Source organism: Solanum verrucosum, unplaced genomic scaffold (assembly GCF_900185275.1).
Source record: "Solanum verrucosum unplaced genomic scaffold, falcon-dt-bn FXZP01000268.1, whole genome shotgun sequence".
Classification (NCBI taxonomy): Eukaryota; Viridiplantae; Streptophyta; class Magnoliopsida; order Solanales; family Solanaceae; genus Solanum; species Solanum verrucosum.
Genome location: NW_026019957.1, coordinates 3,238,388 through 3,348,853, shown reverse-complemented (window position 1 = coordinate 3,348,853; position 110,466 = coordinate 3,238,388). Strand labels below are relative to the sequence as shown.

General features: G+C 31.9%; 17 protein-coding genes and 1 pseudogene across 17 annotated transcripts; 2 read left to right on the top strand and 16 right to left on the bottom strand.

Moving 5' to 3' along the window:
- Positions 1 to 6,011: 6,011 nt before the first annotated feature.
- LOC125814528 (probable xyloglucan glycosyltransferase 5) lies at positions 6,012 to 10,307 on the bottom strand. The gene is made up of 5 exons (XM_049493982.1): positions 9,418 to 10,307; positions 8,371 to 8,679; positions 7,989 to 8,279; positions 7,300 to 7,413; positions 6,012 to 7,116 (listed from the first exon to the last, which is right to left on the bottom strand). Exons 1-5 carry the CDS (start codon positions 10,141 to 10,143, stop codon positions 6,472 to 6,474), a joined length of 2,085 nt encoding a protein of 694 aa, XP_049349939.1. The 5' UTR covers positions 10,144 to 10,307; the 3' UTR covers positions 6,012 to 6,471.
- Positions 10,308 to 19,209: 8,902 nt separating this feature from the next.
- LOC125814361 (fasciclin-like arabinogalactan protein 3) lies at positions 19,210 to 20,003 on the bottom strand. The gene has a single exon (XM_049493820.1). It carries the CDS (start codon positions 19,996 to 19,998, stop codon positions 19,210 to 19,212), a length of 789 nt encoding a protein of 262 aa, XP_049349777.1. The 5' UTR covers positions 19,999 to 20,003.
- A 4,947-nt stretch (positions 20,004 to 24,950) lies between these two features.
- LOC125814544 (fasciclin-like arabinogalactan protein 3) lies at positions 24,951 to 25,818 on the top strand. The gene has a single exon (XM_049493997.1). The coding sequence runs from the start codon at positions 24,963 to 24,965 to the stop codon at positions 25,779 to 25,781; it is 819 nt and encodes a 272-aa protein (XP_049349954.1). The 5' UTR covers positions 24,951 to 24,962; the 3' UTR covers positions 25,782 to 25,818.
- A 271-nt stretch (positions 25,819 to 26,089) lies between these two features.
- On the bottom strand, positions 26,090 to 28,899 carry LOC125814360 (B3 domain-containing protein REM9-like). The gene is made up of 5 exons (XM_049493819.1): positions 28,834 to 28,899; positions 27,955 to 28,027; positions 27,212 to 27,403; positions 26,441 to 26,529; positions 26,090 to 26,344 (listed from the first exon to the last, which is right to left on the bottom strand). Exons 1-5 carry the CDS (start codon positions 28,897 to 28,899, stop codon positions 26,090 to 26,092), a joined length of 675 nt encoding a protein of 224 aa, XP_049349776.1.
- Positions 28,900 to 31,096: 2,197 nt separating this feature from the next.
- On the bottom strand, positions 31,097 to 37,549 carry LOC125814359 (B3 domain-containing protein REM10-like). Its single transcript, XM_049493818.1, has 12 exons — positions 37,475 to 37,549; positions 36,042 to 36,118; positions 35,422 to 35,639; positions 34,779 to 34,858; positions 34,438 to 34,672; positions 33,319 to 33,570; positions 32,340 to 32,465; positions 32,090 to 32,176; positions 31,844 to 31,972; positions 31,596 to 31,723; positions 31,266 to 31,500; positions 31,097 to 31,155 (listed from the first exon to the last, which is right to left on the bottom strand). The coding sequence occupies exons 1-12, from the start codon at positions 37,547 to 37,549 to the stop codon at positions 31,097 to 31,099; spliced, it is 1,701 nt and encodes a 566-aa protein (XP_049349775.1).
- Positions 37,550 to 39,659: 2,110 nt separating this feature from the next.
- LOC125814705 (B3 domain-containing protein REM14-like) lies at positions 39,660 to 50,184 on the bottom strand. Its single transcript, XM_049494177.1, has 13 exons — positions 49,985 to 50,184; positions 49,214 to 49,529; positions 48,237 to 48,316; positions 47,874 to 48,105; positions 46,822 to 46,899; positions 46,560 to 46,639; positions 46,199 to 46,430; positions 43,418 to 43,471; positions 43,138 to 43,217; positions 42,745 to 42,976; positions 40,703 to 40,833; positions 40,305 to 40,536; positions 39,660 to 39,884 (listed from the first exon to the last, which is right to left on the bottom strand). Exons 1-13 carry the CDS (start codon positions 50,048 to 50,050, stop codon positions 39,844 to 39,846), a joined length of 1,854 nt encoding a protein of 617 aa, XP_049350134.1. The 5' UTR covers positions 50,051 to 50,184; the 3' UTR covers positions 39,660 to 39,843.
- A 1,251-nt stretch (positions 50,185 to 51,435) lies between these two features.
- On the bottom strand, positions 51,436 to 52,712 carry LOC125814358 (B3 domain-containing protein REM14-like). The gene is made up of 5 exons (XM_049493816.1): positions 52,620 to 52,712; positions 52,297 to 52,525; positions 52,084 to 52,214; positions 51,770 to 52,001; positions 51,436 to 51,491 (listed from the first exon to the last, which is right to left on the bottom strand). The coding sequence occupies exons 1-5, from the start codon at positions 52,710 to 52,712 to the stop codon at positions 51,436 to 51,438; spliced, it is 741 nt and encodes a 246-aa protein (XP_049349773.1).
- Positions 52,713 to 52,853: 141 nt separating this feature from the next.
- Positions 52,854 to 53,977, bottom strand: LOC125814357 (B3 domain-containing protein REM5-like). The gene is made up of 2 exons (XM_049493815.1): positions 53,912 to 53,977; positions 52,854 to 53,222 (listed from the first exon to the last, which is right to left on the bottom strand). The coding sequence occupies exons 1-2, from the start codon at positions 53,975 to 53,977 to the stop codon at positions 52,854 to 52,856; spliced, it is 435 nt and encodes a 144-aa protein (XP_049349772.1).
- Positions 53,978 to 55,197: 1,220 nt separating this feature from the next.
- LOC125814356 (B3 domain-containing protein REM17-like) lies at positions 55,198 to 60,679 on the bottom strand. Its single transcript, XM_049493814.1, has 8 exons — positions 60,614 to 60,679; positions 60,157 to 60,528; positions 59,619 to 59,895; positions 59,323 to 59,435; positions 58,462 to 58,732; positions 56,426 to 56,541; positions 55,679 to 55,910; positions 55,198 to 55,238 (listed from the first exon to the last, which is right to left on the bottom strand). The coding sequence occupies exons 1-8, from the start codon at positions 60,677 to 60,679 to the stop codon at positions 55,198 to 55,200; spliced, it is 1,488 nt and encodes a 495-aa protein (XP_049349771.1).
- Positions 60,680 to 64,279: 3,600 nt separating this feature from the next.
- LOC125814354 (B3 domain-containing protein REM14-like) lies at positions 64,280 to 66,999 on the top strand. Its single transcript, XM_049493813.1, has 8 exons — positions 64,280 to 64,346; positions 64,520 to 64,882; positions 64,979 to 65,258; positions 65,371 to 65,471; positions 65,892 to 66,120; positions 66,392 to 66,549; positions 66,636 to 66,864; positions 66,958 to 66,999. Exons 1-8 carry the CDS (start codon positions 64,281 to 64,283, stop codon positions 66,975 to 66,977), a joined length of 1,446 nt encoding a protein of 481 aa, XP_049349770.1. The 5' UTR covers position 64,280; the 3' UTR covers positions 66,978 to 66,999.
- Positions 67,000 to 68,716: 1,717 nt separating this feature from the next.
- Positions 68,717 to 69,295, bottom strand: LOC125814703 (copper transporter 6-like). Its single transcript, XM_049494175.1, has one exon. The coding sequence runs from the start codon at positions 69,195 to 69,197 to the stop codon at positions 68,730 to 68,732; it is 468 nt and encodes a 155-aa protein (XP_049350132.1). The 5' UTR covers positions 69,198 to 69,295; the 3' UTR covers positions 68,717 to 68,729.
- A 1,128-nt stretch (positions 69,296 to 70,423) lies between these two features.
- On the bottom strand, positions 70,424 to 74,364 carry LOC125814702 (putative B3 domain-containing protein REM15). The gene is made up of 9 exons (XM_049494174.1): positions 74,274 to 74,364; positions 73,022 to 73,331; positions 72,653 to 72,783; positions 72,326 to 72,557; positions 71,869 to 71,999; positions 71,500 to 71,749; positions 71,326 to 71,405; positions 70,966 to 71,200; positions 70,424 to 70,546 (listed from the first exon to the last, which is right to left on the bottom strand). The coding sequence occupies exons 1-9, from the start codon at positions 74,337 to 74,339 to the stop codon at positions 70,494 to 70,496; spliced, it is 1,488 nt and encodes a 495-aa protein (XP_049350131.1). The 5' UTR covers positions 74,340 to 74,364; the 3' UTR covers positions 70,424 to 70,493.
- Positions 74,365 to 75,696: 1,332 nt separating this feature from the next.
- Positions 75,697 to 80,665, bottom strand: LOC125814706 (B3 domain-containing protein REM10-like; annotated as a pseudogene).
- Positions 80,666 to 81,078: 413 nt separating this feature from the next.
- Positions 81,079 to 90,239, bottom strand: LOC125814353 (B3 domain-containing protein REM17-like). The gene is made up of 15 exons (XM_049493812.1): positions 90,116 to 90,239; positions 88,987 to 89,299; positions 88,085 to 88,218; positions 87,683 to 87,911; positions 86,549 to 86,623; positions 86,333 to 86,454; positions 85,994 to 86,225; positions 85,803 to 85,820; positions 84,524 to 84,612; positions 83,910 to 84,210; positions 83,710 to 83,789; positions 83,301 to 83,599; positions 82,291 to 82,507; positions 81,964 to 82,189; positions 81,079 to 81,474 (listed from the first exon to the last, which is right to left on the bottom strand). Exons 1-15 carry the CDS (start codon positions 90,179 to 90,181, stop codon positions 81,455 to 81,457), a joined length of 2,421 nt encoding a protein of 806 aa, XP_049349769.1. The 5' UTR covers positions 90,182 to 90,239; the 3' UTR covers positions 81,079 to 81,454.
- A 1,238-nt stretch (positions 90,240 to 91,477) lies between these two features.
- LOC125814352 (B3 domain-containing protein REM10-like) lies at positions 91,478 to 93,246 on the bottom strand. The gene is made up of 4 exons (XM_049493811.1): positions 93,174 to 93,246; positions 92,944 to 93,074; positions 92,607 to 92,841; positions 91,478 to 91,940 (listed from the first exon to the last, which is right to left on the bottom strand). Exons 1-4 carry the CDS (start codon positions 93,244 to 93,246, stop codon positions 91,903 to 91,905), a joined length of 477 nt encoding a protein of 158 aa, XP_049349768.1. The 3' UTR covers positions 91,478 to 91,902.
- A 505-nt stretch (positions 93,247 to 93,751) lies between these two features.
- Positions 93,752 to 94,595, bottom strand: LOC125814704 (B3 domain-containing protein REM2-like). The gene is made up of 2 exons (XM_049494176.1): positions 94,343 to 94,595; positions 93,752 to 94,195 (listed from the first exon to the last, which is right to left on the bottom strand). The coding sequence occupies exons 1-2, from the start codon at positions 94,451 to 94,453 to the stop codon at positions 93,950 to 93,952; spliced, it is 357 nt and encodes a 118-aa protein (XP_049350133.1). The 5' UTR covers positions 94,454 to 94,595; the 3' UTR covers positions 93,752 to 93,949.
- Positions 94,596 to 94,974: 379 nt separating this feature from the next.
- Positions 94,975 to 95,458, bottom strand: LOC125814351 (B3 domain-containing protein REM5-like). The gene is made up of 2 exons (XM_049493810.1): positions 95,392 to 95,458; positions 94,975 to 95,307 (listed from the first exon to the last, which is right to left on the bottom strand). The coding sequence occupies exons 1-2, from the start codon at positions 95,455 to 95,457 to the stop codon at positions 94,975 to 94,977; spliced, it is 399 nt and encodes a 132-aa protein (XP_049349767.1). The 5' UTR covers position 95,458.
- A 1,093-nt stretch (positions 95,459 to 96,551) lies between these two features.
- LOC125814350 (B3 domain-containing protein REM10-like) lies at positions 96,552 to 105,879 on the bottom strand. Its single transcript, XM_049493809.1, has 10 exons — positions 105,806 to 105,879; positions 104,564 to 104,939; positions 104,223 to 104,353; positions 103,798 to 104,071; positions 98,325 to 98,467; positions 97,936 to 98,164; positions 97,635 to 97,709; positions 97,389 to 97,513; positions 96,815 to 97,034; positions 96,552 to 96,604 (listed from the first exon to the last, which is right to left on the bottom strand). The coding sequence occupies exons 1-10, from the start codon at positions 105,869 to 105,871 to the stop codon at positions 96,552 to 96,554; spliced, it is 1,692 nt and encodes a 563-aa protein (XP_049349766.1). The 5' UTR covers positions 105,872 to 105,879.
- Between the last annotated feature and the right edge of the window lie 4,587 nt (positions 105,880 to 110,466).

Genomic DNA, 110,466 nt, shown 5'->3' with positions numbered 1-110,466 from the left:
TATTGTCAAAACATTGACTTTGATTGTGGTATAAAATTACTTTTTGGATATAAAAAAGATTTTTAGTACATATATTTCATACAAATATGGTGTAGTTTCTTATAATGCAGTAACTGAAAGGTATTATTGTCAAAACGTTGATTTTGATTGTGGTACAAAATTATCTTTTGGATAAAAAAAGATTTATGAAAATTTCAACAGATTCGTATATAAAATGATATATATTGATGTGTATTGTTGAATTAAAATACGGTATAATCCTCTTGCTAAATTGATAGTCTGAACACTAACTTTATACCACAATTATATCACATAATGTACCATAATTTTATACCATCACAAACACTAATATTTTTATCAAATATTATCTTTCAGTTCCAACACTAGAATAAACAACATTACATTTTGAGAAATATTAATTTTCAGAATTTCCAGAAGAACTAAAAATTAGGCACAATGAAATACAAAGATAAAAAATTATTAAATAACAATTAAGTTTATCCAACTGTATAACAAAAACTTTCTCAAAATATGATAAATTGATGGTAGAAATTGTTCTAAAATGAATTTCTTTCATACAATCACCACCATATGAATACTCCTTCAAATCAACAGTTGAAAACTCTTTTTCCTTAACCTCCACTTTTGACAAATTAGGAGTAACATAGATAGACTTTTCACTATCCATGGCAAGATTTTATCTTCCGTATTCACTCATGCAGAAGCGAATGTATTCAACTCGAAACTTGATCTCGAACACACATCAGAATTATTAATAGTTGCTATCCAACTGCCAATACCCAAGGTTCTTTCTAGGAAACGAATATATAAGATTTGTCCTATTCATAATCGTACAAATCAAAGAAAACATACAATTGTATTTCAAATTATAAATAATTTTGAAAAACAATATTAAAAAGAAGAAACAAAATTCTTGATAAGAAAAGATGAAGATTTTTACCAAGAAATAACAATGGCATAAGTGAGAGAATAAAAATTAAATGGTGTGATTTCATGAATAAGAAGTTAAGAGAGACTAACATTGTTTGGATTATTGTTACCCATTGTTTCATAATGTATTGTATTGTATTGTACTCTATTGTATTGTATGGTAGATACAATATTTAGCTAGACTGTATTGTTTGTTGTTGTTTAATAATATTTTTATTGTTTGGTTTGACGGTATCGTATTGTATTGTAATTTATAAATTTACTAAAATATCCTTAATTATTCTAAGGTAGGAGGTTTGACTAGAATTAAATAATATAAGGTAAAGGGTAAAATAGTATTATGAAATATTATGTAAAGATATAATTGGAAAAAGAAATTAAGTAACAATGGGAATACACCAAATTGGTTGTTCCATAAAACGGGGGTTTTCATTATTACGTAACAACAGAATTTAACAATACAATACAATATATTTTAAGTAACAATCAAAACAAACATTGTAGATATAGTAACAATACAATACAATGAGTAACAATGATCCAAACAGAGTGTAAAACATCTTCTTTCTTTTTTAGAAAATGAAACGTATTAGATAGTGATTGGGAATTAAAAATAAAATAGAAATTATAACTCCCAAAAAATCAGCCCACTATCCCAAAAAAATAGCAAATAAAACGGCATCCCACATAAAAATAAAATAATGTGCATCTATTATGTTGTTATGTTTGTAATTAAAAAAATAGTTTTGTAATTAAAAAGGAGTATCTATATATATATTGTTGATTAAAGTGTTAAATAGTATATTCCTGTAATATTTCCTATATAGTGGCTAGCAGTTGTAATTATTTTTGTCCAGCGGCCAAATAAGAAATGGGCTTTTGGCCTTAATGGACTAGTTTAGTGGATCGATAAGCAAACAGGATAAAGACTGCAAAAAAGACAAATGGGCTTTCGGCCCTATATACAATCCAATAGCTAGCAAGATTCACTTTATTTATTTTTGTTGTCTATTTGTTTGGACAATTATGATGTTGGTATTTTTGTGGTTAAAGTAAAAAATTTATTCGCACCCGAAATTTATGTTAAATGATATATTTTGAATATTTTTTAATCTATAAAAAAATGATATCTTTTTATGTTTAGGAAGAATTAAAGTTTGAATTACTCTCCCCGTCCATCTTTATTTGTCTAGTATATTAAAAGTAGTTGTTTAACTTTATTTGTACAGTTTGAAAAATCAAGAAATAATTTACTATTTTGTGTCTATTTTACCCTTGATATTAAATACTATTCATTTTTCAATATTTAGATGGCTTATAATTAATAGGGGTGATATAGTAAAATTATCCCTCTATTTATTGTTTCTTAAAGAGTATGTAAAGTCAAATATGAACAAGTAAAGGTGACAACGACACACTACAACAAAACAACTTTTAGTGGCAATAAATTGGTCAATTAATAAAGAGTGCTAAAGTCTTTACCGGCATTAGTTAAGTGTCATTAGATCCAATGTCGCTAAAGGCTTTAGGGACATATACAAAGAGTGTTAATTGCCGCTAAAAATATATATTTAGCGGCTATTGAGCTATTGTCGTTAATTAATTGCCGCTAAAGATCATTTTTGATGTAGTGACAGTAATAGATACACGTGTGAAATAAAAAGTCTTAAACCTATCATCAACTAGTAGCTATTGCCTATATGAATCTTTTTCTTTCATTGTGTTCTATTCTTAGCTAAGTCTGCATTGATACCGAACATTTGCAGGTCTTTTGAGAGAACTTCCTTCCGTGTAATTTTAGGTCTACCCCATCTCATTTTAACAACTTTACTTACCTTAGTTTACACCTTTAGACAAGTGCATCTATAGGTCGATGCGAAACATGTCCAAATCATCTCAAGCGACCTTCTCGTATTTTATCTTCAATGTGTATTACTTGCACCTTCTGACAAATGCATTCATTTCTAATCTCTTATCTAGTCTTATATTAATGTACATCCATTTTAGCATCAGCATCTCGACAACACTCATCTTGTGGTTATGTTGAATTTTAGCAGCCCAACATTCACTATCATATAATATTTACCAACTTACAAATCTCATGTTGACTAAACCTGCAATACATGTATTTAGTTTTATTTCTACTTATTCTGAAACTCTCACTCTCTAAAATCCTCCTTCATATAGTTCAAATTTTTGTTTAATACCTTCGCTTGTTTAGTCAATTAACACAATATAAAAAAATATCAAAACTTGAGATTAAAAAACCAATGTAGTCACAAAAATGCACAAGTTGTGGTACTAAAAACTCAAGATAGGACATGAATTATTAGGATATACTCTCCACCTACCAGAGGCTCTATTCTTGAAACATTTTAAAAATATTCGTCTATCATCTTAACATGTTCTATCCTTTTCTTAGGTCTTCAAAATATCCCTACCATTTCATTACCAAAATTAATAACCCCCTTCATAGTCATCAAGCTTAAAATCCCATTCCATTAGGATGTTCATCTCCTCTCAATAAATCGCTTATCAGAAGTGAACTCAGAATTTAAAATTTATGAAATATTCCTACAATAAATCCAATGAATATTATAATAATAATAATTAGATTCATATTCAAATATTTATAAGTATCCAATAAACTTTTTAATATATAGATACACATAACATGCAAGAGGACTCACCACTTGATGACTTGGATGATGAAAATGTTAACCTTGGATAAAAAGACAGACTCATTATCCACCGAATTTTACAATAAAAATATAGTGGTTTTTTCAGTTAAAAAGTATGTAAAGCATGAAACAAAGTACATACATAATTGACATAAAGGTGAAAAAGGAAATTAATAAACACACACTGCCTAGCTGGAGAATATCAAAATGTCATTAAATGTAACATGTCAAAGGGGGAGGGGACTCTTCACTTGGTAATTTGTCAGATCAAAAAAATCCTTCCTAGTTGCAAAGACAAAATTTTAATGGCATGGACCATAGAGAGTGTTTAATGAAAGAAGTAGACATACGTCAACAGAAAACAATACCCCTACACCCCGTGGTGGAGCCAAGATTTTGAATAAGGGATTTCAAAACTTGAGAAGTAAACACACGAACTAGTGGAAGGAGGTTCGACATCTATTAGACATATCTAATTTTTTTCTAACTATGTATAAATAGTAAAATTTTCCGCCAAAGGAGGTTCGGATGAACCCCTAGGAATATGCTGACTCCTCCCCTCCCTCCACCCCCATCCCACCCCTACCCCCCACAAAGACAACACAAAAATTAACTCTTGGTGTCTTTACCAAAACAAAAACAAACAAAAAAAACACAAAATCTACAAATTGCCCACAAAAAGATATGTGGACCCTTGTGTAAACAAATAAGCAATGCCATAGCAAGTAAAATGAAAAGTTTGAAGCCTTGTGCTGACCTATATTTTTCCACTCAAGATTCATGTGTTGCATCTCTTTTTGCACTGCCGACACCTTTTTTTTTTTGTCTCAATAATGAACCTTACAAAAAAATAAATTAGGCCCTGTTCATGTACACCCTAGATAGAGGTGAAGAGTTCATCATTTGAAGGACCATTTTGAGGTCTCAATAGAAGAGCCATAAAGTGTCTTTTTTCAATATATCTAAGTTTTAATTCTTAGGACCAAAAAATCAAATGTCAAGCGAAAGCTAGCAAAATAAACTTTGGAAGACTATAAGTAAGAAGATAAAAGAGGAATATATCAAAAGAAATGCAAAATAAGGTTTGGTCAGTCAACCCAATCCACGAGAGGAGATGAACAATCCACTATATAAGAGAGAGTACAAAATATAGAGACTTAGGTTAAGGTCAAGGTCAGGTCTCGAGTCGGGATTGGGTCCCGAGTCAAGGGTCGGATCTCTGGTTAGTTCCTATGTCTCGAGTCCATGGTTAGAGCTAGGGTCAAGTTGGGTCTCGAGTCTGAATCAAGTCTCGAGTAGAGACCGAGGATAGAGGATTGGGTTAGGTCTCGAGTAAGGGTCGGGTCTCAAGTGTCAGTTCTTGAGTCGAGAGTTGAGGCCAAGGGTCGAGGGTTAGGTCTCGAGTAATGATCGGGTCTCAAGTGTCAGGTCTTGAGTCGAGAGTTGACGCCAAGGGTCAAGGGTCAAGTTCTTGTTCCAAGGGGTTGGTTTCGGGTTGAGTCTCGATGGAGATAGAAGATCGGGAATCAAGTCTAATCAAGGTTGAGTCTGATGTCCCGAGGGTCGGGTTGAGGCTCGATTCATGTGTCTCGAGTCAGGGTCCGATCAAGGTTCAGGGCTCGAGTCTTGAGTCGAGGTCAAATCTCAACTTAGGGTAGGGGGCTAAGGGAAGGGTGGACCTAAGTAAAGGGTGGTGTAGGGGAAGGTGGACCATTCAAACAAATTGGATCAAACTGGACATGTCATGACCTAATCAATTTTTACTCTATTTCAGTCATTTCACCTCAATCCATTTATTAGCTCAACCTATTTTAATTTGCTCAATTTAAGCCTAATCCCCCCATTTGACACTGTTACTAACAGACAATGATGAAATCTATGGGAGCAGAGATGAAAAACACAAGGTGATTTTTTGTGTATCATTTTTTTCCTATATAAGCTTTGATGAATAGAGTTATCTAATACCTACACAAATGAGAGGTAGCAAATGCTCTGTGATTCCAACATCCACTTGGTGCAACCACCTTTTCTTGTGTTGGACCCTGCTCCCTCCCATCTTTTATTTCAATGGACTCCATGGCGATGGCTATTGCAAGTTTTACCACAAACATATACGTAAAATCTCACTCATGCTCGATGTTTACACCAAATCACATCCGCTTGAGGTGACAACATAGAGAAGGGCATGACCTACATACTCACCCACGTGGGGGCACAACTGTAGTGTCGCGGCTCTGCCATGAATAGTTATCATAAAGGCTTACAAGATCAGTCAATTGCTAAGTCACCTCAAGATAAGAATTACCCTACACCAGAGCATGGTAACCAAAGATAGCAAAACCAACAAAAGCAAATGTACATGAATGGTAAAGTGTCTTAATTCATTACAACAGACAATTCCAAGAATTTGAAAGGCAAGTTTGACTAGGCCTTATTTAGGCCATTTTAAATCCTTATATACATAATATGATGAATGTGAAATGCCTTGAACAACACAAGTACTGCTTTTGAGAAATCCCAAATGAGAAATAAATAAAGTAAAAAAAAAATGAGATTGCTTCTACCTATAGTATTATTGACAAACAATTGACTCTATGTAAAAAACTTACAATAATTACCCTATCTAAAGATATTAGGGAACTCACACAGGCATGACATAATAGTCTCGCGTACAAAATCCTAATTGGCTTCATTTCATATAGCAGAAGTCGATATCTGGAAATATCCGAGCTATTCCCTGGACTCTGTTGTTCTGCCGGTACAAAGTTCAGATGAGAGGAAGTGTATCAGCTCTTGAAATACTATATGTAGGTTGCTCTTTCTCCTCTCTTGAGCAATATTAACTAATCTGCTCTCCGATAAGATCAAGACCAACGAGGAGGAATGTCACTCCTTGGAAAAGAAGGAAGTAAAAGTGGAGACCATGAGCAGATAAAAGGCTTCTAGCTGACGCCGTTAAGAGTAAGAAAGCAAGAGCTAGCTCTTTTCTGTATATTTTGTTGCTCTTCTTGACAGGTGTAGAAGTTTCATCTTTCTGTTTGTTCAATCGGTTCAGCTCAGAAAGTTCACTTTCCGATGCCCCTCTGCTAATCTGTGGTGCTCCAAATGCTTTCAAATCTTTTTCAGCAGCGGCCAATAGGTCGGATTCAGAAGACCTTCCTGCTTTTTTGGTAACAACCCACTCGTACGAACTTCCCAATTGGAAAAGTCCAGATACCATAGCATTGAACTTTGTCACTGACATAGTGTTTTCGAAAAGGAGGTAGGGGGCGATGAAAGGAATGGATTTTGGTGCTGGAAGAATGTTTAGAAGTGTCATAAGAATGGGTATGTAGCAAACAACCCAGAAAGGGAGCTCGGCTTCCGGGATGAACATGGTTAGAGGAAGCACTACACAAAACAATGTGAATGAATAGAAGGGAAGAATGAGCTTTCTCAACAAAAAGAAAAGCAGTATTAAGTTGGCTTTCTTCCATATAGATATCTGCACAGAAGTTCCAAAATAAAAGTTCCATTAGAATTTTACAACTACGCCTCAATCTCAAGCTAGTTGGGATTAGCAATACGAAGCCTCGATATTCATTTCATTGCCCCTTCCATTCCAGTATTTAATATTGTAGGTTCCTTAACATCAGAAGAAAAAACTTAAGGAGAAGAGTCAATGTACCTTGGAAGAAACAATAGCAGGAAGACAAACTCGGAAAAGTTGCATGGGTCCCGAATGCCATCGATGTTGCTGCTTCCTATAAGCTTCAAAAGATTCAGGAACTTCACACAGGACCTATTTTTTCCATGTTGATACAATGAGCATTGTGATTAGATTTCCAAATTCACAAAGAATAGTCTAAATAAAGAAGTTCAAAAGTTATCGGGTATAAGACCTTGCAAAAGTTTCATCAAGCAGGATTTCAGTATTTTAAAAGAAGAAAAAAGACCAGAAGGTAGAACCAATCACACAGCCATAAAACCACGTGTTTCGTGAACCGGGTGCAATTCGAGTGAATGACTCAATTTTATTTTATTTTTCAACTAAAAATCAAGATTTGATATCTGACAATGTAGATGTTGAGGGGTATGTTTTAAATTAAAGAATGGAACAGAACGAAAGAGGATGGAATGATTTTTATCTTTCAAATGAAAGAATGCAACTAATGAACAAGGTTATTGACCTTTGAATCTTAGTCAAGTCAATAAAACTCCAGCTTCTACTTGCAAGTACATCTCAATCCCAAACTAGTTCTATGTGCAACTAAATTCTCGAAATAATAAAACCGCTTGCAACAAATGCTAGTCAAAGTAGCAATATATGGTAGCATTAGCACATTTAACAAAAATGTGAAAGTGGAAAATCCTTACCCGCACATCATTAAGATATATGAACTTCCAACCGTTGAGATGCGCACGAACAGCAATATCCATATCCTCCACGGTTGTCCTCTCAAGCCAACCTCCAGACTCTTCCAAAGCTTTGATTCTCCAAATACCAGCAGTTCCGTTGAAACCAAAGAAGTTCAAGAATACTCCATTCACCTGTTGTTCCACCTCAAAATGAAAACACAGATTAATGTTTTGTAGACGAGTCAGCAAGTTCTCATCCTTGTTAACAAATGCCCATCTTGTTTGAACCAATCCTAGCTCGGGGTTGTCCTGTGGTGAAGTTAAGGAATACACGTTAATCGTCAACAATAACATCAACGAACTCACGAAAGGAAGAAAAGAAGAAAGAAACATATTTCACCTTGAAATGCGGGACTGTTTGCTTAAGAAAATCTGGAGTTGGTTGAAAGTCTGCATCAAAGATTGCAACAAATTCATAATCCTTCACATAGTCACAACTCATTGCGGACTTCAAGTTCCCGGCTTTGTAACCAGTTCTAACCAGACGGTGCCTGTAAATTATGTTGACACCCTTTTGGTTCCATTTCGCGACCTCTGACTTTATTAAGTCTTGGATGCACTCATTGTCGGAATCATCAAGAATTTGAATCAACAAACGGTCTTTTGGCCAATCAAGTTGGCAAACTGCTGATATAGACATCTCATATACCTGTGCAGCATCAGTAACAAGAAAAACTTTTGAATACTTAACTCAGAATGAAAAAAAAAAGAAAATAAATGTAAGATGAAAATTATATTGGTTTCATTGAAAAACATAACAACCATGTCTTTTTTGCATGTAGAACGCGACTAACTTAAGCCTCACGTACTATGTGCCTAATCTAGACAAAGATCCGCAAAACGCTCAAGTTCCTTAGTTGGTAATAAGATACTAAAAATCGCAATACTATTGTGAAGAGAAAAGTTAGTGCCAAGTACAAGCAATTGCTAGAGAACATGCCTGAACCACTTCTGTTCCCTAAAACAGAAAAAGCAAGAAACAGATCATAAAAATAAAGTGAATCAGCAAGCTAAAGAGGAAACCATAAATATAAATTGTTTAGCACCACAACAAGAAAGTAGTTGAATTCACCTAAAATCTTCTTTTTTTTGGTCATTTTTCTTTCATAATAGGAAGATCAATAGCGTTCCCACTTACCCTCCAGTATGACTCGAACCCTCAACTTACCAATTGATGGTGGAGGTGCTCAATCACTCGAGCAAGCCTCACTTGTCGAATTCACCTAAATCAACGCGTATATTACCAAATAAACTTCAACTAGTTCAAAGTCTAGAATTGATTCATGTTGACTCCTAACGAAAAGTTCAAAACTTAAACAGGAACCACAGTACAAAAATGAGAAGATAAAATGATAACAATTCAAAAGGGCAGCAACATCAAAATTACCTCTTTTTCGTTACACATAGGAATCTGCACAAGAACCATAGGGTAGTAACTGTTGTTTGATCCCTCAAGATCATCTGATTTAAATGGATCCCCTTCAATCCTTGGCTTAATCTTCTTGCACTTAATGTAAAAGCAACCCAAACAAAGTACCAAACGATCTAACGACTGAATTAGGAATAAAACAGTACAGAATGTGGAGAGTTTTTGAACTGAAGGCGCGATATAATCAGCGCGAAAATCCAACCAAACAACATATATTATATGAAACAACCCCAAAACATCAGAAGTATGTGGCATATACAAATTTGGATTCTGAAAATAATTCCAACCTTTGAAGTAAGCAATCACTTCAAAAGCTAACATAACCAAAGAAACCCCCAAACAAACTTTGATTATTCTAAAAAGTAGATTACTCTTTCCAAGTTTTTCACTTGCAAGAGAAACCCCTTTTCTCAAAATCAACCTATTCTTGATAGTACCAATTAAACTCCACAAAATTGTTGCAAGCCAAGCAACACAACCAACAGCTTGGTTAGCCTTAAGCAACAAAACCCACGTCACTTGTTTAGCATTCTTGCCTCTACTCTTCTCTATAGGCTTAAATGCAGCATCAGGACCATCAATTTCAACAATGGAGAAATTGGGGTTCTCCATTTTCACTATAACTGGTGTTCCCCTTTGTTTATCTTTACCCCACCAGTCAGAAAAATTCAATCTTGGAGCCATTTAAGCTACTTTCAACAACAAATTCACCAGATCTTGAAAAATTCAAGAACAAGTTTTTCTGTTACACTATAAAAGAAATTCAACAACTCTCCATTTTTCTTCTTACTAAACCAAAATACAACAAAATGTTAAGATTCTTTGCATACCCTCAGAGGCAACTCAAGCAACTTAAAAAAATAAAAAAGAAGCAAAGCAACATTATAGAGGAAGGTATATACCATAAATTACCACCTGTGAAACCCTCCCCCTCCCCCCCTACTTCTTGAAAAATTTTACTTTTCCACTTTTTTGGATTTAAGCTATGAAAGTTATGTACTAAAAATAAGTAAAAAAATTAAACACTAGCTGTCAACTTCATCCATTAGAACTGTAAATATGAAGAATGTTTTCATGTGTTGACTGAATGTACAAAAAAATTAGGTGAAAGAAAAAAAATCTAATCTTTAAGATAAAAACTTCATGTCCACTAAACTTTTAGCTCAATTGTTCTTCTAAATTTTCTACTCTCTACTTTTGCTTACTCTTATTTTTAGTTGTTTAACAATTTATATTGATAGTTATTTTAATTTTTACTCTCCACGTGATATATTTAAGAATTAAGACTATAGAATCAGTGAACATTTTAGTACATTCGATGTATCTTTAGTTCATAGCCATAAAATTCAAAAAATTCTTTTATCTCCAAATTACTCACAAAAAGTAAAAAATAACTTCAATTTGTATCATGACGAAACACAATTACCGATTTTCAAATTTGATTTCACTTTAAAAATAAAATCTTTTAAATTTCATAATAAATATGATTGAACGTCCACTAAACTATGTATCAAATTAAAATAAAATAAATTGGAATTGAAAGTATCTTTTTGTGTGGAGGGAGAGGTGGAGGTAGGGGTAGGGGGGAGAGATGGTTCAAATTCATAATTAGACACTTTAGGCTAAAGAATGACTGCTAAAGTAAGTATTACTATTATTTTTTCCTCTTGAAAGTTCTTTTGTTAAGTGCTTTCTCAATTATTGTCAGTACTATTAATTGTTTTTTGCCGTTGATTCTTAATGCTACTGCTTACTGCAAAAATATTTGATCTTTCTGTTTTTTTCTTTATTTTGTTTTTTATATCATTGTTCTTACATTATACTAAAAATGATTTTCAACGTTAATTAATGTTGACGCCACAAATTCCATCTCAAAAACCATATTTTAACTGTGTTTCTACTATATCAACTGTATTTGAACGATTTAATTGAAGCTAAATATATATTTTTTAAAGATAATTAACACTTGTTGTAAATGTTTCTAAAACTTATATTGAATTTAATGACAATTAATTAATATTGATGAATACTTTTACTTATGAAATTAGATTGAGTAAGTTATTATGTGTGTGACTACTGCCTATTAGGTTTATAATTTATTAACATTAATTGTTTAGTTTCTTGGGAGCACAAATGACACATAAAATTCCTTTTTCACTTTAAATTTTTTTGTTATTATGTATATATAGGGATAAGCTAATAAAATAGTGCAGTGGCAGAATGTTTTCTTGTCCTCTTTTGCTTAGTAATTTGAGCTGTTTTGGGATTCGAAAATATTGGGGGCAAAACTGATTTTTGATTATTTTTTTTCAAAAAAGTAGTTGTTAGAGTATGGGCAATATACTATTTAGGAAATAAAGAAATAAATAAATAAGTAAATAAACAGGAATTATATAATTTGATATTTGAGTTATCATGATTTCCTTTTAAGAGTTAAACGGTAAGAACTTTAAGTAATATTTTATGATTTATTTTTTCATCATACTGATATATAAAAATTGAAATTTATAGTATTTTTTGTATAGTTTTTTAATATCTAATTATTTAATTTAAAATATTAAATTAATATAATTTAATTTAACTTTATAAATTAGTCAAATTGACTTTCAAAAGGAACAATAGGACAACTAAAAAGGGACAAAGGGAGTACTCTATTTTTTATTTTTTTGTAAAAATACACAAATATTTTATTTTTTTTAATCGATGATCTATTTGAAATAATTTTTTATTTTTATTTTCAAGATAGTTATAAGATTTCCGTATATTTTATCCTTTAAAAATTTACTTTTGTGAAACTAAACTGAATTTAATGTGTTGTTAAATAGTACACATAAATATTTATAGTTGAAAAAAAAACTTAATTACTATACCTGGGGTGGGGGCCTGGGTAAGGTGTTCAAAGTGTCTTTTTTTTTAATCACGTTGTTAAAATAATGTGGACCTTTTAAAATTCAAATAAATACTTGAAAATGACATTTTAAAAATTGGTTAATGGTAGGAATGATTTTGGTTTACTTTTTTGGTGGAAATTTTTATTTAATCAAAAACGAAGATTCTAAAGTTGGTTATTTCAGTTGTATTCTAATTTTCTTATTAAAAAGAAAATTGTTTTTTAATTCAAAAAAATTGGAAAGCAGCTCATTTGAAGATGATGATAATAAAAATTAATAATTACATCAACAGCAATAATAATTATAATCATAATAATTATAATGACAATACCTAAACACCTCGATGTAGAACCTGAAGTACATGTCAGATCAAGTATCATATTATGTGGACAATGATGATGAACACGAATAATGTTTTTATTTAACAAGTTAAAAACAAAGGTAAGAACGATAAAAAAAAAAATCAATCTTTTTTGTATTTTTAACCTTCGAAAATTTTAATAGAGGACAAATGTACTTCAACCGCACAAATAATAATAATAACAATGAAAACGACGATATCTAAACACCCCAAAGACTTAGATCTTGAATTTTACTTGTCACATCAAATATATACCTTACGTGGACGATGAATGTGAAAAGAATGAGATTTTGTTTCACAAGTTAGAGACAAAGTAAGAAAAAATAATAAAAGAATAAATTTAAAGTGAAACGCGTATTAATAAAACAATTAATGAATTATCAATTTATTCAACATAAAAATAAATTTTTAAAAATTAAACTGATAATTTGATACTTATAGAATCCTATATTCAACTTATTAATTTGATTATTTAATACTTATAATTCCATTATCAGTTATGATTTTCGAAGAAAAAGGAGTGACTATTTAGTCCACCGACAGATGAAAAAAGGGATATGCTATTGCATCCTGGGCCACCTTTATATATTTCAAGTGCTGTCGGTGCCAACTAAATTACTACAAGTTTCTTGCTTTTTAATAATAATAATAATAAAATTTATTATTATTATTATTATTATTTCACTGCATAAAAGTATTTTTCTTTTTATCCCTCCACTCTTTTTGAAAAATAAAACTAGACTATTAAGTGATAGAGGCATAATTTTCAATTAGAGAGTATAAAATATAAAGAAGTGAACATACGAAGTAATTGAATAGATTTAATATTTATTATATGTATTAAAAAAAATTAACTATGTCTAAGCAATGTAACTTTTTCATCAATTGGAGGTTCGAATGAACCCTATGATCTCTTATGAAAGAATTCTACTTCTTGAATCCCCTTTTCCAACTCAAATGCATTATCTGATCTTATTTTCTAGACTTTATGATTAAATTTTCGTTCAATTATCATTAAAAAAAAAATTAAAATTGAGAATGCATTACTTTTCACAGTTTACAAGCTTAAGTTCTCCTACTGAAATCATCAACTATGGTAAGAAAATATTTATATTATATTCATTGTAAGTAAATTTTTTGAAAAATTCACAAGTCTGTATGAATTAATTCAAATAGTTTTTTTAGAAGCACTTTAACTAATAAAAAGGGTAGTATAGTTTGTTTATTTATTAAATGATTTTTTGGATTAATGTGTTTCTTTCTTTCAAAGAACTTATTATTAGAGTATTTTTTAAAGTAAATTTGATTGTGATGTTTAAATATTGTTGGATCTTATTTTTGGATAGATTTTAGGCTTTGATAAACTACTTGTACTTTGATTCAATCCATCAACCTATCAAAAGCCTTGTCCCAAAGTAAAATATATAATACATTTCCCTTTTGTTGTAGCATTATCTTTGATATCCACCTCCTCCTCCTCCTCCCTTCTTAAAAAATTGATGTATCGTAAATGTTAAACGTTTCGAGTGAATTATATATTAAAAAACTCAAAACATTAAGAGGATTTCATAACTAAAATTTGAGACTGTTTAGAAGAGATTTTGAATTGATGGGATTGAATAGGTAGTGTATACTTCATGTATCATCAGTGTATACTTCATGTATGGTTAAACTATGTCCATTTTTTTTAGTGTATCATAATATATAGTTATGTATAACACATGTATATGTAAGCTATATTCAGTTTTTTTGAATATATCATAATGTATAGTCAGTGTGTACTTTCTATGACTTTTTGACTATCTTTAAGCAAATAAAAATAAGACTATATTTCTTGTAAACTAATTACTTTATTAGTTATATCTGAAACTATCCCTATTTTTAAATACTTGAAAAGATCATTTCAAAAACATCAACATATAAAAAACTTCATTCACCCCAAAATTAGGTGCATTGACCATCCTCTTTCAACATGTATAGACATGGCTTAAATTAGCCCATTGAGAATAGGCTTCTTACATAAATAATTTATATTAGATCATAATAATTATCATATATGATCATAATTGATATTCAATTTATATTTATATGTTAGTAATAATTTTATAGTTCTATGATTAGTAAAATTATCACACTAGTCAATATTGAGTGACATTTTTCAATTAGCATGCATTATTTTTTTATGATGCACCCATCGTTTTCAAATTCTCAATCTGCCTTTTATTACCTCATAGCCTCCTCCCCAAACTACAATGGTCCTAATTTAGATCCGCTAGAGTGTCATGTGACATTAAAGTGATTTGACTTTTATTTGTAACACGTGAGAGCTAAAAATTAAGCCAATAACAACCAAATGATACTTTATTGATTCATGACAAATTTAATTAATAATTGTAAATTGATGGATAGATATTCCTTGAGTTTTATGAAGTTATTTGAAGTGAATTTTATGTGAAGTTGAAAATACTATGAGTGGATATTACTAAATTGTATGGTTTTCAATGTAAGTTTTAGATGGAAGAAATCTCACTAATTTAACTCTATATTAATGGTATTTTTCTTGGTCACACAAACATATATATTTTTTTAAAAGCACAAATTTAGAAGTTTTTATTTTTTAAAAATTTTATAAACAATTAAATACTGGCACATAAATTAGATTGATTGAATAATGGGAAAATTGTATATAATAGCAAATTATTAATTCAAATTAAATGCTATAAACATAGTTTGATTTAATTGTACCTCATAGCAAACTGTTGCTATTTTCGCCTCTCTCCCTGGTGGAATCTCGCTCGCCACTCTCACTTGCCTCTCTCACTTTATACAAACACAAATGTATACATTGTGTTTGTATTTGTATAAAGCGAGAGAAAATTGTATATACAAATACAAATGCATATATTTTCGTTCTATACACTTATGATTATACAAATACGATCTTCCCCTGCCCAGTTTTCTTTTGTCTTTCTCTGTTTCTCGCTTTATACAAAACATATTATACAATTGATTCTTTTGTATATGTATGCCGAAGCAGATTATACAATTGCTTCTTTTGTATATATGTATAGCGAAATAGCCATAGCTTTCATTTATATATGTATAGCGAAATATACATATTTATGTTTGCAATGGAGCGCAATTATGCAAACTATAGCTATAGCATACACATATAATTTTTGTGTTTGCTATATGTGAAAGTTGCTCTTGAATAATAAATAGGTTTTATGTATGTGTAACTAAAGAAAAAAAAGGACAAAAGAATATTTGTTGAATGAAGAAAAAGTCCAAAATAATCTCTTATATTTGAGCTAAAACTCAAAGTCATCCTTGTTTTTCCATGTGGAGCACTACTAGTGCTTCATGTTTGCAATATGAGTGCATTTTTATCCTCCTTCTTTTACATAATTTTTAACATTGATTTGGTCCATAATTATATGTATGGAATTTTCAATCTCTTCCTCAATGTTTAGCAGAATTAATAACTCCATGTGAGAGAAGGTCAGAAGAAGAACACTTTATCCAGTATAAATATTATTGTAGTTAAACTAAGAACTTATCTTCACTTATTGAACTATATCAATTTATTGTTGACATATGATGTTGCAAGGAAAGAAAATTTTGTATTGCACATGAAATCAATCCGATGAACCTTTCCATTTCAATAAAAAAGACAAAAGTTTAAGGGTGAACTAAAAGTACACCAATAATATTATAAATATGGAGGACTATTACGTAAGCTTCTTAAATCTCTTTATGGATTAAAACAAGCTCCAAAACAATGGAATGAGAAATTTAGAAGAGTAATGATATATAATGGCTACTCAATCAATGGTGGTGATATTTGCATATTTAGCAAAATTCAAGAAAATTCTGATGTTATAATATGTCTTTATGTAGATGATATGTTGATCTTTGGAACGGATATTGAAAGAGTCAAGTGAAACAAAATCTTTTCTAGCTTCTCAATTTGAAATAAAAGATCTTGGAGAAGCTGATGTAATTTTGGGTATTAAAATCATAAGATTAGTGAATGACTTGACTCTTACTCAATCAAGTTGTATTGAGAAAGTTCTAAAGAAGTTTGATCACTTTGACTATAAACTTGTTCCTACATCATTTGATCATAACATTAAACTAATGCGGAACTCTAGTGATGTTCTTGATCAGCTGAGATATTCTCAGATTGTTGGGAGTCTTATGTATACTATGCATTGTACCAGGCTGGATATTGGTTACACAGTTAGGAACTTTGAGCAAGTATAATAGTAATCCTGGAGTTGAACATTGGAATGTCTTAATTCATGTTTTAAGATATTTGAAGGGTAGAATTAATGTTGGCCTACATTATTCTACCTTTTCAGCTGTTCTTGAAGGCTATAGTGATGCTACTTGGATCCGAATGACTCTAAATCTATTACTGCTTGGATTTTCACTTTGGCTGGAGCAACGATCTCTTGGAAATCAAAGAAGCAGACATGTATTACTCATTGAACCATGAAATAGAATTTATAGCTATACCTTCTGGTGGAGAAGAAGTTGATTGACTGTGATCTATGCTGATAGATATTCCTTTGTGGAGTAAGCCAGTACCACCTTAATTATTTGATAATCAATCTGCTATATTTCATACTTCAAGTGATTGTTACAATGGCAAGTCGAGACAAGTTTGTCTCAAACATAATCATGGAGATTATTGGAGGAAGGCATAATATCACTTCAATATGTGAAATCCAGATTTAATTTAGCAGATCCTTTGTCTAAAGGGTTAGGCAAAGAGTTAGTGGTGGAAACTTGTAATGGAATGGGAATAAAACATGTTGTAAATTAATTGCACTTTATGGTAATCCTATTTAATGATGTAATCTTGGGTTCAAAGGAAAAAAAAAGTAAAGTTACAATTGTGAAACACATCAATAGAAATTTTCAAATAAAATGAAATAAGCAGATGTGCATGATTGAGATTTTTTTCTCTTAATAAATTTATAAGACCGATCTCGGTTGGAGTTAGTAAGAAAACTCTTGATAATTTTTTTCAATATTCCTACTAAAGAGAAGGATGTGATTATATTCTCTTAATAAGTCTATAAATCGATTTCAGTTGGAGTGTGTAGGGATACTCTTGATAGATTTATCAATACTTTGATGTAAAAGAGGATGAAATTAATTTCTCTTAATGAAATTCATAGACTATTTGGTCGGAGTATGCAAAGTTACTCTTGATGAATTCACCGCACTAAGTGCGAAGTGAAGGTCGCTTCAATAAGATTTTAACAGAGAAATCTTAAAGCACTTAGCTAAAAGGATTCAGGACACATGACCGTAAGGTGTCAAGGGATTTCGATTTTCACCGAAACATAGTGATATGCGTGGAGTATTTTTCTATTTCATCCAATGAACCACTTAGTTCAAGATTCGTTCACTAAGTAGTCAATGATTTAGAAACCCTTCACTAGCTAAGGGTTCAAGTCCAAATGACACCATTATTGATGCATATTGCTAAATTAATGTCTCAATATTTTTTTTGGATTTTACAAAGATAAAATTTCTTGAAACAAGTGGGGGATTGTAAGAGTTAGTGTTTCAATTAATTTTGAAACAATATCATCCGTTAAGAGTTTTGAAATATACAAAATACATGAATGTGATTTGTAACAATCATTTTTGTTTTAATTCTACGTTATAGGATTTTTGAAAGATGCTTTTTAATTCTACATTATGGATTTTTTGAAAGATAAGTGTTCTTTTCAATTCATGAACCTATAATAAATACAATTTAATTAAAGTCTTTTCTTGCAAAACTTTTGTCCTATAAATTGAATTTATTTTGGTTGAAAAGATAAGCACTTAAAAAAAAACTATTTTCCCTTGAAAAACATTTGTAAGACATTAATCAAAAGGTGAAATCACCAATTCAAGAATAGAAGAGCAACATTCTTGAATGCTACTTGTTTTGTGGCTTAGTTGAATCCCGAAGATAGAATTGTTATTTATTCTTCCGTTCGCTCGTGGGAGAGACTCCAACTATCTTCAAGAAATGTATTACCGTGCCTCTAAGCCAAATAAATTTTGTTTTGAATTCCTTGTATTTTTATCATTCTTGTTCAGTTGTTCTAACATATTAATGCTTCGTGTAAAGAACAAGTTTGACTTTGATAATGGACCATTTTAAGCCTTTTCTCTCGTTGAATGCATAAAAAAGAGAATCATTTTAATGAGAAACATACACTTCTTTTATATTCTGAAAATCATAATTTTAGTTTTAATATCTAAAAAAATCTTATGTACATATGATTTATCAGCAATTTATTTTTGCCTCTCTACAATCCAACACAAAAACCCTTTTTAATAGGGATTGATTTCTCATATGATCAATTCAACTAATAGTTATTATCTCAGAAAATCGTTCTGATGTTTTTCAACCAAAAAAAATGACTTTCTGAGTTAATAAATAATGACTGAGTGACCATATGAGAAATCGAACTCTAACTTTTTGTTTTAATAGGCTGCAACCATTGATGCCAAAAGAACAAAGAAACCAAAAGAAATCTTCAATTTCTCAGCTGATGATGATGATGGTGATTGAGCATCAGCTGGAGGTGAATCTGCGGACGGCGAATCGGCATCCTTAGAGGGTGCAGGGGCCTCTGTTATATCTTCCTTTGTAGGTGCCTCTGCCTCTTCTTCAGCAGGGGACTCTGCTTTTGGTGGCGAACTTTTAGGCGTATTCGCCTTTGGTGGTGGTGCTGATGATGGTGCAAGTGGTGAATCAATACCAGGTGTCACAATAGGTTGAGAAATTCCAAGAATTGAGATGTTGTAAGGCTGATTCATGACGAATTTCTCAAGCCTTGAATCGCGTTGAGCGTCTTTAACAGCTGATCCAAATACGAACGTATTGTCTTTAGCAGTAACATTCAAGAATCCTTGATCATTTGATGCTTTACCAGATTCTTGAAACATTGTTGTCAATTTAGTAGTCTTGTCCTTCAATTTTTGAAGTTTCATTGTGTCGTAGTAATCCAAAACGACGTGTGTTGTCAAGATCTTCTTGACAACATCGTTTGATTTCAAGGTAAGATCACCAATTGCACCATTTGGGATTGCTAAGAGTGTGATTGTTGACTTAGCGTTAATTTCACTAGCTAAGCCAGTTTTCGATATCAGGTCATTGAAATTGGTGTAATCGGGATATTGGCTAAGGATTTTTGTGATATTAAAGGCGGAGGCCGAGGAGGCGGAGAGGAGGAGGAAGGAACAAAGGAGGGGAATAATTGAACGATTCATTTTTGCCGGAAATATTGTTCAAGCCAAAGAAAGGGAGTAATAAAAAAAAAGGAAGAAAAATAGTACAAAATGTAAATTTTTTTAACCAGCAAAAATGAGATTTTTTTTTTGTATTTTTTGGTTATGTTTCTTCCTAGATAGAACAACCAACTTTGACTTGTGAAAATAGAAAAAAGATTGAGAGTTATATATAGTGAATTTGTGGAGGTGAAGGGTTGTTGAGTTTGTGAATTGGAGTGAATGTCTCTATTCCTTACAATTGCATGCATGCATGAGAATCAGTCATTAACAAAGAAAAGTTACAATTAATGTATATTATCTTGTTTAATTAGAATGATAAAACACTGGTTATATTTTGAGTTGACAAAAGTTAATTATCTATTTCTTTCTTAATTGTGAAATGTAGTACTCTTGAACTAATAAAAATGAGACGATTTTGTCGTTCATGATATTTTTGGCTCAAAAATACCTTTATCAATATGAAAAATAGGATAGTTTGGTACAAAAAATATTCCTTGTTTTCATAAAGGTTTGGCAAAAAATTCATCCGGAAGCCATATTACAAAAAACCTCATGGACGAAAACACACGAAAAACTGAAAAAATCGTCTTATTTCTGTAAATTGACCCCTAAATGTCCAAAAATCACTATAAAAATGGTGAGACTGTACATACTGCTCCCCCAACTCTCTACAGAAGGTTCCATAAAGGTTTCGCAGAAAATTCGTTCGAAAACCATATCACCAAACTATTCGTGGGCTAACACACACGAAAAACTGAGAAAATTACCTAATTTCTGTAAGACATAGTACATAAGCATGACCCTTAACTCGGCTTCAAATTTTAACTTTGACCTCCAACTTTCATAATGCACAAATAGACACTTTAACTATCCTACCTTTAAAAAAATAAACACGCGATTTTTGGAGCCAAAAGCGTGAAATGCAAGCGCTGCCACGTGTATTAGTGACCCACTCAATGGCTGCCAACTATTTTGGCATGTGGGCCCGTTTTCCTGTCTATTTGACACCTTTTCAATTTGCCATGCATTTATTTTAATGGATATGGACCACACCTCACTAATTTCATTCCCTTCTCTTTATTTTTGCCTCACAACTTCTTCCTTCACTTTCATTTTGTGGTAAATTAATATTTGAAAATGTCAATTATTCAATTTATAATTTATTTGTCTTATTTCTTTTTTTAATTTATGTGTATTCAAAGATTACATTTAAGATACTATAAATTATTAGACTTAATATTTAAAAAAATTTATTACAAATTTGAAAATTACGTAATATACACTATTAATTACAATAATTACTAATTTAAAATATTTTTTCAATCTAATAAGAGCCTACAAACACACTATACGTTATATTTAAAAGTACTATAAATCATAATTAAAATATATTTTTTTTAGAAAACTTTTTGTTGACTCTTGAAATTCTATCGGTGACACATGAATTTGAATAGATGGAACAATATATATTATTGAAAGTTAACAATACTATAAGTTATTCGAAAATGACGTCAATGATTTTTATAAATTATAACAAATTAGCAACTAAAATATTTTTGAAAAAACATACAAAAAATTAGTTGATGAATCAGCCACCACACCGTGGACATGTATGCTTTTTGTGATTAAAATTGAGTTTAAGGGTTATTTTGGTCATTTAAGGATTTTTCTTTAAACTTCAAGCTTTATTAATAGTGATGTATTCATTTTAGAGTTAACATGAACATTTACTACCATATAAATATATAAAATTTATTCAAATTTAAAATTTAAAACTATTTATTTAACGTCAATTAAAAATTAACTTTTAAATTAATTGTTAGCACGGGCTCTTCATCACTAGTATATAATATAATAAGCGGGAATAGAGAGGACGTTGGGGTCGACACGTGTTCCTTTTTCCTTCTGAACAAAAAAAGACTATACAGGCAGGAGGTCAACCTGTAAAAAAAAAGGGGGACCCATATTTTACTATTGAAGGATGCGTGTTTCTTTTAAATTTCTTTTACCAGACTAAATAATTGTATAAAATATTATAAATCACGATAATTAATTACTTAAATATTTAAAAGATCTGATTGACTCTTCAAATTTTACCGGTGACGCATAAATTCGGACAAATGAAATAATATATATTATTTGAAAATTTATTAGAAAGTACTATAAATTACAGTAATTAACAGCTAGAAATATTTCAAAGACAAAAAAAATTGATTGAATCTCAAAAAAATAATTTAGTACTACACGTGTTCCTTTTTCCTTCTTGCCAAAAAAAAACTTCATTATAATTTTTTTTCGTAATAACAAAATTTTTTATTAAATGTCACTTGCATTTTGCAGTAAACAACAAATAATGCAAAAAAGAGGGGAAAATTGTTGAAAAAAATATAAAAAGGGTTTAATTGTCCTTTCAATGTTTTTTTTACTGTTGACCCCCTAAATTTTTACATCTGACGCGCCTAATTTGAGTGTATTTCACGCATTTTGCCAGGTAGGATCCGAGTGTTTTTTTTGTTTAAGTTTTGGATAGTTAAAGTGCCTATTTGTGCATTATGAAAGTTGGAGGTCAAAGTTAAAATTTGAAGCCAAGTTTAGGGGTCAATATATGTATTATGCCTTTAACTTTGGGTGTGTACAAGTAGACACTTTAACTTGTATAAAATTGAACAAATAGACACATTCATCCTACATGATACCCTGCATGGCAATTTTGTGTTCTACATGGGTCCTACGTGTATTATGCCATGTAGGACACGTGTGTCTACTTGTTCAATTTCATACAAATTTAAGTTCCTACTTGTGCACACTCAAAGTTGGAGGGCATAGTTGTACTCTAACACCAAATTAATGGTCATTTTTATGTATTATGTCTTCCTATAAATTGACCCCTAAATATCCAAAAATCACTCTAAAAATGGTGAGATTGTACGTACTGCTTCCCAACTCCCTATGGAGGGTTTCATAAAGGTTCTGCAAAATATTATCTGAAAGTCATATCACCAAAATATTCATGGCTAACACACACACAAAACTGAGAAAATCACCTAATAAATTGCCCCCTAAATCCCCAAAAATCACTATAAAATGGTGAGAATGTACGTACTGCTCCCCAACTCCCTAGAGAGGGTTCCATAAAGGTTCCGCAAAAAATTCGTCTAGAAGTCATTTCACCAAAATATTCATTTGTTAATACTCATGAAAAACTAAACAAATCGCCTAATTCCTAAAAATTGCCCCCTAAATGCCTAAAAATCACTTTTAAAATTACTGAAATACACGCCTTATGTTTCCCTTATTTCCAATATCTCCTTCTATTTCTAAAAACCTCTAAAATCCCTTATTTCTTTAATGTATCCGAGCTACATATTAATGTATCTGAGCTAGTATTTAATGTATCCGAGCTACATATTATGTATCCGGTTTATTTTATAATGTATCTGAATTAGTTTTTAATGTATCCGAGCTAGTTTTTAATGTATCCGGTTTATGTTATAATGTATCCGAGATACTTTTTAATGTATCCGAGCTGCATATTATGTATCCGGTTTGTGTTACTTTTTAAGGGATTAATGTAATTACAAACTAAAGAGGGATAAATTGTAATTTCATATTAAAACTATGTGATTCCTAAAATTTACCCCTTTTAAAATGGTGAGAATGTATGTACTGCTTCCCCTTCTCCCTATAGAGGGTTCCGTAAAAAAAAATTCATTCGGAAACCATATCGCCTAAATATTAATGGACTAACACACCAAAAACTGAGAAAATCACCCAATTCCTGTAAAATTGGTCCCTAAATGCCCAAAAATCACTCTAAAAACGGTGAGACTATACATACTGCTCCCCAATTTTCTGTAGAGGGTTCTATAAAGGTTTGACAAAAAATTCTGTAATGACCTTCGAGGTCATTTTTATGTTTTTGTGTGCTTTTACTGTTTTGCCCCTTCCCGTAGCTTTCTTATAGCTTTTGTGTGGTGCTAGGATGGGTGACATGCTTCTTGAGGTAGTCGGTTGAGTTTTGTGTGAGTTTTTTCAGTTTTGATTGTCTAATGCTTAAGGAGTTGACTTTAGTCAACATTCAGAAATTTTGATCTCAGATCGAAATTCCGCCCGTCCTTAAACTCCCTACGGTATGTGAAGTCACACCATTTTTCAGACATATTTTGGATATTAAGGAGCCATTTTACATGAATTAGGCTATTTTCTCAGTTTCTCATGTGTTTTAGCTATAAATATTTTGGTGATATGGCTTCTGGTTGATTTTTTTTTGCGAAACCTTTAAGGAACCCTTCGTAGGGAGTTTGGAGAGAAGTACCTGAAGCCTCACCATTTTTGGACATATTTTGGACATTTAGGAGCCATTTTACAAGAATTAGCCATTTTACATTATGAGTTTGCCTACATGCGTATTTGGCTAATTAATATTGAGATGTGTTTTAATACAAAGGAAATAATATCAAATTTATGTATAGAAAGAGGATCAAGTAAACCCGTAGTCATCGACAAATCTTAATATATTATTTTTATAATTCTTAAAATATATCTAACACTATCTAAAAGCGCCCATGGTTAGAAGAGCTTGAATGGTACACTAGTAGAGAGCCGGTCTTAACTCTTTAACTCCATATAATAATTTAGATCGATAAACAGAACAATGAATAGTTACGATATAAAATTCTCCAAAAAAAAAAAATCAATAATTTTGTGGAAGCTTTCATCTCATCCAAATTTTAACCAATATTTCTCTTCCTAAACTGTGCTATTCATAAGGAACAGAAAAAATCACTCCCATCCACAAGCTTTAACATTTCTTCACTATATAAATTCCTCCATTTTCTTCAATATTTTCAAGTCAGAGTTGGTTGTTTTCCTCTTAATAATAAATAAATAAATCTCTCATTTTTGCTGGTTTTAAAAAAAAAAGGAAAAAATCACCAGCAAAAATGAGTCGATCAACTGTTCCTTTGCTTTGTTCGTTCTTAATCTTGTTCGCGTCCTCAGCCTCAGCCTTTAATATCACAAGAATCCTCGGTCAATATCCCGATTACAGCACTTTCAATGAACTTTTATCGAAATCTGGCTTAGCCACTGATATTAACTCAAGGGGTACAATTACACTTTTAGCTATACCAAATGGTGCAGTTGGTGATCTCACCTCGAAATCGGATGATGTTCTTAAGAGGGTGTTGGCTACACACGTCGTGTTGGATTACTACGATCCAATGAAACTCCAGAGGATGAAGGACAAAACAGCTAAAATGACAACAATGTATCAACAATCTGGTAAAGCAGCATATGATCAAGGTTTCTTGAATGTTACTGCTAGAGATGGTAGTTTCATTTTTGGTTCAGCTGTTGTTGGCGCTCAACGAAATTCAAAACTTGAAAAATCCATCATGAATCAGCCTTACAATATCTCAATTCTTGGAATTTCTCAACCTATTGTTACACCTGGTCTTGATGGAACAATGGCACCAATTTCAGCTCCACCACCAAAGGCGAATACGCCTAAGAGTTCACCAGTAGCAGAGGCCCCTGCTGAAGAGGAGGAAGCAGAGGCCCCTGCTGATGAAGAAGCAGAGGCCCCTGCTGAAGAGGAGGAAGCAGAGGCCCCTGCTCCTTCTAAGGATGCTGATGCACCGGCAGGTGCACCAGACGCTGATGCACCTCCGGCTGATCAAGCACCACCACCATCATCTGCTGCAAAATTGAAAGTTTCCTTTGGTTTATTTGTTGTTTTGGCAACAATCATTCTTGCCTAATTTAATTTCTAAATTAGGGATCATTTGAGTTGTATTATAACAAAAAAGGAAAAAAATCCCAATATTTTCGATATGACTTAATAAAACCATGATTGTAAGTAAAGTAAATCACCTTGTGTTTTTTGCAAAATCTGCACTAGTAAATTTTGCTTGATGGTTATATGATTTGTATGATTGATTTTGAATTTTTTTGAGGAAAAACGAAGATAAAATTTACAATGATCTCTCAATAATTTACTAAATTCATCGAAATTGTTCCAAAAAAATCAAAATAGCACGGTTTCATTGGCGAATCAAAATAGAAAGCTTTATTGTTCAGTCATCCTCTTGAATTTCCATATTGGTTTGTTTCCACTCGTAACAACCTCAAACATTATGCAATCTCCCTCCTTTAAGCAATTTGCATCGCGAATTTTATTCCATCCATCTACAAGATATGCAGTTTTATCACCATATGAACGTAGTATTACATTCCATGACCTCTGTCTTTCATCTCTGACAAGCAAATCACGTTTCTTGGTGTTGAAGAGACCATTTCGCGATGCAAATTCTTTAGGGACTAACTGAAATAATTTATGTATAATCAAATCAAATAGTGTATATACTTCATATTTATTTGACCTAAAAAAAAATCAAAGTTTTTTTTTTCTTAGACTTACCAAGGCATCCCTTGAGAGGCAATAGGGTCTAACAATGCATACAAAATGAGATGCTTTTCTTGATGACTTGATGTTGTGGTTTGGCTTGTCTGTTACATAATTAAATTTATACACAAGAAAATGATTCACCACATATGACAAATAGATCACTATTAAAATACGAATAACATCTAAATCATATTATAAATCATTTTATGTCGATTCTAACTGAACACATTTAACCTTTGACTAGTCGAAATATATGCTTTTAGTCCATTGATGCAAGAAGTAAGTAATACTTGATATAGTTTTTGAACTATATTATCATTAAATATGAAGTAACATTATAAGTTTAACATAACACATAGACTTATAATTAACCGGTGGAAAATATTATAACTAATAACTATGCTAAATTTATATTCGAAAGAAATCAAAAGTGCACATTTCAATTAATCGAGATTTAAACATGCTTAGGTCAATATCACATTAGATCAAAATCATTTGCATATGTTCTTTCTTACTCACTATTTCAATTATATTGATACACTAGTTACCTTGGCCATACTTATTCCAAAGATTATTAAAGGAAACTCTACTAAATAACATTGTTTCCTTTTTTTCCATCATAAATAACATTGATTAACAACATCTAGGATAAATGACAAGTAATTTTACATTAAATGTAAAAGCAAAAAAAACTACGAATCAGATAGAGTTATTATATATCAAACAAATATAAATGGACTACATTTTGAATATAAAATGTACATAAATAACAAAAAAACGTACCTTTGGATTCGTATTCGTATTTGTATTCTCTCTCACATTGTTGATTTAAATCAAATATGGAAATTTCAAATTCCATATCTCCTTCATGTCTGAACACCAAGATATCTCTCAAATGCAAATCATGTTGCTCTGCAAATTTCTCCCAACCATCTTCTAATCGTCGGCCGTTTACTTTTACTCGCCATTTTTTATCTGCAATTGTGTAGTCATATAGAGTGAAGGATAGTTAGTTATAAGAAAAATTATATACATGTCAAAATTACTTTTTATTTATACTCTCTTCGTTTTCTTTTACTTATTCATTATACATGTTTCATTTTACTTATTTTATTTTAATATTGTCGTTATTATTAAGTAATTACATAGAGTACCAGTAGATTATAATACATATCATATTAAATGATTTCTTAAAAGAAAAATGGAAAAATAAAAAATTAACAGAGGGAGTACATACTTCCTCCGATCATGTTTAATTTGTCACATCCTTGAAAATATAATTAATAAAATAATAAATTTATTATCTTACTTTTTTAATATAATAAATCAAATGTTTTAAGAAAATGACTATAGTTAATAATAAGAAAAAAATAGAAATTAATTAACCAATGATCTCTTTGTTAAACTGAACAAGTAAAAATAATATCTATTTTTTTATATAGTGAATAAATAAAAATAAATAGAAAGTAAAAATTATATTTTAAAAATATTTTTTATAAAATTTCTGACGTTGGTACTGTTTATACCTGCCCTTCTCAGTATTGCATGTTCATACTGATCATATTTCTTCACATATTTCAAGAAACCTTTAGGAATTTTCTGCAGCATCACAACAAATATGTATAAATTACATAATAATTACATATCAAAAAATATGGAATGATTTTAAAGAAATATACTTACAAGTAAGAAAATGATTATTATTCCTTGATATGTGTATTTTGCCTATCTATTAACTATTTTATCCTTTCTTGAAAGTCACAATTTGCACTCCCTTTTTAAGTATTAATTAAGGTAAACCATTTGAAAATCTAAGTTTAACTATGGGTATTCAAATAAGTTACTTTTTATCAACTTTGTTTTAAAAAATAAATTTTGATTATCCCAATAAATTTGAGAAATGACTATTTAATGATAAAGATAAAACCTTAAAATATATAATCAATTTCCTCTTGATTTAATAATTTAAATAAATAAAATAAAAATAAATTCTTAATATACTAAAAAAATAATGTATAAGAATATTCCGCTGGAGTTAAAGATTACAATTTTGTTATTTAGTACTTCTTTCACTACTAGAAGCAGAGGTTTTTTTGTTCACCGCAAATCAATTGATTTTTGTATTATAAAACATGAGTTTTTCAACTTATTTCCACAAAAAACTCATAATAAAAAACAGATTCTCATTAAATACTACAAATAACATTCTTATTTTTGTACTGGTTTTATTTAATGAAAAAGAATTTTATCAAGATCCGGATAAATACAAGAAAGTGAATATTGTATGGTAAGATTATAGAAGATTTTAAATGTTTATTTAAGAAGTCATTTATGAAATTAAGAAAGATATATGTAAGAAATATATAGTATATATTTCCTAATATATAATGGTAAGAAATACTTACAATTCCTTGTTTGAAACCAGGCAAGATGGGTTTAAAAAAGTGAGGATTCTTTGGAGAGATTTTCATGGTGGTTAAGAAATATTAATTTTGTGAGAGATAATCTCATTCAAATGCATTTTTTCTAGTACCTATTTATAGGGCCACTTCAACGGTCACAAGTTTTAAGGGTCTGTTTGGAAAATCAAATATATCAAATATATAAAAGTAGGAATATATTTAAAATTTGATGTTTACGAGTATTCATGATAATTTAAATTAATTTATATATAATAATATTTGCATTTACAGAATCGCACAGTTATTACATGATAATTATATATACATATTCAATTATTCATATTGATTTCATATAGTTTTTTTTTTTGGTTAGATAAAAATGAAGAATTAATTCAGGGAAAACTATAGAGTTGCAACGAAAGTTAGTAGTAAAATTACTATTTATGTAATAATAAATAATGGTGCACTTCAATTTCACAGTAGATCTCGTATTATTATTTCCTTCGATCTATTATATTTGTCATGTTTGCATCATATATGCAATTGAAGTTTTCATTATTTTCTTAAATTTCATATCGATGTAAACTACATATCCTCTCTTTTCTCTTTTGCTTGTGTTGTCACTATTCACACTCCATTTTAAGAAACTAAAAAGGTTCAAATTTTGTGCTTCATACGTAGTATATAAGATTTTCTAAACCATCATATAGAAATCAGAAATAATTCTTCAATGTCACAAATAATTTTTTAATTGCCTTTGCTTTTTCTTCTGAAATTATGATAAGTCATGATAGGAACAAACAACAACAAGAATTTTAAAAATGCAGCAATTAAATATTTTGATTCTTAGTATTTATTGGTATTCTACTACTATATTACTCGCATGGGTAGAGCTGTTAGTATCAACATGTCTGTTCTTAGTCATTAAAATTTTAGTGAAGGACAATTTTGACTTTTCACTTAAACTCTCTGCATACGTGTCTTCCATCTAAGGTACTTGAAAAGTCACCTAAGGTACCAATTTTCCATTTTTCTTACTCTTATATCAAGAAAGGGAAAATACATAAGTACCTTCGATCTATGCTCGAAATTTCAGAGATATATTTATACTATATTAAGGTTTTATTACTCTCCTAAATTTATTTTATAAATAAATTTTTTATCCCTTTTCAACCTACGTGGCACTATCTTTTGAGCCCAACGCGTGTTGATAATTTTTTCAAACTATCCGATTGATAGTGCCACGTAGACCAAAAAAGAAGTAAAAAATTATTTATAAAATAAGTTCAGAAAAATAATAGGATCTTAATATAATATAAACGTGTCTGTGAAATTTCGGACATAGATTGGGGGTACTTATGCATTTTCCTTATCTAGAAACTATATTAGAAGCATGGGTAGAGTTGTTGGCATCAACATGTCTGTTCTTAGTCATTAAGATTTTAGTGAAGAACAATTTTGACTTTTCACTTAAACTCGTTGTATACGTGTCTTCCATCTAAGGTACTTGAACTCGTTGTATACGTGTCTTCGCACCAAATCCTTCAATTTTCTTTAGCTCTGAACAATCATATTTTTCTAGATTTTGTTCATCAAATACCTACACTGATGCACATTAGTGGAGCTAGGATTTTTAATAAGGGATTTAAAATTTAAAGAAGTAAATTCACGAACTAATTGAAAAAGTTCAACATCTACTATATTTACATAAAAAAATAATTTTAGCCATATATAAATAATATAATATTTTCCACCGAATGGAGATGGAGTCTTATACTAATATTAGAAACTTCTATACAACATACAATATTTCCAATTATGAAGTACATATGACAAAATACATAAATAGCATTCTATAAATGTGCATAAGCAGTGCAATGTATAAACAACATATGTGTATATATTGCCAATCTTTTACTAATTGTCAACCTATCAATATTTGTGATAGTTATCAACTAATATATAATGGGTCCGTGCGTGCATGGGCAACATATGTCTAGTATTTGAAGAGAAAAGAGAAGAGTGAAAATATATATAATTAGAAATAAGTTGGTAACCTGCTATAACAGATTAATATTACTTGATTGTGCAATATAATATCTATTCATTGTCTGCACATAATTTACTAAATTCATCGAATTGTTTCAAGAAATTAAAATAGTATATAGTCATTGCGAACCCAAAATATAATAATTGCAAGATCTAAGAGGGGGTGGGGGTGTTCAATTGCTTCATTGTTGTTTTTTCTTTTCCATCATAGACAACTTCATTCATTGTTCAGTCTATCCTGTTGAATGATACTTGCAAGTTCTTCTGAAATTTTGCCTGCAAATAAAATAAAAAAAAACATTAGTGTACAAATAATATTTGTAACATTATTTGTAAGAAAAAATCAACAACATAAATACAAAAAATTTGGTCATAAGAAAACTTACCATGAAATTTCCATATTGGTTTATTTCCACCAGTAACAACCTCAAACATTATGCGATCTCCCTCCTTTAAGCAATGTGCATCGCGAATTTTTTTCCATCCATCTTTAATAATAACATAAGTATTATGTGTACGTAATGTAACATTCCACAACCTCTCGTTTTCATCTCTGATAATCAAATCGCACTTCTTGATGTTGAAGAGACCATTTGCCAATGCAAATTCTTCAGGGATTAACTGAAATAATTTATGAATAATCTAAATCAAACCGTGTATATACTTCATATTTTGACACGAAAAAAATTGAAGTTTTTTTTTTTTTTTGGACTTACCAAGGTATCGCTTACGAGGCAATAGGGACTAACAATGGTTATAAAATAAGAATGACCATGAGATTTGTGAGGAACTACTTCAAGGGGAGATGCCTCTTTTGATGAAGTGATGGAGTAGTTTGGTTTGTCTGTTACATGGTTAAAAATTAAAATTAACATAATATATAGATAATATTTTCTATCACTTAACTGACGTGACACTATTATTGTTGTTGTAAATATCACAATGAATATGAAATGAGAATTACCAAGAGGCTTGTGAGTAACAACTTCTATTGTCTGATCTTCAAAATTCTGTTTTTGAGGAAGTCCTCTCGACTTGGATTGAGAGGGCTCTGCAAGAGGCGATGACTTCATTTTTTTGTGGTTTGGTTTATCTGTTACATGATTAAAAGTTAATATAACTCACAATATTTAGATAATATTTTATATCACTTAACTGACGTGACAATATTCTGTTGTTATAATCAAACTAAATACAAAATGAAAATTACCAAAAGACTTGTGAGTAGCAACTTCTAATGTTCGTTCTTCAAATTCTTGTCTTTGATGAAGTCCCACCGATTTAGATTTAGAGGGCTCTGCAAGGAGAGATGACTTGATTTTTTTGTGGTTTGATTTGTCTGTTACATGATTAAAGTTAAAATTACTCACTACATTCAAATGATATGTACAATCACTTAACTAACGTGACAGTACATTATATTGTTGCTATAATCAAACTAAATACAAAATAAAAATTACCAAAAGACTCGTGAGTAATAACTTCTAACGGGTGATCTTCAAAATCATCTCTTTGAGAACGTTTCCTCGAATTAGATTTAGGGGGATTAGCAAGGGGAGATAGCTTGATGTTGTGGTTTGATTTGTCTGTTACATGGTTAAAAGTTAAAATCACTCACTACATTCAAATGATATGTTCAATCACTTAACAAACGTGACAATATTGTATTATTGCAAAGAGCACATAAATATAAAATGAGAATTACCAAAAGGCTTGAGAGTAATAACTTCTACTGTTCGGTCTTCAAATTCCTGTCTTTGAGGAAGCTTCCCTGACTTGGATTTAGGCTTTGCAATGGAAGATGACTTGATGTTGTTGTTTGATTTGTCTGTTGCATGGTTAAAAGTTAAATTTACTTACTACATGCAAATGCTATGTTTAATCATTTAACTGATATGACAATATTTTATTGTTTCTAAAATCATATTGAATATAAGATGAGAATTATCAAAAGACTTGTGAGTAACAACTTCTAACGTCTGAACTTCAAACTCCTGTCTTTGAGGAAGTTCCCCCGACTTGAATTTAGGGGGCTTCGTAAGGGGAGATGACTTGATGTTGTTATTTGATTTGTCTGTTACATGGTTAACAATTAAAATCACTAACTACATTCAAATGATATGTTCAATCACTTACCAAACGTGACAATATTGTATTATTTTGCAAAAATCACACTAAATATAAAATGAGAATTACCAAAAGGCGTGAGAGTAACAACTTCTACTGTTCGGTCTTCAAACTCTTGTCTTTGAGGAAGCTTCCCTGACTTGGATTTAGGCTTTGCAAGGGGAGATGATTTGATGTTGTTGTTTGATTTGTCTGTTACATGGTTAAAAGTTAAATTTACTTACTACATGCAAATGCTATGTTTAATCATTTAATTGATATGACAATATTTTATTGTTTCTAAAATCATATTGAATATAAGATGAGAATTACCAAAAGACTTGTGAGTAACAACTTCTAACGTCTGATCTTCAAACTCCTGTCTTTGAGGAAGTTCCCTCGACTTGGATTTTGGGAGATTCGCAAGGGGAGATGACTCGATGTTGTTATTTGAATTACCAAAAAGCTTGTCGATACCAACTTCTAACGTCAGATCTTCAAAATCTTGTCTTTGAGAAAGTTCCCCCGACTTGACTTTTGGGGGCTCTGCAAGGAGAGATGACTTGATGTTGTGGTTTGATTTTTCTGTAACACGATTAAAATTAAAATCACTCATAATATTTATATAATATTTCTATCACTTAACTGATGTGCCAATAGTATATTATTAAAAAAAGCACACTGAATATAAAATGAGAATTACAAAAAAGCTTGTTAGTACCAACTTCTAACGTCAGATCTTCAAAATCTTGTCTTTGAGAAAGTTCCACCGACTTGACTTTAGGGGGCTCTGCAAGGGGAGATGACTTGATGTTGTTTGATTTTTCTGTAACACAATTAAAAGTTAAAATCATACATAATATTTAGATAGTATTTCTATAACTTAATTGACGTGCCATTAGTCGATTATTAAAAAAATCACAATTACTATAAAATGTGAATTACCAAAAAGCTTGTCAGTACCAACTTCTAACGTCAGATCTTCAACATCTTGTCTTTGAGAAAGTTCCACCGACTTGACTTTAGGGGACTCTGCAAGGGGAGGTGACTTGATGTTGTTTGATTTTTCTGTAACACGATTAAAAGTTAAAATCACACATAATATTTAGATAATATTTCTATAACTTAACTGACGTGCCAATAGTCTATTATTAAAAAAATCACAATAAATACAACATGTGAATTACCTAAAAGCTTGGCAGTACCAACTTCTAAAGTTTGATCTTGATTCTGTCTTTGAGAAAGTTCTCCCGACTTGGATTTAGGTTTTTCTGCAAAGGGAGATGACTTGATGTTATGGTTTGATTTTTCTTATATATGATTAAAAGTTAAAATCACTCACTATATTGAGATGATTTGTTCAGTTACTTAATTGATGTGACAATATTCTACTATTGCAATTAATAAAAATTGTAGGAAAAATAAGGTAATTACTTAAATGAGAAAACTTACTCTGATATTGCCATATTGGTTTCTCTTCATTAGTAACAATCTCAAACATTACTTCATCTCCCTCCTTTATATCATTTGCAACACTAAATTCAGCCCATCCACCATTAAGAACGAATCGTTTCGGATTAAAAGAATTTAGTCTTAAATTCCACGATCTCTGTTTTTCATCTCTAATAATCAAATTGCCTATCTTGTTCCGGAGATTGTTGTTCAATACAAATGCTATAGGAAGACACTGAAACAATTTATAACCATATTAATTCAATAATATATTGATAGTATAATACTTTGTAACACAATTAAAGTATGTAAATTTAAAAATAAAATAAAATTGGTCTTACCAAGTAACCATATTTAAAACAATATGGTCTAATAGTACATACAAAACGGGAATGATCTAAATGCTCCTGCGTAGCAGCTCCTGCATGGTAAAATTTAAGTAATATTAGTATAGAGAAATTTTAAAAATTTTAGTGAATTTTAACAAGTAATATTAGGTTAAATTTTAAGATTAATCATATTACTAATGAGTAGTGTTTTTCAAAAGATTTACCTGTAATTATCTAATGACGATATAAAAACTTGGAATATTATTGCATGGAACTCTATTTAAGCAATAAATAATTAACAAACTATATATGATAAATGATAAGTAATTTTATATACATGTATATAAATTTCCTTAATTATTTAAGATAATAAGTGTTTTTATATTGTCGACATTTATCTTTTACGTTCTGTAATATAAAACCTTTTAAAGTATGAATGACAACTAAATTTTTGTTCCTTATTAAACAAAAAATATGAGCTTTGTTTTAAAAAAATGAGTTTCAAGTTTGAAAAATTGATCGATATTTTTTCCAATCACAAAATTTCTACCTTATTTTTTTAGGTTTTTAAAAACTATTTCAAGTTTCAAATACTCTCGTTTAACTTCTTCTTTTTTCAAATATCATTTTTCACGTTATCTTATAGAACTTTTACCTTTGGATTTAGATCTCTCAGAAGTCTTCTCAACTTTTTGTGCTTTTTGTTGTTCTTCTATCTCACATTGATTAGATAAATCAAACTTGAGAACTTCAAATTTCATATCTCCTTCATGTTTGAACACCAAGGTATCTCCCTCCTCCAAATTATTTTGCTCTGCAAACATTTCAAGACCGTCTTCTAGTCTTACACCGTTCAATTTCACTAGCCATTCTCTATCTGCAATTACGTAATCATATAGAGGGAAGGATAGTTAGTTATAAGAAAAATTATACATAGATAAAAAAAATTACTTGTTAGTCTTACATACTTCCTCGGTTTCCTTTTACTTACTCACTATTGTAAAACTTATTTTTTCTTTTTACTTGTTCATTTTAATAAATTAAGATAGATTTATTATTTAATTTTTATAGTATCAACTTAATCATTAATTGTAAAAAAATGCTATTGAAATACAACATTCACTACCTTATGGTAGTTTAACCATAAAAATAGATCCCCTAATAAGAAATTTCTTAAATGAAGTATAAAGATAAAAATGGACAAGTAAAATAGACAGTAATATATATATATCAAATTATGAATATTCTTTGTAAAATTTCTGATTTCGTTATTACTTACCAGCCCATCTCAGTATTGCATGTTCATACTGATCATGTCCCTTCAGATGCTTCAAAAGTTCATTAGGAAGACTCTGCAAGGTAACAATAATTGCAAAGGAAGTTAAAAAGTTATTGATGGAATTGTTATAACATTTTTAATATCACATGTTTCAAAAGTTTTTATAGATTTTAAATTACTACCTCCTTAGTCCTTTTCCTTTTACTTGTACCGTCACAATTGACACACCTTTTAAGAAAATATTAAATTAAACCTATTTCTTCATTTTGACAATCTATAATTTAACTATTAATACGCAAATATTCAGATGTGTGCATTGAGATTCAAATGTGTTAATCTTAATGAAAATAAATGAGGCATGATACCATTTAGATGCATTTTTGTGTAAATAATTTTTGCCACCACTGTATCCACTATCATCTATCACTACCACTATTATCGTTGCTAGCCACCAGTCACCACCACCAATCATTTCTATCATTACAACCAGCAATAACGGCAAGTTTGCAACTATCATCCCTGTCAACCATTACTAGATCAGTAGCTACCACTCCGACCATCCCCATTGTTAAAGAAATATTCACTGCCTCTTCCACCTCGACCACCAATACTATTAGTCACCACCACTAGTGTGAAAATAGCTACTATCAATCACCTCAATTATCACAACTAGCATTGCCTCCAACTATTACCAACACAACCATCACATATTCTTCAGCCACCACCAACTGCTAACATCAACAAACTTCTCTTCTACAACCACGACCATCACTACGAACTGCTAACATCACGTCAGTCAATACAACACCAACCACCTCCACAATTATAACTATCATCTCCAGCACTATTAATAGTCACTAACACCAACTATTACCACTATCACAAAAAACTATCTATATCATCTCTAGGAAACATAAATGTTCATTTTTAATCAAATAATGATTTTATTTTGTTAATTTTTATTTTATTTTTTCTAGTATTTAATTATTTTTTATTTGAATTGTGCATTTATTATGCTTAGAAATAAATAAATGCACTTCAGATGCTAAAGAACAAATAGTTTTATTCATTCAAGGTTTAGATCTAGAAACAACATCTTAATTATCAAATGTGCATTCATATCAAATGTATATCTTAATTTTAATGAAAACAAATAAGGCCTAAATCAAAGAATAAATAGTATGTATATCCCCTAAAATTAATGGTAGAAGACTAGCTATTATATATAGAAGAAAAATACTCTATAAAAAAAAAAAAAAAACAACTCAAGATTACAATTCCAATCTAGAAGAATAATGTTGTTAGATTTACTACAAGTAAAGAGAACTAAAATCATATCTAACAATCAAAGGATCACAAAATTACATCCCAAGAATGAGTGTTCAAACCCTACCCCCAACAACCCTAAACATTTTAAAGCTTTACTTACAATTCCTTGCTTGAAACTTGACCTGATGGGATGAAAAAAACTTGGTTTCTCTGAAGAGCCTTTCATGGTGGCCATGAAATGTTAATCTTGGGACTGAAATAATAGAACATGTATTAAGAAATGTAGAGAAAGAAGGCGATATATCCTAGGGAAATGAATGCCCTATTTATAGGTGAAAAAACACTTCAAAGTGGGTGCATATCATAAAAATAAAAAATAAAAGGGGTAAATTACATAAAAGAATCTATATTAAGGGTGCAAAATGTAAAATATTTATAATTACTATATTCATTAAATTATAGTATAGATATTTAAAAACATATTTACATGGAAATAGCGTGGGAGAGTTTTGAAAAATGATTTTTCTCTTATTGTCACGGAAATTGTTGTTTTTTTTTTTTTTTTTTGAATATAAGACAAAAATAATATTTTAAATCAACTACACATGAAAAAGTTATGAACCAATCACACCCTAAATGGAGTATTTTATTTACTTTACTTTACTACTATTAATAAGTAGCTAGAAGCACATAGCTCATTATCGACATGCACTTGCAATTAAGTATAATGTTATTAAATTATCGAAAATGTAAATTCAGTTATTTAACTAATTAAATTAGCCAAAACTTGGTCTCCACTTTTATTTTTCTCTCTCCCGCTCTTAAATTTGATTTCTTAAATATTTGTTCTGATGAATTTTTAGAATTAATTGTAGAATTAATGACCATTTTTTCCATCTTCATTTGATTTTGTGTATAATAATGTGGATATATTATTTATACATTCTATATACATAATTATATATTATTTATAGTAAAAATTAAAAAAATCACATAGTCTAAGATTTAAATTACATCCTATCCCTACTAATACATAATTATACATCATATATCTACATCTATACATTATGTATTATAATGCGAATTAATGACCGAGCATTTTGGGTATTTTTTTACACCTTCCTGAGAGAATTAAGTAATTATGTAACTATGAAGCCTATCCAACTTAATCTATTCAAAGTTTAATGTAGTAAAAATTATATAATTTTGTGTGAGTTATAACATATTAGTTTCATTTCCTCCTAGACATTATTTTCGTTGGGGCTGATTTTTTTATGGGTAAATAACATAAATTTTACTAGTTTAGTTTATTTCCCTTCAATTTGCACAACTACGGATCATATCATATTTTTTACTTCGGATACATGTATTTATCACATACAAATACTTGTATTCGAGATACATAGTAATAAGATACATATCATTATATCTAACTAATTAACAAATGCAATTGAAAGTCATAAATTAAGAAGGAAATCACGCTTGCATCAACCTTGTAATATTCTAACGCATCACAATCTAGTAAAAAAATATTAAATAATCAAAATCCTTCCATTTTTTTGCGAGATGAAACAAACTTTACACCTTTTTTTCTCCCTAGTTCTTGTCAATAATTTCAAGCTTTTTTTTTGTTCAACAATGACCAATATCTCTATTTGTGAGACATTCCAAAACGTAAATTTTGTATAATATTTATGCTGGATATAAAATTAAGACGGAGGGAGTAATATCTAGCAACTCCATCAAAATAGTGCACAATTGTCCTAAGTGTCGATTTGGGAGCATTTTTTTGGTTATTTGACCTCAGGGTATTTCAACACCAATCAAGATAAGTTTTTTATACAAATTATATGTTATAAACACTTGTATTAACATAAAATCTTCCACAGAAAATTTAATTTGTTAAATCATGCTAGAGATAGGGTATTTCAACACCAATCAAGATTAGAACTATTTTTACAAAATTAGCATGACACCTAGAAATTTGTTAAATCGTGTTAGAGATATTTGACATTATTATATGGCATTATTTTAGTGACACTCTTAATTTCTAAAATTGGTCACCTAAAGATAAAAATCATTAAAAAAAAATGGACAAGAGAAGTTGCCAAAGCTTTCTAAGGAATTCATGGAAGTTGATAACACTGGATAAAATCATAACATAATTATTAGTACGTACTATTATTTGTTTTGGGGGGGGGGGGGGGAGGGGGGGTTAAAGATGGTGATCGTGCTAGCTTACATCCTACTAGTGCATGTACTAGTAACTCTACCCGACATGGCTTAGACAGATGGGAAGAAACCACCTATTATTTTTTGTTTGTTGTCTCTGTCGAGATTTGAACTTTAGTCTCCAAATTTCACCCACTTCATTGACCGCTAGGCAAGGGTATAGCAATTCAACGAAGTTACGGAGAAAACATAACATGCTTTGTTGAGGTTGTACACCATATAATTGAATCAACCAAAGAGAGATAAATTCTGTTTAATTGCTTCACTGTTGCTTTTTCTTTTCCATCACCAACTGCTTCATTCTTCAATGACGCTTACATTCTCCCAAGAAATTTTGCCTGTAAAAAGTACATTTTTTCATGTTAATAATCAAATCTATGCAAAGAAGCTATTAAAGTGTTTAAAATATTCACTACATTGTTCGAGTAGTGGAAACAGTCATTAATGCTTGCATTGGGGTACATTGTCTACATCACACCCCTTGGGGTCTAACCCTTCACTGGACCCCTGCTAATGTGGGATGTTTTGTGCATCGGGATGCCCTTTTTACCTTGTAAGAACCTCCTAAGACATGAAAAGATTTATCCTCAATGAAACCAAACACATTAGTATGGGATAGAAAGATTTCAACCCAGGGTGATTTTTAACATTTAAGTAAAAATTGCATTATCCAAGATTCATGCCAAATATAGTCAAAGTGTGTGCATATATAAGATGACCAAAAAAATAAAAGATGCTTCTCAAATGAGAAAACTTACCATGAAATTTCCATAGTAGTTTCTCTCCATCTGTAACCACCTCAAACATTATGCGATCTCCCTCCTTTAAGCAATATGCCTCGCGGAACTTATCCCATCCACCTCTAATACACACACTAGTACCAAAAGGACGTAAAATTAAATTCCACGACCTTTGCCGTTCATCTGTAATAATCACATCGCATTTCTTCCTGATGAGACCATTTCTGAGTGCAAATTGTTTTGGAACGCACTGAAAGGGTATATCACCATTTGCACTCATCAGTAGAACAGTTCTTAGGTTGATATTTTAACCAAAATTAACTCCAAAAGAAAGAGAAAAGAATAAAATGATACGCTCGATCACATTAGCCTGAACATTCTTGAAAGATTTGCATGAAATGGGGTTTTAAGCTTACCAAATAACCATATGTAAGGCAATATGGTTTAATAGTGCATACAAAACGAGAATGGTCAGAAGGCTTGTGATTTGCAGCTTCTACATGGGGAAACGCCTTTCTTGATGACATGATGCTGGGAGTTGGTTTGTCTGTTACAAGATAATTGTATACAAAAACTCATGTCAAGACATCAAGTATGACAGAGATTACAATTAAAAGAACGAATAATTTCCAAACTACCCCATCTTTTGGATATTTTTCAAAACCAATAGGGCTCAATCTCCAGAGTAGACCTTTCTTGAAATTTCTTATGGCTTCCAAATATTACCAAGGAAACAAGAACAATGTTATGGAAATAAAGCTTAATGATTTATATTTTAATTTAACTAGTCTAGAAATGTGAAAAGAATTAGCATTACTTGTATTAACTGTGTTGTGCTATCAATGCACACATTAATACAACATACTTAAAGTCACCACCCTCTCTCAACAAAGGAAGAAACGAAGAAAATATGGGGCTAAGCAAATTAGAGAAGAATAATATACTTAGGTAGAGTTTACTAGGAGTTGTAAAAGTGCTCTTACATATGATTATTCAACCCTAGTTCTTTAAGCAACATGTTTGTATAATTACCAAATAAAAAATACTGCCAAGGAAGGTTGAGGAAGAAGTAATAGAAGACCATCTTAATTGACTCAAACACAAACATTCGGAAAAAAAGGCCTACTATTTTTCGAATAGCTGTTTTACTCTTTTAAAGAAAAAGAACTTGTATAGATATATTCTTTAATATCGTTTTAAAGCGCATTAATTTTCTGAACTTTATGAAGTACAACATATGAAAATTTATCCTCATAGAACCTGGGACAGGGTCTTTAGAACAATCAATATATAAACTTGAGTGAACAAATAGAGCAAACTGCCAGTTTACGATGAATTGTAACCTATGAAAGATGAAGCACAATTCTTATAACAAGAAAGATCAACTTCTAAAAAAAAAACTGTAAAAGAAAGGACAACGTTATATGACACTTAAAATACACTATTTAATTATGGAATAGTGTGTATAAATTAGGCAGAATATATTCCACACATAGGAACATTTCACAAAGATCGTTGCATAAAACATTTTCCAACTGTCTGGTTGATTAAATTTTTGAAAATTTAGTTGTTCATAAATTATGTGCAACACATTTTTGAACAACCAAACACAAACAAATTTCATGGTGTATATTACCAAGTAAACAGATCGTTGAGGTCGCACAAATGAGAGGGTTTACCAAGAAATTTCCATATTGGTTTTTTCTCCCTTAGTAACAACCTCAAACATTATATGATCTCCCACCTTAAAGTCATTTGCAACACAGAATTCATGCAATCTACCTCCAATATAGGCTTGAGAACTTTAAGGTAGTCGGCCTTAAATTGCCTTTTTCTTCTATCTCTAATAATCAGACCACATTTTTTGTTGGTGAGATCATTTGCCCGTGCACATTGTACAGGAAGGTGCTGAAATGGCTTTGTAACATTTGCACATATCATCAAACATTTCATTTGCTTCATATTTTCACCATAAATAACTCGAATAAACAAAGAGAGGGAACAGAAAATGGTGCAATGTTTCATTTAGTCTGAATTCTTGATTGGTTTAGGGAGACTGAGTTTGAGACTTACCAAGAAACCATTTGAAAAGCAATACGGTCTAACAATGCATTAAAACTGAAATTGACCAAGCGGTTTGTGAGTAGCAGCTTTCGCATATTATTTCAACAACAACAACATGCCCAATGTGATCCCACAAGTGGGCTTTGGGAAGGTGGGGTATACGGAAACCTTACTCTTACCTTTTGTGGGGTAGAGAGGTTGTTTTCGATAAACCCTCGGCTCAAGAGTTATTATTTTATCATATATAAATTCAGTAAAGTTTTCAGCGAAGTAGTGTCATCTAGGCAAGGTGTGTCTGGCCATGGTGACATGATGTATATAACAAAGTAAAAAGATCTTTGACAAAAGGTAGAAAGGTAGATATGTAAATCATTGGCTTAAATGAGAAACTTACCGTGAAATTTCCATATTGGTTTTTCTCCATTCACAACCACCTCAAACATCATATAATCTCCCTCCTTTAATTCATTCGCAACGCAGAATTCACTCCATCCACCCAATATATGGACTATAGAATTGAGGGTATTTAGCCTTAAATTCCATGATCTTTCTCTTTCATCTCTGATAATCAGATCACATTTCTTGTTGATGAGACCATTTGCTATGGCAAATTGTTTAGGAAGGCGCTGAAATGGTTTATATTTTGCACTCAAACATATGATATGCTTCATATTTTTGCTGTAAATAACTCCAACAAAAAAAAGGAGGAAAAGAGAAAATGGTGCAAATGTGTCCTTTAGCCTGGACATTCTTGAAGGGTTAAAGGGAAATGAGTTGTGAGACTTACCAAGTAACCCTTTGAAATGCAATATGGTCTAACAAAGCATTCAAAATGAGATTGACCAATAGGGTTGTGAGGAGCAGCTTCTGCATGGGGAAAAGCCTTGCACTGTTAATTTTAGACAATTCCATAAGAACTTAAATATGACTAATAATCAAGATGAATAGCATCTAAATATCCACTCCAACAATTGGCTAAGTTTTCATCTAGATTGAAACTTATTTTAAAACTGAGAACGAACTTGCAATTCTTTAAGTACTAAGCTAAAAGACTCTAAAGGTATTACCTTTGAATTCAGAATTTTCGGAAGGCTCTTCAACAGTGCTGGGGTTTGTTAGGTCTGTTACATGGTAATACACAAACCCGAGTCACAAAATTTAGTACAACAAAAAGAACACAATTAAAATATGAATACTGTCTAAATATCCACCCCATCTTTTTGCACATCTTCTCGATATTAGTAGGACTTCACTCCCCAAAGTAGACCTTTCTTAAAATTTATTTTTGCTTCATGATGTTATAAAATAAAGTTTAATGATTTAAAATTTGAATCTCATGAGATTTAGAAGTGCACAAACAATACTTATACTTTTATGAACTGTGCTGTACCAACATACTGAAAATCACCACGACCCCCTCAATTGTACAAGCAATGAAAAAATTCAAGGGCCAAGCAAGTTAGAGAAAGGGTCACATACTTTGGTGTTTAGTAGGACTTGTAAAAGTGTTTTTATGGGTTAAAATGACTATTGGATCCATTGTTCTTTAAGCAACAAGTTTGTACAGTTACAAAAATGACTGTCTAGAAAGGATGAGGAAGAATTTATAGAAGACTATCTTAATCAACTCAAACACAAACACACACGTATTTGGGTTTACCTCTGGGAGCCTCGAATAATGATCTTTCTATATGGAATTCAGTTCTTTAGAGGGTTGACAAGAGGCTTGCAGGTTGGTAGAAAAGAGTATTTGTCCAAAGGCGTGAAGGAGGTGATTATTAAGAGCACTTAATCAAGCATTCCCACTTATTTTATGTTCTTATTTCATGCTCCTATCTGTGTTATGGAAAAATTGAAAAGGCTTCAAAGAAACTTCCTTTGGTATCCAGCGGAGGGGAAAGGAATCACTTGGTCTGTAGGGAGACAGTGACAGCTCCTAAAAAATGGGATGGCCTTGGAGTTAAAGATTTGAAGGTCTTCAACAAAGCTTTGTTGGGGAAATGGTTGTGGGGATTCAGGGTGGAGGTTCAATCATTATGGAGAGGGGTGATAGTAGATAAACATGCTGAGATGGAAGAGGGATGGAGAACTACTGATATTATGTTGCCTTTCGGGTGTGGTGTGTGGAGGAATATCATGAAGGGTTGGGTAGAACTTTATGATAATATCTCTTTCGGGGAATGAGATAGGAATAGAGTAAGTTTTTGGAGAAATATATGGTGGAGATACTTTGTTAAAAGATAAGTTTCTAAGCATTTATAGGGTTTTTGTTCAAAGGAAGGCGGTAGTCCAGCAAATAAGGGGGACACAAGGGAAGAATTGTTTTGGGATTTGAGGTTCAGAAGGAATTTCCAGAATTGGGAGGTAAATGAATATCAAAGTTTACAAGCTTTACTCCATTAACATTGTGAGCCTCCCCAAAGACGATAAGATGGAAGTTGGGGAACAATTGTGTGTTTTCTGTCTAAGTTCTTTTACGAGAAGCTTTTGGTGAGGGCAGGAGAAAGCTTATCCTGTAAAGTCTATTTGGATTCCCAAGGTGCCAAAGAAAGTGTGCTTTTTCACTTGGTAAGCTGCTAGAGGGGTGATTTTGACGATGGAAAACATTTCAAAAAGAAAGGTTGTTTGTACATGTTTATTTATGCAAGGAGGTGGGCGAAGATGTTGATCATCTTCTACTATACTGCACTCTGACCAGGAGACAATGGTAGGATATGTTTAGTTGGTTTGGTATGTCTTAGGTGATGCCAAGGTCTGTGAAGGACCTGTTGTTTTGCTGGAAAGCTGTAAGAAGCAAGAGAAAGAGCAGGGCATGAAATGTTGTTCCTCTGGCTTTGACGTGGATCATTTGCAGAGAGAAATAGGAGGGCTTTTGAAGGGGTAGAAACGAGTTTTCGGCAGTTGATGAGTAGTCTCCGATGTCTTAGTTATTTTTGCTGTACCCATGTAGTCCTGGGATGTATAGAGAATTGGGTGTCTTTTGTAGAGAACCTTATTCTTTTGTAGGTTCTTTACTGTTTGGTATACTTCTTGTATCCGGCCCTTTTTGGCCTTTTGACTTATGAAATGAAATTGTTTGCCTGATTAAATAAATAAATAAGGCCCTTTTGCTATAAACTGAAATGTTCACTACGAAATATACTTCCATATGTAAAAAATGTTCTACAAAGATCATTTTTAAAAAAAAATTGAACTGTTTGATTAGGTAAATTTTAAATGTGTAGCTTTTTATGCACAACACTTTTAACAGATTTGAACAACCATACACAAAACAAATAATTTTATCCCAGAAATTATTTAGTGTCATGGTGTATATAACCTTTTTCTTTTTTTTTTAACCCCCCCCCCCCCGGTGCTCCGCCTTTTGCTCCCTTGGTGACTCAACCCACGACCTTAGGGTTGAAAGTGGAGGGTGACCCTTGAGCCTAACTCAACCCCAAAAGTTAGCTCATGAACGGAAGGTTGTCCAAGTCCGTATAAGCAGACCAAGTGCCCATTCCCCAACCAATGTCCCACTCTAACACCCCCTTCATGCCTAGGCCCAATCGGACCGTGAACAATATAGCATGGGGTTCAAATAAGGAAGGACCTACCTCTGATACCATGTAACAGACCAGGTATGGGAGAATAAACTGATATATTATTGCATGGAGTAACAAGTATATATACATGTACATAGTATCCAAACTGTGGAGAAAAGCAAAAAGCAAAATCCCATAGATCTATTATCAATCCCTATAATTATCCTAATTATGTATACAAGGAATATGACTACATTAATTCTTTCAACAATAACAAAGTAAAAAGATCGTGAAAAATAAGAAATTGCTTTAAATGAGGAACCTTACCATGAAATTTCCAGATTGGTTGTTTTCCATTAGTAACAACCTCAAACATTATTTGATCTCCCGCCTTTATGTCATTTGCTGCACAGAATTGGCCCCATCTTCCTCCAATACAGACAAGAGAACAAGAGGTATATATCCTTAAATTCCATGACCTTTGTCTTTCATCTCTAATAATTAAACCACAATTCTTGTTGGTGAGACCATTTGCCTTCGCAAATTTACTAGGAATGCGCTGAAATTGTTTATAATGATTTGCACATTTCATCAAAAATTTCATATGCATCATATTTTACCGTAAATAACTCCAACTGATAAAGAGGAAAAGAAACAAAATAGTGCATATGTTCCCTTTGAGACTTACCAAGTAACCATTTGTAAGGAAATACTGTTTCACCGTGCATACAAACTGAGATTGACCAGAAGGGTCATGAGGAGCAGCCTCTGCACGGGGAAATGGCTTTGCTTTAATGAAAAAAATTATCACAAATAAAACATGAAAAAGCATCTACATCCACCAAATCATTTGGCCAATTTTCATCTAAATAAATTGAAACTTATGTTAAGATTATGGCTATTAACTTGCAAATTCATCAAGCATAAACTAATGGACTTTAAGATGTTACCTTCCGATTCAAATTTCTTGCAAGTCTCTTCAAAAGTATGGGCTTCGGTTTCTTCTTGTTGCAAATTCTTTGCATATTCTGTTGATCATAGTGAATTTAGAACCTTCTCACAAATGAAGCCAAAGCTCTTTGACGAAGAAACACCATATAGTGTCAGTGGTGATTCTCTGCCATCCTTGAGGAAATTTGAAGATTTCAAGTTTTTTTTTTTCATTACTACCTCCAGTTCAAGCTTGGAGGATGTACACTCCTATTTATGGAACGATGATTGAACCTCAGTTTTCTAACATTAGACAACAATGTCCTACAATTAGCACTAGAAGCTTTGATGATTCAGAACACCACAATTTGGTAGGTTTTAGATAGAAAGAACTTATTTGTAAAGCAATAAATTGGAGACCAAGCTACTTTCTTGTAAAAAGAGGTCGAAAAGGGAAGACAGAGAAGAATGGTTGCCTCTATGCATATTAGCTATTTTACTTGCTATTCTCAAAATTAATCTTGATTGTGTCCACATTGAAACAATCAAACAAATGTGCTTCGTGACTCCACTTTACAGTGGTGCTTAAACTGCAAAAATACTTTCCAAGGAATGTCGTTGTGAGAAATAAAGGCACGCAACAAATATTATTGAAATGTGTTACTACTATTGTCTTACACTGAGCCCTATTTATACCTATACTTTATACTATATAATAAATGTTTCTAATGTGGGACACTAAGTGTAATATTAGATATATGAAGTATCTATCCACTTGAAGCCGGTGCATACAAGTCATATGTACCGAGCTTGATACAGATGTAACTAATACAAGGGGACCAAGTAGTGAAAATATCTACAAGTTGTTCATTTAACTTCACAAATTTTGTAATAATATTTTCTGAGAGCATTTTAAATGTTTAGCTGTTTATGAAGAACAATTTATTACAGATTTGAACAACCAGACACAAAGCAAATAATTTTATCCAAGAAGTTATGAAGTGTCATGGTGCATATAACTAAGTAAAAAAACCGTGAAAAATAAGAAGTTGCTTTAAATGAGGAACCTTACCATGAAAGTTCCAGATTGGTTGTTCTCCATTAGTAACAACGTCAAACATTATTTGATCTCCCTTCTTTATGTCATTCGCAGCACGGAATTCACTCCATCTTCCTCCAATATAGACTTGAGAACAAGAGGTATATATCCTTAAATTCCATGACCTTTGTCTTTCATCTCTAATAATCAAACCACATTCTTTGTTGGTGAGACCATTTGCCTTCGCAAATTTACAAGGAACGCGCTGAAATTGTTTATAAAGATTCACACATTACATCAAACAACTCATATGCATTAGATGCTCACTTAAATACTCCAATAAACAAAGAGGAGAAAAATAAACAAAATGGTGCATATGTTTCCTTTGAGACTTACCAAGTAACCATTTCTAAGGCAATACGGCATAACAGTGCATATAAACTGAGATTGACCAAAAGGGGTGTGAGTAGCGCCTTCTGCATGGGAAATGCCTTGCTTTAATAAAAAAATGATTACATAATTAGGGAGTCGTTTGGTTCCTGGTTAGGAAGTGAGTTATCCATTTATAAAATCAACATAATTAGTACCATGTTTGGTAGCATTTTAGTTGTTATGTGTAAAATTCAGCACACCAAGTACGGTGTTTGGTTATAGAACAACACATATATACGTTGTGGTCAAATACTTGTAAAAAAATTAAAAATAAAATATTTCAGAGGATACCTAATGAACTTAAATCCCGCACCAGATATTCGTGTAGCTATGGGTAGAATAGTTCATAATGTAAAACATGCATGGAGAACAACACACCTATTGAGGTATTCCCTTGCTTGAGAGGAGTGCTGAACGAGTCCAATTTTACGTTTTAAAAGATTGACCATGAGGCAAGGTATTATTATACAGAAATGTGAGTTTGCTACTTTTGTCATCTTAAAAGAGCCACAATGAAATGTTATCTGTCACTCCATTTTGTTATGTATCTTGATACTTGTTGTCAACCTTTTCTTGCTACCCTTCTCCGGATAACTTTTCTTCTTGAACCGAGCGTCTATAGGAAACAACCTCTCTATCCTACCAAGGTAGGATATAGTTTGCGTACATCTTACTCTCCCCACACCCCACTTGTGGGATTACACTAGGTATGTTGTTGTAGTTGATGTAAGTACGGTGTTTAGTTACCAATTTACAGTTCCGTATCATTAATACATGTATAAGTTATGAGAAAATCTATTTATTATTTATGCAAGGTAGAATATGGATTAAGTAATACATAATAACTAAACCCTGCAATACTAATACTTGCATAACTCTAACCAACAACCAAACGAGTTGTAAGGGTATTAACATAAACAATTGGACTCTAAAGATGTTACCTTTGAATTCAACATTCTTGGAAGTCTCTTCAATAGTACGGACGACTTCTTCTTCTTCTTCTTGCAAATACTCTGCATATTCTCTATCACAATGACTTAAATTAAAGACGGAAACACCAAATTCCAAGTCTCCTTCATGTCTAAAAATCAACATATCTCCTAACTTCAAATCATGCTCCTCCGCGAATTGTCCCCAACCCTCGTCCAGTTTCTGTCCATTTAGCTTCACCACCCACTTCTTACCACCCTTCTTCAGTATTGCATGTCCCTTTTCCTCACATCCTTCCAAATACTTCAAGAAACCATCTGGAATTTTCTGCAGTACAACATAAAACTTGACCCAAATAATCATGCTGTTTTTTTAAAAAAATAAAATAGTTTTTTTTTTTTCTTTTCTAGGATAAATTCTTCCACCTCCATATACACATTACTCCCGGTGGCGAAGCTAGGATTTTCACCAAACATACCTAAAAAAATAATTTTAACCATATATAAACAGTGTAAAACGGGTTTGAATCCTACCAGACTCCGCCCCTGAATTTACTCCCTACATTACAATTTCTGTGCTCTGATTCGGAATACAATAGTTAATCTAACTAATTCTCAGTGTAAATACAAACATAGAATCCCCAATTTTAGATTTACATTAAAAAATATATTGTTTTTGACTCTCCAAATAATATTTAAACACAAAAATTGAAACAGACAGATTAAAAAATAAGAAAAAATTGAAAAAAGAATAAAAATAAAAAGTATTAAGGATTTACTCACCAGACTATTCTTGAAACCTGGGAGAAGGGGTTTGAAAAAGTGTGGTTTAACTGAAGTGACTTTCATGGCCGCAAAGAGAATGCAGTAAACTCTACTGTGAACAAATCATACTTACTTTCTGTAAATTTTGAATACAATTGAAGGAGAAAGCAAATTATTTGGAAATTTGATGGCAGCAATGCAGCAAGTAGAGTGTGTTGAAGAACAAGAAGAAATTTTGCAGCATCCAAAGCAAAAAAAATTTGACTAAATTTTAGTGTTTTTGGGAGTTGGGACAAATAAAAGCAAAGAACATTGGGGAGAAAAAAATCATAAAATTTTGATGGTTTAATTTGTATATAGTTGGATGAGTTAATAACTCATGTGATTTATCCTTAGGGTTCATTTTAATTCATTTAGTTTAGTTCATTCATGAAAAATGTTAAAATATCTTTTAAGAATAATCTTATTTATTTGATATATTTTTTAAGTCATAACATTAAGGGAAAAAATAAATATTAGGTATCCAAATAAATAATTTTTTTTAAAAAAACTAGGTTTGAATTTAAAAATAATTAAAATCGAAAGAATTGGATTATGACCTAATTCTTAGCTTAGCTCATTTTCGTCTGATTTTTTCAATCGAAATAATGTTTAAGTGGATTAATAACCGACGGAAAAACTCATAATATTTGAAACCTTTTGGCTTACAATGAAAATAAATTTTTCTCCTATTTTAATTTAGGGAAAAGGGTAAAAAATATCCCTCAACTTTGATTTATTAATTGACTATGCTCTTACCGTTAAAATACAGTTATTCTTACCCGTGCCATTACTAATTTCATCAGCCTCTATGTTGACGAAAATTCCCAAATCGACTTAAAAAGCATTTTATTTGACACAGTAAGAAAAAAAAAAACTCATAAAGTGAAGTTGGGGTCAAACTAAAATTACACACAAAAAAAAATGTTTTTAGGGATGCTAAGACCTTTGGATGCTTAATATTGATAAATTCTAATTTTGATTCTTATAATACGCAATATATTTAATTTTCAATTAATTCAAATTTTGTATTGTCTCTTTATATAGAAAAATGTCATATTTTAATTAGTTTTAGAAGTATATTACCCATAATTCATAAATATAGAATAATAATGTAAACTTAACCTAACACTTGTAATATGTTACAATTTTTTTCAAATTAATATGACAAAACAATACATTTCATATTAAAAGTGACTGAAATCATAACATGAAAAAAAAAAAAAAAGTTATCAAATTTTTCAATGGAATTCATAGAAAAAGTCTAATGGATGTTAGCATTTCCAACAGATAATATTAACAAGCTAGTCAATATATATGAACATATCAGAGCCTTGTTAATTCGATGCACAAAACATCTCACATTCAAGCAGGATCTACGGAAAGGGGTGTTACATGCATACATAGAGAGAGATATATTCAATCGCGCTTCATTGATCAACCAATCCCTTGAATGATGCTTGCATTATCTCCAGATTTTTTGTGCCTACAAAATACATTAGCTTATGTAAGTCAATGTTAAATTTGCTAGGAAGCCAAATGGATTATAATTCTTTCAAGTGTTCACATAATTTTCAAACTCTTATCCATGTAACTAATGAATTCCTTTTTTCAAAGAGTTAATGGTCAATGGAACAACCGATAGTTTAGTAACTGATGATAGTTCAGGTAGGAAAATGGAACAACTACTTGTTGACCTAGTCAGCCTCGAGGTGTTCAAGTAGGAAAAGGGAACAATGAAACTCGCGAAATGAGAAAACGTACCATGAAATTGCCATATTGGTTTCTCTCCGTTGGTAACAACATCAAACATTATGCGATCTCCTTCCTTTAAGCAATTTGAATCACGAAATTCATGCCATCCGCCTTTAATACATACACAAGTTCCAAAATAACATAACCTTAAATCCCACGACCTTTGCCTTTCATCTCTAACAATCAAATCACGTTTCTTGTTGATGAGATCATTTGCATGAGCAAATTTTTTAGGAATGCGCTGAAATTGTTAACAATCATTTGAACATATTATCGAAACAGTTATTGTAAGCATGATCAGTTTGGCCTAAAAAAAGACTTACCAAGAAATCATTTGAAAGGCAATAAGGTCTAACAGTGCATACAAAACGAGAATAACCAAATGGCTTCGGACTAACTGCTTCACCATAGAGAAATGACTTGTTTGATGACTTGATGTTGGGGCTAGGTTTATCTGTTACACGGTTAATTGCGCACAAATCTCGATAAGCCTCAGTCTCAAACACAAACATTTCACAAGAAATTTAAGGCCTCACCATGAAATTTCCATACAGGTTTTTCTCCGTCAGTAACAACTTCAAACATTCTACGATCTCCCACTTTTAAGCAATTTGCATCACGGAATTCCTTCCATCCACCTACTATATAGATCTCAGAACCATAGGCAGCTAGCCTTAAATTCCACGACCTTTGTCTTTCATCTCGTATAATCAAATCACATGTCTTCACGAAACCATTTGCCAGTGCAAATTTTTTAGGAAGGCGCTGAAGTGATTTACAACCATTGGCAATATATCATCAAACATATCATATGAATCATATTTTTTAAATAAACTCCAATATAAGTTTTGAGACTTACAAAGTAACCATTTGTAAGGCAATATGGTTTAACAGTGAACACGAAATGAGTAGAAACATCTTCCGTATCGAGAAATGCCCTGTTTGAAGACATGATGCAGGGGTTTGGTTTGTCTGTTACATTTGTTAATTTGTAAACAAATCCATATCAAGATAGTATAAACAATATTAACTTGCAAATCCAATATAAATTGTAACTTAATTTCAAGATTAAGGGAACTAACTTGCAAATCCATCAAACTATAAACAAATAGACTCTAAAGAGGTTACCATTGAATTCAAATTTCTTTGAAGTATCTCCTTCTTCTTGTACCTCGTCCTCGTCCTCATCCTCGTCCTGTTCTTGTATTTGCGTACACTCTGCATATTCTCGGTCACAATAAGTTGAATCAAAGATGGAAACCTCAAATTCCATATTTCCTTCATGTCTAAACACCAACATATCTCCCAATTGCACATCATGATCCTCTACAAATTTTTCCCATCCCTCTTCGAATCGATGTTTATTTAGCTTCACTAGACAATTCTTACCAACCCTTCTAAGTATTGCATGTTCATACTGATCATATCCCTTCAGATACTTCAAGAAACCTATAGGAATTTTCTGCATTACAACATAAACTTTAGATTACACTAATTTAGGAGTACATGAAAATGTAGCAACTATCTACCCAAATTATGTTTCTTTTGTGAAACAAAATTCTTCCACCATATTCACTACAACAAACAACTTCTAGCAGCAAAAAATATACACATTAACAAAGAGTGTTAAAGTCTTAATTACCAACATTAGCTAATTGTCACTGGATCCAATGTCGCTATAAGCTTTAGGAGTCATTTACAAAAAGTGTTAATTACCTCTGGAAAAAAAAACATATTTAGCGGCAATTAGGTCATTGTCGTTAATTAAGTGCTGCTAAAATCATTTTTTGACACAGTGATTCTACAGACATAACAACTATGCCTCAGTCACAAACAAGCTTGGAATATCAGCTATATGAATTCCCACTTCTTCCACAAATAATTATACTCCCATCATTTCAATTTGTTTGTCTTAATTTCCTTTTTAGTCCCTTTCAAAATTGACCTTCACGCGGCATGTTTAAGACATAAGATTAAAAGACATTTTGATATATTCTAGGATCTTTGTGGTTTAAGACCATAAAATTCAACCGTTTTTACTTTTTGAAACTCAGTATCAACTAAAAACTAGATAAACAAATTGAAATCGAACTAGTAATTCATATAGTAGATATAAATGAATGATAAAATTGACAAAAAGAGATTACTCACAACACCATTCTTGAAACCTGGTTGAATAGGTTTGAAAAAATGAGGTTTTTTTGGAGGGATTTTCATGGTAATTAAGCCAAGAAAATGCATGCATACAGTGGACAAATGTATAAAGTTCTTTTAAAAAAATAAAATTGTGACTAATATAATTGGTAAGTGGAATTTAGTGGCAGCAAAGGCACTTTTTCCAATTCAGTGGACTGTGTAACATATACTTATGAATGAATACAAATCCCAATCTTGACTCTTCAAGGCTAAATCCTAATCCCAAAGGTTGTCCAAGAGAAGTACAACCGACGGCGTGTCAATTTACTGCCGTTTTAGGGATTCCATAAATTAAATTATTGTCGTCTTTTAAATGGATTAGGCATAAGTATTATGATCGAAATTTTAGAGACACGTCTTAACTAAATTAAGGTATTATTACCTCCTAAATTCATTTTCTTTTTGGCCCATGTAGCAATATCCAAACATCTCTCATGCGCCTCAACTACGTGGAGTCATTGAGTGTGCCACGTAACCCAAAATGTGTGTAAAATTATTTAAAAAAAGAAGAAGTTTGGGTAATAGAACATTAGTTTAGTTAAGATATGTCTCTGAGATTTCAGTCATAATTTAGGAGTTACTTGTGCATTATTCCTTTTTTAAAAGGGCAAACTACATAAATTCATTGTAGTTTCAAATTTTACTTCTTCTATCATATTTCGCGCTTAGGATATATGAGTCTAAATCCATGAGATATATATATTAGTTTAAATTAATTGGTTGTAACTGATTTTCTTAATTAGAGGAGTAATTAAGGATTTTCAGAATACATGGACAATTAATTTTAAAAATTTAAATTAATCAAATCACTAAATATAAGTCGGAAATCACAGTGTATTCATGTTTAATTAATTTCATTTTATTATTCTTTTGAAATAATAAAATTCATTAATATTATTAATTAAAGACAAAAAATATATATATATATATCTTGATAACTAATTTAATTTATTTTATTTTATTTTATTACTCTTAAAATAATAAATTCATTAATTTGATATTATCATTTATCATTATACACATCAACATCAACATATATAAAATAATAAACCTGAATAAATAGATTATAACTATCTATCAATAATTTCGACACTCATATTCAAATACGTAATTACTCATTTATATATTTCCTTATCACATTCATACATTGTGAACGTTCATGAAATTGATTAAAAGAAGTTTATAAGATCAAATTCCAAATTGTGAGATTAATTTTGATACAACTAACAAGTCGAATTGCTTCAATGTTCCACTCTCTTTGCAACCTTTCCAGAAAATTTGCCTGCAAAAAATAACATTATTTTATATAAAAAGTAGTTACAAAATCTTCTAGGGATGTTATAACATTATTTTATATAAAAAGAATAATTACACAATTATGAGAAATGTTAGCAAAAAGAAACTACAATTGTATAGAGATTTATTTTACAATTACCTTACAACTGATCTAATTGTATAAATATAAATATAATTTTTTAGCGCGCAGAATTTAAACTAGACCAAAAAAATATATAGTAATACTTTTGCATGTCATCATATTTTCACTTTAGTGCGGGGTGTAATTCAATTGAGGAGTTGCCGATATCTTTAACCTAGTGATGGGATTGTGGGAGTTCGAATCTCCTCACTATATCCCCTTCTCCAAATCACCTCCCCCCTCAAAAATAAAAATAGTCAGAACATAAAACTTAGACTCGACAAAAATAGATGAAGAACACTTACAATGGAATTGTGCTATAGGTATTTTCCCATTCTTGATGAGTTCAAATTTGTAAGCATCTCCTACTTGAAGTCCATTTTCTTCTCTGAATTTTGTCCATCCATTCATAATTCCAAAATGATGTGACTCCCTCCCAAGCCAAACTGACCAACATCTTTGTGCTTCATTTTTAAGAATCATCTCACACTTTCTATTCGTCAATCCATTTGACTTTGCAAAACCCAATGGAAGATACTACCATAAGAAAAAAACAAATTCCATCATGTAGAACAAGTTAAATAACATATTAAACGCAATTCTACAAGTGGAGTTTGTAGAGTGTGATGTATATGAAGATTTTACTCCTATCTTGTAAAAATACAGTCCACTCTCAACTCAAAATAAATTTCAGTTATCATAAAAAAAAGAAAAAAAAAAGAGGACTTATACAAAAAGAGTTCAAGTTTTGTACACACGCACTTGATGTTTATAACAAATTTAATTTATCAGTTAATTAACCTTGATTAATTAGTAATTATGTATTCTCAATTAAATTTTTAATCACTAAGGTTAATTTTGCAAGGTTAGGTGAAACACTAGGGGTAAGTGTATAACTTTAAGTTACCTACTACAATAATATAATAAGAAAATCAAATAAATTAAGCAACCTACTATAACAGGTTAAATTACACTAACAATGTAAATTCTTTTTTTTCTTTTGAGTGTATATAATTATTTTAACCCAAATAAAATCAGTTTAAATAACTTACCAAAATTGGCTTGCTGATGCAATAAGGTTTGATGGTTGAAACAAAATAAGGATGATCATCATCACCACCAGAAGTTGAAGTAGATGCTTGTGCATTCAGAGGCTTTTTCTTAATGTCTATTTATTTATTATAAAAGAAAAGAGAAATAAACATAACAAGAAAGTGGAATAATTAGGATAAAAAGAAAAATATAACAAGTGGACATGTTTCAAAAACACAAAAATTACGTGACACAACAAACTAAAGTTCTATATTTATTAGAAATAGCGGTAGTTTTTAAAATATTACAAAATATAACGATAGTTTAGGATTTTATAACAGATATACACATGAATATAGTCCAATAAAGATATGTGCACAAATACACTTATATGTGTGGATACAATGTATTTTATTATTGCTACACACATGAATACAGTTATTTACTATAAATATTGCATACACATGAATGCACTTATTTATGGGCGTGAATACAATATATTCATTATAGAGATACTACATACGCATGAATACACTTATTTATGGGCATAAATACGATGTATTCTGCTATGTTATGAAACCAAAATACAAAAAACAACATTTTAGACCAAGATAAGAAAACTTGCCTTGAAACTTGTGCATTGAAGTTCCTCCATTAGTAACAACTTGAAATTTCCATATTGGTGTCTCTCCATTAGTAACAACTTCAAACATTATTCGATCTCTCTTCTTTAGGCAATTATCGACCATGAATTTATACCATCCATCTCTAATATAGACTTCAGTTCTCCAATAACAAAACTTTAAATTCCACGATCTTTGTCTTTCATCTCTTATAATCAAATCGCATTTCGTGTTGTTGAGACCGTTTGAATATGCAAATTGTTTAGGGATATACTGAATGGTGTATACCATTGCACACATAAATGTTAAACATTTCATGTTCTTTGTATTTGCACTAAATATAACTCTAATTAACAAATAAAATAACAATATAAGATAACTTTTGAGTCCTCTCACATTATTTGATATATAGTAAGTTTACCTTTTTGGGGTTTACTAACTAATGTGTACCATAGAGATGTACTTGCAATAATTGCTTATTAAGTTATAAACTTTTGGATCGTTTAGTAGCTGGTTAGAATTATAGACATTAGTTATGCGAGTATTAGTAATGTAGGTATTAGTTATTTCACTTTTTACCCCTGCATAAGATAATAATATAATAATTCCCTCATAACTTATATATGTGTTAGTTATACGGATTTTTAAATTGTAAAAAAAACACCGTCTATAAATTTTATATATAAATAACTTATTTCTTTACCAGCTATTAATCATTGTGTAACTTATACAAAAATTAAATGTATAATTAAGTTACTTCTTTACTAAAAAAACAAACAACCCCAAGGTTGTGTTTTGATATGGAGGAATACTTTTTTCCAGAAAATATTTTTCAATCTTTCCATGACATTCCACATTAATTGTCTCAATCTCAATGCTTCAACACCCCCACCTCCAATCCATCTCTACCCCCATAGTCCCCTACTCCCATCTATGTAGTCCCCGTTTCCTTGCACATTCTTCATAGTGTTTATTTAAATTATATAAAATATTTTTTATTTATTTATTTATCAAGCACAAGAAGATAAACAAGAAATTCACTTATCTTACGAGAAAATATTCTTCAAGATAATATTTTCTTAAGTTCAATGAGTCTTGAGACTTACCAAATAACCTCTTGAAATACAATATTGTGCAATGGTGCACTCAAAATGAGATTGAATAGTAGCAACTTCTGCATGAGAAGAAGTCTTATTTGACAACTTGATGTTGGGCCTTGATTTTTCTGTTACATTAATGTCAAGAAATTAAAAAAATGATGAATAAAATTAAAATATTAGTTTTTGTTATAAAATAAACATCATTTGGTTTCGCCGTACGTTAGTGAATAAGGGCATGTTCGAACCAATTTAATTGAATCTCCTTGACATAAAAAAAAAAAGCTCAAATATATCGACAATAAAACAGATTTATAATTAAGATGAGAAACTTGCCTTGAAACTTCTTCATTGGAGTTTCTTCACGAGTAACAACTCGAAATTTCCATATTGGAGTTTCTCCATTAGTAACGATCTCAAACATTATACGGTCTCCTTCCTTTAAATACTTTTCCACAGCAAATTTACGCCATCCATTTCCAATATAGGTTCGATTACCATAGGAATTTAGCTTTATATTCCACGACTTTTGTCTTTCATCTCTTAAGATCAACGCACACTTCTTGTTGGTGAGACCATATGCAATTGCAAATTGTTGAGGCAGAAACTGAAATGGTGTATATAAATGCAAATAAATATGCTATTAATCTTCAAATTTACACCAAATTTATAACACCAATTAATAAAGGATAAGACACTCATAAGAAAAAAAGATGACGTGAAGATATTGACAAAAAAAAAAAACTAGTACATAGTTTTTTTTATGAGGAAAATGGAATTCTCTCATGAAAAATTCAGATAAAGACAGATACAAAGCGTAAAAAATTCTTTGATGGGTAAAATAGACAAACAAAATTAAATTAAGCTAAAACATTTTTTTCTTTCTTGCAAGAAGGAAAGCACTGAAATTTTGAGGAATGACATTAGTCGAGTTTAAAACTTTACTAAAGTTTTAAAATACGAAAAAGTAAATATATTTGAACTAACTTAATAGAGTTCAACATCTATTATATATAGATAGAAAGTAATTCCAGTCATATATAAATAATGTAATTTTCCACCGACAGAAATTTGAATAAACCTCTAGCCCCAAACTAACTCAACTCATGACGGAGTAAACTACTTACACAAAATAATTCCTATGGTATATATTGCTTTAGCCTAAAAAAAATCTTAAATTGTAATTTTGAGACTTACCATAAAACCTTTCGAAAGACAATATTGTCTAATAATGCATTCAAAATGAGGTTGACCAAAAGACTTGTCATAAGTAGTCTCATCTTTATCCTTGTCCTCGTCCTCATCCTCATCTGAGATAAAAGTTAGAACTTTAATAATATGAAATTTCAAATATTTAGTTTAAAATTAATATTTGTCAAATTTAATTTCAAATACCACATATTTAAAAGTTCAATAATACATGTATGCATAAAATTCAGGCAAAAATGGCTAAACATGGAAAATAAAAAGTTGAAAAAAAAAGTTGAACTTGCCTTGAGACTTCTTCATTGGAGTTTCTCCATGAGTAACAACTCGAAATTTCCATATTGGTGTTTCTCCATTAGTAACAATCTCAAACATTAAACGGTCTCCTTCCTTTAAAAAGTTTTCCTCAGCAAATTTACGCCATCCATCTCCAATATAGACTCGAGTTCGAATATTGCTGGAACTTAGCTTTAAATTCCACGACCTTTGTCTTTCATTTCTTACAATCAACACACACTTCTTGTTGGTGAGACCATTTGCAATTGCAAATTGTTGAGGCAGTATCTGAAATGGTGTATATTATAAGTGCTAATAAACAGTCCATATTCTTCAAATTATAAGGGTTCAACATCTATTCTATATAGATAAAAAAATAATTTCAATATATGATATATAAATAATATAATTTTTCATCCGTAGAAGTTCAGATAAACCCCTAGTCCTAAGTTAGCTCCGCTCATAACAAAGTAATACTACTTACACAAAATAATTCATATGGTATTACTTTAGCCTAAAAATTCTTAAAAGAGTAATTTTGAAACTTACCATAAAACCTTTCGAAAGGCAATATGGTCTAACAATGCATTCAAAATGAGGTTGACCAAAAGACTTGTCATCATGAGTAGTCCCTTCCTCTTCCTCGTCCTCATCCTCATCCTCGTAAAGATACTCTACGTATTCTCTATCACAATGACTTGAATCAAAGATGGAAACTTCAAATTCCATATCTCCTTCATATTTGAAAATCAACAAATCTCCTAATTGCAAATCATGTTCCTCTACAAACTCTTTCCAATTACCCTTTTCTAATCGTCGATCATTCACTTTCACTAACCATTTTTTACCCTTCCTTCTCAATATTGCATGTTCATTTTGATCATGTCTCTTCAAATACTTCAAGAAACCTATAGGAATTTTCTACAACATAACAAATAAATATTAGTAATTTAAATTAAAATAAATTATTCATAAGAGATGATATATTTAAAGAATTACTACTTACAAGTCCATTTTTGAATCCTGGTAGAATTGGTTTGAAAAAATGAGGTTTCTTGGGAGGGACTTTCATGTGTGTTCTTTTTTGTTTTTCCTTAGAAAAAAAATGAATGAATTTAGTCGAAGGGAAAGTTTTATTAATAGAAGTATTCACTCCGATTTATAATTTATCTGTCTTATTTTCATTTTTAATTCTTTATAAGAAGTATGTCTTTTTCTTTTAAGCAATTTTTTAATCTATTTTATCACCTGATATATTTATCTTATTTTCATTTTTAATTCTTTATAAGAAGTATGTCTTTTTCTTTTAAGCAATTTTTTAATCTATTTTATCACCTGATATATTTAAAATTATTAGATTTAAAAATATTTTAATATATTTTATTTATCTTAAATTTAATGTCTAATTTCCTTAAATTTTATGTTATATATATATATATATATATATATATATATATATATATATATATTCTCCGTTTTAAATTATTTGTCTGATTTTTAATAATAGGCAAGCTGCTTTTCGTATTCTGAGAGGACTGTGTCATCCAATGCTAATAAATAATGGTGTACATCAATATTGCAATAAAATGTTACCATGTTTAGTGACTCTCCCTCTTCCCTGCTCGTTTTATTTTAAGTTACTTTTTCCGTCTCATATTAGATGGTAGAGCATAGTAAGAAAATATCATTTCCTCCGTCTTATTTTATGCAAGGTAGTTTGACTCAACATGAAATTTAAGAAAGAAAGGAAGATTTTTAAAATTTGTGGTCCAAAATGAATGTTAGAAATTTGTGTGATTGTAAATCATTTCATTAAGGGTAAAATAGACATTTTAGTTAAATTGTTATTTAATATGGAAATGTGTCATTCTTTTTTAGACTAACCAAAAATGAATGTAAGTCACATAAATTAGGACAAAGGGAGTATGTTTTATAGTATATTATTAATATCTTATTTAGTATTATTTTTAATTTATATATAATTAGTTATATATTATATTGTGTATTAGTAATACAATTCCTCCCAAGATATTTTTATTTTACAAAGCTAAAGAACGTAGATGATTTTTTTATTGATAAATATTTTATCCTATATTGTGTGCCAGAATATTTAATTTTTTTGTTGTACTACAAAACGTGTTTTATTTATTATACTACATATTTAAAATTTAAAATTACAAATTTGATTGTTTTTTCTTATTTTCTTAAATTTCTTCATGTCTAATCAAACTTAAATACATAAAATAAAAAGTTATTATTAGATTAAGAAGAGAAGAAAAAGTTATTATTAGATTAAGAAGAGCAGAGTTTATCTCTTTGAATGGCGTGTAAAATTAATAATTGATCCTTCGACGTTTGATCAAGAGTTAAGTTATTTATACATTAAATATGATATAAAATCCAACACATCTAGTACATTATTCGATAAGCAATTAAAAGATTTACATAACTAATACTATAATACTTTTTCTGTCCTTAATTATTTATCCACTTTTTCTTTTTTAGTTGTCTTTAATTACTTGTCCATTTTGACAAATCAAGAAAGAACAAATTTTTTTACCTATTATACCATCAATTAATACTTTGACAAATGTAGAACTTCTTGAAACTCTTAAATTTTTAATTCATTCATTTCATAATTAATAAGGGTAAAATAGTAAATTCATTATATCAATTATTATTTTTTTAATAGGTGTACAAATTTAAAAATAGACACATAAACGAAGAAAGTATAAATTCTAAGAAAATGCATTATTAACCCTGAGGGGTAGCTCAGCTGGTAAAGGCCTGGGACAAAGTCCTTCAGGTCGCCGGTTCGAGCCCCAGCAGGGCCACTGGAGGCATTACAAATCGGCCGCGTCTCCAGGGCCCCGTGGAACTAACCGTGGTGGACCCGCCTTGAAACAGCGGGACCCGATGGATACAGCTAGTCGGGTTCACAAAGCGACGCCCGGAAACCACGGTAAAAAAAAAAAAAAAAAAAAAAATGCATTATTTTATATAAGAAAAGTTAAAATAACTAATAGCTCTAGCCCCAGGCTAAACTGTCTCCTTAATTTAAAAATATGTGATGTGCTGTATATTTTTAGAAATGATATATACTCCTTCTGTTTCTATTTATATGTCACAATTTTTTTATTTTAAATGTATTAAAAATTAAGTAAGTTTACTATTTTATTTTTATTTAATTTTTTTTAAGTCAATTTTTTCATTAATGAATAGGAATTAATTTATTTTGATTAATTAATTTAACCATGAATATAAATTATTCACCTAGTTTTTCTATATTGGTCAAATATATATTTTCAAGGATAATATAAGAAAAATATTATAATTTGTTTTACGACTAATATTCAATATCAATATTAGAGCTTAATTATTTTAAATATGAGCCGCCTAAAGCCTCATTTGACAAAAAATGCTCCCTATTAAAAAAAAAATTCATACTTAAAACTTAAACCGATCGTGATAAGGATAATTATAGGCTCTCTATATAGATGTTAATTATTTGATTTTGTAGGGAGGACAGTACGTTACGTATTCCAAAGGCAACTTTCCAGAAGTAGAAAGTTGACACCTTTTCAATCAGACAAAGGACAGAGAAATTTATAATTATGACTTTATACTATATATATAAAAAATATATATATATATATACCCTTTAATTTTGCACTTTCAAAGTCGTTTGATTAAAAATAAGTTATCTTGAGATTAATTATCTAAGAGATCAAACCTAAAATAGTAAAGTCATAGTTTAGCATATCTAAGAGTAAATTGGTACTGAGCTCGACAATTCTGAACGGAAATGAGTATATAGAAATATTTGATCACTTGATAGGTGACACCTTGGTTTAGGATAAAATCTCATATCGATAAAATATAATAGATATATTAGATATGCATAAATAAGCAAGTCTTACATCTTATTAGCGTGTTTTAAAGTTGTGCGGACCTACCTATTGGAAACAATATCACTCAAAAGTGGACCCACATGTATAGGTAAGGTTGAACGTGCACCAACTAACTTCGAAAAAAATTATGTATATTCATCTTCAAAAATTGACAGAAACTAAAATATGGAGTAATTAACAGTGCACCAATGGGCAGCATAAAAATGCACTTAGGTCGTTAGTACAAACCAAAGAACCTACCCGTAGCTTGCTAGGTTCTATCCCGGCTAGAACCTCATATTATATCAAAGTAAAGTACGATTGTCATGGAAAGTTTCGCCAACACCTAACTTAAGTTAATATTGGTGCAATTTTTAAATCCTGAATTCGCATCTGATATCGTTAAGAGGCCGAGCCATTATAGATAATATTAGAGTCACTCATGTGTCAACTTTATTGATGGTTCATTACAACCCAATAATTTCGGCCAAAACATTAGAGTATTAGTTTTAAGAAATTCACTTAATAAATATCTAAATTCTAATAAATACTTTTTTCTAAAATTCAAAACTAATAAACTCAGAATTTTAAATCGTCAACTAATATATATGTCCCCTGAATATGAAAAGCCGCATTTTAATTCCATCAATAATAGTAAACTTTCTAACTTTCCTTACAAGTTACAATTATATATAATTCCCCCCTCCAATATTATTCTTACATTTAAATCTTCTCTAAAATAAGAAAACATTTTCTACAATAATTACATATTTTTGGTTTTCCATGGAAATCCCTCCAAAGAAACCTCACTTTTTCAAACCCATTCTACCAGGTTTCAAGAATGGCCTTGTAAGTAACACTAAAAAAAATGTATTTACTTCGTCAGATACATGTATTCGAAATAATATTTTTCTTGTTTCAACATGTAATTAGCACCAATAATAGTATGCTTTATGTATTTAGCAATATATGTATAATCTTATAATGAACATTGTCTAATTGATTAATTTGTTGTACTATAGAAAATTCCTATAGGTTTTTTGAAGTATCTCAAGGGACATGATCAACATGAACATGCAATATTGACAAGAGGTGGTAAGAAGTGGTTGGTGAAGGCGAACGGGCGGCGATTAGAGGAGGGTAGTTGGAAAGAGTTTGTAGAGGAACTTAATTTGAAATTGGGAGATGTTTTAGTGTTCAAACATGAAGGAGATATGAAATTTGATGTGTCCATTTTCGATTCGAGTCATCATTGTGACAAAGAGTATGCAAAGTACGAGGACGAGGATGAGGATGAAGATGAGAATGTTACTCATGACAAGCATTTAAGTCGATCATATTTTGAATGCACTATTAGACAATATTGCCTTTCGAAAGGTTTCATGGTAAGTTTCTGTTGATGTAATATACCACAAATATAATAAATTACAGTTGAACTGTTAAGTTAACTGATGTGTGTAATTGGCTATACACCATGTTAGTGGATTCCAAAACATTTTGCAGTTGTAAATGGTTTCCTCAAGGGAAACAAGAAGTATGGTTTGATTATAATTGATGAAACACAAACAAAATTGTGGAACTTAATGCTAAAGTCTTGCAACACTAAAGTTTATGTTGCGGATGGATGGGGAAAATTCAGTGCTGATAATTGCTTAAAAGAAGGAGATCGTATAATGTTTGAGGTTGTTACTAATGGAGAGACACCAATATGGAGATCTCGAGTTACTAGTAATGCAGAAACTCCGATAAGTAAGTTTCAAGGCAAGTTTCTCATCTTATAGTTAACTAGTACTCCTTCCGTCCTATTTTATGTGATGGTATTACTATTTGGAGAGTCGAATAGTTTTTTCTTTGAATTTCATCCTGTTTTCAGGCAAGGGGTTCTCTAATAAAGAAGCTGCTAAGGACATGGATCTCAGTGACTCTCATTTCATTTGTACTATTAGACCTTATTGCCTTTCAAAGCATTTTCTGGTAAGTTCACAAGTACATTATATTTTGATTATTGCGTTGCAAAAGAGGCATAATACATAAATAAACACTCAAATTTGGCCTCAGCTGACAAGTAAACACACTCCTCCAACTTTGAGTATGCACTCAACTCGTCTCTATTATATCAGTTGAATACTCCAGCTTACAAAATGATCATCTAGACACCTCTAAAATTTAGTGTCATGTCAGCCAGCGTTGGGTCGAGTGTCCATGAGTTGGAGTGTTTAGTTGTCAGTTGAGTTACTTGCCAGCTGAGGTCAAGTTTGGTTGTTTGTTCAAGTATTAGGCCAAAAATAGAGAACGAACACAAAATGATGAACTCATTTACATTTACATTTCTTTGATCATTCAGAAGTGTAAAACACAGATACATTTTGATTGTTTATATGTCTACTGTTTCAGTGTATTCCAAAACAATTCGCAGTAAAAAACAGACTCAACGACAGGAAATATAAGATAATAGTGATGGACAAGCAACGATCATGGACGTTTAATGTGTATACAAACAGCCAATACACCTACATTGGAAGTGGATGGCGCGAATTCTGCATTACAAATTGCTTAAAGGAAGGAGACCGTTTAATGTTTGAGATCATTTCCAAGGGAGAAACACCTATCTTTAGAATTCATGGCAAGTTTCTCTTAAAATTTCATCCTGTTTACTTATTTCCTTCTTTAAATTGAGGGGAAAAGGTCTAATTTACTCCTTAACTTTTTGCCTGATATATCCCTCCTTACAAAAGTGTATATATGAGCCACTTTTATAACAATGGGTATATTAGTTCTAAATCGTCAAGTTGAGGATGTATATCAGGTTCTTTTCCCTTCAACTTAGTGTAGTTTCTTTGATTTTGGTTATAAATTTCATCTTATGACATTGTTGTTTCAATTAATAAAACTAGATTTGAGAGGAAGTTCATCCCTCCAGACTGAAGTAAAGAAGAAAAAATCGAATGCTAAAAGAAAGTTAATGCCACAAGTAGCTGCTTCAACATCTGTTGATGCCAACTCTCATTTTATATCTACTATTAAACCTTACACCATTAACAATCCTGTTTTGGTAAGAGTGATTTATAACATATTTTAGTTTTGTATAATATGTGTGGTAACGCGTATTGATTTGTATATTGAGATAAATCTTAGCAGTATCTTCCCCTGGATTTTGTAAAATCAAATGGCTTGATGAGGAGACGTGAGATGATTCTTATCAATGAAAAACGAAGATCATGGTCAGTGTGGCTAGGGAAAACAGGACATCACTTTGCAATTAAAAGGGGATGGACACAGTTTAGAAATGCAAATGGTATTCAAGTTGGAGATACTTACAAGTTTGAACTCACCAACAATGGCACAATACCTATAGTTCATTTCCATTGTGAGTACTTTTTTTATGACCTAATTATACTATGTATGTGTTATACAATTCAGTGTCAAAATTGAGTCTATGTTTTGTTTTGAAAATTTGTAGGTAAATATTCTGGGAATTAAGGATGCCAAGCCAATTCACAAGGAAACTTAATGTTTTTTGAATGACAAATGGTCGAAGATCATAAGATTCAAAAGTTTTCTATAGGCAGTCTGGAATCTCTCTGGTCTATTTTCCTTTTGTAGTTTTGATTAGCTTGTAAGTTGTTTTATGAACGATACAAACTTAGTTTATTACGCCTTTTCGTTTTAAATAATCTTGTGTATATAAAAAAAAATTTAAGTATAAACCAATATTACATGTCTATTTTAAATGAAAAAAATTATTTATCTGTATTATTATAAATATTTATTTCAATTTATAAAATGAAGAGAAGAATGGTAGGTATAGTACAGGATATAGGATGTGTGGGTTTAACCGTTAATTTCTATCCAAAAATGAACCGAAGGATAAATTGTCATTTTTAGGATAATTGGAAGAAAAAACACTTTGAATATCTTATTTTAATTAGTCAATAATTTGTTAATCAAACAATTTTTTGAAATAAGGCCCCCTAAACATCATTTATTTATTCTTTTTTTGTTTGACCATAAAAAAATCAGAATTGACTGATTCAAACTTTATCCCAAATTTAGGTCACTCATTTATGGCTCATTAAGGGAGTTTCACCACCTATAATACTATAACATCAAATTAATTGTATTGATTTTTTCTTATATATATGTGTATAACTAAATCAATAAAAATTTGCCTTTTAGGTTTTCTCGATTTTTTTTTTGGAATTTTTTGATGGTTCAATGTGAAGTATTTTACATTAAATTTTGTTTATATTTTTGTAAAATATGATGTGAATGTTACTATTTGTTACGGTCATACTTAGGTTCTGTTAATTGTAATCAATTACATGCAAAATCATCAATCACAACGATCATGATTAATGAAAGTAGAAAATTTTCATATATTATACATCGACAACTATTACATGTAGAGGTTGAACTCTTTCTAACTTTATAAACACAATTTATTCATTGTTTGATTAAAATGTATTGATTGCTGTTACCAAAAAAAAAAAGACATTATAAGTATATTAGTTGCATATTTGCATTTAATTTAAGTAAGTTAATATATATGAACAGAAAAAATATTTAATTTTGGTTCGGACTTTATTTAAGTTAATTTGTACAAATAATTGGATAAAATTATAAGCCCAAACATATTGTTAAAATGTTAAAGAAACAAAATATTCTGAAAACATTTACAAGGAAAAGTGTGTATTCTTATTCTTAGATATTAGTGAAGGTTATCCGAAGGTTCGGTTCGATTTATATACTTTAACAATTTGGTTAATTATTTAAAACGAGAAAACTATTGAAAACATTTTTGAACAAGGCAAATTATTCATTTTATTTTTCAACTATTGATGGACACTAACTAAACTTAAATATAATTTCAATCTGATATAGCAAGTGGTCTCAAACTCTCGTAAAAGTCGAAAGAATTACTCAAACACTAATCACATTGAATGCTATTGGTGCTGTCAACGGAGAATACAGTTAGCAGGCGGTGACACAAACTACACGAAAGTTGTCCTTTTTTCTGAAAATTTATCCATCACAGAGATGCACGGAGGAAGAGAAGGAACAAAATCGAACATTCTTTCAATTCGTCTCCATTTTTGTAAAACTATTCCTCGATTAAGGATGAATCGAAACAGATGTTTTCGATATCTATAATTCAATAACATTTTTTTTTGATTTAAATTATCGATTATGATTCGATTTTGAACACACAGATTCTGTTTATTTCAATTTTCATCAACAATTACAAGGCATAGAAGGAAGATCGGAGGCTTTAGCATAAGCCGTCAACGGCGATTTCTTAAAAACCCGACTCCCGAAGACCAAAAACCCTAACGTATGGCCGGCAATCGCCGCCAGAAAAATACCGCCATTGAAGGACATCACAGAAAGCATAACTAAATAAGCCAATCCAATTCTGATTCCGTACAAAGCCGTCTGAATCAACCCAGCCGTCACATGATTTGCACTCTCTTTAATGTAATTTGAGTGAGATAGCCACTCGACGAAGAAAGCAAGCAGAAAAACGACGAAAAGTGCGAAAACGTACATACCGATGTTGTTGTAACCAGGCCAACCGGAGAAGAGAATTTCGGCGTTTTTTCCCCAGAAAAACGTCATGTGCATCATCATGTGGTGGTTGTTCACGGCGGCATCTGGTGCCGGCGGCGCCATATCTCCGTGCATATTCATAGCGCCGTTCATCTCTGCAAATTGAATCGTCTCTGTTTTGAATTTTCTTCCAAATTGGAGTGTGAAATGTGTGATGGAGGAGGTGCGTACATGTTTTAGATAAGCCAAATTTTGATAGAAACAGTTCAGTAAAAATCAATGTTCGTTTAGTACTCCAAGGAAAGTATAATTTTACAGAACGATTCAGTGAGGTGTAAGATATAATAATCTCAAAATAAAATATAAAATTAATTTTATTTTACGTCTAATTAGAGGTATTAGATAATTCTTAGTTTATTGTTTTTGCTATAGTGATAAAGTAATGTTAGATAAATTAATATAATATAACCTTGACCATTAAAATTTAAATAAAACACAGCGAAATTCACGATGGACGGACTTGATTTATCCTTTCCAAAAGGTAGATTTATTTATTTTTGATAAAATAAAAGGGTTTCAATATATATTAATTAAGAATTATGTACAATGGAAAACACGTGGCCCCACTTCTTCACATGGTAAACACGTGTCTCACTGATTAATCAATAATTCATTCGTTTCTATTTATATGTTACTCCTATTTTATATTTCACTTCTCTTAAAAATTAGGTAAATTTATCATTGTATTTTTATTAAGTTATTTCTTGAATCAAGTTTTCAATAAATAAACATAAATTAATTTATTTTGATTAATTAAATTGATCAAAACCTGACTTAATTATTTAATTTTTCTATGTTGTTTAAATACATATTGTTAACTAATAACTCGTAACAAAAATAGAAAGAATAATATCATTTATGCATTGATTTTGTAAAATGACAAATACTACCTCCGTCCAACAATAGTTGTCTAATAAAGTAGAGTATTACTTTGAAATGCCCAACAATATTTGTCCACTTTATGAAATCAATAAATAATAATTTAAGACATTGTATTTATTATATTCAAAGGGTGATACAGAAAAATTGTCCTTCTAATTATAGTTTTTCTAAGAAGTGTACAAAATCAACAGTGGACAAGTATTGTTGGATAGATAAAGTGAAAAATCTATTATTAATAAAAAGGTGAAAGTAAAATGAAACGGAGAAAGTAAACTAAGATGGTACGACACATCATACAACATATTTAGCAAAATGTTGTCACTTTGACTCTCCTAAAATGTTGCCGCACTTGTACTAGATCTACCAGAAATGCATTACTGTTAGAGGATACGACAAGTACGCATCGACAATTTTGAAGAGTCTAAACAACGCATAGGCAAAATGTACAAGATCCAAAAACATTACATTCACTTGCTTCAGTGCTTGCCCATCACCAACTGCTTCATATTATCTTGTCAATTGGTTTGTGTGATGCTTGGCATCCTTCCTAGAAATTTTACCTATAGTTTTCAAAACAAAATTAATAAGGGAAGCTAATGTGGTGATTGAAACACAATAGAAAACAAATGATAATAGATATCAAACTCAAGATAATACATGTATAAAACTAATACTACGACAGACACGGTGCTCCCAGACTCCCACCAAGCCTAAACCCACCAAAAAGCTAGTCAAAACCTCAACTACCTACTGACCTTATACCCTAATCCGCATCATCCATACCTTCCCATGTCCTATCTAATCACTTCTTCGGCCTACCTCTACCTCTCCCCATACCCACTATATCCAACCTCTCGCACCTCCTCACTAGGGCATCTACACATCTCCGAAGAAATTGAACGAAAAGGAATTATGTTCTCTTAGAATGCAAAGTGCTTTCGACTATTCAAGTAAAAGTTGCTTAAATGAGGAAACTTACCATTATATTTCCATGTTGCTTTTTCGCCATTAGAAACAATCTCAAACATTATGCAATCTCCTTCCTTTAAGCAATTTGCATCACGGAAGTCACGCCATCCACTCTTGATACATACACTATTGCCAAAAGAACGTAACTTAACGTTCCACGACCTTTCCCTTATATCATCTCTAATAATCAAATCACATTTCTTGTTGATGAGACCATTTGCAAGAGCAATATTTGTCGGAATGTACTGAAACGGTTTATAAATCAATTACACATATCAAAGAGTGGTATACTTCATATCTACACCAAGAAACAAAGAGGGGAAAAAACGATATTCTTGAAAGGACTTCTTGAAGTACATTTTCGACTTACCAAGAAGTCATTGACGAGGCAATAGGGTCTAACAATGCATACAAAATGAGACTGACCAAAAGGCCTGTGCTTGGCCGTTCCTGCACAGGAAAATGCATGACTTGTTATGGATTCTAATTTGTGTCATGGTACATATAACAAAGAAATAATGTTGTTATATAAATAAGAGGTAGCTTAAATGAGAAAACTTGCCATAAAATTTCCATATTGGTTTCTCTCCGTTAGTAACGACCTCAAACATCATGCCATCTCCCTCCTTCAAGTCATTTTCAACACGAAATTTACGCCATCCCTTTGCAATATAGACTCCATAACCATAGGTATCAATCCTTAAATTCCATGATCTTTGTCTTTCATCTCTAATAACCAAACCACATTTTTTATTGATGAGTCCGTTTGCCCGAGCAAATCCTCTAGGAAGACGCTGAAATGGTTTATAAGTTATAGCAATTTGCACATATATATCATCAGCTTCATGTTTCCGCTGTATCATTACTCCAATAAACAAAGAAAATGACGCAGATGTTTTCTTTACGAACTCACAAAGTAATTTCTTGAAAGGCAATACGGCCTGACAATGCACTCAAGATGAGATTGACCAAATGAGCTGCAAGTAGCAAATTCTTCCTTCGGAAAAGCCTTTCTTGTTGACACAATGTTGGGGTTTGGTTTGCCTGTGACAGAGTAATTGTGATAAATTCACGTCGAGTAATCAAACATGAAAAAACTATAACAATTAGGGGTCGTTCGATTGGGTGTATAAGAATAGTACTGAATAAGATTTATTAGTAATACTGAGATTAGTTATGCTTACATTACTTTTTTATCGATTATTTGGTTTATTAGTATAGTTGTTTACGAAGAACATGTTTTACAGTATGGAGAACCAAACACCAAATAGTTTTGTCGAAGATGCAATATAATGTCATGGTATATTGTACATAACAAAGAAAAAAGGATCATCGACAAAAAAGAAGAGGTTTTAATCTGAAAAACTTACCGCGAAATTTCCATATTGGTTTTTCTCCATTAGCAATAACCTCAAACATCATATAATCTCCCGCGTTTAAGTCATTCCCAACGCGGAACTCACGCCATCCACCTAATAGATGGACTCTACAATCGTGGGTAGCTAGCCTTAAGTTCCATGATCTTTGTCTTTCATCTCTGATAATCACATCACATTTCTTGTTGAAGAGACCGTTTTCCATTGCAAAGTGTTTAGGAAGGCGCTGAAATGGTATATAACAATTTGAACATATGAATATGATTATACGCTTCATACGTTTGCTGTAAACAACTCCAATTTGGTAGTTTTGAGACTTACCAAGTAACTATGTGTAACGCAATATGGTTTGACGATGCACTCAAAATGAGATCGACTGCAAGGGTTGTAAGTATCAGCTTCTGCACAGGGGAACGCCTCGCCTGATGACATGATGCAGAGGTTCGATTTTCCTATTACATTGTTAGTCATAGAGAAATCCATGTCAAGAAAATTAAATATGACAAAAATTACCACAATCAAAACATGAATAGCACGTAATTGTCCACCCCATTACAATGTGTAAATGTTGAACCTCTTTTAACTTCTTCGTGTGTTTACTTTTCATATTTTGAATCCGTTAGTGAGTAAAGATCCTGGTTACGCCACTGGACACAACTAGTTAAGATTAAGGGATTCCAAAGATGTTACCTTTGAATTCAAATTTCTTGCAAGTTTCTTCAACATTACTGAATCCCGCTTCTTGTTGAAGATACTCTGCATATTCTCTGTCACAATGACTCGAATCGAAGATGGAAACTTCAAATTCCATGTCTCCTTCATGTCTAAACACCAACATGTCTCCCAATTGCAAATCATTCTCCTTAGCAAACTCTTTCCAACCCTCTTCTAATCGCCAGCCGTTCAACATCACCAACCACGTTTTACCCGCCCTTCTCAGTAGTGCATGTTCATGTTGATCATGTCCCTTCAGATACTTCAAGAAACCTATAGGAATTTTCTGCAGTACTAAACAAACTTAACAACAACCACAACAATAACATACCCAGTGTAAGGCTCTATGGAGCGTAGAGTGTACATAGACCTTATCTAGGGTGGCAAAATCAAATCCAACCTGCCCAACCCGTTTAAGTTTGGACGGGTTAATAACCCACTCATTTAGTAGCTCAACCCATTAAAAATAACCCGAATTGGCTCATGAGAAATGTTGTCAAAATATTTTTAAAAAGCTTTTTCTTCAATTTGATATGTTATATATAGTCGTAATAAAGAAAAATAGTAATTATATTAGGTAATAACATAGTTTAAAAGAAAATATAAAACAATTAAGCTTAGTAAAACTTGAGTTGGGTTTGAGTCTTGACCCGTTATATAACTCATTGCCCCGCCCAAATTCGACCCAACCCACCAAATTACCACCCCTAACCTTATCCCTACCTAGGTAAATATTGGTTGTTCCACCGTAACACAAACATGCCCCAAATAAATCTGAATTTCAATTAATCTGTCCTACTTTCCTTTTTAGTCCGTGTTAAAAAGATTATTTTTTTAACAAATTTTTTAATTTCAACATTTTACCTGACATGTTTAATACTACAAAATTAAAGGACAATTTGGTAAATTTGACATATATTTAATTTAAGACAACAAAATTCAAAAAATTCTCTTCACTTCATTTAATTTCGTGTCAAGTCAAAATATGACAAACAAATTGAAACAAACCATTACTATTATGCTTTTGTTTAGGACCTGAAATTGTACTAATTTTCTACCCAATTAAACAATTATAAAATGCTTAAAAGAACTATAGCTTTCAAATTTTAGTGTTTTTTTTTTTTGCCTTTTCTGGAATAAATTCTTCCATCTCCACAACATCATACAAGAAACATATAGTAAATAAAAGAAATATTAGAAAAAAAATAAACTTAAAAGGATTACTTACAAGACCATGCTTGAAACCTTTTTGAATGGGTTTGAAAAATTGAGGTTTTTTTGGAGGAATTTTCATGGCAATCAACAAAATGCCTCTTTCTGTTTTGCAATTCACATTTAAGAAAAATCACTAAATTTTCAACAATTTAATGAAATTTCAACTTATAATGGAATTGTTGACAACTTTTCAAGGCAGTGTAGACTGTGAAAGCATATGACAATTTGCAGCTTCCCAAAGAGAAATTTGAACACATGGAAAGTTGTGTGGGTCCATTTGTTTATCATTTTCCTCAAAATATACAATTAAATTTATTTTAAAAGGTTAATATCTTGATTAGATCTCATATATACAACCTACTCTCTCGGTTTATTTTTACTTGTTATTGTTTGACTTGACATATTTATTAATTTAGACATTTTACAATACTATCCCTATTAGTTGATGTTAATATTAGATATTGAAAAATGATTTGTAGAGTAGTATTTAATGCTAATTGCAAAACATGAAAAAAAAAAAATTATCTTTTCTTGATATTTCAAATTTGACAAGAAAAATGAAAATTTATTAGTGACAAGTAAAAGTAGATGAAGAGAGTACTATATACTTTTATAAATATTTTTGTCACCTTATTTATTTTTTACTTTATTTGAAAATTTTGAAGTAGGATCAGAAGATGAAATTGTGTTTGTTTACAATTTTTGTCAAAATTATTTGATTATTTGAATTTACTTGATTTAAACATGAAATATATTTTAAATAAGATTACTTTTATAAAAATAAAAAATTAAAGGTAAATTTGAAAAAGAAAAAAAAATGAAAACAAAGTTTTGAATGTTTTTTTAAAAAAATATTCCAAACACATGTTTAATACTAGTAAGTTCAATTTTCAAAGGTCTAATCTATTCGTACCATACAACCTTACTCATTATAATATTAAGTCCAATATGAAATTATAACTTACCTTGGAAGGCGCAAAAGTCGAACCTAAAAACCCCACGTACCCAAAACCAAGCTTAAAAAACTTAATCCAATCCAAGTTTATTTGAATTGTAACTTCGTTGATCTAAGAATCAAAATTTTCATATCCAATCTGAATGATCCGAGCATTCACCCCTAGTTTCAACAACATAAACAAACCTTGAAATAATATTGAGCCCACAAAATTTACTCTACCTTTAAAGAATTTGATTTCCTCACAATACTGAAAGTATTGAATCATTTCCTCCCAAAAACATACCCAATGAAATCCCATAAATGGAGTTTGGAGAGGACAAAATATACGCAAACCTTATCCACGACCTCGTGGAGGTAGAGAGGTTGAATCAGAAAGACCCTCAACCCAAGTGAAGAAAAAAGAGACAACAAGAAAAGGTAGCAAGCAACAAGAAAACGGTGCAAAATCTATCAGAAGAGAGCAAAGACAACAACATAATAGTGCAATAACTAATAAACAACATACTAGAACAAATTACTATAACAAGAATCATTTCCTCCCAAAACAAAACAAAATTTACCAATATTGGAATAGCTTCCAAGAATTTTATCAAGCACTCAGATAATCGAAATCCAAATCCAAGCTGCGCGATGAAAAATGCTTCCCTTCTTCCCAACTCTTTCAGTTTTTTCCTATTAATTCCAAACTAATTCTTCTCTTTCCTCCTATAAGGAACAACATCAACTTGCTTCAGTGCAAGTTTCTTGCCCATCACCAACTGCTTCATATTATCTTGTCAATGGCTTCTGTGATGCTTGGCGATTCGCATCCTTAACTCCCAGAATATTTACCTACAGTTTTCAAAACAAGATCTAGACTCAAATTCTGAGACTGAATTGTATAAAGCTTTACATAACACCATAGAGGTCTAAGGTAGACCTTTATATATGGAAAATTTGATAAGCAATTGTTTGGACATTTGATACATAATCAAATATACAGAGACTTGCAGGCTCACACAGAGCACACATTCACACACTGACAAATACTCCCTCCGTTTCAATTTGTTTGCCCTACTTTTCATTTTAGTCGTTTCTAAAAGAATGTTTCTTTCCTTTTTTGACAACTCTTTAATATCAACTTTCTACGTGGTATGTTTAAGACGACTACAAGATGAAAGGATATGATAGTACATTCTACATGTCTTTAATTTATGACCACAAGAAACTCTTTTTTACTTTCTTAAACTCCGTGTCAAGTCAAAACTAGACAAACAAATTGAAACAGAGGGACTATAAAATTACTTCCAGTCTCCATTTACTCTCTAATCAGTCAGCTAAAAATTGACCATTAACGGTACAATCAACACAATTTGAAACCTTCAAGATTTTGTGCAACTTTAAAGTTAACATAACATTCAGGTAAGAAGATGTTTTTGGTTCCAAAATAACTTCGACATTCTAATAACAAAAGGAACAAAAAGGAAAAATAACAACATATACAAAAGAGATATAAAAGAAATACTCACATGAGCTATAGGTATTGTGCCATTGTTGGTGAGTTCAAACTTGTACCTACTTGAATACCATTTGCATTTCTGAACTGTGTCCATCCCCTTTTAATTCCAAATTGCTGTCCAGCTCGCCCTAGCCACACTGACCATGATCTCTGCTTTTTGTCGATAAGAACCATCTCACTTCTAATCATCAAGCCATTTGATTTTACAAAATCCATGGGAAGATACTGCTCAAATTTATCCCAATACAGCATTATCACAAAAAAAACAAAAATAAGCAAAGTCTTTTACTAAATTTGTTCAGATCACTCTTACCAAAAGAGCTTTTGTGAAGGTGTAAGGTTTGATAGTGGATATGAAATGTGGGTTGGCATCAGCAGATGTTGAAGCTGGTGTTTGCGATATTGGAGTAGTCACGTCTGATTTCTCATGCCTAAGACGTGTTATTTCTTTAAAGTAACCAAGAAAAGAAGAAGAAAAAATTGTTATGCACATGATAGTTGCAACATTAATGCAGAAATCCAAACGGACATTGGTTTGCACATAAAAGTAAATACAAGAATGATTATATCAAGTTGATTTTTACTTAATACTTCTGAAGTCTTCAAGAGTCTTTGCTGAAGCATACCAGAGAAATTTAGTCAGCAAATGTGACTTGAATAGACAACATACATGCTTTAGTTTCTCAACCAGTGCCAACAAAAGGTTAAGTCCAATTTCAACCATGTTCCTCTTAGGGTATCGAAAGGCCATCAAATAGAATCTATAACAAGCTTTAGTTCCTCGTTGAAAATATTGTTTTTCATGTTCTTTAGGCAACATGTTTAAACAGTTACAAAAACTGACGGTCTAGAAAGCAGTTACCGAAGACCATCTTTAGTAACCAAAACACACACATTCACTGCAAAGGTCTTCTACAGAACTATTTAATGCATCTCTGTTTCATTCTTTTCAAGAAAAAGAATAATCAATATAATTTGTCAAATATTGTTTATCCCACATGAATTTTCTTTGAAGTTTTTAAATATCAAAACATGAAAAATTGAAAATATATTCTGATGGAACCTGCGACAGGTTCTTTAATTTAAAGGTCTAAATACATAAACATGTGCCAAGGGCCCCTTTATTTTGGATTATAGCCTACGAAAAATGAAGCACTTTGTTATAACAAGCAAAAGCAACTAAAACGAAAGTACAATGTTGAATTCCAACTGTTTGGTAGGGTAAATTTTAAACAGTGTAGTTGCTTATGAAGAACATGTTTTACAGTTTGGAGAACAAACATTAAATAATTTTGTTGAAGATGCCATATAGTATCATGGTGTATATATCAAAGTAGAAAGATCGTTGTTAAAAAGACAGAGGTTGCTTAAATAAGAAAACTTACACTGAAATTTCCATACAAGGTTTTCTCCATTAGCAACAACCTCAAATGTCATATAATCTCCCTCCATTAAGTTATTCACAACGCAGAAGATACTCCATTCACCATTTACACGGACACGTGAATCATAGGCAACAAGCCTTAAATTCCATGATCCTTGTCTTTCATCTCTGACAATCAGACCACATTTCTTGTTGGCAAGACCGTTCGCGATTGCAAAATGTTTAGGAAGGCGCTGAAATGGTTTATAACAATTTGCACATATGATACTCTTCATACTTTTGCTGTAAATAACTCTAATGAACAGAGGAGGGGAAAAATAAAATGGTGCAAATGTTTCCTTTAGCCTGAAATTTCTTGAAGTGTTGAGGGGAAATGAGTTTTTGAGACTTACCAAGTAACCATTTGAAATGTAATTTGGTCTGACAATGCACTGAAAATGAGATTGACCCCTAGAGTTGTGAGTAGCAGCTTCTGCACAGGGTTAGATTGTAGACAAATCCATGTCAAGAAAATTGAACATGACAGAAATGACTATCACCAACACATGATAGAGTTTAAGCATCCACCCCGGACATCTATTTGTTGGTTTTTAATCTAAGCTATTTGACACTTGTGTTAAGATTAAGGGACTCTACAGATGTTACCTTTGAATTCCACTTTCTTGAAAGTCTCTTCAGCATTATTGCCTCCTTCCTGCAAATACTCTGCGTATTCTCTATCACAGTGACTTGAATCAAAGATGGAAACTTCAAATTCCATATATCCTTCATGTTTGAAGATCAAAAAATCTCCCAATTGCAAATCATGCTCCTCTGCAAACTTTTCCCAACCCTCTTCTAATCGCCAGTCGTTCACCTTCACCAGCCACTTTTTCCCCGTCCTTTTTAGTATTGCATGTTTAATATGGTTCAGTCCCTCCAGATACTTCAAGAAACCTATAGGAATTTTCTGCAGTACAAGATAAACTTGCCCCAATTAAAAGAACTATTGCTTTCAAATTTTTGTGTTTTTTCTTTTCTAGGATAAATTCTTCCACCTCCACAACATCATACATGCAACATATAGTAAACAAGGTAAAGATGGGAAAAAAAAACATGAAAGGATTACTCACAAAACAATGCTTGAAACCTGGCTGAATCGGTTTGAAAAATTGAGGTTTCTTTGAAGCGATTTTCATCGCAGTCACTAGATGACTTATTGGTCTCGAAGAAAAACTTAGTCCTGAATCAAAATTGCAATAGAGTGATAAGTAATAATACAATTTATAGCGACACAACGAAAGAATTTCAATAAAGGAAATAACCACTGTCGGGAAATTTTAGTAATTCACTTAATTGACTACTTGAACTTTCACCATGTTGATGGTGAGGGTTCGATTTTCCATCTTGAAATCTCCTCCCAATTTCTCATTTTACCTGTACTTGATTCAGAAGTGACCGGTCTGGATCGGTGGAGAAGAAACGGAATTCTTCCGAATAAATGGAAAACAGAAGTATTGATGAGAAATGGGTTTAGGGTTTACTAAGCAGATCCTCCAAGAAAACTAAAATTTCTCGTCAATGAACTGTAAACTCGGATTGATTCTTGCCTTAATCATGATTAACCAAGTTATTACTTGAATTGAACACACTTATCATAATTTAATATTAATGACCGAGATCTAATTGTTTCTTGCCTTAATCATGATTGGAATAATCTGTTCCTCCCCTACATTCCATCAGTTCATTTTTACTTGTTACTTTTAACATATCAAAAAAAGTGTCACACCCTGAGCCTAGACCCTAGGCGGGACCGGCACTCGATGCCATTGCTAGTTCGAGCATACCCATAACATAGCACTAAACATGAGCAGAAACATAGTTTAAAAACATTCGAAGAGACAAGTCTCGTAAAAGAAACACTTTTCATAATGCAAGTTATAGTACTGAAATTACTAACAAGGACACGAAGGTCCAAACTAAAGCATAACTAACTGTCTATCTATAAGGCCTCTAAACATAATTGAGTAATATCTACGTGTACAAGGCCCCTGGCATACCTTAAACACATAATCATAAAGTACTAGAAAACTATAAACTAAGCCCCTAGAAACATAGAGGAGATCACCAATAGCAAAAGATATAGGACCTAAAGATGTTACCTTTGAATTCAAAATTCTTGGATATCTCTTCAACATTGTTGCATCCTGTTTCTTGTTGAAGATACCTGCATATTCTGTCACACTGCCTCAAATCAAAGATGGAAACCTCAAATTCCATGTCTCCTTCATGTTTGAAAATCAACAAATCTCCCAAATTGCAAATCATTCTCCTTAGCGAACTTTTTCCAACCCTCTTCTAATCGCCAACCGTTCACCTTCACCAACCACGTTTTACCTGCCCTTCCCAGTATTGCATGTTCATATTGATCGTGTCCCTTCAGATACTTTAAGAAACCTATAGGAATTTTCTGCAGTACAATGCAAACTTAACAACAACATACCCAACGTAGGGGTCTAAGGAATGTAGAGTGTACGCAGCAGACCTTATGTCTACATTGGAGGTAGAGAGGTTGTTTCAATATAACACAAAGTCACAAACTTGCCCCAAATAAACACTAGAAAAAGATACAAAAGAATGTCTTGCTTTCCTTTTTAGTCCATTTAAAAAAGAATTCTATGTTTCCCAATTAACAACTCTTCAAAGACGAGTAAAGAATTACAGAGATCTTGATCTCTTAATGGAGATATAAAATCACGATAATTTTAGTCTTTGAAATACAAATGGTAAGACATACACAGAAAAAACACATGAATCTATTTCTTTAGAAATAAAACAAAATTTACCTGTGTTGGAACAACAATACTTCAAATTCCAACATAAATCAAGTGCCACGACCAAACAAAGCACACAATTCTATTTCTTTCGAAAACAATGCTTAGAGAAAGACAAGATATATTTCAAAAATTCATAACAAATTCTGAAGCAATGCCGTAGTATATATAGCTATCAAATAAGTATTGACTTATTGTGATGAAAAGGTGTAACCATTCCAACAATTAATCAATCAATCAGATAATCCAACTCCGAATTCAAGCTGAGCGATGACAAAATGTTTGCCTTCTTCCCAACTCATTAAGTTACAGAGAAGTTCTTTTCTATTTATTCCAAACTAATTCTTCTCCTTCCTCCGGTATGGAACAACATCTCTTCATTTCTCATTCACAGATCTAAAGGCTACCATAATCTAATTACTATCATGCATGAAAAGGATACTTTGAAAACAAAAGTACAACACATGCTAATTTCTTTGCCCATCATCAAATGCTTCATATCATCTACAATGACTTCTGTGTTGCTTGGCAATTGGCATCTTTAATTCCCAGAATATTTACCTACAATTTTCAAAACAAAACATAGACTCAGTTCTTAGACTGAATTGTACAAAGCTTTACTTACATAACCATATAAGTCTAAGGTAGACCTTTTATATGGAAAATTTGGTAAGCAATTGTTTGGACATTTGATACAACATGATACAATATTAACACAAAATAAAAATCGTTTTTTTTGTACACAATACAGGGACTTGCACTCTCACACAGAGCACAAATTCACACACTGACTATCAGAAATAGAATTACTTCAACAGTCTCCATTTACTCTCTAACCAATCAAGGTCAGCTAAAAATTTGACCATTAACAGTACAATCAATACAATTTGAAGCCTTCAAAATTGTGTTAAATGACATTCAAAAATCTCAGTAAAAATTGCTTTTGGTTTCACAATAACTCCCATATTCTAATAACAAAAGGGACAAAAAGGAAAAATAACAACATATCACACAGGATAGTCATGAAACTAAAGAGAAATAAAGCAATACTCGTATGAATTATAGGTATTGTGCCATTGTTGGTGAGTTCAAACTTGTAAGTATCTCCTTCTTGAAAACCATTTGCTTTTCTGAACTGTGGCCATCCCCTTTTAATTCCAAAGTGGTTTTCCATTTGCCCAAGCCACACTGACCATGATCTCTGCTTTTCATCGACAAGAATCATCTCACATCTACTCATCAAGCCATTTGATTTCACAAAACGCATCGGAAAATACTGCTCAAATTTATCCCAATATATAGATCAATACGCCGTTATCACAACAAAAAGAAAAAATTAGCAAAGGTTTTTACTAAATTTGTTCAGACCACTCTTACCAAAATAGCTTTTGTGAAGGTGTAACGTTTGATAGTGGATATAAAATGAGGGTTGGCAGCAGCAGATGTTGAAGCTGGTGTTTGCGATATCGGAGTAGTCATGTCCAACGTCTTATGCCTAAGATATGTTATTGTTTTGAAGTAACCAAGAAAAGAAGAAAAAAGAAACATCACAATCATTATGCACATGATATTTGCAATATTAATGTAGCTCTTTCTTTACTTGGTTTGCTCATAAAAGTAAATATACCAATACTTATATCACATAGATTTTTATTCAATACTTCTCAAGTCTTTGCTGAAGCATACCAGAGAAATTTAGTCAGCAAATTAGACTTGAATAGACAACATATATGCTGAAATTTCTCTAGCAGTGCCAACAAAAGGTTTAACTCCAATTTCAACCATGTTCCTCTTAGGGTGTCGGAAAGGCCATCAAAATAGAATACATAACAAGCTTGAGTCCCTAGTTAAAAGCATTGTATTTCATGCTCTTTAAGCAACATGTTTAAACAGTTACAAAAACTGACGGTCTAGAAAGAACTTACCGATGACCATCTTAACTAACCAAAACACACACATTCACCGCAAAGGTCTTCTACAGAACTAGTTTATGCATCTCTATTACACTCATTTCAAGAAAAAATACTTTTATGATACTATTTGACAAATATTGTTTAATCCACATGAATTTTCTTTGAAGGTTTTAAATAAAAAAAATATGAAATTTTATCCAAATGGAGACTGCAACAGCTGGCCTTTAATTTAGAGGTCTCAATACATAAACATGAGCCAAGGGCAGCACTTTGTTATAAGAAGTAAAATGCAACTAAAAAGAAAGTACAATATTAAAATTTTCAACTGTTTGGTCGGGTAAATTTTTAACAGCGTAGTTATTTGTGAAGAACATGTTTTACAGTTTGGAGAACCAACACCAAATTATTTGGTCGAAGATGCCATATAGTCTCATAGTGTACATATCAAAGTAAAAAGATCGTTGACAAAAAGACAGATGTTGCTTAAACTTACAGTGAAATTTCCATATAGGTTTTTCTCCATTAGCAACGACCTCAAACATCATATAATCTCCCTCCTTCAAGTTATTCACAGCGCAGAAGTCACTCCATCCACCAAATACACGGACACTTGAATCATAGGTAACAAGCCTTAAATTCCACGATCTTTGTCTTTCGTCTCTGATAATCAGACCACATTTCTTGTTGAAGAGACCGTTTTCCATTGCAAATTGTTTAGGAAGGCGCTGAAATGATTTATAACAATTTGCATATATGATATGCTTCATACTTTGCTGTAAATAACTCCAATAAACAGACGAGGGAAAAGACAAAATGGTGCAAATGTTTCCCTTTAGCCTGAAATTTCTTGAAGTGTTATCGGGAAATGAGTTTTGAGACTTACCAAGAAACCCTTTGAAACGGAATATGGTCTAACAATGCACTCAAAATGAGATTGACCCCACGAGCTGTGAGTAGCAGCTTCTGCACAGAGTTAAGATTAAGGGACCTAAAGATGTTAATCTAAACAACCACCCCAGATTAAGATATTAATCTAAACTATTTGAAACTTATGTTAAGATTAAGGGACTCTAAAGATGTTACCTTTTTCCACTTTCTTCGAAGTCTCTTCAACATTATTGCCCTCTTCTTCCTGCAGATACTCTGCATACTCTGTCGCAATGACTTGAACAAAGATGGAAACTTCAAATTCCATGTCTCCTTCATGTTTGAAAATCAACAAATCTCCCAATCGCAAATCATTCTCCTTAGCAAACTTTCCCCAACCCTCTTCTAATCGCCAGCCGTTCACCTTCACCAGCCACTTTTTACCTCTACTTCTCAGTATTGCATGTTTAATATGGTTGAGTCCCTTTAAATACTTCAAGAAACCTATAGGGATTTTCTGCCAGTACAACACAAACTAGCCCCAATTAAAAAAACTAAATCTTTCAAATTTTACTGGGATAAATTCTTCCACCTCCACATCATCATACATGCAACATATACTACATCTACACTTTTCTTTTTAGTTCATCCAAAAAGAATGCCACCTTTCTATAATTAGAAAAAAAATTACTTTAAACTTTCCCCTTTCAAAAATCGTACTTTACTTTCTTAAACTTTGTATCTAAGTCAAAATATGTCAGATAAATTGGGACCAAACCGAGTAGTAAACAAAGGAAAGATGATTTTTTTTTTTGAAAAGGATAACTCACAATACCATGCTTGTAACCTGGCTGAATTGGTTTGAAAAAATGAGGTTTCTTTGAAGCTATTTTCATGGCAGTCAACAAAAATTCCCTTCCTGTTTGCAAAATCAAAATTACAGTAGATTGGTAAGTAGTAATTCAATTTATACAGACACAACATGAAAAAAAAAAAAAATCAAGTAAAGAAAATACCAGATAGTCGGAAAATCTTAGTAGCTCAGTTGATTAACTCTCCTAATCTCCTCTCCATTTCGAGGTTTAGGGTTTATTAAGCGGATCCTCCAAAAAAAACTGTAAAATTTTTCGTCGATCAACTGTAAACTCGGATTCTGCTCCTCCTCCATGGCTCCATTTTTTTTTTCTTCTTTCCATTTTCGTCGAGTTATTGCTTGAATTAATTAAATAATACATAACGTAGTTTTAATATTAATAACTGAGATTTAATTAATTAAAATAGAATCTTAATCATGATTAGAATTATCAATTCCTTCCATATATTTACAATCCCAAAATTTTTGGCTTTATAATAAAAAAAATTCTAAATATATTAAAAACTTCTTTTTTTCTACCATGATTAGATTGTTTATGTTTATTGGACAGATCAAGTGGATAATTATACTTTACCCGTTTGGCTTATTGAATATCAATTTTTAAATATACTGATCAGCCAACCAATAAACTATCAATTGGTTAAACATCGGATTAGTAATTAAATTACCGGCGGTGTATTGACTCAATCATTTTATGCTCCTTTTTTTTTACTTTCATTCACCAATAGTCTGCATCCACGTAAGCATTTATTTAACAAATATACTTACTATAGAAATGTAACTACAATTTTATATTAACTCTTAACTGGTTAATGGTTTACTCAATAAGAAAGTTGAGTAATTCTTCTCCACAAATAATATATTAACTTGTTCTCCAACCGTTAGTCCGATAACTTAATACCAATAAGTGAATAAACTATTTTTTGTGGTTGGCTTATCCATTATGTTTCGATTTTGAACAACCCTAGAACTAGAAGGAAGTATAAAACAATTTGATTGCAGCAAATTATCAAAAAGATACTCTTTTTGAAACAAACGAACAAATTGAAATGAAGTAGGACAAACAAATTGAAACGGGAAGAGAGCAATAATCATGCATTAGAGGATACTTCAAAATAGAAGTAGAACATATCATACAACTTATCAAAGTTATTTTTTTTAAGATATAGCAAAATGTAGTAGATCCAAAAACATTATATCCACTTGCTTTAGTGCCTAGTTTTCTTTCCCATCACCAACTGTTTCATATTTACCTACAAATGATGCAAATAAAAACATAGCCTCAGTACAGAATCTAAATTTTGGAGACTAAATTGTATAATCATGGGGAAAAAAATCATATATATCAATTGTTATACATTATGAAACATCAATATATAAAAACATCAAAGTCATGAAACTAAAAGAAGATTCAAAAAATACTTACAATGGAAATGAACTATAGGTATTTTGCCATTGTTGATGAGTTCAAACTTGTAAGTTTCTCCTACTTGAACACTGTTGGCTTGTATGAACTTTCGCCATCCCTTTTTAATTCCAAAGTGCTGCTTGTCAATTTGCCCAAGGCACATTGACCATGATCTCCGTTTTTCATCCATGATAATCAACTCGCGTTTATCCAGCAAGCCATTTGATTTTGCAAAAGCGATTGGAAGATACTGCTCAAATTTATCCCAAATATATAGATTAATACCGCATTATCACTAAAAGAAAGAAGAAAATTAGCTAAGGTAGTTGTTACTAAATTTGTTAAAATCACTCTTACCAAAACAGGAAATCTGAGGGTGTAAGGTTTAATAGTAGATATAAAATGAGGGTTGGCATCAGCAGCTTCTTGTGATTTAGGGGTTCTCACGTCCGAGGTCTCAAGCATAGCATCTGTTATTGCTTTAAAGTGACCAAGAAAAGAAGAAACATTACAATCATAAATGTAACGAAAAGACGAGGATATTTGACATAACTAGAAAGGTTCTTTCCAAACCTTTATCTGACATTCTTTCAGCATCCAAATCTTTCTTCTTTACTTCAGCCTGAAGAAACGGGCTTTCTCTCAAATCTAGTTATGTTAATTAAAACAACAACATCAGTACTGAAACTGAAGATGAATTTAAAACCAAAAAAAAAAGAAAAAAGAAGATCAAGTCGAAACAGAAAGGAACTATTATCTGTTGGGCATATACAGTCATACAGATAGTACCTTTTCTGATATTACTAGATGAAGTGATTAATAGCAACATACTTTTGAGGAGTACCAAGGTTAGCTCAAAGGGGTTTCTACCACACACTCAAAAGCTTCTCACAGTAACAGTAATTTTCAAAAGTAGAAAAAGCAGTGCAATATTATTTACGTGTACATTGCTTCTAAGCAATATACTTCCTTCACATTCTTCAAATAAGAGAAGTCTCTAGACAGTAAGAATTTGTCCTCTGTTGAACCACGGGAATTGAACATTTGTAGGACTTCATAAGAATTTGAGAAATATGTAAAGATAAAGTAATAAGATCCACAACAGAATGCTATACCGAACAAGCAAGGGATAATGTACGACCACGGCAACAAAATGGAATCGATTAGAAGATGGCAGAATCCTAGAGCTAAAAAATGGCAAATGCAGATCTATGTTGAACAGAATATCAATCAAGGTCAGTTAACAGAACATGTGTTGACCAAAAAATTCAGAGGATCAGTGACAAAGACAAAGTAAGAGTAGATGAAGCACACACAAAAAGACCCCTCGAGGCCCCTAACACCTCTCTAGTTGCTTCCCTGATGCAGCCAACTGCTCTACCCCACATATTATTTGCGTCCCCACAACTCCCCCAACCCCTCATAGACACCAACTTCTCCCTAATCTCCTGAGATTTGGCCTCTATAAGGCCTCCCCATCTAATCCTTAATCGGTCATATGCGACCCTCTTCTTCTTTCTCTTGGTCTTTCTAATGTGTGTCTAGCAATTATAATTCAAACCATAGAGATTGTGAACATACAAAAGTTAATAACTAGATAGTATCCTTGTAACTATAATTTCATCTCATCGTAATTAATTTAAATAAGTAAACAGTAGAAAACTGGATGAGATAATTTTAAGATAAGGTTTTAGATGAGAAACTTGCCATGAAATCTGAAGATAGGTGTTTCTCCATTGGAAACTATCTCAAACATTAAGATATCTCCTTCCTCAAAGCATTTTGTACGGCAAAATTCATGCCATCCACTTCCAATGAAGGTGTTTTTGCCGCTTGTATGCACACCTAACGTCCATGATCGTTGCTCATCCCTTACAATTATCTCACATCTCCTGTCGATGAGTCTGTTTTCTTGTGCAAATTGTTTTGGAATACACTGAAACAGTTTATAAGCAGTCACAAATAAACAATCAATATGTATGTTTGTTTTAATCTTCCAAGTTGTCAAACAGATAATTGTTCTCATAAGCTTATGTAGGAAACAAATTCATCTTTTTCCGGTTTTTTTTTCAGCATAATAGTAAAAGTATAATGTACTTGTGAAATTACCAGACAATACTTTGAAAGGCAATATGGTCTAATTGTACAAATGAAATGAGAGCGACTGAGATGCATGTCCTTATAAGCAGCTTTTACATTGGAGAAACCCTTGCCTGATTTCTTGATGTTGGGCTTTGGTTTTTCTGTTGCATTTGTTATTACACACAAAGTCATGTCAGAAAAGAATATATATAAAAAAAGGAAGTTACACATTTGACTGCTCGGCCAATAATATTTCTATTTTGTTTTGGACGAACAACTACTTAAGTTAATTTCTCAAAAATAAAACTCCACCAACAAAATTACAAAACAATAGCGTCAATGAGATATATCATGTCTTAGAGGCTATCTTTCAGTTAAATGCAAATATTTGTCATATCCCATGGAGTTGAAATAAACTACTCCCTCTGTCCCAATATAAGTGAAAGGGCTCGGAGTACGAGGATCAATACACCTAATTTTGGGTGTGAATTAGAGCATACATTCTCTATGTTCTTTTATTAAGTAAATTTACACATTTGAAAGATACATGAAAAGTACTATAGTCATAAATTTATGTGTTACTTCGCCTTCTAATGTCAAGTCCTCAAGGAGTATGGTGTGGTGCTGCGGGTGAGATTCCTCCACCTTTAACCAGATGTCTCAAGTTTGAGTCTTGTGAATAGAGAAAAACTTTGCGAGGAAGTGTTTCTCTCTTTAATGGCCCATACTAGATCTGGATTTATTTTAATCTTTTCATCTCACTTTCCTATTTCTATTTTAGTTTTTCTAAATGAAGTAAGCATCATCAAAATTGTTCCTCGTATTCATATCGGCAATGGCATTATTACTATTTATATATACTTTGCATCAAAATAAGAAAATAATTAATTTCCATATAGGAAACAAATAACAGAACAAAAGAAGTTCACCTTTGAATTCCAATTTCTTGGAAGACTCTTCAACAATACACACTTTTTCTTCTTCTCTTCCATGAACTCCTTGTTCATATTCTCTCTCACAACAACTTGAATCAAAGACGGCGACCTCAAATTCCATGTCTCCTTCATGTCTGAATATCAAAATATTTCCCAATTGTAAATCATGGTCCTTTACAAACTCTTCCCAACCATCTTCCAGTCGCCGGCCATTCACCTTCACGGACCACTTCTTACTTGCCCGTCTTAGCAATGCATATTCATTCGTCTGTCCCTTCAAATACTTGAAGAAACCTACAGGAATTGTCTGTAATACAACAATTTGTATAATTAAAATGGCCTTGTCCAATCATTATCAATTTCAACACACAATGCAAATAAGCATGTGAACATTCCTAAAATGTCAACAACAACATACCCAGTAAAATCCCACAAGTGAGGTCTGGGGAGGGTACGTAGACTGTACACAGACCTTACCACTACCTTATGAAGGTCGAGAGGTTGTTTCCAAAAAACCATGTTACACTAAAATATCGACAAATATTAAATTCGTAATCCAAGATTTTGAAAGTGTATTGATCAAGGTTGACCCTACCAAGTTTAAACCCTGGATCATTCTACAATGCTAATACTATTTTCTTAGAGGTGTCAAATAGACAGGTTGAACTAAATTTTAGCAATAAACAAGGAATCTTAACTCAACTCTCGCAACACTTACCAACTTTTTTTCTCTATAACGACTATGATCAACATATCAAACAAAAAAAAAGGATTTTTTAAGGGAAAACTACTTGATAAAAGCAAACACATGCACTATGAGCCTCATCATGATACAACGTCTCAACCAATCTGTCAAAACTTTCTTATACCTTACCAGGTATAAAACAAACTCAACTCATGGATCCACTATAAAGTCAGTGAGGAGTCGTATTTACATGAAATAGCAAGAGTTTAAATAAATTACAACACAAAACAAGAGTTTAAGTATCGATTTGCTATGTATCAGTATCAACACATACAAGTATTTTCACCCAAATAATCAATAAAACTGTGATAAACTCCCTCACACATGCAGCAGACCCAAAAAAAAAAAATTGAAGGAAAAATTGAAAGTATTTCTTACAATTTGTTGCTTAAAACCTGGCAAAATAGGTTTTAAAAAATGAGGTTTTCTTGGAGGGATTTTCATGTAAAGAAGTTGAAAAGTTACAAAAGGAATGGAAAACCCTGCATTCAAATCAGGTACTTTCTCCGGTTCATATTATTGCTCTTTGGGAATTATGTTTAAACCTTTTTTTTTTTCCTTATTTATATTTTCTAGGTGATAAGTTTAAGAAATTTATTAGTTATATTTATGATTTTACTTTAAATTATTTTTATTTACAAAAATAGTTTGACAATAACTAAAAAAGGGTAACAGTGGAAACTGATGTTTAATTTATGTCATAATATTTTTTTTCCTTAATAGATGTGCATTATTTTACAAATTCTTAATATGGAACTGAGCGAGTAACTATGAATTTAAATTATAATTGTTTTGGGAAAATGTACAAGTACTCCCCTAGATTATGACCGAAATTCCAGAGACATACCTTAACTAAACTAAGGTCCTATTACCCCCATGAACCCATTTTTTTTTGTAAATTTGTGTACCTTTTTGACTTACAATTTGTTCTAAATTATGATTTCAAACTTTTTAAAATGTAAAATTTTGACCTATAAATTTATATTTCATAAAAAAAAACATAATTTTAAACTTTATTAACAAAAAAAAGACTCATTCTCGAAGTAAAGAAATTGTTAGTATCATATGAGAGGATTTTATCGAACAATGGCTAGTTACTACTATTGGTAATTCATTACACTAGTGAATCTTTGTAATTTATTGATACATTGTGTTAGAATATTTGAATATTTTATTTATGAATTATAATTGCTCATTTGGTAACATAGTATGAGAATAAGGAAAATTTTGATAGATTTTCACAAATTATGAGAGTTTTATGTTTATAAAAAAAATACAATTTAATTATGAAATAATTATATATCCAAACAATAAAATTAACCTAACTTCAAATGATGTCCAAACGGGTCTTTTAGCTAAATCAACCTTAATTAATGATATTATAGAAAATTGTTCAAATGCCTTTTTAGATAGGTAAAGGGAAAATGCATAAGTACCCCCAACCTATGCCTGAAATCCCAGAGACACACTTATACTATATTAAGGACCTATTACCCTCGAACTTATTTTATAAATAATTTTCTACCCTTTTCGGCCTACGTGGCACTATCAACCAGATAACTTGAAAAAATAGTCAACACGCGCTGGATCCCAAAAGATAGTGCCACATAGGCCGAAAAGGAGTAGAAAATAAGTTAGGGGGTAATAGAACCTTAGTATAGTATAAGTGTGTCTCTGAAATTTCGGGCATAGGTTGGAGGTATATATGCATTTTCTCGATAGGTAAATAAGGACAAATCTAAAAAATAAATTTAATTATTTTCTGATTATGTAAATACACTTATTATGAGCTTGAGTTGGTTAAAATGCAACTTACAAGATCACTGAATACAACTTATTAAAATTTGAAGTAAAATGTACATGTCAGGTAATCAAATGAAGGGTAATTGAAGAACATTAAATCTAAGGTACATCTTGGACCTCGAACTTTGGTTTAGTGGTAAGAGCACAACATGTGATTTATGGGTTTAGTGCACGATACAGGTTCAAAATCCATTATTCACCGAGCTTTGAACCATGTACCATTGGACCTCGAGGATTTCTCCGTTACGAAAAAAAATCTGAAGGTACATTATCTGTTGAGATTAGAGCAACATGTAGTATATCCAAAGCATCACCTTCAATGCTCCTTTCCCTTGCCCATCACCAACTGCTTCACTAACTTGTCAAGGGCTTTGCTTGGCATCCTTTCCAGAATGTATACCTGAAAAAATTCTTCTAAGATTACATAGACTCTCTTTGCAATAGATCTAGTTTCGTAGACTTGATTCCATAAAACCAACAACAACGTACCCAATGTAATCCCACAAGTGGTCAGGAGAGAGCAGAATGTGCGTAGACCTTACCCCTATCTTGGGAATCTTGGGAGGTAGAGAGGTAGTTTCCGATAGACCCTTGGCTCAAGGAGTCTGATAATAGAAGTGAAGCTAGATTTTCTTTGTGTGTATGTGTATGTCGGGGGAGGGACCTTGTAGGGCATTTGAACAATTGGCCTTTTTTGACAATACATGCAGACTATATAAAACCTTCCACAGACGATTAATATCAAAGTAAAGTTGTAGGACAAATTTTAAAACTTCATCACTCTTTCAAAGTGTGTCATAATTTTCATATGAAAGGAATTTAAAAGCGCGATGCATTGCACGGAGGAAGATCATGAAAATAGGTATATAATTAACCCCACATAGTGTTTACACCAAATCAAGATATTTAACTTTAGCACCTAAAAGTTAAAGTAACCATGGTTTGAGTGATGAATGTGTGTATGAACAATGTTTGTCATGCATTTATTGATTTTGTGTAAACATTATACATTGGGTGCGGGTAAATTGATATCATGAAAAATAAAGGGAAGTAATGAAATACTCACGATGGAAATAGGCTGCAGGTATTTTTTCATTGTTGATGAGTTCAAATCTATAGATATCTCCTACTTGGACATCATTTGCTTCTTTGAACTTTTGCCATCCAATGTGAATTCCGATGTGATCATCTGACACTGGCCCTAGTCGAACTGGCCACGATCTCTGTTGTTCATCCATGAGAATCATCTCAAAACGTCTATTCATCCAGCCATTTGATTTTGCAAAAGCCAATGGAATATACTGCTCAAGTTTAATCCCATTGCATAAATCAATATCATGTCATCACAAAAAAAGAGAAACTCTTAATGAAGATCTTAACTAAATTGATTCAAATTAACATACCAGAAAATGTTTGAAGATGGAATAAGGCTTAATAATTGAAATAAAATGCGGGTTAGCATCAGTAGCAGATGTTGAAGCAGGTAGTGCTTTCGGAGCAGTCACGTATGAGGTCTTAATCTTAACGCCTGCTGCTACTCTCAAAATACAAGGAAAGATAGAATCAGAGAAATGAAAAGAAAAAAAAATGTATTAGATACAACAACAAAAGGTCTTGCTCTTGGAATCCATACCTTCTGTGGAAACACTTTTAGCGTCCAAATTGATCATCTTTCCTTCGGGCTGAGGTGATGCACTTCCTTTCATATCTAGTTTTTAAATTGACACAACAATGTTAGAATGAAACAGAACATGAATATTTAAGACCAAAAAATAAACATTGAGAAAAGTAAATCTTTTTGAGGGGAAAAGAAGAGATGAAAAGAATTTGATAAGAGCTAATTCAACTTTCAGAAACATAGAGCTTCTTTTCGGGACTGGGGAAGGTCAACTGTAGCTGAAAAAAGGAAAATCCTATCTCATAATATACTACTCGGTAAATTTCTTTAATAAAAACGATATTGTAAGTTGCTCAAAAAATCTTCTACAAAACTCGAAAGCTTTTTCAGCAACTGGTACTCTCAAGAAAACAGGAAAGGCCTGCTTAAATACTTTTACTTAAAGCATTCACTAAAAATCATCTAAATAAGACTCTTCATAAATAAGAACCTTCCAATATGAGCCCGGATTTTGTTGAACTTGAGAAAACATAAATGATATAATAACAAATGAACAAACATGGTGCGGTCCTGTTTCACCAAGACACTATTTTTCACTAACAAAATTTGTTTCCGGTATTTTGAAATCCAAGACATAGAAACTATGAGGTAACAACAAATAGAAAGAGAATCTTTAATCACTAGTAAGGATCCTTATTAAAAAAAAGTGAAGTATGATGTTATTGTATTTATGATTTAAAGGAAGAAACAGGTAAGCAAAAAGAGAGGAAAACAGAATTTTTTAAAAGGGATTAGATGAGAAATTTGCCGTGAAACTTCAATATTGGCTTCTCTCCATTGTCGAGTATCTCAAACATTAAGTAATCTCCTTCCTTTAAGCAATTCACAACGCAGAACTTGTGCCATCCGCCAACAATGGTGGTGTTTACCCCACGGGCATATAGCTTAAATGTCCATGACCGGTGCTTGTCTCTTATTGTTATCGTACATGTCCTGTTTTTGAGACCGTTTAACCGTGCAAATGAGACTGGAACTCGCTGAAACAGCTTACAATCAGTTTCACAAAAACGAGATCATATGTATGCTTCACACTCTGAAAAATTTTCTCATAACGAAATGAGCTCTCTATTTTTCCTTTTTTCTATTTTTAACAATGGAAGAAAAATTTAGTTTCGACAACTTACCAGAGAACACTTCGAAAGGAAATATGATTTCATGGTACAAACAAAATGAGGGTGAGAGAGAGGAATGTCTTTTGCAGCTTCTATGTTGCGAAAAGCCTCGTGTGATGACATGATGTTGTGCTTTGATTTTTCTGTTACATTTGCTAATTACACAGTCATGTCAGAAATATTAATCAAACGGATACTTACAAACATGAACAATAGAACATTTGAATAGTTAATTGTAAAGAAAAACATGACAATAAATTAATTATGACAAAAAGATTACAATTAAAGTATGAATAGCATCTAAGCATGCACTTCATCATTTGGCTAATTGATTCAAAAAAAGAAGTATTTTTGATAAAGAAAAAAAAAAAAACTTTAGAGATGCAGTTTAGTCCTCAACCTTTACGCAGATATATTGATGACATGAGTGGAGTAGTAGTTTATGATCTTCTAAAGGAAATAAGATTTTTAAAATAGTAGTTCTACAATTTGAAACTTATGCTAAGACCTAATTTAACATAGTATAGCTTGAAGGGGTGAATTCATAGAATCATGAACTATTCATTTTGAGCTAGCTTTCAGACCCAAAACCTAATTTAACACCAATTTAACTAGCAAATTCATCAAGTATAAACTAATGTACTCTAAAAAATCTTACCTTTAAACTCAAATTTCTTCGAAATTTCCTCAACAGTCCGGGCTCTTCCTCCTCCTTCTTCCTGCAGATACTCTGCATATTCTCTATCACAATGACTTGAATCAAATACAGAAACCTCAAATTCCATATTTCCTTCATGTCTAAACACCAATAAATCTCCCAATTGCAAATCATTCTCCTCCACAAATTTTCCCCAATTACCCTCTTCAAATCGATGTTCATTCAGCTTAATCCGCCATTTCTTACCACCTCTTTTCAGTACAGCACGTTTAATATGCTCGTATCCCTTCAGATACTTCAAAAAACCTATAGGAATTTTCTACAAAATCATGTATAATTAGGGTTTCATTGTCCCAAAATGACATGAAATAGTTGAAAGTATTAGTAGTACTAAAATACTTACAATTCCATTTTTGAAGCCTGGAAGAATTGGTTTGAAAAAGTGAGGTTTCTTTGACGGTATTTTCATGGAGGTTCAAGAAAGGTAAATTACTGTACAGAAAAAGTGTTCACTTGAACAAGGTGATTGGTTGTAATGAAAATGTTTCTCTAGGAACATATTTCCTTTTTTAAGTTATTTTTTTAAAAAAATATAACGTAGACGGAAAGGGTAATGTTCTTTTATAAACTCTTGAACGAAAAAAGGAATAGAGATATGTTAGGGATTTGGAGCATTAAAAGAGGCGTTATGATTTTGATTATTGTAAGTATATAAAGGTTGATGAGATTAAATATGTTATTTGTACGTTGCTCAGGAAAATAGTGATCACGTCAAATTAGATTCCGATGGAATTTCGAGAAAGCGTAAGCTGATAATTTGGTGATATGCCTATGTATTACAAGTAGCACAAGTATGAAGTGGATAACTAGATTGTTTAATGTCGTTTTTAAGATAGTGAAATTGTCTAAAGAATGGAGGTGGAGTACAATGATTTATTGGACATGAACAAAGTGATATTCGGAGTTTCCAACAACTAAGGGTAACAAGCTGCTAAGACACTTGATTTGAATGATGAAAACATAAACTATTACTTCTTTCATTTTAATTTGTTTGTCTAATTTGACTTGATACAGATTTAAAGAAAGTAAAAAAAAACTTTTGAATATTGTGATCTAAAACTAATGATACCTAGAATGTACTAATATCCTATTAACTTTGTAGTCTTAAATATGTATGTGGAAAGTTTGAATTAATGAGATGTCAAAAAGGAAAATAAAATACTAAAATGAAAAATACGACAAACAAATTGAAACGAAGGGAGTACAAAAAGAATGAGAAGTTATAATGTCAAATCTCTCAACAACAAAAAAAAAAAAAAAAAAAAAAACTAGCCATCCATATCCACTCTTACATGGATAGGATACTCCATAATTCATCTCTTCTTTTTCTTCTGGTGTCATGATATAAACCAAAAGTGTGACTTAATCTTAAGAGTTAATAATGCTAAAAGCATAATACAAAAACATGTTTGGCTTTTAAAGAACAAAAATCAAAGTACATTTTCTTTAGATTAGCCAACATGCAGTAAATCCAAAAAAAAAAAAAAAAAACCATCATATTCTTCAGTGCTCTTTGTGGTTTCTCTCATGCTTTTCATCCTTCACAGCATATTTACCTGCAAAAATATATTTTTAGCAGAACATAAGACTCTCTTTGCCATCAATCTAAGCTACATATTCATTTTCAGATATATAAAATCTTTCGAGATTCGTTCAATATCAGAAGAAACACATTTTCAAAAATCTCATTTTCATTTCGCAACCACAGGGAAAGTCGTTTATCATGAAACAAAGGGAAGTAAAGAAGTAACTCACAAGGGAAATACACTCTACACGCAATGTTCTGTTGTCAATGAGTTCAAACTTGTAAGTATCTCCAACTTGGACACCATTTGCTTTCATGAACTTTTGAAATCCCTTGGTAATTACAAAGCGATCCACCCTTTGACTTAGCTGAACTGGCCATGATCTCTGTTTCTCATCTGTGAGAATCATCTTACGTCGATCCATCAAGCCAGTTGATTTTATAAAAGCCATTGGAAGACACTGCTCAAGTTTATCCCAGTATGTGTATCAATACAAAAAAAAGAAAAGTTACTACCGAAAATCTTAACTATTAAGGAGTCGTTTGGTAGCTGGTTAGAATCATGCATGTATTAGTTATGTCATCTTCTATACCCCGCATAAGATAATACACAATTTTTGTCATAATACATGTTAGTTATGCTGGTTTCTAAATTGCAAACCATGTCATATGATTTTATACAGGAATAATTTACCTTCTAACTAGCCACCAAATGTTGTGTAACTCATGCAGACATGAATACATGAATAAGTTGTCTCTTTACTAGCTACCAAACGACACTAAAGGCTTAATAAAAGTTAATTTGAATTGCTCACCAAATAGGACCCGCTGATGGTATAAGACTTGATAGTAGCAATAAAATGAGGGCAAGTGTTAGCAGAAGTTGGAGCAGGTACTTGTGCTTTTGGAGCAGGCATATCCGAGGTCTCAATCTCGAGGCCTGTTCTTCATTCAAAAAAGATACATGAAAAAGAAATACGACTTTTTTGTTGCGACTAAAGTCACCGAAGAAACTACCAGAAGAAGTCACATTATCAAGGGTCTGCTCTTGTAATCCAAACCTTGAGTGGAAACTCTTTTAACATCCAAATTAGGCTTCTTTTGTTCGCACTGAAGTGATGCATTTGCTCTCAAATCTAATTTTCAAATTGAAAAACATTATTAACTGAATCCAAAAATGATTTTGAATCCAAAAATAGAACATTAAATTGAAGTAGAAAAACTATAAGGATGCAAGGGAAGAAAGAAAAAAACATGTCAGTTCACTCATCACTGTCACTATGATTTATAAGAAAGAAGTAGATAAATCAAGGAAAAAATTGGATGAAATATAAGAGAAAGGGGCTTAGATGAGAAACTTGCCGTGAAATTTCAATACAAGTCCCTCTTCCTTGGAAAACATCTCAAACATTACGCGATCTCCTTCCTTTAAGAAATTAGCAGCGCAAAATTCATGCCATATGCCTCCAATTGAAATGTTGCATGCATTAATATACAGCTTAAACATCCATGACCTTTGCTGCTCATCTCTTATCGTTACCGTACAGTTCCTGTCGAGGCCATTTTCCCGTGCAAATAGTGTTGGAACACGCTGAAACAGTTCACAACCAGTTGCATGTAAATAGCTCATACTTATGCTTCAACACTTCCAAATTATTAAGAAACAAATACTTAGTTCTCATAACGAAATGTGTTCATCTTCTTCTTTTTTTAATAGTAACAACAAAAATAGAATCAAATTTTCAACTTACCAGCAAATACTTTGAAATGCAACTGCGCGTGATGGTATAAATGAAATGAGGGCGAGACCGAGGCATGTCCTTAGCAGCTTCTACATCAGGTAAATCCTTGTTTGATGACATGACATAAGGCTTTGGCTTTTTCGTAGCATTTTCTAATTACACAAAAAGTCGTGTCAATATTTGAAAAAAGCACTTTATGAACAAAAGAACATATCAATAGTTCAACAAGATAGAACCTTTCTGAAGATAACTTTCCTACTTTAAGTCTAAGAAGTTGATTAATCTACTAATTTCACATATCAGTTTGGTCTTACTAAGATCAAATGAACGTAATATAATTGTAACGTTGATTCTCATTCACATGTTAGCATCATGTGTTGCTGTATATACATTTACTTCTCTTGCAAACTGAATGGGAGGCTGGCACATTCAGTCTGACGAGGTAAAAATTGGAAACATGATGAAGCTAGTGGCTTTGTTAGGATGTCTGTAACAATGCCTTTGGGTTACTTGTTTTATATAAGTGTTTCTGGATAGTTGTGTTACGATGTCCCTTGTTGGGACTTATTTGGTTATTTACACCACTCGAGGGTTTGGTTTATACGAGCACAGCAACCGGCAAAGCAGTGTGCTTGGATTTGAATATGGATTCATCTATCGACAAGAAAATGGAAATCCAACTTGGTTCTCTGTAAATTAATGGAAAATCTCTTCTTTTATTGCAGTAGTTTAGCAGTGAATAAATACAATACATTAGGTGCTAACTAAGGAAAGAAATTAAGATTGATTCCTATGAATCTGCAGTGATTCCTATAAATCTGCTACCTAAATATAGCTATGTATATTACTAGATTTAAGTCTATATACATTCTATAACACTCCCCCTCAAGCTGGAGCATATATATTGATCATGCCCAGCTTGTTACAAAGATAATCAACTCGAGTTCCATTCAATGCCTTAGTGAGTAAATCAGCTACTTGCTCTCCTGTCTTCACGTAGCCAGTGGAAATCAAGTTTTCCTGAATCTTCTCACGAATAAAATGACAATCAACCTCAATATGTTTAGTTCTTTCATGATACACCGGATTTGAGGCAATATGCAAGGCAGCTTGATTATCACACCAAAGTTTTGCTGGTGTATGATGTTCCAACCCAATTTCAGTTAGAAGATGATGTATCCACATAATCTCACACGTAGACTGTGACATAGCTCTATACTCAGATTCTACACTAGATCGAGATACAACACTTTGCTTCTTACTTCTCCATGAAACTAGGTTCCCTCCAACAAAGACACAATAGCCTGTAGTCGATCTCCTGTCAATTTTGGATCCGGCATAGTCAGCATCTGCAAAACACTCAACACGAGTATAACCATGATTGCTATACAATATCCCAAGTCCAGGGGCTCCTTTCAAGTAACATAAAATCTGCTCCAAAGCTGCCCAATGTTTGATTGTAGGCGAGGACATAAACTGGCTGACAACACTTACTGCAAAAGCAATGTCTGGACGAGTCACACTGAGGTAGTTTAACTTCCCAACTAACCTCCTATATCTCTCGGGATCATCAAAGAGGTCGCCGTCATCTTTCATAAGGTGCACATTGGGAACCATTGGAGTACTGCAAGGTTTAGCTGCTAACTTTCCAGTGTCTGCAAGAAGATCAAGAATATACTTTCTCTGAGACAACAAAATTCCCTTCTTGTTTCTATTCACCTCTATACCCAAAAAGTATTTCAACTGACCCAAGTCTTTCGTATGAAACCTAGTATGCAGGAAAGATTTGAGGGAAGAGATCCCCGCATAATCACTTCCTGTGATGACAATGTCATCGACATACACAACCAGTAAGATAGTGCCAACTGCTGATTGTCGGTAAAAGACTGAGTGATCACATTTGCTCATCTTCATCCCAAACTCCAGGACTACCTCGCTGAACTTCCCAAACCAAGCTCGCGGACTCTGTTTCAAGCCATACAAAGACTTTTTCAAATAACACACTCTCCCATACTCCCCCTGAGCAACAAAACCAGGTGGTTGCTCCATATATACTTCCTCTTGAAGATCACCATGAAGGAATGCATTTTTGATATCCAACTGATGTAAAGGCCAATTCTCAGAAGCAGCTAGAGATATGAACAAGCGGACGGAAGTAAGTTTGGCAACTGGAGAGAAAGTGTCTGAATAATCCACCCCATAGGTCTGAGCATACCCTTTAGCCACAAGCCTGGCCTTAAGTCTTGCCACAGAACCATCTGGATTTACTTTAACTGTGAACACCCACTTACATCCCACTGGTTTCTTCCCACTAGGTAAATCCACCAAATCCCATGTGTGATTTTCCTCTAAGGCATGTATTTCCTCAAGCATCGCATCATACCATCCAGGATGAGTCAAAGCTTCCTTCATTGTTTTGGGTACAGAGATAGATTCTAAAGAAGCAACCAAGGACCTTGACGTAGAGGATAAGCGGTCATAAGAAACAAAATTAGCAATGGAATACGTCGATTGACAAGTCCTTTTACCTTTGCGAAGAGCAATAGGGAGATCAAGATCATCTGAAGGATCGGGTAGATTTGATAACAAAGGAGCTGGTGCAGAACATGTATCATCGATCTCTCGTCTTCTCGAATAAACTTGAACAATTGGTGGTCTTACCGGAGTAGAAGATGTGGGCCCAGTAGTCAAATTGTGTTCAATAGGGGAACTAAGAGAATGAAGGACATCATCTAATTGTTTTGTCACATCACGAGTAACTTGATAGACTAACCACTCATCTTCCTCCCCCTGAGTTGTCGAACTGGGAGGTGCATATAAGAATGGTGTCGTCTCTGAAAATACCACATCATTTGACACCAAATATTTACCAAGCTCGGTAGAATAGCATCGATACCCCTTCTGAAGGCGAGAATAACCCAAGAAAACACACTTCAATGCTTTAGGGTCCAACTTGGTAACAGATGGCCGAACATCTCGAACATAACATGTGCTTCCAAACACCTTAGGCTCCACTGGAAATAGTGGCTTGTTTGGAAAAAGAACACTGTAAGGCACATTACCAACAAGAACAGTCGATGGCATGCGATTAATCAAGAAACAAGCTGTGGAGTTTTGATATTGCGAGAATTTTGCAAACTCTTCTGCTGAAACCAAAATTCCTTTATCCGAAGATGTAGGAGTCACAATTTCAGTCATTTTCTCCAAATATTTTAGTAGCATATGAACTTATCAACAGCAAGTATAACTAGAAGCATGTACGTCAGTTTGTGACCCCACAAACACAGATGAACAGAGTCAAATGATTTTATCAACCAAGAAACCAATTGTCGACGCAGAATAAAGAAATTGACTACTTGACCAGTAGATTCAGCAAGCAGTGAACAATAAAATACCCAAATAAGTAGTTCAGAAAAAAGAAATCTTGAACCAGCAGTTTATCCACACAACACCAATTATCTGAACTGAAGTAGGAGCTAGCAGCCACGGAACCACAAATCACAGACCAGATTCAATGTCGCAGAACAGAAACAAACCTGGAAGTGAAGAACAGACTTTTTGAATCGTGTTTTAACACCAGAACATGCACCTTCACGTGCTGGTGTGTGATGAATAGGCGAACTGTATGAGCAGTGTGTGACTGCCACTGGCTTCACACCCAGATGATAGAGAAGACTGGTTTGGCCGGAAAATATACTCCACCTCCTTCTGTGGTGGCAGTACGCAGACTGACCACTCTAAATCAGTGGATTAGAAATCCAAACTCTTCCGTAACACAGCCAAAACGACACGAGCCAATAGGCTCTGATACCATGTAAATTAATGGAAAATCTCTTCTTTTATTGCAGTAGTTTAGCAGTGAATAAATACAATACATTAGGTGCTAACTAAGGAAAGAAATTAAGATTGATTCCTATGAATCTGCAGTGATTCCTATAAATCTGCTACCTAAATATAGCTATGTATATTACTAGATTTAAGTCTATATACATTCTATAACATTCTCGAAGGAAAATGAAGACAAGAAATGCCCTTTTTTTCTAGATCTTCGAACATATTCTATTAAAGCCATAGAATGACTCATGTCATGCAACATGTAGTATTTGTCTTCAAAGACTTTTAAAATAATAGTAATGAAGATAATGCTCTCTTCTCACAACAAGGAGAAGTATCTAATCAGTTCGTGAAGATATTTGGAGAGCTCGCGTGAAATTAATGAGTTTTAGGACTTATCAAGAAACCATATATATGCAAAGCACTATGGTCTAATGACTACAAGTCTTGTGAGTAGCAGCTTCTACATGGGAAGAATTAGCCTTGTGTGACAACTCAATACCGGGGCTAAGTTTGTATGTTCCATCGTCAATAAATTAAATTTCTGATACTACTCAATGAAGTGATTAAAAACAGCCTTCTAAAAGTTTAGCAAGATACTTTCTAAAAATCTACCCAAAGTCTGCGTACACCCCCCCCCTCCACCCCACTTGTGGGACTATACTGGGTATGTTGTTGTTGTATTGTTTTTGAGCAACATTCTTCCATCATAGACTCTTTAAAACCAAGGGCACTAAAAAGAACAATGAAAGGAAGGCATGGTAGCAGAAGGAAATGAAAAGAAGCAGAACCGCGAAAGTAAGATCCAAAGCACAACACTATGCCAGATAAGCAGAGGAGCCAGGGCTACCAGTAGCAGAATCGCGGACCTAAAAAAGGCAAAAACAGAACAGCTTGTGGCCCTGGTTCTGTTAACAGAACATGCATAGGAGGAGCAGTGACAAGAGGACAAGAAAATGTAGGTGAAGCGCGCACACACACAAGATAAGACTACTCAGTTAGGAACTGTATAATTTATATGTTGGGAGTTCAAAAAAGATGTCGTATGGGAGAGGATCCAAGGTTGGAGTTCAACGATAATTCTGAGCAGCAAAAGGATAAAATGCCTATTTTATTTTATTTTTGATAAAAGTAACAGTTAGTCTATATTTATCCACAGGTATACTACCTCAAAAGTGTAGTTCCCCTCCAAAAGTGTTGTAGTTACATAGGATCCTATACCTACCAAGTTACAGCCAGTCTATAGTTGTGCTGATTACTTCTGAGCTATCTAAGACTACTTGTTTACACCAAAAATAATACAGAACTAAACATTTAAGCTTAAATCTTTGTATGTTGCTCTGCTTTCCTTCATGACATCTCTGGTTCCTCCCTAGCCATACTGTCCACCATAATGCCTATTTTTTTGTGTGGTATCTTAAAATTATTACATCTTGGATAGGATCTTTTTTCTTTTTTGTGTGGTTGTCTAAAGTGTGCAATATAGTCTACATGCCTATACATTTTTTCACTTAATAGAAACAGGAAATTGTGGCGTAAAATACTATCTCTATTTGCATTTCATCTCACTTCAATAAGCATACTAGTGCGTATGACAATAAAAAAGATCATCAACGAAATAAGAGGCTGGTAAGATGAGAAAACTTACCCTGAAACTTCCTCATTGGAGTTTTTGCATCAGTAACAACATGAAATTTCCATATAGGTGTCTCTCCATCAGTAACAATCTCGAACATAATACGATCTCCCTCCTTTAAGCAATAATCAGCACTGAATTCACGCCATCCACCTCCAATATAGGTTTGAGTTTGACAAGAATGTAGCTTTACATTCCACGACCTTTGCTCTTCATCTCTTAGAAGCAAATCATACTTCTTGTTCGTGATATGGTTGTTTGCAAATGCGACATGCTTAGGAATGCGCTGACATGGTGTATAACCATTTACACACATCATTAAACAGTTCATATTAACAAAGACAAAAAATAAAAAATAACAAAGATGGTGCACATGCTTCCTTTAGCCTGAAAATTCTTGAAGAGTTTACGTGAAATCCATGAGTTTTGAGACTTACCAAGTAACCATATGTAAAGCAACATGGGGTAATATTGCATGTAAAACGAGAATGACCAAAAGGCTTGTGGGTAGAAGCTTCAGAATGGGAAGAAGCCTCATCTGACGACTCAATGCTGGTGCTCGATTTTTCTGTTACATCATCAGTAAATCAAATTTCTTAAAGGGATTAAATGGTACAAGGATGATGAGGATCAATATAGCCAACTTAACTTATTTGAGATTGAGGCGTAGTTGCTTGCATTTAACCATGATATAAAATTATCTCTACTCTAGTTTTTTGTCTTAAAACAGAAGTTTAGCACGCGGAATAGAGCACAAATAGGCCTTAAATAACTTCACCTTTGAATTCAAAATCCATGGAAGTCTCTTCAACAGTATGAACTACTTCTTCTACTTTTACTTCTTTTTCTTCTTCTTCTTCTTCGTCATCATCATCGTCGTCTTCTTCTTCTTTTTCTACTTCCAAATACTCTACATATTCTCTGTCACAGTGAGTTGAATCAAATATGGAAACTTCAAACTCCATATCTCCTTCATGTCTGAAAATCAACAAATCTCCTAACTGCAAATCATGATCCTCGACGAACTTTTTCCAGCCTTCTTTGAAGCACCGACCATCCACTTTCACCAGCCACTTTTTACCAGCACTTTTCAGTAATGCATGTTTAATATGTTCATGTCCCCTCAAATACTTCAAGAAACCTATAGGAATATTCTGCAGTACAACAACATATATATAATCAGAATAAGTCCCAATATGATATCCTCCTTTTTTATTAGCCAGATATTCTAAATGGAAGTGTAAAAGACACTACACTTATAACTATGTCTCCTTCCCAAACCAGTTGAGATCGACGATATGAATTGTCACTTATTCATTTTAGCTCATTTCATATCATCGTACAACAACATATTCATTGTAATCCCACAAGTGGATTTCGACCTCACAGCTCATGAAAAAAAAAGATCAAAACAAGTCGAAAAAACAAAATGGAAGTTAAAAGACACTACTCTTATAACTATGTCTCCGTACCAAACAAGTTAAGATCGACTATATGAATTCTCACTTATTCATTTAAGCTCATTTCACATCATCATACAACAACATATTCATTGTAATCCCACAAATGGATTCCGGGGATGATATAGTGTAAGCACGCACAGTAGGGGTGGCAAAATCAAAGCCAACCTGACTCAACCCATTTAGGTTTGGGTTGGTTATTGACTCGCCCATTTGTTAACCCAATCCATGAAAAAATGGTTTGATAGGTAACCCAAATTGATTTTTGAGAAATCTTGTCAAAATATTTTTAGAAAACTTTATATTTTATTTTATATGTTATATATAGTTATAATAAAGAATAAAATTTTTTATTAGATACTAAACCCAGCCTGCTCAAATTTAAACCCAGCCCGCCCAACTGCCACCCCTAACTCAGACCTCACAGCTCAAGAGAAAAGGTCAAAACAGATCGGAAAGACAAAATACTACATATCAAAGCATTTTAACAAAACTTAACAAAAACAAAATAATACTAACTACTATCCAAGAAAACAACACAAATGTAAAGTGTTACTTACAAGTCCATCCTTGAATCCTGGCAAAATAGGTTTGAAAAAATGAGGTTTCTTTAGAGGAATTTTCATGGAACCCAAAAAATTGTTGTAATTTTAGAATAGACAAAAGATGGTTTTTCTTTTTGGTTTCCCATTATATATAAACTGAAAAAGATACAATGAAACATTGTAGGAATTTGTGAAAGTTTTAACAAAATGGAACGAAAAACTTCGGCTTTTTCATGTCAGAGCTGATTCTGTAAGCAAATACTGCTGGGATGAAGAAAAGGGAATTGTAATTACAAATAAGCAAGAAAGAGATGAGCTTTGTATGTTGGCTGAATATGGAAACATAATTTTTTCATAAAGCTATCTACTCATTTATGAAAATATCGTCCCGGTTTTCAAAAATGCTTCACTATAGCTGTAACTTGTACAACATTCATAGTGAATATTTTTTATCTACATACATTACGATGAAAGGTTTTCCTTTCACTGGAAAGCTAAATGATTAATTCAGTTTAGTTGGTCAATTTAGTTAATCAAAATAAATTAATTTATATTTATTTATTAAAAATTTGACTTCAAGAAAACAATAACTAAGGATACAATAATACACTTACCTAGTTTTTTAAGAGAGATGAAATCTAAAGTAATGACATACTAACAAAAACAAATGAAGTAATTACAATTCGCTCCGTTGTAATTTATATTCCCTAAGTTGATGTAATTTTAGGTATACGTCGTCGTTGTTAAATAACTTGATAGTTTGTAGTGTATGTGATTTTTGGTTGGATTAAGGTATATATATTGAAAGTTTAAAAAATTATGTTATTTAAATTACTGATTAGTTTATGTTGGTGTATTTCATACCAAAATAGCAATCAAATTGTTATACTATCTTAATAGTTAAAACCATTTTGTATAGCAACATGATTACATTTGAATATAAATGCGTCATAATATATATATCAAAAAAATAAACCAATCTTTTGTACTGAATTAAATTGAAAACACCATTCTATAGTGTACATAATTGTACATAATTGACCAAGTCTATTTTTTAAGAAGCTTATTCTTTGACCAAGAGTATCTCCTTTTTTATTTTCTCTCTCATATTCTTTTCTAAAATATTTGGCCCAAAAGCCTGGTAATTTTTTATAGTATTTTTCTAGATATGGTAACATTTCTTTACCACTATCAAAGATTTTGTAGTAATATTCTTCGAATTCACAAGTGTATTCTTGAATATAACTCATTTTACAAATTTGTAATTTTTCTAACTGCTCTTTTGCAATAGTTCTAGCTTTTTCTCTGTTATCTGGAGGACTTCCTTGTCCACCAAAGAATTCATTAGCAACATATTGCTTTAGGTTTGTAATACCTTCTTGTAAGGATTTTTTTAATTCGTCTAAAGTATCATTTTTTTTTTTTTTTTTTGAATCATCTGTTAATCCAGAAAATCAATCGTTTACTTTCCCTATGAAAGTGTTTATCATGATGATGTATTTTTCTTCATCTGTATAATTTCCTTTTCCTAGTAGGAAATATAGAAGCATATTTTGAGACCATAAATCTAGACTTGTTTCTGGATCTCTCTTACAATCCAAATCTAGAAATTGAGTTCCAATATTCCCTGTCGGGAGTCTATTAGGCATGAACCTGGATTTATCATCATTATGAAATTGTTTAATAAAATCTTTGTTCTTTTTTGCTTTGTTAGCAAAATTTTTATCATCTCTTTCTGGTTTTTGCCATTCTTCTTTAATGGATTTTGATCCTTCACCATTTTCGAATTTTCCTTGGGGTCCTCCTGTTTCCCCTTTATTCATAAATACTTTTAGTTCATGTTCAGAAAGATTTAGATCTTCCATAGCATATACTAGTTCATCTAGTTCATTCATCTTTTTGCGAATTTGTTTCTATTTCAGAATTATCTTTTGTTTCTAGATTTTCTTCTTCTTCAATCTTTTGTTTTTCTAGGAATTTTTGGATTAGCATTTCATCCATACTTCCTTTTTGGTATGTAGTTTTACTTGCAACTTTCTTTGCTAGTAATTCTTTTATGTATTTTTGACTCACTCTTTTGTCAAATTTTTCAGTTTTTTCAATAATATTTGTTATTCTTCCTGGAAGATTTTCTTTTATAGAAATTATTTCTATCTCTATCATTTTTAACCGTAAGGTTAACTGTTTTTGACTTTCTATTAAGTCTTTTAATAATTCTGAGACTTCTTTTAGGCTCTTTTTTTTTTTTTTTTTTTGAAAAATAGTAATCAGAAGTGTCCATGAAGAAACAGTAATTTATACTGTTATATCTTTCTTCTTCAGAATTATTTTTTAAAGTTATTATTCTAACTATTTTCCTTTTTAGATCTTCATCTAACTTTTTAATTACTTGTAGTATTGCTACTAAAGTTTCTTGTTCTATATACCAAATTGGTTTTACTAGATTGAAATCTAGTACCATTATTTTGTTACTTGGCTCTGATACCATTATTTTGTTGTTGTTTAAATTAAACAGGGTGACGGATAATTAATTCTGCTAAACAGTTATGCAATTAGAATTCTACTCTTTGATAAGATTGATAAAACATTTTTATATTCAAAATATTCTTGTATTCTATACATTTTCATTTAATGTATTGAAAATATTAATGCATCATAGTGATGGCTAGTATGCATGTATACTTGTTCCATTTCTGCAATTGCTCTATCCATATGGAATAAAACTTTTTTATGCTTCCAAGCTCTTTTTTTTATGCTGTAGACATGTCTTTGAATATTTTTCATTATGCAAGTAGCATGGATATAAAATTATGCGTTATAGCATGACTGATATTAACATGAGATATTCAATATTATTTTAATTCCCTATAGGTACTGTAACGACCCATTTGGTCGTTTTGAGTACTAGAGCTTTTTATTTCATAAAATACTTTCCGATGGACTCTAAATGGGTATTTTGGACTATTCGTAACTACATTTATGAATTTAATGGGATAGTTTTTATAATTTATTTAGTTGGTGGTTAAGGAAAATAACATTAAACTTAATAGTGGGTCACTTTCACACTTTTATAGTTTGTCTTATATAATAATTAGGGAGTAAATATTCTGTATAAAGAATAAGGGTTTGAGAAGAGAAAGCGGCTACATCAAAATCAGTCGTGGGTCTTTTTGCTGGTACGTTTCTTTGTAAATTACAATCTAATTTGGAACGAATATTGTACTGCTATGGCATCGAATAAATGGAATGGATGAATTGTATATTTGGTCGTTATAAGAGAATAGGAGGGACATAACATATATACTTATATACCTAATAAAGAATTAAATATGGGGATAAATTCTGAAATTAATAACTACCTAATGATTGCCTAAAGATTACTACAGAAATCTCGTGTGTTAATGTTAGTGGAAAATTAGGATACAATAAGGTGGTAAGTTTCTGCATATTCCATGTATGCAGGTGTTATGGTTCACGTGTAGCTTGGGTCGTTATTAGTCCGTATGTCACTGGTTTCGTGACCAGTGGCTTCCATCTTTATATATTAATATTTTGTTCTGACATTATAAATTATATTTTGATATATTGAGATAGGTAGTAAAGTGTTAGGTGTATCGAATTATTTAAATTCCATTAAAGTTATGATAATTGGAGAAATTAAGACTTAACCTCAGGATTGAACTTTAGGAAATTAATTATAGAGTTGGGTGAGTATTAGGGGTCAAGGATAGACATAAATGAGTGTCTATAGACTCGTTAACTTACAAATTATGTATACTTGATAGATTGGAAAGGTTTGGAGGCATCGAGGAATGGAAAAGTATTGGGAAAGTAGCTTGCTTGACGTCAGTTCTTCGGTGGGGTAGGTTATGGTTTATTCTATTTGATAGATAAACTCTTAATAGCGATTCATATGCATTGAATGATACTGTGAAGTTCTTTATATACTTCATTGTGTGATTGTGTAGCTTGGTTGTGTGGTTTGTGATTGGTCTAAAATCTTGAGACCGTGAGATTTATAATCTGAAAACCTCTCTATCGAAGTGATGCCTTGAATAAAGAAGGCATGATGTAATATTATTAATGAATTGAAAAATGGTGATAATAAATGATAAATTAATAATATTATTGGATCGGAGTGTCACGTTCCGACACGGTATTTTTGGATCGGAGTGTCACGTTCCGACACGGTATTTTTGGATCGGAGTGTCACGTTCCGACACGGTATTTTTGGATCGGAGTGTCACGTTCCGACACGGTATTATTGGATCGGAGTGTCACATTCCGACACGGTATAATTGGATCGGAGTGTCACGTTCCGACACGGTAACATTAAAGGAAAAAGATATTGAATTAACTTAATGTACTCAATCTCAATGAACGCATTTCCCAAACGAGTGTGATGTGGAGGCATGAGTCCTCGTGTGTGTGCTTGATATTGTGATTGATTACGTACTTGCTTTAACTATCACTTGTTCATGTTGTTGTTTCTTATCACCTGCTAAGTTCTATAGCTGACTTTATACTATTATTCATTGTATATTAGTTTCTATTTTGGGTTGGCCGATGATACCTACTCAGTACATGTTGCCCCGTACTGATCCCTACTTGTATTTTTCTTTGTTTTCCTTTTATGGAGTGCAGCGAGTGTACTAGCAAATTTGACTAGCCCTCAG

Excerpts from the sequence above, each read along its gene's own strand:
- LOC125814544 (XM_049493997.1), top strand. The coding sequence starts at position 24,963 with ATGAGTCGATCAACTGTTCCTTTGCTTTGTTCGTTCTTAATCTTGTTC.
- LOC125814352 (XM_049493811.1), bottom strand. The coding sequence starts at position 93,246 with ATGAAAGGAAGTGCATCACCTCAGCCCGAAGGAAAGATGATCAATTTG. Across the intron at positions 92,842-92,943 it reads CCATCTTCAAACATTTTCTG|TATATTCCATTGGCTTTTGC; the intron begins GTATGTTAATTT and ends AAACTTGAGCAG. Across the intron at positions 91,941-92,606 it reads ACCTGCAGCCTATTTCCATC|GTATACATTCTGGAAAGGAT; the intron begins GTGAGTATTTCA and ends GAATTTTTTCAG.
- LOC125814703 (XM_049494175.1), bottom strand. The coding sequence starts at position 69,197 with ATGAACGGCGCTATGAATATGCACGGAGATATGGCGCCGCCGGCACCA.
- LOC125814356 (XM_049493814.1), bottom strand. The coding sequence starts at position 60,679 with ATGAAAGTCCCTCCCAAGAAACCTCATTTTTTCAAACCAATTCTACCA. Across the intron at positions 59,436-59,618 it reads TCCAATGAAGAAGTCTCAAG|ATGAGGATGAGGACGAGGAC; the intron begins GCAAGTTCAACT and ends CTTTTATCTCAG. Across the intron at positions 55,239-55,678 it reads ACCTATAGCACAATTCCATT|GCAAATTTTCTGGAAAGGTT; the intron begins GTAAGTGTTCTT and ends TATTTTTTGCAG.
- LOC125814705 (XM_049494177.1), bottom strand. The coding sequence starts at position 50,050 with ATGAAAGTCACTTCAGTTAAACCACACTTTTTCAAACCCCTTCTCCCA. Across the intron at positions 46,640-46,821 it reads CAAGAAATTTGAATCGGAAG|AGGCTGCTCCTCATGACCCT; the intron begins GTAACATCTTAA and ends TTCCCCGTGCAG. Across the intron at positions 46,431-46,559 it reads TCCTTACAAATGGTTACTTG|CGCATTCCTAGTAAATTTGC; the intron begins GTAAGTCTCAAA and ends AAACAATTTCAG.
- LOC125814361 (XM_049493820.1), bottom strand. The coding sequence starts at position 19,998 with ATGAATCGTTCAATTATTCCCCTCCTTTGTTCCTTCCTCCTCCTCTCC.
- LOC125814358 (XM_049493816.1), bottom strand. The coding sequence starts at position 52,712 with ATGTCTTCAAACAGGGCATTTCTCGATACGGAAGATGTTTCTACTCAT. Across the intron at positions 52,526-52,619 it reads GCCTTACAAATGGTTACTTT|CGCCTTCCTAAAAAATTTGC; the intron begins GTAAGTCTCAAA and ends AAATCACTTCAG. Across the intron at positions 51,492-51,769 it reads ACCAATATGGCAATTTCATG|GCACAAAAAATCTGGAGATA; the intron begins GTACGTTTTCTC and ends TGTATTTTGTAG.
- LOC125814350 (XM_049493809.1), bottom strand. The coding sequence starts at position 105,871 with ATGAAAATTCCTCTAAAGAAACCTCATTTTTTCAAACCTATTTTGCCA. Across the intron at positions 98,468-103,797 it reads TCCAATGAGGAAGTTTCAGG|AAAATGCTACGAAAAAGCCA; the intron begins GTAAGTTTTCTC and ends TTGTGTAATTAG. Across the intron at positions 96,605-96,814 it reads CAGAACATTGCGTGTAGAGT|GTAAATATGCTGTGAAGGAT; the intron begins GTATTTCCCTTG and ends ATATTTTTGCAG.
- LOC125814359 (XM_049493818.1), bottom strand. The coding sequence starts at position 37,549 with ATGGCCACCATGAAAGGCTCTTCAGAGAAACCAAGTTTTTTTCATCCC. Across the intron at positions 31,501-31,595 it reads GCCTCGTAAGCGATACCTTG|TTAATCCCTGAAGAATTTGC; the intron begins GTAAGTCCAAAA and ends AAATTATTTCAG. Across the intron at positions 31,156-31,265 it reads ACCAATATGGAAATTTCATG|GCAAAATTTCAGAAGAACTT; the intron begins GTAAGTTTTCTT and ends TTTTATTTGCAG.
- LOC125814354 (XM_049493813.1), top strand. The coding sequence starts at position 64,281 with ATGGAAATCCCTCCAAAGAAACCTCACTTTTTCAAACCCATTCTACCA. Across the intron at positions 64,883-64,978 it reads GCCTTTCGAAAGGTTTCATG|TGGATTCCAAAACATTTTGC; the intron begins GTAAGTTTCTGT and ends ACACCATGTTAG. Across the intron at positions 65,259-65,370 it reads TCCGATAAGTAAGTTTCAAG|GCAAGGGGTTCTCTAATAAA; the intron begins GCAAGTTTCTCA and ends TCCTGTTTTCAG.
- LOC125814357 (XM_049493815.1), bottom strand. The coding sequence starts at position 53,977 with ATGAAAATCCCTCCAAAAAAACCTCATTTTTTCAAACCTATTCAACCA. Across the intron at positions 53,223-53,911 it reads CAGGTTTCAAGAATGGTGTT|AAAATTCCTATAGGTTTCTT; the intron begins GTGAGTAATCTC and ends GTTGTAATGCAG.
- LOC125814528 (XM_049493982.1), bottom strand. The coding sequence starts at position 10,143 with ATGGCTCCAAGATTGAATTTTTCTGACTGGTGGGGTAAAGATAAACAA. Across the intron at positions 8,680-9,417 it reads CTATGTGTAACGAAAAAGAG|GTATATGAGATGTCTATATC; the intron begins GTAATTTTGATG and ends GATGCTGCACAG. Across the intron at positions 7,414-7,988 it reads TATATCTTAATGATGTGCGG|GTCCTGTGTGAAGTTCCTGA; the intron begins GTAAGGATTTTC and ends TGGAAAAAATAG.
- LOC125814360 (XM_049493819.1), bottom strand. The coding sequence starts at position 28,899 with ATGAAAATCTCTCCAAAGAATCCTCACTTTTTTAAACCCATCTTGCCT. Across the intron at positions 28,028-28,833 it reads CTGGTTTCAAACAAGGAATT|AAAATTCCTAAAGGTTTCTT; the intron begins GTAAGTATTTCT and ends GTGATGCTGCAG. Across the intron at positions 26,530-27,211 it reads ATACGAATACGAATCCAAAG|ACAAGCCAAACCACAACATC; the intron begins GTACGTTTTTTT and ends ATTATGTAACAG.
- LOC125814704 (XM_049494176.1), bottom strand. The coding sequence starts at position 94,453 with ATGTCATCACACGAGGCTTTTCGCAACATAGAAGCTGCAAAAGACATT. Across the intron at positions 94,196-94,342 it reads TCCTTTCGAAGTGTTCTCTG|CGAGTTCCAGTCTCATTTGC; the intron begins GTAAGTTGTCGA and ends AAGCTGTTTCAG.
- LOC125814353 (XM_049493812.1), bottom strand. The coding sequence starts at position 90,181 with ATGAAAATCCCTCCAAGAAAACCTCATTTTTTAAAACCTATTTTGCCA. Across the intron at positions 83,790-83,909 it reads TTCGAAGAAAGTGGAAAAAG|AAGCTGCTACTCACAGCTCG; the intron begins GTAACATCTTTA and ends AACTCTGTGCAG. Across the intron at positions 82,190-82,290 it reads CCTTCACAAAAGCTATTTTG|TATTTTCCGATGCGTTTTGT; the intron begins GTAAGAGTGGTC and ends AAATTTGAGCAG.
- LOC125814702 (XM_049494174.1), bottom strand. The coding sequence starts at position 74,339 with ATGAAAATTCCTCCAAAAAAACCTCAATTTTTCAAACCCATTCAAAAA. Across the intron at positions 73,332-74,273 it reads AAGGTTTCAAGCATGGTCTT|AAAATTCCTATAGGTTTCTT; the intron begins GTAAGTAATCCT and ends TTAGTACTGCAG. Across the intron at positions 71,406-71,499 it reads TGGCAAGTTTTCTCATTTAA|GAACGGCCAAGCACAGGCCT; the intron begins GCTACCTCTTAT and ends TTTCCTGTGCAG.
- LOC125814351 (XM_049493810.1), bottom strand. The coding sequence starts at position 95,457 with ATGAAAATACCGTCAAAGAAACCTCACTTTTTCAAACCAATTCTTCCA. Across the intron at positions 95,308-95,391 it reads CAGGCTTCAAAAATGGAATT|AAAATTCCTATAGGTTTTTT; the intron begins GTAAGTATTTTA and ends ATGATTTTGTAG.